Source organism: Scyliorhinus canicula, chromosome 2, assembly GCF_902713615.1.
Source record: "Scyliorhinus canicula chromosome 2, sScyCan1.1, whole genome shotgun sequence".
NCBI classification, from domain to species: domain Eukaryota; kingdom Metazoa; phylum Chordata; class Chondrichthyes; order Carcharhiniformes; family Scyliorhinidae; genus Scyliorhinus; species Scyliorhinus canicula.
The window spans coordinates 245,484,166-245,618,248 of record NC_052147.1 but is presented as its reverse complement, the minus strand read 5'-3'; the positions used below and the strand labels follow the sequence as shown (position 1 = coordinate 245,618,248).

At 49.0% G+C, this 134,083-nt stretch overlaps 1 protein-coding gene across 1 annotated transcript; it reads right to left on the bottom strand.

Moving 5' to 3' along the window:
* Positions 1-59,350: 59,350 nt before the first annotated feature.
* Positions 59,351-99,196, bottom strand: LOC119962448 (histamine N-methyltransferase-like). The gene is made up of 7 exons (XM_038790404.1): positions 99,052-99,196; positions 93,180-93,235; positions 82,604-82,711; positions 73,279-73,409; positions 63,254-63,347; positions 60,317-60,583; positions 59,351-59,646 (listed from the first exon to the last, which is right to left on the bottom strand). The coding sequence occupies exons 1-7, from the start codon at positions 99,186-99,188 to the stop codon at positions 59,528-59,530; spliced, it is 912 nt and encodes a 303-aa protein (XP_038646332.1). The 5' UTR covers positions 99,189-99,196; the 3' UTR covers positions 59,351-59,527.
* Positions 99,197-134,083: the final 34,887 nt, after the last annotated feature.

The following is a 134,083-nucleotide window of genomic DNA, read 5'->3' as shown; positions in this document are numbered from 1 at the left end:
GCTGTGAATAAAATGGTATTATTGGGTGTGAGAGGCAGGCATTTGAAGTGAATAGGGCCAATTTGGATGTTTTATATGGAATTAATATTTGGGTCAAAATTTGATTTGTGAGATAAAGAAGGCTTGCTGTGTTCAATTGTTAAATGTGAAAGGGAAATAAAAAGGGGTTTATAACGGGTAAAAGATCATAAATAAATAAGGTAATGGTATACAATATTATTTTACGCAAAAGTGATGGCAATAAGGAGATTATAAAAGATTATTATTTTCTGGGAAAGGTAAATTTCAGAAATAGGAAAATGTGAAAGAGAATAATATATTTAAAGACTGATTTTTAGATGTTTTTGGGTGACCATGTCAGAACTCATGGGGGATGCGGGATGTTCTGTGATGGGAGAGAGTTGTGAAATGAAACACAGTGAAGCAATTTTCAGACAAACCAGATAAATGACCTTTTTCTTCAGAAAGTAGGGTTTTGTTTTAATGTTTTTGGTATTTTCCGTAGCAGAGTAGCAGTGGAGAACCCCTGGGACATCTCTTCCCGACAGCAACAGTGGATGCCTTGTGGTGACATTATTAGATTTTTGTGAGAATGTTGCTTAAATGGATGTTAAATTATGAGTCCAACCAAGTAGAAATCCTTTTGAGGTATTTTCTGTAAAACTAACTTTAACTGTGTCAATGTAATCTTGTGTGGTTATGTTTTCATTATTATGTTAATAAATGTTTTAATTTAATATTTAAACAATTTCAAAGTAATTCATGAATTTTCGCAAATTTATGAGAGCAGTGAACCACACCATCGGGAACTACTTCAAAGTAATATTTGAATCTTTGGCACCTGACTTCAATACACATATCTTCTCAAAATAAAATACGAATAAAAAATAGTTGTGATAGTTTGTCAAGTTTCCCTTTGAGATTTTGTTTTCACAGAAATTACCACCTGGCAGACGATAACACTACTCCCATTTCATCAATTGCAGGGAAGGCCATCCATAATTACTTCTTTGTCTCGTTGTCCACCACATCACGGATCAAGGTTCCAATCATTGAGAAGATATGTGTATTGAAGTCAGGTGCCAAAGATTCAAATATTACTTTGAAATAGTTCCCGATGGTGTGGTTCACTGCTCTCACAAATTTGTGAAACTGGCTTCCTGACTGCTGAGCGAGAGAGCGGTGGTAGAAAATGGTATGGAGTGACTGTGGGCTGCTGGTCAAGACATCGCCCCTGGTGGCTGCAGTGGGGTGGCTGCCAGGGCCAGGGCAGGGGAGAAGGGGAGGGCGGGCCTAGCACCCGGGATGCCACCCCATGGGATGACCGGGGCAGTGAGCATGCACCGACTGCCATCTTGCCGACGACCCGACCGGCACCTGCTTCTACACAGTGGTACCTGCTGTATGGGTGTGTGCATCGCTGTATCCCCCCACAACAGCGTCCCCCATCCTCCTTGGCACCGACCACCCCGCCCAACTGTCAGCCACACAACTGGGGACCATCTAGGGCCACAGCCAAGGCGGCCCCCAGTGAGGGCAGTGCCAGCCAATACTGCCCATGGCAGCAGGGATGGGTGCCATGAGGGGGGGAGGTGACGGTGCTCAGGGTGGGGGGTGGTGAGGGGTGAGGACGAGGGGTGTGGGCATCCAAAATGGGCGCCCGCACAGATCGATGGGAAATTGGTCAACACAGAGACAGGCTGCAGCTTGCAAATATACAAGGGCTGCAGCCCGGACCTTGCAGAAACTGACACAGGGAAAAGGCCGTTGAAACGTGTTAAGACAAATGCGAAAGATGTCATTTGAAACATGAAGGTCTGATGATAAAACCCAAGGAACATGAGAAAAAGCAAAGTTACAGAAAAGATCCGATAAATGGGGCAGCAGGGTAGCATGGTGGTTAGCATAAATGCTTCACAGCTCCAGGGTCCCAGGTTCGATTCCCGACTGGGTCACTGTCTGTGTGGAGTCTGCACGTCCTCCCCCTGTGTGCGTGGGTTTCCTCCGGGTGCTCCGGTTTCCTCCCACAGTCCAAAGATGTGCGGGTTAGGTGGATTGGACATGCTAAATTGCCCGTAGTGTCCTAATAAAAGTAATGTTAGGGGGGGTTGTTGGGTTACGGGTATAGGGTGGATGCGTGGGTTTGAGTAGGGTGATCATGGCTCGGCACAACATTGAGGGCCGAAGGGCCTGTTCTGTGCTGTACTGTTCTATGTTCTATGTTCTAAATGTCAATGTAATGAAATGCATAATGAAAACCACAGAGCAAAGATGGTGTTAAAGGCTTTGATGACAGTGGCAGACATTGTCATAATATAGACCAGTATATCATGGTGTAGACACGTACTGATGGACATACACTGGGACCAATCAACATGCACAAACACCGCAGCCAATCACCAGTTAGAACATACACACTATAAAGGCAGAGGGCACCACGGTTCCCGCTCATTCCGGATGCTGCCTCTCAGTAGAACAAGAGCTCATCAAGTCTAGCACAGACTCACACCACTTGCTGAGAGATTCAACTGGTTCGGACAGGCTTAGGTCTCTAGTTAAACTAGCATTGTTTAAACCCACAGTTCTCGTATGTCGATTAGTTCATAGTTAGTTAATAAAATAGAGTTGAACCTTCATCAGTGTCGGTGGTAAATGTTAACCTCGCAAGTCTACATTATCCAACACTTCAGACGTCATGTCGGGGAGCCTCAGCGTAGACTTCAAAGGGCCCCTCCCCTCCACCGACCCTAACACGTACTTTCTCAATGTGGTCGACGAGCACTCGAGATTCCCCTTCGCCATCCCATGCCCTGTCATGATGTCTGCCACCGTCATCAAAGCCCTCAAAACCATTTTCGCTCTGTTCGGTTTCCTGGCCTCTGTCCACAGCGACCGGGGATCCTCATTTATGAGTGACGAGCTGCGGCAGTACCTGCTCAGCAAGGGCATCTCCTCGAGCAGGACGACCAGCTACAACCCCCGGGGAAACGGGCAGGTGGAGCAGGAGAATAGGACGGTCTGCAAGGCCGTCCAGCTGGCCATACGGTCCATAAATCTCCCGGCCTCCCATTGGGAGGAGGTCCTCTCCGACTCCCGCCACTCAATTTGGTCGCTCCTTTGCACTGCGACTAACGAAACTCCCCATGAACGCCTCTTTGCCTTCCCCAGGAAGTCCACCTCCGGGTTTTGCTCCCAACATGGCTGGCAGCTCCAGAACCCGTTCTCCTCTGCAATCACGTGCGGCTCCACAAAGAGGACCCTTTGGTTGAGAGGGTACAACTACTGCAAGCTAACCAGCAGTACACCTATGTAGCATACCCCGATGGCTGCCAAGACTCAGTCTCCCTCTGGGACCTGGCACAAGCTGGATCCCCACACAGCCCCACCTCTGCTCCGACGCTACCCTCCTTCGCCCCGGCGCACCCCACCACAGCCCCGCTCCAGGACGATCTGCCCTCCCCTTGGTCCCACCTGTGGATGAAGATGAGGTTGACATGCTCCCGGAGTCACCGACAACCGAACCGACGCCTGAATCAAAACCACAAATTCGTCGCTCGCAACGACTGATCAAGGCACCCGACGTCTAAATTTGTAACCTCTTACTTAAAATTTAAATAACCTGTATTTTTTAAATAACCTGTATGTAAATAGTTTCCACCACCCCGCTGAACTCTTTTTTAACAGGGGGTGAATGTGGTAGTCACCACTGTTGTATTGTGTATACTGAATACGAGGGTATTACGGTAAGGCTCCTGTACTACAGGTGCAGGGGTAGATCCCTGCCTGCTGGCTCTGCCCAGTAGGAGGCCTGCCTGTTGGCTCCGCCCAGTAGGTGGAGTATAAATGTGTGGGCTCTCTGAGCTACAGCCATTTCGGCAGCAGCTGCGGGAGGCTCCACATCTCTGCGTAATAAAGCCTCGGTTACTCTCTACTCCAGTCTCGTCGTAATTGATCGTTCATCAATAAGTAGATAAAATTCTCCTATGAAGATATGGGCCGGGATTCTCCCCTACCCGGCAGGGGCGGGAAGTCCCGGCGTAGCGGAGTGGCACCAACCACTCCTGGCGAAGGGCCTCCCCAAAGGTGCGGAATTCTCTGCACCTTTGGGGGCTAGGCCCGCGCCGGAATGGTTGGCGCCACGCCGACTGGTGCTAAGACCAGCACCAACGGCCTTTAATGCCCGCCGCCCGACGCCAGGGCTGGCTGAAAGGCCTTCGCCAATTCGCGCATGCGCCGGTGCGTCAGCGGCTGCTGACATCACCACCGGCGGATGCGCGGTAGTGGGGTTCTCTTCCGCCTCCACCATGGTGGAGGCCGTGGCGGCGGCGGAAAAAAGAGTGCCCCCACGGCACTTGCCAGCCCACTGATCGGTGGGCCCCGATCGTGGGCCAGGCCACCTTGGTGGCACCCCCCGGGGTCTGATCGCCCAGCATGGACTGTGCCGGGAGATAAGATGAAACATTAGTTTGACCTGAATAGCATCCACCTAAGTCTGCATAGGAGTCAGGGAGTGAGAATCCCTGTTCACCAAACTTAGAATGTCTTATTGACCCCAGGACCACGGGGGCCCGCTCGTGCCGCCAATCCTGCCGCCATCAGAGGTGGTTGAAACAACGTTGGCAGGATTGGCCTCTCAGTGGCGGGACTTCAGCCCATCGCGGGCCGGAGAATCGCCGCGGGGGGCACGCCGATCGGCGTGGGGGGCCCGCCGATCGGCTGGGCGTGATTCCCGCTCCCGCCAATTCCTGGGTGGCGGAGAATTCTGGCCACGGCGGGGGCAGGATTTACGCCAGCCCCGGGCGATTCTCCGACCCTGCGGGGGGTCGGAGAATTTCACCCATGGAATGTGCCGGGGGATAAGATGAAACATTAGTTTGACCCGAATAGCACCCACCTAAGTCTGCATTGGAGCCAGGGAGTGAGAATCCCTGTTCAGCATTTAGAATTTCTAATTGACCCTTTTTTGGTATAAGTGGAATTCTGAGAATAGTGGTGAGTTTTTTACTTCATGACGCCCAGCATGGGGGCTAGAAGTTTCTAGTTCAGTGAAGCGGGGGCGAGAATATTAGAAGTTTCTAGTTAAGTGAAGTGGAGGCTAGAATATTAGAAGTTTCTAACCGACATAGGGGCTAGAATTTTAGAAATTTCTTGTTCCCAACTAACGGTTAGAATATTAGAAATTTCTAACCGACTCAAAGGCTAGAATATTAGAAATTTGTAACCGACTCAAAGGCTAGAATATTACAAGTTTCTAGTCTGTGTGTGAGGCGAGCTTTACCTGCCGAGTTTAGTTCAGAAAGTCATGTGTGATTGACTTTTGGAAGGATATTTTGTGGATTGGGGGGAAATGAAATTCAGGTTGGGTGTGAAAATCAGTAGACTAGAAGATACTGACCCTGAGTAAAAGTTTGCAAGGCACCTTAGTGACAGCACTAAAAATCTTGCATCCATTACTGGTAAAAGGAGGCCAAAAAATAAATCATCCTTAGAGTCAGGCAGATTGTGAGGGAAGACTAGAGAAACAGGGATGCCTGGAAACCTTTAGAGACCAATAACCAATCGACTCTTAACTAAAACAGGAAGATAGTGCGGCAGTACCCTTGGAAGGGGCCCAGAAAGGGTACTTATCCTTAATTTCAGAGTGCACCTGAAAGGGACAACCAGGAACAAAACGTTAGAAATCCAAAAAATGGCAATTAGCGTAATCGTCTTGCCCTTGACTATGGCAGAGAGAAATGATAGAATGAGATGAGAGTGGAAAAGATTAATAGAGGCGAAAAACTCTTGGATAAGGGAAACTTATCAGAACGGAGGGGTTTCAATTTTTCTTAAAGTACCTAAAGCCCTGCAACAAAGATCAAATCAGGATCCTTAAAACACTATGTAAATTTGCAAATGAAAATCAAGCTATATCACTACCTGTGAGCGCAGATAAACAGAAACATGCAGCTGCTCGAGTTTGGATCAGCACAGGCCAGACGTTAGGTTGGGAGACTTAAGAATGGAGACCACTGTCCGCTATATTGAGTTTTCTTTGCAAATCCAAACTTCTATTGTTCAGTTTGTTGGGATGAATGAAAGTAGAGGGCAGCAGAGGGCAGCAGAGCAGAGCTTCTGATTGGCTGTCCCGGGGAGATTTGCATACGTGCAGTGCGGTCAGCGTAAGTTGAAGGTGCACCTGCATCAGTGACCCGAGGAGTTCGACGGAAGGTGAGCATCCAGCAGAGGGCAGCAGAGCAGAGCTTCTGATTGGCTGTCCCGGGGAGATTTGCATACGTGCAGTGCGGTCAGCGTAAGTTGAAGGTGGTTTGTGAAGGGGCTGTTCTCGAGTGACAGCTTTACCTGAAACACTACTTACGTAGTGTCTCCCACCCATCCTCCTCCTCTAACCAAAAAAAAAAGCTCTGTCCGTTGGATTGCTAACCTAACAAGTTTTTTATTTTTTTATTTTTCAGTAGTTGGGAAGTTAGTTCAGTGGGAATGGAGGCTAGGGCAGTTGAATGTTCCTCCTGCAGAATGTGGGAGGAAAGGGTCACCTCTCGTGTCCCTTCTGACTACATCTGCGGGAAGTGCACCCAACTCCAGCTCCTCGAGAGCCGCATTAGGGACCTGGAGCTGGAGCTGGATGAACTTCGGATCATTCGGGAGGCGGAGGAGGTTATTGAGAGGAGTTATAGGGAGGTAGTCACACCTCAGGTAAAAGAAGAAAGTAGATGGGTTACCGTCAGGGGAGGCAGAGGGAACCGGCAGGCAGTGCAGGGATCCCCTGTGGTCGTTCCCCTCTATAACAAGTATACCGTTTTGGATACTGTTGCGGGGGACGACTTACCAGGGGTAAGCAATAGGGCGCAGGTCTCTGGCACAGAGTCTGTCCCTGTTGCTCAGAAGGGAAGGGAGAAGAGGAACAGAGCACTTGTCATTGGGGACTCCATAGTTAGAGGAACAGACAGGAGGTTCTGTGGGAACGAAAGAGACTCACGGTTGGTGTGTTGCCTCCCAGGTGCCAGGGTTCGTGATGTCTCTGATCGTGTTTTTGGGATCCTTAAGGGGGAGGGGGAGCAGCCCCAAGTCGTGGTCCACATAGGTACCAACGACATAGGTAGGAAGAGAGATGGGGATTTGAGACAGAAATTCAGGGAGCTAGGGTGGAAGCTGAGAGCTAGAACAAACAGAGTTGTTATCTCTGGGTTGTTACCCGTGCCACGTGCTAGCGAAGTAAGAAATAAGGAGAGAGAGGAGTTGAACACGTGGCTACAGGGATGGTGCAGGAGGGAGGGTTTTGGTTTCCTGGATAATTGGGGCTCATTCTGGGGTAGGTGGGACCTCTACAAACAGGATGGTCTTCACCTGAACCAGAGGGGTACCAATATCCTGGGAGGGAGATTTGCTAGTGCTCTTCGGGGGGGTTTAAACTAATTCAGCAGGGGGATGGGAACCTAAATTGTAGACCGAGTGTACAGGATGTTGAGAGTAGTGAGGTCAGGGATAGGGTTAAAAGTTCGAAAGAGGGCACCGGCAAGCAGGACGCTGGTTTGAAGTGTGTCTACTTCAACGCCAGGAGCATCCGGAATAAGGTGGGTGAGCTTACAGCATGGGTTGGTACCTGGGATCTCGATGTTGTGGCGATTTCGGAGACATGGGTAGAGCAGGGACAGGAATGGTTGTTGCAGGTTCCAGGATTTAGATGTTTCTGTAAGAACAGAGAAGATGGTAAAAGAGGGGGGGGTGTGGCATTGTTAATCAAGGAAAGTATTACGGCGGTAGAAAGGACGCTTGAGGACTCGTCTACTGAGGCAGTATGGGCCGAGGTTAGGAACAGTAGAGGAGAGGTCACCCTGTTGGGAGTTGTCTATAGACCTCCGAATAGTCCCAGAGATGTAGAGGAAAGGATTGCAAAGATGATTCTTGACAGGAGCGAGAGTAACAGGGTAGTTGTTATGGGGGACTTTAACTTTCCAAATATTGACTGGAAATACTATAGTTCGAGTACTATAGATGGATCAGTTTTTGTGCAGTGTGTGCAGGAGGGTTTTCTGACACAGTATGTAGACAGGCCAACAAGGGGCGAGGCCACATTGGATTTGGTACTGGGTAATGAACCCGGCCAGGTGTTAGATTTAGATGTAGGTGAGCACTTTGGTGATAGTGATCACAACTCGGTTATGTTTACTTTAGCAATGGGCAGGGATAGGTATATACCGCAAGGCAAGAATTATAGCTGGGGGAAAGGCAATTATGATGCTATTCGGCAAGATTTAGGAGGTATAGGATGGGGAAGGAAACTGCAGGGGATGGGTACAATCGAAATGTGGAGCTTTTTCAAGGAACAGCTACTGCGTGTCCTTGATAAGTATGTACCTGTCAGGCAGGGAGGAAGTTGTCGAGCAAGGGAGCCGTGGTTTACTAAGGAAGTTGAAGCACTTGTCAAGAGGAAGAAGAAGGCTTATGTTAGGATGAGACATGAAGGCTCAGTTAGGGCACTTGAGAGTTACAAGTTAGCCAGGAAGGACCTAAAGGGAGAGTTAAGAAGAGCGAGGAGAGGACACGAAAAGTCGTTGGCGGATAGGATCAAGGAAAACCCTAAGGCTTTCTATAGGTATATCAGGAACAAAAGAATGACTCGAGTAAGATTAGGGCCAATCAAGGATAGTAGTGGAAAGTTGTGTGTGGAATCAGAGGAGATAGGGGAAGCATTAAATGGATATTTTTCGTCAGTGTTTACACTGGAGAAAGACAATGTTGTCGAGGAGAACACTCAGGTTCAGTCAACCAGGCTAGATGGAATTGAGGTTCAAAAGGAGGAGGTGTTAGCAATTTTAGAAAATGTCAAAATAGACAAGTCCCCTGGGCCAGATGGGATTTATCCTAGGATTCTCTGGGAAGCCAGGGAGGAGATTGCAGAGCCTTTGTCCTTGATCTTTATGTCGTCTTTGTCGACAGGAATAGTGCCGGAAGACTGGAGGATAGCAAATGTTGTCCCCTTGTTCAAGAAGGGGAATAGAGACAACCCTGGTAATTATAGACCTGTGAGCCTTACTTCGGTTGTGGGTAAAATGTTGGAAAAGGTTATAAGAGATAGGGTTTATAATCATCTTGAAAAGAACAAGTTGATTAGCGATACTCAACACGGTTTTGTGAAGGGTAGGTCATGTCTCACAAACCTTATTGAGTTTTTTGAGAAGGTGACCAAACAGGTGGATCAGGGTAAAGCTGTTGATGTGGTGTATATGGATTTCAGTAAGGCGTTTGATAAGGTTCCCCACGGTAGGCTATTGCAGAAAATAAGGAAGTATGGAATTGAAGGTGATTTAGCGGTTTGGATCAGTAATTGGCTAGCTGAAAGAAGACAGAGGGTGGTGGTTGATGGCAAATGTTCATCCTGGAGTTCAGTTACTAGTGGTGTACCGCAAGGATCTGTTTTGGGGCCACTGCTGTTTGTAATTTTTATAAATGACCTGGAAGAGGGTGTAGAAGGATGGGTTAGTAAATTTGCAGATGACACGAAGGTCGGTGGAGTTGTGGATAGTGCTGAAGGATGTTATAGGATACAGAGGGACATAGATAAGCTGCAGAGCTGGGCTGAGAGGTGGCAGATGGAGTTTAATGCGGAAAAGTGTGAGGTGGTTCACTTTGGAAGGAGTAACAGGAATGCAGAGTACTGGGCTAATGGCAAGATTCTTGGTAGTGTAGATGAACAGAGAGATCTCGGCATCCAGGTACATAAATCCCTGAAAGTTGCCACCCAGGTTAATAGGGCTGTTAAGAAGGCATATGGTGTGCTAGCCTTTATAAGCAGGGGGATTGAGTTTCGGAACCACAAGGTCATGCTGCAGCTGTACATAACTCTGGTGCGGCCACACCTGGAGTACTGCGTGCAGTTCTGGTCACCACATTATAGGAAGGATGTGGAAGCTTTGGAAAGGGTTCAGAGGAGATTTACTAGGATGTTGCCTGGTATGGAGGGAAGGTCTTACGAGGAAAGGCTCAGGGAATTGAGGTTGTTTTCGTTAGAGAGGAGAAGGCTGAGAGGTGACTTAATAGAGACATATAAGATAGTCAGAGGGTTAGATAGGGTGGACAGTGAGAGTCTATTTCCTCGGATGGTGATGACCAACACGATGTTGCGCCACCTGTGAAACCAATCTAAAGCCCATCTACACTATTCCATTATCATCCATATGTTTATCCAATGACCATTTAAATGCCCTTAATGTTGGCGTGTCCACTACTGTTGCAGGCAGTGCATTCCACACCCTTACTACCCTCTGAGTAAAGAACCTACCTCTGACATCTGTCCTGTATCTATCTCCCCTCAATTTAAAGCTATGTCCCGTCGTGCTAGCCATCACCATCCGAGGAAAAAGGGCTCTCACTGTCTACCCTATCTAATCCTCTGATTATCTTGTATGCATCTATTAAGTCACCTCTTAACCTTCTTCTCTCTAACAAAAACAGCCTCCAGTCTCTCAGCCTTTCCTCATAAGATTTTCCCTCCATACCAGGCAACATCCTGGTAAATCTCCTCTGCACCCTTTCCAATGTTTCCACATCCTTCCTATAATGTGCCGACCAGAACTGTACGCAATACTCCAAATGCGGCCGCACCAGAGTTTTGTATAGTTGCAACATAACCTCATGGCTCCGAAACTCAATCCTTCTACCAATAAATGCTAACACACCGTACGCCTTCTTAACAACCCTATCAACCTGGGTAGCAACTTTCAGGGATCTATGTACATGGACACCGAGATCTCTCTGCTCATCCACACTACCAAGAATCTTCCCATTAGCCCAGTACTCTGCATTCCTGTTACTCCTTCCAAAATGAATCACCTCACACTTTTCTGCATTAAACTCCATTTGCCACCTCTCAGCCCAGCTCTGCAACTTATCTATGTCCCTCTGTAACCTGCAACATCCTTCCACACTGTCCACAACTCCACCGACTTCAGTGTCATCCGTAAATTTATTCACCCATCCTTCTCCACCCTCCTCCAGGTCATTTATAAAAATGACAAACAGCAGTGGCCCCAAAACAGATCCTTGCGGTACACCACTAGTAACTGAACTCCAGGCTGAAGATTTCCCATCAACCACCACCCTCTGTCTTCTATCAGCTAGCCAATTTCTGATCCAAACCGCTAAATTACCCTCAATCCCATGCCTCCATATTTTCTGCAATAGTCTACCGTGGGGAACCTTATCATACGCGTTACTGAAATTCATATACACAACATCAACTGCTTTGCCCTCATCCACCTGTTTGGTCACCTTCTCAAAGAACTCAATAAGGTTTGTGAGGCATGACATACCCTTCACAAAACCATGTTGACTATCCTGAATCAAATTATTCCTTTCTGGATGATTATAAGTCCTATCTCTTATCTTTCCCAAGACTTTGCCCATGACAGAAGTAAGGCTCACTGGTCTATAGTTACCGGGGTTGTCTCCACTTCCCTTCTTGAACAAGGGGACAACATTTGCTATCCTCCAGTCTTCTCCCATTATTCCTGGAGACAATGACGACATAAAGATCAAAGCCAAAGGCTCTGCAATCTCCTCCCTAGCTTCTCAGAGAATCCTATGATAAATCCCATCCAGCACAGGGGGCTTATTTATTTTCACACTTTCCAGAATTGCTAACAATTCCTCCTTATGGACCTCAATCCCGTCTAGTCTAGTAGCCTGTATCTCAGTATTCTATATGACAACATTGTCTTTTTCCTGTGTGAATACTGACGAAAAATATTCATTTAGCGCCTCTCCTATCTCCTTGAAGTTCATGCAAAACTTCGCACGACTGTCCTTGACTGGCTCTACTCTTACCCTAGTCATTCTTTTATTCCTGACATACCTATAGAAAGCTTTAGGATTTTCCTTTATCCTACCTGCCAAACACTTCTCATGTCCCCTCCAGGCTCTTCTTAGCTCTCTTTTCGGGTCCTTCCTGGCTAACTTGGAACTGTCAAGCACCCTAACTGAACCTTCACGTCTCATCTTTACATAAGCCTCCTTCTTCCTCTTGACAAGTGATTCAACTACTTGAGTAAACCATGGTTCGACCACTTCCTCCCTGCCTGACAGGTACACACTTATCAAGAACACGCAATAGCTGTTCCTTGAACAAGCTCCACATTTCAATTGTGCCCATCCCCTGCAATTTCTTCCCCTTCCTATGCATCCTAAGTCTTGCCTAATCGCATCATAATTGCCTTTCCCCCAGCTATAACTCTTGCCCTGCGGTATATACCTAACCTTTTCCATCGCTAAAGTAAACGGAACCAAATTGTGGTCACTATCACCAAAGTGCTCACCTACCTCCAAATGTAACACCTGGCCTGTTTCATTACATAGAACATAGAACAGTACAGCACAGAACAGGCCCTTCGGCCCTCGATGTTGTGCCGAGCAATGATCACCCTACTTAAACCCAAGTAACCCGTATACCAGAACCCAACAATCCCCCCCATTAACCTTACACTACGGGCAATTTAGCATGGCCAATCCACCTAACCCGCACATCTTTGGACTGTGAGAGGAAACCGGAGCACCCGGAGAAAACCCACGCACACACGGGGAGGACGTGCAGACTCCACACAGACAGTGACCCAGCCGGGAATCGAACCTGGGACCCTGGAGCTGTGAAGCATTGATGATAACCACCATGCTACCGTGAGGCCCATTACCAGTACCCAGTACCAAATCCAATGTGGCCTCACCTCTTGTTGGCCTATCTACATACTGTGTCAGGAACCCTCTACACATTGGACAAAAACTGACCCATCTAAAGTACTCGAACTATAGTGTTTCCAGTCAATATTTGGAAAGATAAAGTCCCCCATAACAACTACCCTATCCAGAATCATCTTTGCAATCCTTTCCTCTACATCTCTGGAACTTTTCGGAGGCCTATAGGAAACTCCCAACAGGGTGACCTCTCCTTTCCTGTTTCTAACCTCAGCCCATACTACCTCAGTAGACAAGTCCTCATCAAATGTCCTTTCTGCCACCATAATACTATCCTTGACTAACAATGCCTCCGCTCCCCCTCTTTTACCACCTTCCCTGAGCTTAATGAAATATCTAAACCCCGGAACCTGCAACAACCATTCCTGTCCCTGTTCTAGCCATTTCTCCGAAGTGGCCACGACATCGAAGTCCCAGGTACCAACCCATGCTGCAAATTCACCCACCTTATTCCGGATGTTCCTGGCGTTGAAGTAGACATACCTCAAACCACCTTCCTGCCTGCCGGTGCACTCCTACAACCTTGAAAACTTACTCCATGACCTCACTACTCTCAACCTCCTGTACACTGGAGCTACAATTCAGGTTCCCATCCGCCTGCTGAATTAGTTTAAACCCTCACGAAGAGCATTAGCAAATATAACCCCCAGGATATTGGCACTCCTCTGGTTCAGGTGTAGACCATCCTGTTTGTAGAGGTCCCACCTACCCCAGAATGAGCCCCAATTATCCAGGAATCTGAAACCCTCACTCCTGCACCATCCCTGTAGCCATGTGTTCAACTGCTCTCTCTCCCTGTTCCTCGCCTCGCTAGCACGTGGCACGAGTAACAACCCAGAGATGATAACTCTGTTTGTTCTAGCTCTAAGATTTCCACCCGAGCTCCCTGAATTCCTGCCTTACATCCCCATCCCTTTTCCGACCTATGTCGTTGGTGCCTATGTGCACCATGACTTGGTACTCCTCCCCCTCCCCGTTATGGATCCTGAAAACAGGATCCGAGACATCAGTATCCAAAACGGTATACTTGTTACTAAGAGAACGACCAGAGGGGATCCCTGTACTGACTGCTTCCTCCCAACCCCTCTCATTGTCACCCACCTATCTTCATTCTTCGGAGTAACTACATCCCTGAAGCTTCTATCTATGCCCCCCCCGAATGATTCTAAGTTCATCCAGATCCAGCCCCAGTTCCCTAACGCGGTTTTTGAGGAGCTGGAGATGGATGCACTTCCCACAGGTGAAATCAGCAGGGACACTGACAGTGTCCCTCACATCAAACATTCTGCAAGAGGAACATTGCACTGCCTTCCCTGCCATCCACTCTAGATAACTTGTGGATAAAACAAGAAAAAGAAAGAAAGGAAGAGCTTACCTGATATTCACTCAACCCCTTAGGTTAGAGGAGGTGGAAGGGTGTGGGACACTACAAGTGTAGTGTCTCGGGTTTAGGAACCACCCAACCTATCTACAGGTACTACAAACCTTCCTAGAACTACCAACGGCCGACTTCAAAAAAAGTAAGTTAAAAACAAAAATTCAGTTTACCTTCAGCACTCCTTACCAAAAAATTGCTCCACTCTCTGCCTGCTCAGCTGGAAGAATGAGGTCTGAACTTCAGAGGTGAGTCCCTTTTAAAGAAAACTACACACCTCCCTATAACTCCCCACGGCCAACTTCCAGTTTCCTGCTTGTGGTGAATGTATTTCACCTAATGCATGAGCTGTCTGTACTGTTTGTATAATGATGTGACCCATGACCTGGAAGTGATGATACGGGAAACTTCGAGGTACTGTACTGGAACCCCGGTGGGCTCCGCCTCTGGCTCTGCCCTCACCGAGGCCATATATAGTCCGGCCACCTGTGGGTGGTACCCCTTTGTACGGCCAGCTCTGGCAGGCGAGTTCATGGATATTAAAGCCTAATGTTCACTTGTTCTCACGGTCTCACAGTGAATTGACGGTGTAACAATTTAATATCTATCGACAGCGTCGTGGAAGCCACTTGAAAGCCAGATAAGCTCGAACTCGATACGTGCGCGTCGGAAGCCAAGGAGATCGTTGAACATTGGCTTTGCAGCTTCGAGGGCTACCACGACTCCTTCACAAAGCCTCCCACTGAAACCCTCAAGCTGTGACTCTTTCACTCTCGTGTGAGCCATCAAATCTCCGTGATGATCGAGAAGCGGCCACGTACGATGCGGCAGTCGCAACCCTCAAGGCGCATTTCGTGAAGCCAGCAAACAAGGTGTACGCCCGACAGGTCGTCACGACTCGCCATCAACATGCTGGGGAATCGCTAGATTAGTACCTGTAAAAACTGACCCTACTCGCGAGGAACTGCAGCTAACGGGATGTGGCCGCGGAGGAACACATGAACCTACAGATCCGGGACACCTACGTGGCTGGGGTCTGATCGAACTACATCAGGCAGCGCCTGCTGGAAAACGGGACCACTGACATGCGGGACATGGTAAAGCTAGCCACCTCGTGAGAGGTGGCCTACCAGAACCTCAGTGCGTTCCCCGTGGACCCGGAAAACCCCTCATGGACGCCATCGTCACGACCCCTGTCGGACCTGACTACGTTGCTAGCCTGTGCCGCCAGTCCAGTGTGGCTGCCAGCACGGCTGCCAGTCCAGCCCGGGGAACTGCAGTGCTACTTCTGTGGTCAGGGTCAACACCCCCGGCAGTGGTGCCCAGCCCGCACAGCAATGTGTATAGACTGTGGGAAAAAGGGACACTTCGCCGGAGACTGTCTGGGCCGACCTAAAGCCCAGAAATCAAACACTCACCAGGCCCAACCCGTGGACTCACAGGCCCACAAATCCCGCAACGTGGCTGCGTGCCTGCCTGGAACGCCCCCTTCACACGCGTCATCAGCCTCATGCAACTCGTGGGGGTCGCCATCTTGCCTGCCGGCTCCAACACCGACCGACACGTGTGACCTATGGGGGCGGCCACCTTGATCACCATCTTCGATTCGGCCCGACACGTGTGACTCATTGGGGCTGCCATTTTGTGACTCCGACACCACTGACCATGCTGGCTACCCGCAGCTGAGCGCAGTCACCTTCGACCGGTCGCAGCCGAAGCACTTGAAAAACTCAATGATGGTCGTCTGGGTCAACGCGCACGAGACCCCTGCCTTTCCGACTCCGGGAGCACGGATAGCTTTGTTCACCCTGACACGGTAAGGCGCTACTCCCTTCCCATTTACCCCACATCCCAAACCATCTTCCTTGCCTCCGGATCCCATTCGGTTCAGATCCGGGGGTACTGTATCACTAACCTTGCGATGCAGGGTGCCGTGTATGCCTGTTTTAAGTTGTACGTCCTCCTTCACCTCTGCGCCCCCCCTACCTCTTGTATTAGACTTCCAATGCAGTCGCCGAAGCCTGACCCGACAATTTGGCGGACCCTTACCCCTCCCTCACGGTCTGCAGCCTTGCAACCCTCAAGGTCTCCCCACCTTTGCTCTTTGCGTACCTCACTCCCGACTGTAAGTTCATTGCCACCAGGAGCAGATGGTACAGTTCCCAAGATATGGCTTTTATCAAGTGGGAGGTCCAGCGACTATTGAGTGAAGGGATCATCGAGGCCAGCAACAGCCCCTCAAGAGCGCAAGTGGTGGTTGTCCGGACCGGGGAAAAGAACCGGATGGTTGTAGATTACAGCCAGACTATTAACCGGTTCACGCAACTGGATGCGTACCCTTCCCTCGCATAGCGCAGATGGTCAACCAGATCGCACAGTACTGTACATTGTGTTCTCAACGGTCAATCTTAAGTCGGCCTACCACCAGCTCCCAACCTGCCTGGAAGAGCGCCACTACACTGCTTTTGAAACAGCTGGCCGACTCTTCCACTTCCTCAGAGTGCCCTTTGGCATGACTAACAGGGTCTCGGTCTTTCAGAGAACGATGGACCGAATGGTGGACCAGTATGGTTTGCGGGCTACATACCTGTACTTGGGCAATGTCACCATCTGCGGCCATGATCAGCAGGACCATGACGCCTCCAGGCCGCCCAATCCCTCACCCTCACGTACAAAAAAGAGAAGTGTGTTTTCTGAACTACACGACTGGCCATCCTCGGTTACGTTATGGAGAACGAAGTCCTAGGGCCCTACCCCGACTGTCTGCGCCCCTCATGGAACTCCCCTCCTCCCCACAGCCTCAAGGCCCTCAAACAATGCCTGGGGCTGTTCTCCTACTACGCCCAGTGACAAAGCCCGCCCACTTATTCAAACCACAACGTTTCCCCTGACGGCTGAGACCCGCTCGGCCTTCAGCCGCATCAAGGCCGACATCACCAAGGCTGCTATGCACGCGGTGGACGAGTCCATCCCCTTTCAGGTAGAGAGCGATGCGTCAGACGTCGCACTGGCCGCCACATTCAACCAGGCAGGCAGGCCAGTAGCATTCTTCTCTTGAACCCTCCACGCTTCCGAGATCCGACACTCCTCGGTCGAAAAGGAAACACAAGCCGTAGTGGAAGCTGTGCGGCGCTGGAGGCACTACCTAGCCGGTAGGAGGTCACCCTCGCCACCGACCAGCGGTCGGTCGCCTTCGTGTTTGACAACGCACAATGGAGCAAAATAAAAAATGACAAAATCCTGTGGAGAACTCTCCACCTAGAACCTAAATTGTAGTCCCAGTGAACAGGATGTTGAGAGTAGTGAGGTCAAGGATAGGGTTAAAAGTTCGAAAGAGGGCACCGGCAAGCAAGACGCTGGTTTGAAGTGTGTCTAATTCAACGCCAGGAGCATCCGGAATAAGATGGGTGAGCTTGCAGCATGGGTTGGTACCTGGGATCTCGATGTTGTGGCGATTTCGGAGACATGGGTAGAGCAGGGACTGGAATGGTTGTTGCAGGTTCCAGGATTTAGATGTTTCTGTCAGAACAGAGAAGATGGTAAAAGAGGGGGTGGGTGTGGCATTGTTAATCAAGGAAAGTATTACGGCGGTAGAAAGAACGTTTGAGGACTCGTCTACTGAGTTAGTATGGGCCGAGGTTAGGAACAGGAGAGGAGAGGTCACCCTGTTGGCAGTTGTCTATAGACCTCCGAAAAGATCCAGAGATGTAGAGGAAAGGATTGCAAAGATGATTCTCGACAGGAGCAAGAGTAACAGGGTAGTCGTTGTGGAGGACTTTAACTTTCCAAATATTGACTGGAAATACTATAGTTCGAGTACTATAGATGGGTCAGTTTTTGTGCAGTGTGTGCAGGAGGGTTTTCTGACACAGCATGTAGACAGGCCAACAAGGGGCGAGGCCACATTGGATTTGGTACTGGGTAATGAACCCGGCCAGGTGTTAGATTTAGATGTAGGTGAGCACTTTGGTGATAGTGATCACAATTCGGTTATGTTTACTTTAGCAATGGGCAGGGATAGGTATATACCACAAGGCAAGAATTATAGCTGGGGGAAAGGCAATTATGATGCTATTCGGCAAGATTTAGGATGTATAGGATGGGGAAGGAAACTTCAGGGGATGGGTACAATTGGAATGTGGAGCTTTTTCAAGGAACAGCTACTGCGTGTCCTTTATAAGTATGTACCTGTCAGGCAGGGAGGAAGTTGTCGAGCAAGGGAACTGTGGTTTACTAAGGAAGTTGAAGCACTTGTCAAGAGGAAGAAGAAGGCTTATGTTAGGATGAGACATGAAGGCTCAGTTAGGGCACTTGAAAGTTACAAGTTAGCCAGGAAGGACCTAAAGGGAGAGTTAAGAAGAGCGAGGAGAGGACACGAAAAGTCGTTGGCGGATAGGATCAAGGAAAACCCTAAGGCTTTCTATAGGTATATCAGGAACAAAAGAATGACTAGAGTAAGATTAGGGCCAATCAAGGATAGTAGTGGAAAGTTGTGTGTGGAATTAGAGGAGATAGGGGAAGCGTTAAATGGATATTTTTTGTCAGTGTTTACACTGGAGAAAGACAATGTTGTCAAGGAGAACACTCAGGTTCAGTCGACCAGGCTAGATGGAATTGACGTTCACAAGGAGGAGGTGTTAGCAATTTTGGAAAGTGTAAAAATAGATAAGTCCAGATGGGATTTATCGTAGGATTCTCTGGGAAGCCAGGGAGGAGATTGCAGAGCCTTTGTCCTTGATCTTTATGTCGTCTTTGTCGACAGGAATAGTGCCGGAAGACTGGAGGATATCAAATGTTGTCCCCTTGTTCAAGAAGGGGAGTAGAGACAACCCTGGTAATTATAGACATGTGAACCTTGCTTCGGTTGTGGGTAAAATGTTGGAAAAGGTTAAAAGAGATAGGGTTTATAATCATCTTGAAAAGAACAAGTTGATTAGCGATAGTCAACACGGTTTTGTGAAGGGTAGGTCATGCCTCACAAATCTTATTGAGTTTTTTGAGAAGGTGACCAAACAGGTGGATGACGGTAAAGCGGTTGATGTGGTGTATATGGATTTCAGTAAGGCATTTGATAAGGTTCCCCACGGTAGGCTATTGCAGAAAATAAGGAAGTATGGGATTGAAGGTGATTTAGCGGTTTGGATCAGTAATTGGCTAGCTGAAAGAAGACAGAGGGTGGTGGTTGATGGGAAATGTTCATCCTGGAGTTCAGTTACTAGTGGTGTACCGCAAGGATCTGTTTTGGGGCCACTGCTGTTTGTCATTTTTATAAATGTCCTGGAAGAGGGTGTAGAAGGATGGGTTAGTAAATTTGCAGATGACACGAAGGTCGGTGGAGTTGTGGATAGTGCTGAAGGATGTTATAGAGTACAGGGGGACATAGATAAGCTGCAGAGCTGGGCTGAGAGGTGGCAGATGGAGTTTAATGCGGAAAAGTGTGAGGTGGTTCACTTTGGAAGGAGTAACAGGAATGCAGAGTACTGGGCTAATGGCAAGATTCTTGGTAGTGTAGATGAACAGAGCGATCTCGGCATCCAGGTACATAAATCCCTGAAAGTTGCCACCCAGGTTAATAGGGCTGTTAAGAAGGCATATGGTGTGCTAGCCTTTATCAGTAGGGCGATTGAGTTTCGGAGCCACAAGGTCATGCTGCAGCTGTACATAACTCTGGTGTGGCCGCACCTGGAGTACTGCGTGCAGTTCTGGTCACCACATTATAGGAAGGATGTGGAAGCTTTGGAAAGGGTTCAGAGGAGATTTACTAGGATGTGGCCTGGTATGGAGGGAAGGTCTTACGAGGAAAGGCTCAGGGACTTGAGGTTGTCTTCATTAGAGAGGAGAAGGCTGAGAGGTGACTTAATAGAGACATATAAGATAGTCAGAGGATTAGATAAGGTGGACAGTGAGACCCTCTTTCCTCGTATTGTGATGACCAATATGAGGGGACATAGCTTTAAATTGAGGGGTGGTAGATATAGGACAGATGTCAGAGGCAGTTTCTTACTCAGAGAGTAGTAGGGGTGTGGAACGCCCTGCCTGCAACAGTAGTAGACTCGCCAACTTTAAGGGCATTTAAGTGGTCACTGGATAGACATATGGATGAAAATGGAATAGTGTAGGTCAGATAGGCTTCAGATGGTTTCACAGGTCGGCGCAACATCGAGGGCCGAAGGGCCCGTACTGCGCTGTAATGTTCTATGTTCTATGTTCTAACTATGATATCAAGTATCGACCTGGGAAGCTCAATGAGCCCCCAGATGCCCTGTCCCACGGCACATGCGCCAGCGCACAAGATGACCGACTTCGGGCTATCCACAATGACCTCTGTCACCCGGGGGCCACCCAGCTTACCCACTTTACTAAGGCCGGCAATCTGTCCTTCTCCACTGAGGATGTCAAGGCCATGACCAGGAACTGCCAGGTCTGTGTGGTGTGCAAACCACACTTCTACCCGCCAGACAAGGCCCACCTGGTGAAGGCCTCCCGGCCCTTTGAGCGCCTCAGCATTGGCTTCAAAGGGCCCCTCCCCTCCACCAATCGTAATATATACTTTCTAACCGTCGTTGATGAGTACTTCCACTTCCCCTTCGCAGTCCCCTGCCCCGACATGACCTCGGCCACTGTGATAAAGGGACTGCACAGCATCTTCACACTGTTCAGTTTCCCTGCTTACGTCCACAGTGACCGGGGTACATTGTTCATGAGCGATGAGCTGTGTCATTACCTGCTCAGCAAGGGCATCGCCTCGAGCAGGACTACGAGCTATAACCCACAGGGAAATGGGCAGGTGGAGAGTGAGAATGTGACGGTATAGAAGGCCGTCCTTCTGGCCCTCCGGTCTAGAAGTCTCCCGAACCCCTGCTGGCATGAGGTCCACGCCGATGCCCTCCACGCTATTAGATCACTCCTCTGCACAGCCACGAATGAGACCCCTCATGACCGTTTGTTTCTCTTCCCTAGGAAGACCATCTCCAGGGTCTCGCTTCCATCTTGGCTGACAACTCCGGGACCTGTCCTTCTCCGGAGGCATATGAGGAGCCTTAAGACTGACCCCCCTGGTTGAGAGGGTCCAGCTGCTGCATGCCAACCCCCAGTACGCCTACATCGCGCACCAGGACGAACAGCATGATACGGTCTCCCTATGAGATCTGGCGCCAGCTGGTTCCCCTGCCAACCCGCCCCCCTCCCCGCTGCCTACAGCCACCCCCTGCAGTCCTTATGCCCCCCTGGGACTCCTGTCTTGGCCCACGCTGGCACTGCCTCCACCCGCCACCCCTTGCCTACCCACACCCCCCAACCATCTCCGACATGCCGGACTGAGGTTCAAGCTCCAGAAACGACGCCCCAGAGTCACCATTGGCAATGACCATGCCCGCCGCATCGCCAGAGCTGAGAGACTGAATCTTTAATGACCCCACGTCACCCCCGCTGGACCTGATTTTTTTAACAGGGTGTGAATGTGGTGAATGTATTTCAGCTAATGAATGAGCTGTCTGCACTGTTTGTATAATGAAGTTACCCATGACCTGGAAGTGATGTTACGGGTTACTTCCAGGTACTGTACTGGAACCCTGGTGGGCTCGGCCTCTGACTCCGCCCTCACCGGGGCCATATATAGTCCGGCCACCTGTGGGTGGCACTCATTAGGACAGCCGACTCTCGCAGGCGGGTTCATGGATATTAAAGCCTAATGTTTACTCGTTCTCACGGTCTCACAGTGAATTTACGGTATAACATTGCTGCTCTGAAAAAAAAAGAACTCGGAAAATAGTAAGTGATATGCCATCAATAAACACGCGATGAGTTATGAACGTAACTGAGGCTTTAATACACTAAACAGCAAGCCTCCTGCCTCTCGTCCCGAACTGGGTCGGAGGTGGAGACTTGCCACCTTTATACATGAGCCCGAGGGGAGGAGCCACAGGCAGAGCCAGCTGGGAGAAGCGCAGACATGTACAACACAACACAATGCAATGCAACACCGTAGTTTACCACATTCACACCCTGTTTTTAAAAAAAGAATCCGGCGGGGGTGAAGTGGTCTTAAAGGTCAAGTCTGTCGGGGGCCTTGACCTTCCACCATGATCGCCTCAGTCCCGGCTGTGGTGTGGGCACCGGTGTCAAGACCTGCGCGTCCGGGAGCATGTTGTCTTCTTCTTCACCCAGTTGTTGAGTCGATGAAGGGGGGGGGGGCGGTAGAAAGGCGGAGGTGGTGGTGATTGTCGCCAGTGGTCCTGCGGATGCTAGTTCGTGAGGTTGGTGAGCAGGGATGGGGGGAGACGGTGCAGGATTCGGGGTGGTGGTGATGGACACTGGGGAAGCTGCAGGTGCCAAATCCCGAAAGGAGACTGTGTCCTGTCGCCAGTCCTGATGTGCCACATAGGCATATTATGTGTTTGCATGGAGGAGCAGGACCTTCTCGACGAGGGAGTCAGATTTATGGCTACACGCATGCTTCCGAGGGGGACGTGCCCTGGCACTGCCAGCCAGGACGGGAGCGAGACCCCAGAGGTGGACTTCCTGGGGAAGGCAAACATACGTTTGTGAGGAGTCTCGTTGGTGGCAGTGCACAGGAGTGACGGAGGGAGTGGAACGCATCAGCGAGGACCTCCTGCCAGCGGGAAACTGGGAGACTTCTAGACCGTAGGGCCAGGAGGACGGCCTTCTTTCCGTCGCATTCTCCCTCTTCATCTGTCCATTGCCCCGGGGTTGTAGCTGGTCATCCTGCTCGAGGCGATGCCCTTGCTGAGCAGGAATTGACGGAACTTGTCGTTCATGAAGGAGGAACCCCGATCGTTATGGATGTAGGTGGGGAACCCAAACAAGGTGAAAAGACTGTGCAAGGCCTTGATGACAGTGGCAGAGGTCATGTCAGGGTACGGGATGGTGAAGGGGAATCTTGAGTACTCATCAACAATGTTGAGGAAGTACACGTTACGGTCAGTGGTGGAGAGGGGCCCTTTGAAGTCAATGCTGAGGCGCTCAAAGGCGCGGGAGGCCTTTAGCAGGTGTGCTCAAGATATCGTAGTTGTAGGTGGAGAGCTCGATCCTCCACCTCAGAATCTTGTTATTCTTGATCTTGCCCCGCTGTGTGTTATTGAACATGAAGGCAACCGACCGTTGGTCAGTGAGGAGAGTGAATCGCCTGCCAGCTAGGTAATGCCTCCAATGTCGCACAACTTCTACGATGGCTTTGGCTTCCTTTTTGACGGAGGAGTGTTGAATTTCGGAGGCAGGAAGGTAGGGGCCTGCCTGGTTGAGGATAGCAGCCAGAGCAAAGTCTGACGCATTGTTCTCCACCAGGAATGGGATGGACTCGTCCACAGCGTGCATCGCAGCTTTGGCAATATCTGCCTTGATGCGATTGAAGGTCAGTCGTCAGGGGATAAATGGTGGATTTGGTAAGTGGACGGGCCTTGTCCACATCATTGGGGACCCACTGGGCATGTGAAGAACCCCAGGCATCTCTTCAGGACCTTGGGGCAGTGGGAGAGGGGGAGTTCCAGGAGGGGTTGAATGCGGTCGGGGTCGGGCCCTAGGACTCCGTGTTCCACAACGTAGCCAAGGATGGCTAGGCGGGTTGTGCGGAAAACGCATTTTTAAAAATTATAGAACAAAGAAAATGACAGCACAGGAACAGGCCCTTCGGCCCTCCCAGCCTGCACCGATCCAGATCCTTTACCTAAACCTGTCTCCTATTTTCCAAGGTCTACTTCCCTCTGTTCCCGCCCGTTCATATACCTGTCTAGATGCCTCTTAAATGATGCTATCGTGCCCGCCTCTACCACCTCCGCTGGTAAAGCGTTCCAGGCACCCAGTGCTGTTGAAGGAGGCTTGGCGGGTGTCTGCAGTCCATCTTGTATATGGTACACAATACTACCACTGTGCATCAGATCTGCAGTGGGTGTATGTTGAAAGTGGTTGATGGGACCAAATAACTGGGTTGCTTTGTCCTTCTGGGTGTTGAACTTCATGAATACTGTTGGAGCCATGCTCATCCAAACATTTTGTGAGTATTTCATCACACTCCTGACTTGCACCTTGTCGATCATGGACAGAGTTTGTCGAGGTGAGTAACTTTTTGCAGAATTCCCAACATCTGAAGTGCTTTGGTAGCCACATTATTTATGCATCCTAGGCAGGATTCTCTGCTTTGAGATTCCAGAAGCCCGAATCTTGATCAGGCGGAGAATCATGCAAAATTGAAAAATTGATGCTTGCACCTAACGCTGTCAGGTCTAAGCAAAACCGTTATTTGCATGGATTTAAATATCATTGGCAGGTTGAACACAGTATGCTCCACCCTTCTGCTACGCTCCTTCTCTCCTTTGTGGAAGGCACGCAGCCTTGAATTGGTGAGAGTTTTTACAAGAGAGGCCTGCACCATCCTTCTGGTAATATGGCAACCAGAACTGCACGCAGTATTCCAAAATGTGGCCGAACTAAAGTCCTATACAACTGTAACATGACCTGCCAACTCTTGTACTCAATACCCCGTCCGATGAAGGCAAGCATGCTGTTTGCCTTCTTGACCACTCTATCAACCTGCGTTGCCACCTTCAGGGTACAATGGACCTGAACTCCCAGATCTCTCTGCACATAAATTTTCCCCAGGACTCTTCCATTGACCATATAGTCTGCTCTTGAATTTGATCTTCCAAAATGCATCACCTCGCATTTGCCTGGATTGAACTCCATCTGCCATTTCTCTGCCCAACTCTCCAATCTATCTATATGTTGTTGTATTCTCTGACAGGCCTCCTCGTTATCTGCAACTCCACCAATCTCAGTATCATCTGCAAACTTGCTAATCAGACCACCTATACCTTCTTCCAGGTCATTTATGTAGATCACAAACAGCAGTGGTCCGAGCATGGATCCCTGTGGAACACCACTAGTCACCCTTCTCCATTTTGAGACACTCCCTTCCACCACTGCTCTCTGTCTCCTGTTGCCCAGCCAGTTCTTTATCCATCTAGCTAGTAAACTCTGAACCCCATACGACTTCACTTTTTCCATCAACCTGCCATGGGAAACCTTATCAAACGCCTTACTAAAGTCCATGTATATGACATCTACAGCCCTTCCCTCATCAATTAACTTTGTTACTTCCTCAAAGAATTCTATTAGGTTTGTAAGACATGACCTTCCCTGCACAAAACCATGCTGCCTATCACTGATAAGTCTATTTTCTTCCAGATGTGAATAGATCCTATCCCTCAGTATCTTCTCCAACAGTTTGCCTACCACTGACGTCAAGCTCACAGGTCTATAATTCCCTGGATTATCCCTGCTAGCCTTCTTAAACAAAGGGACAACATTAGCAATTCTCCAGTCCTCCGGGACCTCACCTGTGCTCAAGGATGCTGCAAATATGTCTGTTAAGGCCCCAGCTATTTCAACCCTCGCTTCCCTCAGTAACCTGGGATAGATCCCATCCAGTCCTGGGGACTTGTCCACCTTAATGTCTTTTAGGATACCCAAAACCTCCCCCTTCCGTATAGGTGAGGTTCAGGAGTTTAGCGGTGTGTAGGAAGTGCCGGAGGTTCTTGTCATAGTCCTGCTGGTCACGGCCACAGTGAGTGACGTTATCTGAGTACGGGAACATGGCCCGCAGCCTGTACTGGTCAACCATTCGGTCCATTTCTCTTTGGAATACCGAGACCCCATTGGTGACGCTGAAGGGGACCCTGAGGAAGTGGTAGAGGCGGCCGTCTGCTTCGGAGGCAGTGTATTAGCAGTCCTCCAGGCGAATGGGGAGCTGGTGGTACGTGGTTTTCAAGTCAACTGTGGAGAAGACTCGATACTGCGCAATCTAATTGACCATGTCACATATGCGAGGGAGGGAGTACGCATCGAGCTGCATGTTCCGGTTGATGGTCTGACTGTAATCAATAACCATCCGGTGCTTCTCCCCAGTCTTGACGACCACTACCTGGGCTGTCCAGCAGCTGTTACTAGCCTCAATGATCCCCTCTCACAGGAGTCGCTGGACCTCCGACCTGATAAAGGCCCTGTCCCGGGCACTGTAGTGTCTGCTCCTGGTACCGACGGCTTACAATCCGGGGTGAGGTTAGTGAAGAGCGAGAGTGGGGCGGCCTTATGGGTCGCAAGGCTACAGACGGTGAGGGGGGACAGGGGTCCACCGAGCTTTAAGGTAAGGCTTTGGAGGTGGCACTGGAAGTCAAGCCCCAGTAATAGGGCAGCGCACAGATGGGGAAGGATGTAGAGTTTGAAGTTAGCGTACTCTATGCCTTGTACCGTAAGGGTCGCGACACAGTACCCCCGGATTTCTACTGCATGGGATCCTGTATTTTCAGCTCAGGAGTCGCCAGGTGCCGTATATAGACACCTCACAAGTATCTCAAGGTCAGGTTCAAAGTAATAAAACTATACACCGATTTATTAGTAAGTTCCAACGATCAATATTTATTATACAAATATAATAAATACGCATACACACGCTAAAGACTAATACCTATTTCTACTATTAAACGACTAAATACTTATCTAAGTAGGAACCAGCAAGGTCAGGGGACAAGGCCTTTGTTCCTTTCTGGGCTGCATCTTCTGTTCGTTACTAGTCGAATACTGTATAAGTAATGCCGGGTTCACGTAGCGAGCGTCGTTTTGGGACTTACTGAACGATGGCTGGTGCTCAACGGCTGGTGATGGAAGACAGGATCAACGGCTGGAGTCGGAGTCAGGATACAACAGCAGATCTGGGTCGAAGTCAAAACAGCAGTCCAAGCCGGAGCACAAAAACAGACAGAACCATGTGCGGGGGTCTATCTTTATAGGGCCCCCAATGTCCGTGCCTTTTCGGGGCGGGCCTTTACCTCCATGTATCGATTGGATCATTTCCCAATCGATGTCTTACAAATCCCCCAATCTGAGGGTCTCTTCTCGATGGGTGGGGCGGTCTCTAGGGTCTTTTGTGATGGATACTTCTGGTGCCGTTTCGTCTGGGCGTCCACTTAAAGTATCCATTCAAAACCAAATGTTGCTATTGTGTGTGCCCAGATCTGGATTGCCTCATTACTGTGCAAAGCGTTTTGCTATTTACACCTTTGGTTGAGATCTTCCACCTGGCCATAAACTAGTTTTGCTACGTGCAGAATGATAATTAGCTTTTGCAGACTGCTTGTCCTGGCTAAACTGTTTTCTCCATTTTGTTAGCCCAGTGTCCATCTTAGGTGGCTACACTGTGCTCCCAGACTCGAAAAGATAGGCCGTCTCGTGCCCGTTGATCCGGACGTTCATTATAGACTTCGCGAGGTGGTGCGGCCGGGACTGGTTGAGTGTGATGGAGGCGAGCTTTGGAAGGTGATTCGTAGGCCGGTCGGAGGTAGCGGCGGCCAGCGTATGGTCGGTTGAGCCGGGCTGCCGGGAGGCTGTGGAGTGGTCACAAGATGGCGGCCCTCATGACTCGCGTGTGGTGGGAGCAAAAAACTTCCGGACAAACAGCGAGTATAGAAGGAATTACTGTTATGAGAGGCGAGAAACTAAAAGTAAATAAATTAGGAATATTTTATAGTGAAGGATGGAACGTGGGCATGGATAAGGTTAAGGAGATAGAAAAAGGGATGATGAGAAAAATAATGGAATTATGGCATGGTAGACAACAGAAAGATGTTACAAAGGGATGGAAGGTTTTGGCCACCCACTCAGAAGATCCTGAAGGAGAATGGATATTAGGTCCGTGTAAAGAAAAATGTGTCACTAGTAGTCTCTCAGAAAGAGCAACGACTTGCGATGCTTCTGAAAGAAGATACAACTGTATTGAGCAGTTACATGGAGGAAGAATGGAAAGGTATCTAGTGAGATAAAGAGTAGCAGGAGGGGCAGTACGGTAGCATTGTGGATAGCATAATTGCTTCACAGGTTCAATTCCGGCTTGGGTCACTCTCTGTGCGGAGTCTGCACATCCTCCCCGTGTGTGCGTGGGTTTCCTCCGGGTGTTCCGGTTTCCTCCCACAGTCCAAAGATGTGCATGTTAGGTGGATTGGCCTTGATAAATTGCCCTTAGTGTCTAAAATTGCCCTGAGTGTTGGGTGGGGTTACTGGGTTATGGGGATAGGGTGGAGGTGTTGACCTTGGATAAGGTGGTCTTTCCAAGAGCTGGTGCGGGCCGAGTGGCCTCCTTCTGCACTGTAAATTCTATGATAATCTATGATTTTGTCAACTTGAGGCCTATGAAGGAAGTATAGACAAAGCCTATACATTTATTGGATTTACTGATGGAGAACTGATTAAAATATTAGAAAAACCAACAACATGGACATCTGCATATTAGCAAAGTGGTTTGGTGACTTCTTTATCAAAACTTAATTAAAAATAGCAACACCATTAAGAGGGAGACTATCAAGAGGGAGATACCACTGGAACAGAGAAATTAAAATTGCATAAAGGGCAGTGGACACAGGACATAGGGCTGTTGTTACAATCCCTTGTGTAAAAACCAAAAAAGGATGTAAATTTGTCGGAAAATTCAGTAAATCGAGGGAACCTAAGAAGGAGATTGAATTTGAATGATGTACATGGGGAAATATGATGAGGATGAAAGACAGTAGTTAGGCAAAACCAGTATGTTTAAAAAGGGAACACCCTGAAACTGAACCAAATCTGATGAAATAATTAACAACCAGATATGGGTCGAGCAAAAAGGAAGATGGGATAGCCACTTGGTATTTGGATAGAGCCATAGGGTCAGGGATAGTGTGTCAGGTTGACGACAACTAAATGTTAATGGAACGATGGAAAGATTTCAAGGAAGAAAAATGGTGTGAGGGAGGTACTTGGAATAGGACAAGCCCAAATAAAACAATTAACAATTGTGTGTCAGGAATAGAACATCTCCCATACTATCCCAGCTGGAGTAATTTGGGAAACAATTTGGTAGATACAGGTTTAAAAATTAAGGAAATAGTTAAAACAGCAATTAAAATTATAGCAAGTCCATTTAAATGGTTTTGGACTATGTAAACCTGGATTCTAAACAATTGGTACTTGTTTGTATCAATTACAGGAGGAGTAATTGTGGAAATTGGGAATTTTTCAATTATGTCAAAACTTATGTTGCAAATGTTGCAAAAAAAGTCGCTTGGCAGAAAGAAATAAAAATGATAAAACTGGCTACATAGCTAAGAATTAAATGACAAAGCCTGAAGGAAAACTTTATGGGTTAGAGATAAACCGAAATGTCAAATGATCACCGAGCACTGAGACATCCAGTCACACATCACTGACTGTATGTGTGTCCTTGACATCAGCGGATGGATAATCTGCAGTCTCCACGGGACAGATGCTATGCAGTAGATTTATTAAGGGTCTGAGCGGATAGCGCTGACTGATGAGGAACCCACACATGCTTGGTGAAAACAGCTTAAAAAAAGATAAATATAATAAATGAATAATTTAGCAATAGTAGCTCAGTGCACAGTGGGAACTTTGTATCAAAACTTTCTTTTTATAACCAACTTTTTATATAATACCCAATGCAGCTAACAATATTGCTGTTAAGGAAGAAATGCCATGTATGTTATTGAAGACAAGTTATGTAGTAGACAGGGAGAAAGGTGGAAAGTATCATTATGTTTATTGCTTACTAACGAGAGGGAGCTACAGTAGTTTGGCTTGGGGAGGTGTCTTATTGATTAGGAAGAAATGCTGGGCCCATATAGATTATTTGGGCAAGGGGGGAGGTTTAATTTAAACTCAATCAAAATGTATGACAAATGAGAATGTAGAAAGGTTGGGATCTGAATAGAATTGAATGATGTTAGACTATAAGTCATGATAAAGACAGCATGCGGTCTGTGAATAAAAGTTGCTAAGTTTCTTGACAATTGCAGCAAAACAAAATTCGACAGGGTGGAATAAGGCTCCAGGCAAGTGGCAAGCATAATATGGACCAGCCAGAGAATTTCAGTATGAATGTTGATGAGGGTGCGTGCGACGGTCCAAAAATTGATTGGCAAAGTGGTAAGGATATTTCTAAACTCTGTAAATGTTTTAATAAAGGGGAGTAAACTATGGATTAATGAAAGTATAATTTTGATAGTTAGTTTAGTGTGTGTGTTAATAATTTACCTGGTCGCAACGTCACGAATAACAATCAGGTTGTTAACACGCCATGGGTATTTTGCATATTTTGTAAACATGTGCAAATTTTTGTAAAGCGCATGAGTAGAGCCACAAAGGGGTGTGTCACTGTCATATTATTTTTGACTGTTGTTAAAATTGTGATGATTGCTAAGAATGTTTAAAGATAAAACACACAAGCTACTCGTGCAATTAAGAAATGAACAATATGTTAAGATGAGACTTATTTTTTGTTGGCTTTGTATTTGAAAACAGGGGGAGCTCGAGATATGTCTGGAAAAGGACATGGTGATAGTTCTAAGTAACAAGAGAGGACTTGATTGGGTTGTACCTCGTAATAATGAATGTATTAAATGTACCTACATATGTAATAGAGGCGGTATTGTAACCACTCTAGGCTTGTTATTTGACAAATGTTTTCATGGCAAATATACACTTCATATTATACGGGAATTGTTAACAGAAGAAAGGTGTCTGAAGAAAACATGAAAAAAGTTATCATCTCATGTAGACTGAAGGGTGTCAGACGTACATGGTTCAGAATAATGTTCAAAGTCAATGAGAGAAAGTTAGGGCCAGAAGCAGGATCGATAGAACCTTTTAAAGTAATAAGGCAAGGGAAGTAGTGGGTGGTACATGATATAGTGATTCACGATGCTAATGAAAAATGGAAAGCAATTTGGATGGAGAAAAATTGGGACACTAGACTGCCAGTGATAGACAAAAGACTGGTTTCTGATGGACTGAGTGGCATGATGTTTCTAAGGGACATGAGGAAGCGTCTATAGTGCTGCCACCACAAGGAGGTAAAATGCTTCAGAGGTGGTAGAACACACGGATATAGCTATTGTGTTATCTTTCTGGACAACTACCACAATGGTTCACGATGATTGAATTAAGGATAAAATGTCTGTCAACACTGGTACGAGCAATGGATTAATTTGCATAATTTTTAAACAGGACATAAAAATATGGACAATACAGATCTGCGATATAAGAGTAAGAAATGATTAGGGGGGACGAGAATTAAAGAGGATTAAGGTTATGTTTTAAATGCCAAGAGAAGGTGTTAAGAAAAATGCGAAAGATGTCCCGTTTCTGACGATGAAGGGGACCCAGAGGAAGTGGAAGAGGTGGCCGTCTGCCTCAAAGGCCATGTAGTGGCGGTCCTCCAGGCAATTGGGAGCTGGTGGTACGCAGACTTCATATCCACCGTGGAGAACACCCAGTAGTGTGCAATCTGGTTAACCATGTCTGCGATCCGGGGAAGGGGGTATGCATCAAGGTACGTGTATCAGTTTATGGTTTCTCTGTCATCTACAACCATCCAGTTCTTTTCCCTGGTCCTGACGACCATCACCTGAGCTCTCCAGGGGCTATTGCTGGCCACAATGATCCCCTCCCGCAGGAGTCACTGGATCTCGGACCTGATAAAAGTCCTATCCTAGATGCTGTACCGCCTGCTTCTAGTGGCGACTGACTTACAGTCGGCGGTGAGATTTGTGAAGAGCGGGGGAGGGTCGACTTTTAGTGTTGCGAGGCTACACACAGTGAGTGGGGGTAGGGGCCCGCCGAATTTCAGAGCTAGGCTCCTGAGGTTACACTGGAAGTCCAGACCCAACAGGAGAGGGGCGCAGAGGTCGGGGGGTACATATAACTTAAAATTGGCGTACTCGCCGCCCTGTATTGCTAGGGTTGCGGAAGTGCACCCCCGGACATGCACCGAATGCGACCCAGAAGTGAGGGAGATGGTTTGATGTGCCGGGAAGATTGGGAGCGTGTAGCGTCTTCCCATGTTTGGATGAATGAAGATCTCCGTACTCTCGGAATCGAACAGGCAAGGTGTTTCATGTCTATTTACCCGGATGGTCATCATGGAGCTCCGGAGGTGTTTGGGTTGTGACTGGTCAAAGGTGACCACGCTGAGTTGCGGGTAGCCGACGTGATCGAAGGTGCTGGGGTGGTCCCAAGATGGCTGCCCCCGTCGGACGCACGTGTCTGGCATGAGGAAGATGGAGTCCAAGATGGCGGCCCCCATGAATCGCACATGGTGGGCCGTGTGGGCGCGGATAGCCAAGATGACGGCCCCAGTGAGTTGCACACGTGTGCGGGCTTAAAGATGGCTGCCCCGATGGACAACACGAGGCTGATGATGCATCCGGGGGGGGGGGGCAGAGCCGGCAGGCTAGCTGCTACACTGCTGGATCTGCGGGACTGTGAGCCTGAGGGTCGGGCCTGCAATTTTGAAGGCTTGGACCTGGCCAGGCAAATTTTAGCGAAATGTCATTTTTTCCGCAGTTGCTGCAGTTTGTGTTCCAGGCCGGGCAGCGCTGCCTTGGGTGCTGGTGCTGGCCGCTGAAGTAGCTGTGTTCGGTGGGCAGCCATGCGGCACAGGCCTGGGGTACTCTTTGGTCAAGGGTCCATGAGGGCATTGCATGATCAGACGGGAACGCGTTGAGGCTTTGAAATGCTACTTCTAGGGAGGAGGCTAGCTTTACCATCTCTTCCAGATCGAGGGCACCCTTCTCGAGAAGGCGCTGTCTAACGTAGTTGGACCTGACTCCAGCTACGTAGGCGTCCCCGATGACGAGGTCCATATGTTGAGTGGTCGTTACGGCCTGGTAGTTGCAATTTCGCGCAAGGACTTTGAGGTCGCGTAGGTACTCCTCCAGTGATTCCCCGGTGCGTTGGCGGCGAGTAGTGTGGAAATGCCATGTGTGCACCTCTTTCACTGGCCTTACAAAGAGGCATTTCAGTATCTTGAGGGCGTCTGCATAAATGGAGGCTTCCTCGAGTTGTGCAGAGATTCGATGGCTCACCCGGGCGTGGAGGAGACTCAGCTTCTGATCGTCCTGGACGGAAGACGAGGAGGAGGCGGTGAGGCCTCGAAACATCGCAGCCAGTGCAAAAAAATCCCTTTGGCCTCCGCGGCTTGTGGGTCAAGTTCCAGTCGGTCAGGTGTGAGGGCTGATTCCATTGTGGCGTTGTCGTCGATTAAATTGATGCGACCATCAATTCACGCGAAACAGAATGTAGATGCAAACTGTGGCTTTAATCGACTAGAACAGAGCCTGCCTGTGACTGATTTGCTAGAGAGAGCCGCCTACAGGGCTGCTGCTCTTTATACCTCCCCTCAAGGGGCGGAGCCCACAAGGGCACCAATATAAAACTAATTTAGTGGAATTTTTTGAGGACATTACCAGTGCAGTAGATAACGGGGAGCCAATGGATGTGGTATATCTGGATTTCCAGAAAGCCTTTGACAAGGTGCCACACAAAAGGTTGCTGCATAAGATAAAGATGCATGGCATTAAGGGTAAAGTAGTAGCATGGATAGAGGATTGGTTAATTAATAGAAAGCAAAGAGTGGGGATTAATGGGTGTTTCTCTGGTTGGCAATCAGTAGCTAGTGGTGTCCCTCAGGGATCCATGTTGGGCCCACAATTGTTCACAATTTACATAGATGATTTGGAGTTGGGGACCAAGGGCAATGTTTCCAAGTTTGCAGATGACACTAAGATGAGTGGTAAAGCGAAAAGCGCAGAGGATACTGGAAGTCTGCAGAGGGATTTGAATAGGTTAAGTGAATGGACTAGGGTCTGGCACATGGAATACAATGTTGACAAATGTGAGGTTAGCCATTTTGGTAGGAATAACACCAAACGGGATTATTATTTAAACGATAAACTATTAAAGCATGCCGCTGTGCCGAGAGACCTGGGTGTGCTAGCGCATGAGTCACAGAAAGTTGGTTTACAGGTGCAACAGGTGATTAAGAAGGCAAATGGAATTTTGTCTTTCATTGCTAGAGGGACGGAGTTTAAGACTAGGGAGGTTATGTTGCAATTATATAAGGTGTCAGTGAGGCCACACCTGGAGTATTGTGTTCAGTTTTGGTCTCCTTACTTGAGAAAGGACATACTGGCACTGGAGGGTGTGCAGAGGAGATTCGCTAGGTTAATCCCAGAGTTAAAGGGGTTGGATTATGAAGAGAGGTTGAGTAGACTGGGACTGTACTCGTTGGAATTTAGAAGGATGAGGGGGATCTTATAGAAACATTAAAGTTCGCAGTCATCACCGTTCTTCCCCCCTCGGTAACGTTAAAGCAGACGCCCTAGCGAAGGCAGGTTTCAGGCATGGTTATTTTTGGAACCCCCCCCCCCCCCCCCCCCCCCCCCCCCCCCGGAAGCACCCCAGTACACACAGTTCAGGTCTCACAGACCAACATACAGGATTTAGCGAAGGCCCAAAAAGATGAGGAACTCAGGGAAGTTTTAAAGGGAACCTTCCCAGCCCCTTATGAAAAGTTTAAGAATTCTATAACCACACACGACAGTGTGATCTTGAAAGATGGCATCTGTGTAGTTCCTAGGCAGGACAGGAACCAGATCATTTGTCAGTTCCATGACAATCATGGACACCAGGGAATTGAACCCACTTTAGCCCACCTCAGACCGCTCTGTTGGTGGCCAAATTTAAATGCCGACGTGACACACTATATAGAGAATTGCTTGATCTGTGCCCAGAACAATCTGGACAGATATGCAAATAAGGCTCAACTTAGTCATACCCGCCCCGTCAATGGCCCCTGGATGAATCTCCAGATAGATTATGGTGCAGCAAATTAACAGCACCTGGGATGCAGTTCTCCCATTTGCGTTAATGTTTTTACCGAACACGGTATCCACATCCACAGGATTCACCCCCTACACTTTCATGAATGGATGCCCCATGAAAGGGACAGAGTATTTATTAGGATTGGATTTGGCCAGCCCCGCAGTGACAGCCCTCACACATGAAAACGCTGTACAGCAGCTAATAGAGAACGTTAAGGCAGCCCAACCCGCAGCAGCTGTGAGACTGGGAACACGGAAGGAACAGAGCAAACTGTTTTGTTTCGACAAAACAGTAAATGCCACTGAGTTTGTAGTAGGGCAGCAAGTGATGCTTTCCCTATACAACCCAAGTTCATTCCTTTCCCCAAAATTGTCAGGACCGTACTCCATTTCGGACAAAGTCAGCCCCTCGGTATACAAGATCACATATCCCAATGGAAAGTCTGCGTGGTTTCACACAAACCAGCTCAAGGCTTATGGCTCGCAGAATAACCACACACACCACATCCTGCTTGCAGCAGCTGACGAGCACACCCTGCCCACAGATGACGCATTTCTACCCTCCCCCAGCCAGTCCAGCCCATTCTCAGACACAACTTCAACTCCACCCCCAGACACACGACTCCGCCTCGGCCCGCCCCCAACCAGCAGCGACAGCGACGGTGATAGCGCAGCACTGACGACAGCCACAACACACCATGTTATGACTATCCCCCTGTACCACGCCCCACTCCCAGCGATTCCGAGCATGATTCTAGTGACCCCTTTGAGATCAGATACATAAAAGCCCCTGACCCAGACCCACGGCCCGACGATTACGGATCAAACCCCAGTAGCTCCAACCTCGACACACGATTCTGGCACCGAGACAATTTGTTCAGGATCATCCGGAACAATGAGATGGACCCCAATTCACACCATGCAGCTTTGGCAAAGTTACTCCAATCGAGAGTATGGCAGCCGGGAGAAGATGATGACATAGAGTCTGACTCCCACCAAACGTATTCCTTTACAACTCTGTTCGCTACTGAGAAATGAGGTGTCCAGATGAAGGTAAAAAGGAACCGATAGAAAGATACGGTGTCCTTTCTGATGGAACCTGCACCATGGTCGTTGCATGTTTGTTTGTTTGTGTTATTGTTAAATGTTGATTGTTTCGAATTTGCACGTTTTCACGGCCCCACGCCACCACTCCTTTAACGCCCCTGGCAGTTGAAAATGAAATGAACTGAAAATCGCTTATTGTCACGAGTAGGCTTCAATGAAGTTACTGTAAAAAGCCCCTAGTTGCCACATTCCGGCGCCTGTCCGGGGAGGCTGGTACGAGAATCGAACCATGCTGCTGGCCTGCCTAGTCTGCTTTAAAAACCAGCGATTTAGCCGAGTGAGCTAAACCAGCCCCTCATTAATGGAACAGGTTTGACCACGGACAACCGACTAATTTGTCCGCAGAAACCTCTAAGTACTTGACAGTTTTCCCAGACACCGGTTCGTAATTGCTCTTCTGATTCGAGAAGAAGAGGCATTACTGCAACCTCCCATTATGACCACATTCGTACCCGTTCTTGCCGGTTACTCAGGCAGTGGAGAAACGGTACTAATCCACGCTCTGCCTGAGGACCCCCCCCCCCCCGCCCTCCCCCCCCCCCGCCCCCACCCCCCTCTGGTCAGCTTCGCTCTGGTAGAGCACATACAGCACTGATCATCATCCTACCCAGGGCTTCCAACCATTTCTTACCCATACGCACCTCATTTTGGTTCCTTTGGTTCTAAAATTGTTTGTTTGTTTCACGGCGACCCTTCGGTTGCTTCCCATATGCTATTTACATCCTCAAACATTGTGATGGTAAATCGCACAGGCTGCGAGACGACTCGCACTGTATCAGTATTTTTCTAGGATGTCTGATCCAGCGTTTTTTTTTAAATGAGGGTGTCACAGATGGTGACCAATTATAAAGGGTAATTGGCAATAAAGGACAGACAGATCTTAAACAATATAATAACAGATATTATGCTTGTGCTCACAGGATTCCAAAACCCCAAGAAGAGAGGAAGAGAAGAAAGAAGAGAAGAAAGATGAAGACGACCTCCATCTTTTTCACATGGATCTTAGCGGGATCCCTTCAGTTGCGCGCAGATGCTAACCCCATTACCCCTACCCCACAGGCCGTCAATAATTCCCTCCCCTGCAGTACACAGAGCCCAGCAACAGTTAACAGTACCACGACCTGGTGTGATAAGTTTATCACTTGGTATTCACTTTCATATGTTGTAGAAGCACTCTTAGCACAGGCGATACTTTGCAATGTCGTGCAGACAATTAGGATGAGAAAATGGCGAAGGAGAGCCTACCGCTCTCGCACCCCTGTATACAGATTTAGATCCCTTATTTCCGGATTTCACCAGACCCCCGAACCCATTGACATGAATTAAACCGCAGCAATTCCCTTTTGTGTGTGTTTTTGTTTCAATAAAGAAGTGTAATCTCTGTGCTTGACTGCCAAGCCAGAGAAATTTGTGTGCTGCTATTTTGTACAGTTTAAGATGTTAGAATATTTTTTAATTGTTTAGGTTCGGATAGTTTGAGAATAGTTAGAGGTTCCAGTTTTGTTATTTTGTAATGCATGCCTAAATGCCATTGCGCCCCGTAGAGTTTTTTTTTGATGATGTATGTATGTATAATGACTTTAGGTAAAATTTGTATTGCATAGTATAGGTCAGTGTAGAGCCTAGACATGGGTGCCCCGCTTGGTCAGAGAATGAAGACAATGGGGTAATGTGATCCTTCACGCTTCGCATTGAGGATCACAAGGAGGGAGTGTAGCCACCTGGTTTGACCTGAATAGCACCCACATAAATCTGCATAGGAGTCAGGGAGTGAGAATCCCTGTTCACCATTTCGAATATCTTGACTCTTTTTTGGTATAGGGTAAATTCTAAGGATAGTGGTGAGTTTTTTCCTTCAAAGGCCATCCTGGGACAATGGGCCCCAAGTAGAAAGTAACAATATGTGGCAGACTTGGTGGCGTTAATTTCCTTATTTGGGAAGGCCATCATGCCTCGGACACTAAAGGCCATGGGACAACTGGGAACCGCCCCTCAATCGAAGTGTCCACCACCAATTGGTTGAGATCGATCAGGGTAATTGAGGCCTGATTGGTCTATTGGACATCCACATGGCACCTCCCAAAAGCATGCGGGAAACCTGCAAGGAATAAAAGGTGCTGCGCAGCCCAACACCCGCTTACTCGACCACTGACGCAACAATGGTGATACTTGCACCAGACAAGGAGGGGACCATCCACGCCATCCACAGAGGGACCAGAGCCGAGGACACCGACAACCAGCGCCAGACATCCAACACTGCCAGACAATGGATTACAGATGAGGCCAGATCTACTCTGCACATGCCAGTCTGGATGTTACGTTGGTCTTTCGTGTGTGTTAGTTTAGAGTCCAAGCTGTACGTGTGTGTAATTGACTAATATTAACTCTGTGTGTGTATTGAACTAGTATTATTACATGCAGCTTGTGTGGTCAATTGTCCGTCGCATACGGGTTGGAGACATACTGTGGTTCAGAAGGTACAACAAATCTGGTGAAACCTGGTACTATTCGGCTGGGAGTTACAATTGTTGCCCCGAAAGATCCCTCAGGACAATTTTGCAGATTCCACCTGAGCCTGGTTTAAATAGGCAACTGACCCACGTAATGACCAGTATCCCAAGTTCATCGAAGGGAATATAAAGGTCCCTATTCTTGAGGATTGTTCGCAGATCAAACATAAACCACAGGTGTGAACTCTGTATTGGACAAATCACTGAATTTCGGAAGTGTGTACTCACTGCATCCGTATCTAACAAGAGAGGATAGAGTCAACCCAGCAGATTTGTACGCAGCTTCTGAGGGATGAGGACAGGAACATAGCCACAAGCCATACCCACTGTCCAATCGATCCTCTACCCCTTGTTCCCTAACGTCAATATATCAGCTCGGACAACAGGTAGGCATGGAAGACAGGAGCAGAGAGGTGTCCCATATAGGAGAAGGTAGTACGAGGAAATACGTTGGCACATGTGGTCAGACTTTATCAGTCCCCGGGGCGGTAGGGCACACTTGGTGGGAGGACGTGAGTGAAGCACACAGGAATCATCTGACAAACAATACGTAGCCATGACCGCAACTACGGCATCATTGAGGTGAAGAGCCATCCCCGCACCCGCCACCTGGCAACTGCGAGGCCGATGCCCTAGCCAGGGCCTGTGCCAATCACGGACATTTCTGGCAGCCACCCGGAGGTGAGCCGATGAATGCAATTGACGTCTCCCAGACGTACGTTGCCGACCTAGCTCAGTCCCAACGCACGGATGATTCCCTCAGGCAGATCCTGAACGGCGATTCCCAGTACCCAATGAAACATGTGAGGACGGGCTGACCATATAGGATGGATTTGTTTAAAGAACGGGAAGGATGCGGTCCCTACCCAGGACTGAAGCCAACTCGTATACCAATCCCATGATGGACACGGACACCAGGGCTGGAGATCACTACGGACCACTGTTATGTTGGTGCCCAGAACTAAAGGAGGATGTCTCTCACTACATTGAGGACTGCCACATTTGCACCCAGAATATTCCCGACAGTTATGCCAGGAAGGGACATACAGGACACACCCGTCCTGTGAAGTATTGCTGGAAGAATCCTATGTGGAGTACATTGGCCCATTCCCACCAAGCAGGAATAGATTTAAAGATGTACTGGTTATCAGTGTCACCTTCACGAAGTACCTCTTCTCTGTGCGTTGTTTCACCCTCATCTCCCCATCTCTTCCTCCCCTCCCTGCAAGCTATTTGCAATTCGAACAGTCCCTCACCTCTCAATGATCAGACTCTGAGAGCCCCTTCATCATTAGCACTCACGCTGAGCCGTCTTTCTCCTGTTATAGTACGTGATTTTAATACATGGTTACTCTTTTGCTTATTTCCAGAATGGTCCGATGGTTGTAGTTCATTAAACTATCAGTCTTCAAATTCAACAAATAACATGTAATGAATAACGAATATAAATATTAATGAGTTTGTTCACTCTTCTACAACTATAGCTCATGGATAAAGTAAATCAGAAAAAGTATAAATAATGTTTAATGACTTGCGCCAACAAAGCTATATCTCTCTAAAACTCTGCTATCTAGTCACTCCTGGTACGAAGAGGCGGGAAGATCCTCTGACTTAGTTTATATACATAGATCTGGTGCTGCCATCTAGTGGTTGTCTCGCCATATGATACTGCTGTTAACCCTTCACATACCAGCTGATATATAGATCATCCACACCCGCCCCACGAATAACAGACCACCAACCCATACTACAGTGTGTGCCTGCCACACAACTCCACGATCGACCCCCAATACTCACAGCAATTGTTATATTCACTCCCTAAACATCTGCTCCCCCCCCCTCCCCACCGATCAGTCTCCTACCTTCACCTTCGCTGTGCGTGGGGATCACCCCACCTTCTACAGAATAGGTGTAGTCCCTCACCAACCACACACTCTCGTCCTGTCATCTGTCCTTGGACACCCAAAATATCACCAACCCATTCCTGACGGTTCTAACCCATTGGTCTGTTCACACGGAGGAAGTAGCCGCGTCCTCGGAATACACACTCAACTTGTTCTTCAACACAGTCGGGTAGTGGAGAGTGGGCATTTCCCCCGCCCTACCTGCGAACCCCACACATTCTTCGCCCGCCACGGCCCTTACACACCTCTCTCACCACTAACCTCTCCTCCCTCCGAACCCACTATCTGGAATGGCTACTTACACTATCAAACACTCGGGCCTGTTTCAGAGCAAAACCGTTGCCCAACCCCCCACCATTTGGTTGTGGGATGAAAAATGAATTCAGTGACGCAGGTCACACATTCTTCTGCAGAGGTACGTTTGGACCCAACCCACATGCTATTTACGCTTGCGACCCAATGGTGATTGTTGCTATGAGGGAATCAGGCTTTCCCTTTCCCTCTCAGGACAGACCTCTGTGTTCCTTGGCCAAAATTGTATACAGCTGGCCGCACTGGAGTTTGGCTGATTAAGTCAGACCTCAACCAGTATACGGTTGTGTTAAGAAGGGGGTGATCAAACACAGGACTCGACCACCCCAAACCTCAGCCGAGAGGAGGCTGTGCTTGGTTCAGACATGTTAAGATGAAATGTGGAATGGGCGGGGGGGGGTCACGGATGGTGACAGTATGCCAGAATGAATGCAGACATTAGGTGTGCGATAATAACACAAACTATGCTTGGTCCCTCCAGGACGCCCGGAGACAGCAGGCCCAGGATGTCACCCGAGATGCAGAGCGCAGGCCAGAACTTGATGGGATGATTCCTGGGATCAGGGCTCTGTCTGATCTTGGCGTCGGGCAGCATGGTAGCACAAGTGGATAGCACTTTTGTTTCACAGCGGCAGGGTCCCAGGTTCGATTCCCCACTGGGTCACTGTCTGTGCGGAGTCTGCACGTTCTCCCGTGTCTGCGTGGGTTTGTGGGTTTTCTCCGGGTGCCCCGGTTTCCTCCCAATGTTCAAAGACGTCCAGGTTAGGTGGATTAGCCATGATAAATTGCCCTTAGTGTCCAAAAAGGTTTGGAAGAGTTATTGGGTTTCGAGGATAGGGTGGAAGTGAGGGCTTAAGTGGGTTGGTGCAGACTCGATGGGCCGAATTGCCTCCTTCTGCACTGTATGTTCTATGTTGACACCCCATTGTTCGACTCCGCCCACACATGGCGGTCATGATGATCCTGTTTACCTTGATCTACTTCATCATCCTCACAGTCCAATTCAGTAGGTGGACAGCAGAGATCACGGATCGGCAGGACATGGGACCCATGTTTACTCACGGGACCCTTTAATCCAGCCAGACCAACGATTCCCAGGGACTGATACTTGTTTTGCACTGAGTGTCCATAGTGTCCTGTATATGACCTGTATAGAACTTTAAGGCCAGCCTGTTTATACTGATTTGCACTACCGTCTGTATGTTCTGCAGTTTGTACCGGACAGTATTCCTTCACTTCTGTGTAAGGTTTTCGGTGTCCCACCTCTGCATTAAACTGCTAATTGTATCTTACAGTACGTACACTCCATTTCTCTGCCCGTTTTAGGTCCGTTATGGAATGCCTGTTTATATTTGTCTTTGTTATTTGTATTCTGTATTCGGGAGCTGAGTGTGGTGATTGTAGATCTGAGTAGATGCAATACAACTGAGCAAGCACTAGAGGGAGCACGGGAGAGCAATATATATACAGGGACAGGAAGTGACAACACACTTCACGGAAGGCAGAACTGGGAGAGGACACAGACACACAGGCAGGCAGGCAGCATTTGAGGTAGCCGTAAGTTAAGCTCTGAAGACAGAACGAATTCACAATAAAGCATCTTCTCCAACTTTGAGACTACGAGCTTTATTAAGACACGAGGAACAACACATGGTACCAAGAGTGGCTTCAGATGCTTACTACAGGACAACTCTGCTGCAGATGCAGAAAGAACAAAATGGCATGGGAATCTCCTACTGGACATTGGACTGGGGAAGACATCGCTTATTCAAGGATGTGGCTTGGAACCCCACCTCAGCTGGACACGACCGGCAATGTAAGAAATGTCTGGAAAATGTTTAAACAAATGTTCGATTTATATATCATAGCTAATGATGTAGCAGCAGCCTCAGTCGAAATTGAAATAGCAATGCTCATTGCAGGACATGAAGCTAGGAAAGTATATAATGGATTTAAATACTCAGAAGATGAAGACAGAACAGCTTTCAAACAATACTAAACAAATTTGAAGAGTACTGTATGGAATTTGAACAGCACGGTATGCTCAGAGACAAAACTGCACAGAGACTGAGTGATGCAAAACTCAAACAATCACTAAAAGAACAAGAAATCACGAGTGAAAAGTACAGATCAAAAAGAAGAAATACCTTGAATTTTTCACAAAGCCAAAACGCTGAGGTCCAGCTCAGATCGAAAGGAAAAGGTAACTTACAACTTTCAGAAAGAAAAAACGCTGAAATCCATGGTAAAATGGCGTCGGAGCACATTTTACAGTCTTGGGGAGACAAAGAACTACAATCTGCATCTGCGCATGCGTAGGGAACAGAAGCCGCGCAGGCGCAATTACAATAACCCATTTATCATTCTGCGCATGAGCTAGCCGTGCATGCGCAGTTAAAAAAAGTTCTTGTTGCTGATCGTTATGCGTATGTGCAAGCTGCGCATGCGCAGTCTCAAACCGTTTTGGTCGTGGATCGTTATGCGCATGCGAAAGACGCGCATGCGCAGTGGACACAAACCTGCACAGTAAAGGAAGGCCGATTTGAGCATGCGCAATTAATTCCTATGCATGACGTCACGAGCGTCATGACGTCTGAGCATCCGGACCACGCCTACTTAAAAGGGAAATGCCCGATAATTGAAAACAAGATACTTAAGGCGGTAAAACCAAACTTTCTTGCCTCAGAAGACAAAATAACGCCTGAACTTAAACCAGCAGTTGAAAACAACTCACATAACACCCTAGAAAAAGCTGTCTGCAGCACCCAAAGTGAAGAGAACAAAAAGAAATCCGAAACAAAAAAAGATGATTTGTTTTTCGAAGAATACTACTCAGACATGGCTGAGTTATTCGGATATGCTGATCACAGCATCAGCGACACGGTCGCTAAGTTCAACACGAATCTCCTCGTGGTAGATGAATCCAACACCATGGTGGCATGGCAGATCGTCAACACATTGGATGACGGCAATACCCAAGACGAAGACGACGCCACACAGAGAGCACAGAAAGACTCCACAGAGAGAGCGATGACAGGCTCCACAGTGAGAGTGATGAAAGACTCCAAAAGGGAAGCAAGCAAACACTCCCTGGTGAACACCATGCATGAACAAGACCATGAAGGTCAACCCGCCGTATCTGAGCAACCGTAAGCAGACTATAAAAGTCTACCAAGCTCACATAATCAAAAAGAAGACAATGTACATCTACCCACTGCATGCGAAAACAGTGACAAGGTGACCACACTCGGTACAGGATCACAGTGAGACTGATAGTTCTCAGCTTGTCTGTACAGAAGCACAGAGTCGGGCCACCCAAGAGTCCAGAGAGACCATGCCAATAGAAACCATGCAGATTTTGACTCCGGAAGAGGAGCGCCAAGAGTCCAGAGAGACCGCGTCAAATGAAATTGTGAAGAATTTGACTCCAGAAGAGGAGCACCAAGAAAGCAAAGACGAGGAATCAAATCCACCACAAATGACTGATGTCACCAACATCAATGCAACATCAGATCAGTCTCACCATTCTCGAGACGAAACGTTCAATGCAACAGATTCCACAAAGGACACTCGCACCAATAACTGACAATGACTCAAATTATCCACACGGGACACTCATTGAGCACAGCAAGAACAAAAGTAACATGAAGCGCGACAAGAACAACAAAAATCGCATGAAGCACTGCAGAAACAAGAACAACAACAGCACCAACAAAAACTACAAGCACAACGACAAAAACTACAAGAAGAACAACAAAATCAACAAGAAGAATAACAAAGATAGCGACAACAACAAAGACAGAAACGACAAAAACAGCAACAAGAACGGCAACGAAAACAACAAAGACAGGAACGACAGAAACAACAGCAATGAAACAACGACTTGTACAAAATGGTACAATTCTGCACATGAAGGACAATGCCACAGCACACTGCAAAACAATGACAAGACTACAAACATGCCATGGGATGACAATGAATCGCACAAACTCACATCTGCTCCAGAACAAGCAAGCACACCAGCTTTCAAGGCAGATGACATACTAAATCGACACCACAAGCACAGAAAAAAGTCCATGTCAGTCAACATCAGTGGTTCGACCACGCAAACACCATGGGATGACGTATTGGTTACTTAAAATAACAAGAACACCGACAGAATTCACAACAGAGTTGCAATATCAATATCACAACGTCAATAACAACAAAAGAAAAAACTCAATGAGCAAATTCATCATGTTTGGACTCATAAATGTTTTTATTAAGATTGGACTCATAAATATAAATTGGCTTTGTAAAATATACAATAACACCACACTTGTATAGATGCACATGTCATAAGTAACTGTTTTGTACAATTTTCTTTAACGATGTACAGAAAATTATGTAAAGAAAAAAGGGGGGAATGTGGTAATTGTAGATCTGAGTAGATGCAATACAACTGAGCAAGCACTAGAGGGAGCACGGGAGAGCTATATATACACAGGGACAGGAAGTGATGACACACTTCACAGAAGGCAGAACTGGGAGCAGGACACAGACATACAGGCAGGCAGGCAGCATTTGAGGTAGCCATTAGTTAAGCTCTGAAGACAGAACAAATTCACAATAAAGAATCTTCTCCAACTTTGAGACTACGAGCTTTATTAAGACACGAGGAACAACACACTGAGCATGTCGAGTTAAGATCTTACCTGATGGGCAAGTGCCAGGGGATGCAAGGCATGTATTGCTCCGAGTGTGTGATTCACCACGCTTCGCCTTAAGGATCAGCAGGGGGATCTGTGGACTTCTGAAATGGCCGCCCGCAAAGACATTGGGTATCACAGGGAAACGAATGGACTTCAGCTTGCAAATGTTCAAAGGCTGCAGGCCTCGGGACATGGCGGTTGAACGCAGGAGGGTCCATTCGTACCTTTGAGTCTGCTCTGCCATTTGTTCTCTCGACCACCGACGGCAACAGTGGTGATACCGTCACCAGCCAAGGAGAGGGACATCTGCACAATCCACAGAGGGACCAGAGCCGGGGACACAGGCGACCAGCGACAGACCTCCAGGACTGCCAGACGACAGATTCCAGATGAGGCCACATGTGCTATGTACTTTCCAGTTTACTGGATGTGAAGTTAGGGTTGTTCCTGTGTGTTAGTTTAGAGTGCAACTTGTATGTGTATGCGTGTAATAAGCTATGACCATATTAAGCAACTTGTGGTAATTTGTCCACTGTATACGGGTTATAGTCACACACTGTGGTTTAGGAGGGACAGCAGGGGTCGGGGGGATATGGGTTGCGGGGGATTGCGGTGGGGGGGGATAGGGTGTGGGGTGTGGGGGGGAACACATGTGTCATGGAGATCTGCAACTAAGCAGGGGGTTGCACTTGCTTGCCTGCCGCCGACCTCCACCTCGCTTTCCTCTGGGCCGCCAACCAAGTCCAGTGCCCTCTGCTGGGGCTTGGTGAGGGGCGGTGGTCCCCCACCGGTCATCTCTCGCTCCCAGCGAGACTTCTCCTGGGGGGTTGGGGTAGGGTTACGGGTGTGTGGACGGGCGGGGTTAGTCCCAGGGGCACGTAGCAGCCGAATCACACTGGCTGCCCTGACGAGGTCATGCAGTCTCTCCCAGCACTGCTGGACAGTCCAGACAATGTTGCCCACGGCGTTGACCGCCTCTGCCACCTGCGTACAGGTACGACGAATGATGACACCTGGTGGCCTTCCTCTCGGGCCGGGGTACAGGGTCATCTGCCTCACCCCCATGGAGTCCAGAAGGGTCTACAGCTCAGCGTCCCTGAACAGGCGCTGCTCTCCTTGCAACCATCTTGACTGGAATGGTATGTGTGGGGGAGGAAGGATCGCGAAGTGCGGCTGCGGCGTACGAGCCTCATGTGCAGCAATCACTGACCCGCCTAATCCGCCACCGGTTTGCTTGGAACCAGTTGCGTTTCACGTGGCGGCGGTGCGAGCCCATTTGGATTGCTGAATCGGTACACCTGTTGCGCCGTTTTTCCTCACGTGAAACACCACAGTTCCTATGCCGGCATCGGCACTTAGTCTCAAAATTGGAGAATCCAGCCCAGGGTGTCAGGCCCGCTAATGATATGCTTAATGTACTTTTACCCCGCACGGCGGGCGGAGCATTTACGCTATTTTTCGGGTGTCGGAGCATCTCAATTTGGTGTCAAACCGGCGCCTCCTGTGACGGGCGTCGGAGGCTATTCTCCGTCCAATCCGTCTCCTCAGGAATCCTGTTGTTCAACAAAAGGAATGTTTTGATTCACCCTGAGCATTTATCTGTGTTAAAACAGGTTTGGAACTTGACCTTGACTTGGATTCTGAAACTTTGAAACATTCCAGTCGGATCTGCAGCCATAAGATATTAACTCCCTCCTGTATGCTCTGCTCAATTCTATGCCTTGGCCATAACCTCCTGTAACCTCAACTCATTGTTGTCTTTCATTGCCCCACTTAATCTTTCCCTCCATCTAAACTCCCCAAACTATATTCATGTTCACCCCTTGAACTTGAATCTCATATTGCCTTGCTGCTGTGAATAAAACAGTATTATTGGGTGTGAAAGGCAGGTATTTGAAGTGAATAGGGCCAATTTGGATGTATAATATGGAATTAATATTTGGGTCAAAATTTGACTTGTGAGGTAAAGAAGGCTTGCTGTGTTCAGTTGTTAAATGTGAAAGGGAAATAAAAAAAGTGGTTTATAACGGGGAAAAGATCATTAATAAATAAGGTAATATTATCAATTATTATTTTACGCAAAAGTGATGGCCATAAGGAGAATATAAAAGATTTTTATTTTCTAGGAAAAGTAAATTTCAGAAATAGGACAATGTGAAAGAGAATAATATATTTAAAGACTGATTGGTAGATGTTTTTGGCTGACCATGTCAGAACTCATGGGGGGTGCGGGGTGTTCTGTGATGGGAGAGAGTTGTGAAATGAAACACAGTGAAGCAATTTTCAGACAGCCCAGATAAATGTCCTGTTTTTTCAGGAAGTAGGGTTTGGTTTGAATGTTTTTGGTATTTTCTGTCGCAGAGTAGCAGTGGAGAAGCCCTGGGACATCTCTTCCCGCCAGCAACAGTGGATGCCTTGTGGTGATATTATTAGATTTTTGTGAGAATGTCGCTTGAATGGATGTTAAATTATGAGTCAAACCAAGTAGAAATCTTTTTGAGGTATTTTCTGTAAGACTAACTTTAACTGTGTCAATGTAATCTTGTGTGGTTATGTTTTCATTTATTTTGTTAATAAATGTTTTCATGTAATATTTAAAAAATTTCAAAGTAATAGAACATAGAACATAGAACATAACAGCACAGAACAGGCCCTTCGGCCCTCGATGTTGTGCCGAGCAATGATCACCCTACTCAAACCCACGTATCCACCCTATACCCGTAACCCAACAACCCCCCCATAACCTTACTTTCTAGGACACTACAGGCAATTTAGCATGGCCAATCCACCTAACCCGCACATCTTTGGACTGTGGGAGGAAACCGGAGCACCCGGAGGAAACCCACGCACACACGGGGAGGACGTGCAGACTCCACACAGACAGTGACCCAGCCGGGAATCGAACCTGGGACCCTGGAGCTGTGAAGCATTTATGCTAACCACCATGCTACCGTGCTGCCCCATAGTTGAACCTTTGGCTCTTGACTTCAATACACAGATCTTCTTAAAAAAAATGGTTGTGATAGCTTGCCAAGTTTCCCTTTGAGATTCAGTTTGCACAGAAATTACCACTTGGTGGACGATACCACTACTCTCATTTCACCAATGCAGGGAAAGCTATGCATGATTACTTCTTTCTCCTTTGTCTCATTGTCCACCACATCACGGATCAAGGTTCCAAATCATTCCAAATCTGTCTTCTTCTGTATCGACACCTGGAAATAAAGGGCTGGATTCTCCGTTTGCTGATGCCAAAATCGGGAAACATGATTGGGTGGAGAATAGCTTCCGATGCAGAAGTCATGGAAGGCGCCAGTTTGACGCCAAATCGAGATGCTCCGGCACCCTGAAAATGGCGTAAATGCAGCGCACGCTGCACAGGCTGAAAGCACAGTCGACATATCATTAGCGGGCCTGACATCTGATGCTGCTGAGCCTCCACGATTCACTGCCTCTGATGAGCCGAGTTCCCAACAGTGCAATTCATTTGTGCACTCACAAATTGTGAACCTGGCGTCCTGACTGCTGAGTGAGTGAGCGGCGGTAGCGGCGGGGGGAGGGGAGGGCGAGCCAAACAGCCAGCTTGCCACCCTACAGGTCTGGGCAGTGCACAGTGGGAAATTGGTCAACACAGAGACAGGCTGCAGCTGGCAAATATACAAGGGCTGCAGCACGGACCTTGCAGAAACTGACACAGGGAAAAGGCCGTTGAAAGGTGTTAAGAAAAATGCGAAAGATGTCATTTGAAAAATGAAGATCTGATGATAAAACCCAAGGAACATGAGAAAAAGCAAAGTAATGTAATGAAATGCTACAAAATGATACAGCAGAAGGCCCTCAAAGGGTTAACTGCAGGCAAAAGTTATTTGGAATGCAGACAGCCATTATCACACAGGCCTTGAGATAACAAAGCAGCTCATGCTGTAACCTGGGGCGAAATTCACCGAAGACTTACGTGACGCCCATTACCGGCGGGCAAAAGCGGCGCTGGTGACTCCGGCGTCGGGGCCTGCTTATAGGCCCTAAATCTCCCGTCCCGAAAGGGCCAGCAGCGGAGTGACGCTGTACGCGTCAGTTTCAGCCGCTGCTGAAGTGGCGTGTTGGAGGGGGGAAGGGAAGGGGGGGGGAGCGGCGCTGGGGGGGTAGCAGCACTGGAGGGGGCGTAGCTGCGCTGGAGGGGGGGGTAGCAGCGCTGGAGGGGGGATAGCGGCGTTGGAGGGGAAGGGGGGAAGGGGGGGTAGCGGCGTTGGAGGGGGGGAAGGGGGGGTAGCAGTTTTGGAGGGGGGAAGGGGGGTAGCGGCATTGGAGGGGGGAAGGGGGGTAGGGGTAGGGGTGGGGGGTAGGGGTAGGGGTGGGGGTAGCGACGTTGGAGGGGGGTAGTGGTGGGGGAGGGGGGGAGGGGTGGGGGGGAGGGGGTGGGGGGTTAGGGGTGGGGGGGTGGGGGGGTAGGGGTGGGGGTGGGGGATAGGGGTAGGGGTAGAGGTAGGGGGGTAGGGGTAGGGGGTTGGGGTAGGGGGCAGCGGCGTGCAGAGGGGGGGGCGACGGTGCGTTGGCCCCGGGCATCCATTGGATGGGGGCATCAGCAGATCTTCCTCAAGGCTCCCCTTCCTCCCAGCTGCCTTGTCTTTGTTTGAGAGAGAGAGAGAGAGAGAGGGAGCTTGTGGGGACAGACAGAGAGAGAGAGACAGAGAGAGGGAGTCCCGTCCGTCCTCTGGCTGAGAGCAGGGCTTTGGTGAGTATATTGCAATCTGCCTAAACCCAGGAATATTGCCTGGTTAGAATGCAGAGGGAAATGCTGGGATCCCGGGGTGGGAGATGTGTCTGGATTTGTCTATTTCAGCTTCAGCCTCTGCGATTTCAGGTCAGTTTCACAACATCAGGAAAAACGCGCTGAGAGAGAGGGAAAAACTTTTGGCAAAGTTTCTGGGTTCTGCCTTTATAATTCGCAGCGCAGGAATTATCAAGGCACCTTTTCTAATCCTGCGGAGAAACAACCTTTTGAAGAGTCTGAGGAAATAAGCAGGAATTTGGATTAATTCTGCCTCCCCACCCCCTGGGCCTCTTTCTCCTCCCTCCCCCTTTCTCCTCCCTCCCCCTTTCTCCTCCCTCCCCCTTTCTCCTCCCTCCCTCTTTCTCCTCCCTCCCCCTTTCTCCTCCCTCCCCCTTTCTCCTCCCTCCCTCTTTAATCATTTTCCCATTACGGGGACCAGACAATATGCATACTGATCACGTTGTATTGTTCTGAAAGTTTCAGTGACGTCAATATCGGCTTGTGACTCTGAAGAACTTTAAATATATATGCATGTAATTCTGAGGACAGGCAAAGCTGGCTTTTGCAAGCTACAGGATAGCAGCAGAACTTGCCTCTCCTGTCTGCACACAGCTATTCCGAAATAAACAACGTTTTACCAACACCATGCAGTCAAGAACAGACTTTGAGGTTTTCCTTCCCTCCAACAATGAGAGATATTATGAATCTTGTGAAAAAGATAAAGAAAGCATTCGTAAGGTCTAAAAGGCTTTGGACAGATGTAACCCTTGAAGAATATAAATAAAGTAGGAAGAAACTTAAGGTATGAGTTGGGAAGGCTAAAAGGTGTCATGAAATGTTGTTGGCAAACAGGATTAGGAAATTCCTTCAGCGTTTTATACATATGTAAAGGGCAGCCAGAGAAAGGGTTGGTCCATTCAAGGATATTGGAGGGAATCTATGTATGGAACCAGAGAAAATGGGTGAGATACTAAATTAATACTTTGCCCCAGTATTTACCAAAAAGAAGGACTTGGTGGATGAAGAGTAGAGGGTAGACTGTGTGGATATTCTGAGTCCTGTTGATATTAATAAAGAAGAGATGTTGGGCATCTTAAAAAGCATTAAAGTAGATAAGTCCCCAGGGCCTGTTGGGATCTATCCCAGAATACTGTGGGAGGCAAGGGAGGAAATTGCTGGGGCCTTGACAGTAATCTTTCTATCCTTATTGGCTACAGGTGAAGTTCCAAAGGACTGGAGAGTAGCCAATGTTGTTCCATTGTTTAAGAAGGCCAGCAGGGATAATCCAGTAAATCCAGAAGCCAGTAAGCCTTATGTCAGTGGTAGGGAAACTTTGAAACATATTCGTAGAGACAGGATTTACTCACATTTGGAAACAAATGGACTCATTAGTTATGGGCAGCATGGTTTTGTGAAGAGGAGGTAGTGCCTCACTAATGTGATCGAGTATTTTGAGGAAATGACAAAGATGAAGGGAGGGATTCTCCGACCCCGCCGAGTCGGAGAATCCCCGGAGGGGCAGCATGAATCCCGCCCCGCCGCTCCGGCGCCAGCTGCTGTATTCTACAGCGCCAGTTTGCGGACAGGGGCGGGATTTACACCGTGCTAGTCGGGGGCCGTTGGCAGCGCCCCCCCCCCCCCCCCCGGGCAAGTCTCAAGCCCCGATGGGCCGCGCGGTCGTCGTTTCCTGGCCAGTTCCGCCAGCGTGTAATGGACATGGTCTATCACGGCCGGATCTAGCTTGTCGGCTAGCAGGGTCCTCAGGGGGGCGTAAGTGGATCTGGCTTCTGGGGGCCCCCACGGTGGCCTGGCCCATGATCGGGGCCTACCGATCTGCGGGTGGACCTGTGCCGTGGGGGAACTCTTTCCCAACTTGTGCTGGCCCTTCGGCGCCGGTTGGTACACCACCAACCCCTCCGTCGCCAGCCTAGCCCCCGAACGTGCGGAGGATTCCGCAACTTCCGGGCGGCCCAACGCTGGAGTGGTTCGCGCCGCTCTTGATGTCGGCGTCAAGCCATCTGGCCAGTTGTGGGAGAATCCCGCCTGATAGATGAGGGAAAGGTAGTAGATGTTGTATACATTGACTTTAGTAAAGTCTTTGACAAGGTTCCTGCTGGTAGACTGGCACAGAAGGAGAAGCCACATGGGATTAGAGGAGAGCTGGCAAGTTGGATACAGAACTGGCTTGGGCACAGAAAACAGAGGCTACTTTTCTGAATGGAACGCTGACTACTGGCATTCCACAGGGTCAGTTCTGAGGCCTTTGTTGTTTGTAGTGCATATAAATGATTTGGAAGAAAATGTAGTTGGTCTGATTAGTAAGTTTGTGGACGACACAACAATTGGTGGAGATAATAATAACCTTTTATTGTCACAAGTATGAAGTTACTGTGAAAAGCCCCTAGTCGCCACATTACGGTGCCTGTTCGGGTGCTGCTGGCCTTGTTCTGCATTACAAACCAGCTATATAGCCCACTGAGCTAAACCAGCCCTCAAGATGCTAAGGGATGAACCAGATGCGGATAGTGAAGAGGATTGTCAGAGGATGCAGCAGGGTATAAACTGGTTGGAGTCTTGGGCGGGGAAATGGCAGATGGAATTTAATCTGGACAAGTATGAGGTAAAGCACTTTGGAAGGTCCAGTAAATGTAGGAATTACACAATAGATGGTAGAACTCTTGCGAGTACTGACAGGCAGAGAGATTTGGGCGTACATGTCCACCAATCATTGAAAGTGGCAACTGATGTGGATAAGGTGGTGAAGAAGGCATGCTGGCCTTCATCGGTCGGGGCATTGAATATAAAATTTGGCAAGTCTTGTTACAGCTGTACAGGACCTTAGTTAGGCCTCATTTGGAATATTGCGTACAGTTCTGGTCATCACACTACCAGAATGATTAGGATGCTTTGGAGAGGGTACAGAAGCGGTTTACTAGGATATTGCCTGGTATGGAGAGCATTAACTATGAGGAGAGGTTAGATAAACCCAGTCTGTTCGCACTGGAATGATAGAGGTTGAGAGGTGACCTGATAGAGGTCCACAAGATTAAGAGTGGCATGGACAGAGTGGATAGTCAAATGCTCTTTCCTCGGGTAGGAGAGTCAAGTACTAGGGCATCATGGCGGCACAGTGGTTAGCACTGCTGCCTACAGCGCTGAGGATCCGGGTTCAAATCTTGACCCTGGGTCACTGTCCGTGTGGAGTTTGCACAATGTCCCCGTGTCTGCGTGGGTTTCATCCCCACAACCCAAAGATGTGCAGGTTAGATGAATGGGCCATGCTAAATTGCCCCTTAAATGGGGAAAAAATAATTGGATACTTTAGAACAGACATGCGAGGCAAGTTTTCTATGCAGAGGGTGGTAAAAATATGGAACATACTCCCTGGGAGGTAGTAGGAGCAGGTACGATAATGGCATTTAAGGGACATAGAGACAAATACATGAATAGCGTGGAAATGGAAAGATACGGACTTAGTAAGTGCATACGGTTTTAGTTTAGGCAGGTACCATGGTCAGCACAGGCTTGGAGGGCCAAAGTGCCTGTGCCTGCCCTGTATTGTTCTTTGTTCTATTGTTCTTTGTATCCTGGCGATGGTGGTGAATCCTGCAGCACTGGCAACGTGGTCCAGCTCAAAGGTGATATAGTCTGATGCCTGAAGATACAGTGTGTCTGTCACCTTCCGGATGCCCCTGTGGGAGGATGACTGTGATATGCCACACAGGTTCCTGCTCGACCCCTGGAATGCCTCGGTGGCTGCAGTAACCTTCACAGTCACCAGGAGTGGGTGTTCTCCTCTTCTACAGGCCGCCATATCCAAGAGGAGATAACACAGGTGCTGCAATGTCTCTTTGCTAAGACTCAGTTTTTTGAGACACATGGTGTCCATCAGCTCATTGAACATCCAACATCATACAACTTGGGCCATCGCTGGCCTCTCCTTCTGGGTCCCTTCTCAGCCTGATGGGTGGCTGGGTCTTCAGGGTGTGCGTCGGCCCCCTGCACATGTGATGCAGTGATGAAACTAGAGGCTGCTGATGATTAAAGGGAATGAAATTGAATTTCAGGATAAAGGTTGCTGCATGGCTCTATCCTGCTCTATCCTGGAAGTGTTTGGGATGGCAGATAGGCTGCAGCTGTGGTTGCCCCTGTTATGTATCTATACAATATTCAAAGATGGCATGAAGGCCTCACAGATGCAAAGCAAAGCCACTAATTTCCCCTGCCCAAGGGCAACCATCCTACTGGTACACTTCAACGCTTCGAACAAGCCCAACCCCCACCCCCCACCATCCCTCCCCCAAACCCCCTCATTCCCGAACATGGGGGCAGTAGCTCTGGTGCCCTTCAGCTGCATGCCAGGAACTGGAAATTGCTACTCGCTTCCTCACTTCCCCATAATACTCATTGCAGCAGGTCCTCTCACATGATTTCCTGCTGTGGAGTCGGATAATTCACAGGAGGCCGCTGCATTCAAATTCAATCTCGATAATGAGATTGAAATGAATGCAAATGAGGGTTTATGATATTCTCGCCATTTTTGGGCATAGAACATAGAACAGTACAGCACAGAACAGGCCCTTCAGCCCTCGATGTTGTGCCGAGCAATGATCACCCTACTCAAACCCACGTATCCACCCTATACCCGTAACCCAACAACCCCCCCCTTAACCTTACTTTTTAGGACACTATGGGCAATTTATAGATCAGTACAGCACAGAACAGGCCCTTCGGCCCTCGATGTTGTGCCGAGCAATGATCACTCTACTCAAACCCACGTATCCACCCTATACCCGTAACCCAACAACCCCCCCTTAACCTTACTTTTTAGAACACTACGGGCAATTTAGCCTGGCCAATCCACCTAACCCGCACATCTTTGGACTGTAGGAGGAAACCGGAGCACCCGGAGGAAACCCACGCACACACGGGGAGGACGTGCAGACTCCGCACAGACAGTGACCCAGCCGGGAATCGAACCTGGGACCCTGGAGCTGTGAAGCATTTATGCTAACCACCATGCTACCGTGCTGCCGGGCATGATCCGGAACTCGCCATCGTGAATGGGTTGTGTGATTCACGAACTGGTTCCCACCTGGCGTAAATGTTGATTTTACCCTCTGCCGTTATTCACCTGATTCGCGCCAGGTGCAACACTTTGGTGTCCTTTGTCGGCCAAACTACTTTACAAAGTCAATGGGCTGGATTCTCTGATTCTGGTGCTATGTCCCCATGCCGGTGTGGGAACGGTGGCATTTTATGCCAGAAGTAATGGCGTAAAACAGCCACTGTGTCCCGGTTTTGCTGGGGGCTAGCATGGCCGTGCCGTGCTAAACGTTGCAGGCCACATGTGGACCTAGCCTGCAAAATAGTGCCCCCCTTTGGCTGGCTCGTGCGCCCCTGGTCACCCCATATCGCGATCGGCCCACCCCCCGACTGTGACAACGGCAAAACAGGCCATGGCAGAGAATACACATCAATTATGGTGTTCCGTCGGAGAGTTACATGTGACTGTGGACACGCACTCCAAATGGCTAGAAGTCGCGATATTGAAGCAATAGACAACCAAGCAGACCATTGAGAAACTACACAAAATATTCACAAGGTTTGGAACAGTGGAACAGATTTTTAATGATAATGCTACTCAGTTTATTTTGAAGGAGGTTGAGGACTACTTGAAGGGGAACAGTATACACCATATCAAGTCAGCTCCAAATCAACCTGCAAAAAGGGATTGGCCGAATGCTTTATGCAATCATCAAAACATTCTATCAAAGTGCGAAGGACCAGGAGACATTGGCAAGAAGAGTAAACAAATTCTTACTATCTTACTGCACATGCTACCATGCAATGTTTCATTGTTAACACTGTTGTGCAAGAAGAAACTACGCACACAGTTTGATTTGCTACCTCCACCTGGTACTTCAGAGCTTGTCAAATAATAAGTGAAGTACGCGATGAGGGAACAAAACTCTAGATGGCGGGTATTGAGCCAAGGAGAGGGAGTTTTATCCAGCAGCTACACCACCATTGAAAAATGGCTACCAGCAATGACAGGTCCCGTCATACACTGTATGAACAGATGATGAAAGAGTTTAGTAACATCATGCTGATCAGTTATTTACTGCACAAAATGAGTCTGCAGAAAGTTCTCAAGGGGTTCTACCCCTGGAAAATCTGGAGAGCATATGGTGTCCATGGAAATTTGGCAAATTGGATCCAAAATTGGCTTTGTGGCTGGAGACAGAAGGTGATGGTCAAAAGATGTTTTTGTGACCAGAAGCCTATGTCCAGTAGTGTTCCACAGGGAATGGGGCTGGGTCCCTTGCTGTTTGTGGTGTACATTAATGACCTAGATGTGAATGTAGGAGACATGATCAGTAAGCTTGCAGATGACACAAAAATTGGTGGTGTGGTAAATAGTGAGGAGGAAAGCCTTAGATTTCAGAATGATATAGATAGGCCAGTTAGATGGGCAGGACAGTAGGAAAGGGAATTTAACCATGAAAAGTGTGAGGTAATGCATATTGGGAGGACCATAAAGGCAAGGAAATATACAATAAATGGTAGGACCCCAGGAAGTAGAGAGGGTAACAGGGACTTTAGTGTACATGTCCATAGATCCCTAAAGACAGCAGGACAGGGAGATAAGGTGGCTGAGAAGGCTTTGGGGATACTTGCCTTTAATAACCGAGGCACAGAAATTAGGAGCAGGGAGATTATGATATAGCTGGAGAAAAGAAAGTACAGCACAGGAACAGGTCCTTCAGCCCTCCAAGCCTGCGCCGACCATGATGCCTGTCAAACCTAAAACCTTCTGCACTTCCGGAGTCCATATCCCTCTATTCCCATCCTATTTATGTATTTTCAATGGCACCCCTTCAACATTGCTATTGTACCTGCTTCCACCAGCTCCTCCGGCAGCATGTTCCAGGCATCTACTACCCTCTGTGTACAAAACTTCTCTCGCACATCTCCTCTAAACTTTGCCCTCGCACCTTTAACCTATGTCCCCTCGTAATTGACACTTTGTATTGGGAAAAGGCTTCTGATTATCCACTTTGTCCATGCACCTCATAATTTTGGAGACTTCTGAACCTCCGCTGTTCCAGTGAGAGTAAATCAAGTTTATCCAATGCTCTTCATAGCTAATGCCCTCCATACCAGGCAAAATTGGTAAACTTCTTCTGTATCCTTTTCAAAGCCTCCATATCCTTCTGGTAGTGTGGTGACCGGAATTGAATACTATACTCCAAGTGTGGCCTAACTAAGGTTCTATACAGCTGCAACATGACTTGTCAATTTTTATAATCAATTCTCCGGCCGTGAGGGCAAGCATATCGTATGCCTTCTTAGCTACCTTCTCCACTTGTGTTGCCATTTTCAGTGACCTGTGGATTGTACATCCAGATCCCTCTGCCTGTCAATACACTCAAGGGTTCTGCCGTTTACTGTATATTTCTTGCCTGTATTAGACCTTCCAAAATGCATTACTTCACATTTGTTCAGATTAAACTCCATCTTCCATCTCTCCGCACAAGTCTCAAACCGATTTATATCCTATGGAACCTCCGACAGTCCTCATCATTATTTCTCCAAATAATTTATATATACTACAAATTGCAAAGGTCCCAGCACTGATTCCTGTGGAACACCATTAGTCACAGCCCGCCATTCAAAAAATCATCCTTCCACTGCTACCCTTTACTTTCTATGACAGAGGCAGGTCGATATCCATCTTGCCAGCTCACCTCTGATCCTGTGTGACTTCACCATTTGTACCTGTCTGCCATGAGGGACCTTGTCAAAAGCCTTACTGAAGTCCATGTAGACAACATCCACTGCCCTACCTTCGTTAATCATCTTCGTTACTCTCTTGAAAAACTCTATCAAGTTAGTGAGACACAACCTCCCCTTCATAAAACCGTGCTGCCTCTCACTGATACATCCATTTGCTTCCAAATGAGAGTAAATCCTACCTCGAAGAATCATCTCCAATAATTTCCCTGCCACTGACATAAGTCTCACCTGCCTGTAATTTCCTAGATTATTCTTGCTACTCTTCTTGAACAAAGGAACAACATTAGTATTCTCTAGTCTTCTGCGACCTCACCTGTAGTCAGTGAGAATACAAAGATTTCTGTCAAGGTCTCAGCAATTTCCTCCCTCGCCTCCTCAGTATTCTGGGGGAGATCCCATCAGGCTTGTGGACCTATCTACTTCAACATTTTTCAAGATGCCCAACACCTCCTCCTTTTTGATTTCAATGTGACCCAGACTACCTGCACGCCCTTCCCCAGACGCATCATCCACCAAGTCCTTCTCTTTAGTGAATACTGATGAAAAGTACTCATTCAGTACCTCACCCATTTCCTCTGGTTTCACGCATAGATGGTGTTGAATGCTGAGCTGTAGTCGATAAGTAGGAGTCTGACATAGGTGTCTTTGTTATCTAGATCAATATAGTTCCAGTCAATATCGGGGAAGTTGAAATCACTCACCAATGTCTGCCTACATATCTGCTCCTCTATTTCCACTGGCTGTTGGGAGGCTATAGTAATCCCCAACTTTGTGACTGCGCCCTTCCGATTCCTGAGCTCTACCCATATTGTCTCGCTGCATGCGCCCTCTGAGGTGTCCTCCTGCAGTATAGCTGTGATATTCTCCCTAACCAGTAGTCCAACTCCCCCACCCCTTTTATATCCCCCTCTATCGCACCTGAAACATCTAAATCCTGGAATATTTTAGCAGCCAATCCTGTCCCTCCGTCAACCAAGTGCCTGTCATGGCAACAACATCATAGTTCCAAGTACTAATCCAAGCTCTTAAGTGTGCAGTTTGGGTTGTCACACCATGGGAAGGAAGTGATTGTACTAGAAGATGTTGCTGGGCTGGAGTGTTTCAGCTACAAAGAGAGTCTGGATAAGATGGGGTTGTTTTCCTTTGAACAGAGAAGGCTGAGGGTGGACCTGATTGAGGTATATAAAATTGTGAGAGGCATAGATAAGATTGATAGGAAGGAACTTTTCCCCTTAGTGGGGAGGCCACTAACCAGGGGGAATAGATTTAGGAGATGGACAGGAGATGTGAAGAAAAACCTTTTCACGCAGAGGGTGGTGAGAATCTGGAACTCACTGCCTGAAAGGGTGCTCGAGGCATGAACCCTCACAACATTTAAGAAGTATTTGGAAGAGCATTTGAAATGCCACAGCATACAAATGTATGGGCCAAGTGCTGGAAAATGGGACGAGAGTTAATAGGTGCTTGATGGCTGGTGTGGATGTGATGGACCAAAGGGCTTGTTTCTGTGCTGTGACTCTGTGGCTCTACGGCAGCTTCAGTCTCTCCCAATAATTCTGTAACTAGGGTTACATGGTTGACTTAAGTCCTTCAGTTGCTTTTTAAACCAACCAACAACCAAGCAACATGCGCCAGAACATTAGAAATTGGTCGATGACTTTCCAATTCTTTCAACCCCTCTACAATATCTCTTGCTTCACACAGAATACCTACTCAGGAGAACAGAAAGATGCTTTAAAACTCAGTGTATGTTGATCACACAAATAATAGAGTACATGGACAATGGGAACACAAATCCTGTCACATTTCTCTTTCTCCATAGAGAGTATGTTCATTCTAAGCTTTGATACAACTTGATTTTGATTGCCGGCAAATTATTCACGACCGACTTAAAAAACCTGCACAAAGTGCACCATGCCTGTTTCAATTATTGATACTTGCATCAGAAGTATTACTGAGTAATTTATCCTCTATCTTTAAATCAAACTGGTAACAAAGTATAAATTCCAGAAGTAAAATGAGAGCAAACAAATGTCAAATTGTCCATTCCGCTCGCAACAATTCCCATGGAGAGCGGGACCAGAGGATTTATGCCAATGTGAAATTTTTAAAAAAGCTCCAGAACTCCCTATATGAATTTTAATTTTTAACCTTATGAAGGATTATTTACTAAATTTGTGTGTAATTTAATGGAGTAATTCAAAGAAAAATTGTTTGATCTTAAGACCAATAAATCTGGAGCAAGGTTCATTAAGAAAACTTTCAGTGAAGTTACTTGGTTAACGATTGACTGAATGAAATCAGGTCAACATTCAACTATTACTGCATGCAAATTATTGTTGAAAATAATTTTCCCATTTTCCTCTCTTGAACACTGACATTGGCGGAGGTGATGAAGAACTTCATCCTTCAGATCTGCTGGGGCAGTTTCACTGAAATGCACTATTTGTGTGAGGAAATCCAACAAACGCTCCCCATTTTCATTCCTTTCAATGAAACACTCTGTGATATCCATGTCAGAGGAAAGTTTATAGATCCGATACTTCACTCTCATTTCCTCAAGCGTCTTGTAGATTTCAGAAAAAAGATGATTGTTTGGAAGCTGAGGTATAACTTTCTCCCAAAGTGAATGAAATCCACTGTCATCTGTTAATAAAATTTGAACACTTTGTCAAAAATACTTACTTCATGAAAATATGACTTTCTTCTCTAAATTATTTCTTCATGTCTTGTTAATATTTCACAAACTATAAATGGCTTTTGGAAAAGACCCCCTGGTGTAGACAATGTATCGCATGTTACCTGAAGAGCTTAAGTGCATAATGGTTATCACACATTAGGAAAGTTTTAGCCATGTGGTGTTTGTTTGAATATCATTGATTTTGATTTTGAGTTAAATTTCTACTCAGGTGTTTTGTTTTTCCAATCTCAAATATTGCAGACTCATAGAAAGTTGTAGCAGAGAAAATAAGCTATTCAATCCATCACCTTTTTCTCCCCATGCTCAACTTTATCCTGTTCATTCCTGCACACGGGTGGGGAAGTCTGAGCCATACCTTCTTGGCATTATGTCTGATTTCACAAGAAGATTGCAAGGTCATGGGAACGCAAAGTCATTGGAAGTATGTAGTAGAAGCTCCAGCAACTGAACTCTCTACCTGGTTGATTAGAGATCAGGGCTTGGATTCTCTGTTTTGGAGCCTAAATGCTCCCGCCAGTGGAGAACCACTACTGATCTTATGTTCTTATGTTCTTATGATCACTGCTGATGCCAGGAGCAGGACACGGTACACAAGTCTCTCCCCTTGACCATGCTAATTTACGCATGGGGGAGAGCTTGCCAATCCCATTGTAATGGCAGCCCAATACCAATGACTGACGGCGGCCCTCCAACCCCCCTGAACTGACAAACAGCGATAGTCTCCACCCGCCACCACCCATTATAGAAATAACAAGTCAGCACCACTCCCCCCGCCTGCCCCCACAGCAGGCACTCTGCTGAGTAAAAGAGGAAATTAAAGCATTTAAAATAATAAAAATAAAATAATCTTTATTATTGTCACAATTAGGCTTACATTAACACGGCAATGAAGGTACTGTTAAAAGTCCCTAGTCACCACATTCCGGCGCCTGTTCGAGTACACAGAGGGAGAACTCAGAATGTCCAATTAACCTAACAGCACATCTTTCGGGACTTGTGGGAGGAAACCGGAGCACCCAGAGGAAACCCACGCAGACACAGGGTGAACATGGAGAAATTGCCCTTAGTGTTGGGTGGGGTTACTGGGTTATGGGGATAGGGTGGAGGTGTTGACCTTGGGTAGGGTGCTCTTTGCAAGAGCTGGTGCAGACTCGATGGCCGAATGGCCTCCTTCTGCACTGTAAATTCTATGATAATCTATCCCTGTAACCCCAGCTAACCTTTTTGGACATGAAGGGCAATTTATCATGGCCAATCCACCTAACCTGCACATCTTTGGGCTGTGGGAGGAAACCAGAGCACCTGGAGGAAATCCATGCAGACACGGGGAGAACGTGCAGACTCCACACAGACAGTGGCCCAAGTCAGGAATCGAACCTGGGACCCAGGAGCTGTGAAGCAACTGTGCTAACCACTGTGCTACCGTGCTGCCCTAAATGCTTCTAAGTGATTCCAGAAGGCCACTGTGGGGACTGACTCTTTTTCCACAAATTCTAGGTGTTATTCACTTGAGACTGCAAAAGTCTGAAGTCAAATATGAGCTGAAAGCAAGGTTTGATGTTGAATAAAGTGCCTGCACAGAAAGATATAAGCCTGAATGTGAACCTTAAGCTGAAGGCCCAGTTTGATCAGAAATAAATCTTTCTCTCGAAAATCTTCTGTCTGTAAGTGTCATGTATTCTAACCTGTGGGGACCTGAATGAATGACTCTGTAAGGAAGGCCACTACCAGCTGTAAACCAGAGATGCTGATCAACCAGAGTGCTGAGGAAAGCCTGCTGAAGGACCACCATTTGAAGCAAAGGCTAAGCTTTTGACCTTCACCCTTATTATTTTTTGCCCCTTTCCACCCCGGGTGTTTTGTCTGTCTTGTGTGTGGATGTATGTAAACATAGAACATACAGTGCAGAAGGAGACCATTTGGCCCATCGAGTCTGCACCAACTTAAGGCCTCACTTCCACCCTATCCCCGCAACCTAATAAACCCTCCTCACCCCCTTCTGGACACTAAGGGCAATTTAGCATGGCCAATCCACCTAACCTGCACGTCTTTGGACTGTGGGAGGAAACCGGAGCACCCGGAGGAAACCCACACAGACAAGGGGAGAACGTGCAGACTCCGCACAGACAGTGACCCAGCGGGGAATTGAGCCTGGGACCCTGGCGCTGCGAAGCCACAGTGCTAGCCACCTGTGCTACCGTGCTGTGGGTAGAGAGCAAGACAGTTAAAGGGGGAGTTAGGTATTAGCTGGTTGTTATCTCGTTACATTTATTGCATATTTCATGACAGTCCTTGGCACAAATACGCAGGAATTGTGTTTCAACTTACCAACTGGTGACTATAATTATTGGGCAGTCAAGGGCCAAAGACTTCGGGAATTTTGATAAGAATTATTTGTTAATTTTCACAGTAGCTTCATTGCAGTATTAATGTAAGCCTACTTGTGACATTAATAAAGATTATCATTATTATTAATTCACTTACGTTGTGATTCCTGGGCATGTCGGGCAGGAATTAACCGCGCATTAACCCAGGGTGGCGTAACAACTACAGACTTTCAGTTTGCACAGATACCATGAGTGCTAGAATTTCAGAAACACTGGAGAATTACATACCTGCAGTGTAGATTATTAACAGCTTCCCATTAGTTTCCAGAAGACTGTGAAAGTACTTGATGGTATCATGAATACTTTCCACAAAATACAACACCTAGACCAAAAAATATATAAATACATTTTCATATCATCTGCATCCATAATCTCAAAATGAATTGTGATTCCGCCCTCAGTGTCGAGAGACAATGGCCTTTAAATTCTGTTTGGGACCAAGGGGAAACCCTCGCAGACTTCTGATTGGAGTGTGGTAAGATGTGGCAGAAGCACTTCCACCAGGACTGCACTGTGCTTACCGTGTTTTGACACTGTCCTATTGTTGAAAATGTGGAAAAAATTGCTCTTCTCCCAAACATCTACATCTGGGTGAATTTTTCATGCCATGAGAATTACACTGAAAATACCCTGATGAGGCCTCAGCAGAGAGTACGCTGTGTTCTATTGTGACATTTGGATCCAGATCTAACCTCTAAGGCAACAAATCCCATGTGGAATTACTTACCCAGTCCCAAATCTCCTGAAAAGGCTGAAGATTTGTAGCTTTCTTCTCCAGAGTTTCCTTTCAGGCCTGTTCCCTTTCATTGGAACAAGGTGACACAGTACTCTGATAGTCCAACCTTCTGTCCAGGTGGGAATTTCTGGGACAATACGGTAAGGGTCCTTCCGGTGAGTGTGTGGGTAGAGGGTGGGACAGCTAAAGTGGGTAGTTGGTATTTGCTTGTTATCCAGTTGTATTTACTGCCCTCATGACAGTCCTTGTTATAAAGAAACAGTAATCGTGTTTACATTTACACACCTGGAGCAGGATTCTCCGATCCAGCAGCTACGTGTTGATGCTACCGTAAAACCCGGAAAGTTTTACGACTGCATGAACAAGCCGCTGTCAGTAGCGATTCTGGCCAGCAAAAAGAGGCCAGCATAGGCACAGCGAGAAGCAGGGTGGGAGTGGCCCCAGACCAGCACCGGACAGGCGTGACAGTCAATGGCGCTGGCCACGTCGCTAAAGGTGCGCGAGGGACGCAGAGTCCCGAGACCCGCAAGACGGCCACTGCCCGCTGTGCCGCCCCGAGATTCAGGGACCATGACCTCGAAACACTGCTGGACGCGGTCGAGGAGAGGAGGGCGGTCCTGTGCCCCAGATGTGGACAGCACCACCCGTGCAGCACCGTCCGGCGTTTGTGGAGGGAGGTGGCCAATGCCGTCAGCGCCGTGGGGCACACCCCCATGTACCGGCGAACAGTGCCGGAAGAAGATGCACGACCTCATGAGAGTAGGCAGAGTGAGTACACAGTGACGTGCCCCTGGCACCACCCCCGCATACCACCCACACATGTGAAAGGCACCTCTCCATCCCCCCCCCCCCAGGGGGATGGCGCAACCCCCTACCTGATGCACATATGCTGCACCCACCCATGCCAGGCGCTTTGGCTGGGTGCCCCGTGCTGCCATGCCACCATTTACCCAACATCTGCGCTGCCTGCGTCGGACTGCCTAACACTGATGTTCGTTTCCCCTGCCCTCCAGGATAAGACTGCCCACAACAACAGGGAGTGGGAGAGAACCGGGCGGGTCCACCTGTACTGCACCCGCTCACCGTCCATGAGGAGAGGGCATTGGACCTCGTAGGCGGAGCGGAGGACTGGGATGTTGTCGGCTGTCAGGTCAGCGGCGAACCAGCAACTGAGACTGACTCCCCCCCCCCACTCCCCATGCCCACTGCACCCCCGTCACCCCATGCCCACTTCACAACCCTCCCCGCTGGCTGCCTTCCTCATGATACTTGCTGTCTTACATCTTACAGGACCAGCCGCTGGTTGTCCCAGCCCGTCTGGCGTTCCACACCCACAGCCAGTGCCAGGCCCAGTGCCCCCAGGGATGCAGGCCACGGCGGGCAGGCCAGATGCCATGGAAGCCCATCCACTGACACGGAGACCCAGGAGACAGAGTCACAGAGGACGGACACCCAGGACACCGAAAGCCAGGACACGGATGATGTGCCATCAATTGCACGAGAGACGAGTTGCTTTACAAAGGTTAGGCTTTAATAAACTAGTACTTAGCCCTGCAGTTGTCTACAATAAAATGGACGACCGCTGGGCGTTTGACTATTTATACCTCGGCAAGGAGGCGTGGTTAACTCAGCCTCTCGACCATTCGGTCGAGGCACATGACCGACCAGGGCCAATGGTAAGCCGGTGTTCTGCCCCAATGGCAGACAGGTATGCAAATCATATCACCACAACGGACATCCAGGACATCGAGGATACTGACACACAGAGACTGACGCCCAGGACACTGACACACAGAGGACAGACTCACAGAGGACCGAATTACAGAGGACGGCAACCCAGAGGACTGACAGACCGGACAGTGACACGCAGACGGGGGGACTCAGGGCCCATCGGGCCAGGGGTCGACGCAGGAGACCCTGGACTTTGGCTCTGACGTCGACCTTGACTTCTCAGCACTGCAATCTCCTGCAACCTCCACCATCGCAGAGACTGTCACCTCGGTTGGGCACTTTAGTGATGAGGCTTCTGGGACACTGACTGGTGCACACCACACAGCCGAACCGGTACAGAAGGTGGAAGAAGGAGCAGACAAGGGACCGGACAGTCGGAGAGCAGCCCGCCCCAGCAAACAGCTGCCGCCCAGACGGTACCCAGGTTCCTGGACGTACCAGGCCCAACCATACACCCGGTGCAGTTAGACACCCAGGGACTAGACAACAGGATGACGGCTGGCTTCCAAAAGCTGAAGATGCAGGTGGAGGAGTCCATCCGTGTCAAGGAGCAGGGAGTGGGCCCGGTCATGCCTGTCACCAAGGCTGGCACCGCATGGGTGGCGTCCGCGGTGGAGGCAATGGAAGCAATGGTGTCGGCCATGGGTCAAGTTATGCAAGGCATGGGGCTTCATGTGCATGCGCCATCTGTGGCCCAGGACAGGGCTGCCCTCTCACAGGCAGCCATGTGCCAGAGCCAGCTGGACATTGCAGCTGCGCTCCACAGTCTGGCTGAGTCTCAGCAGGCCATCGCCCAATCTCAGCAGGCCATGGCCCAGTCTCAGCAGGCCATCGCTGGGCACATCGGCGGCCTTGCCCAGATGCTGGATAGCGTCACACAAGCCCAGGGGAAGGTGGCGCAGCCCCAGATAGGGTTGGCCCACTCCCTGAGCTCCATCGCTGCTGACGTAAGGGCCCTGGTCGATACCACAGCGGGCCTCCAGGACTGGCAGCGCCAGGTGTTGGTGGTGCCTCGGGGCTTGTCTCCACTCGCATAACCGTCCCATAGTGAGGCCCGGGGGCCACCGCACACACCGAGGGAGGAGGAGGGTCTGTGACCTGTGCCAGTGACCCCTGCAGGGGAGGTCCCGGAATACTGCAGCACCTTGGACTCCCCCCGTTCCATCCCTGGTGCATTTGGTGGGCAGCGGCCAGAACAGGGTGGCACCACGCCATCCAGGACACCCGAGGAGCAGCCTGGCCCATCCAGGCCGGGCTGCCCCAGGAAACGAGCGGCAACGGGGAGCCAAGTCGCAGGGCAGGAGGCCCAGCAGTCCGCCTCTACTCCTGCTGGACCGTCTGGGGAAGCACTGTAGTGAGACGTAGTGGTCGGGCCCGTAAGGCCAGGAGGTTAGACATCTAGTAAGTTGGCACGGGTGCAGGGCACAATTTAGTTATAGGGGCTAGGGAACTTGTATGTAACCTTTCTAATTAAACCTACTGTTACACCAATGTAGGAATAGTAAGGTGAAAAAGTCACTGATAGGAGTTGTCTATCGGCCACCAAATAGTAACGTTATGGTGGGGCAGGCAATAAACAAAGAAATAACTGATGCATGTAGAAATGGTACAGCAGTTATCATGGGGGATTTTAATCTACATGTCGATTGGTTTAACCAGATCGGTCCGCGATAGTTTCCTAGAACAGTATGTACTGGAACATACGAGGGAACAAGCAATCCTAGATCTTGTCCTGTGTAATGAGACAGGATTGATTCATGATCTCATAGTTAGGGATCCTCTCGGAAGGAGAGATCACAATATGGTGGAATTTAAAATACATATGGAGGGTGAGAAAGTGAAATCAAACACTAGTGTTTTGTGTTTAAACAAAGGAGATTACAATGGGATGAGAGAAGAACTAGCTAAGGTAGCTAAGGTAGACTGGGAGCAAAGACTTTATGGTGGAACAGTTGAGGAACAGTGGAGAACCTTCCAAGCGATTTTTCACAGTGCTCAGCAAAGGTTTATACCAACAAAAAGGAAGGACGGTAGAAAGAGGGAAAATCGACCGTGGCTATCTAAGGAAATAAGGGAGAGCATCACATTGAAGGAAAAAGCATATAAAGTGGCAAAGATTGGTGGGAGACTAGAGGACTGGGAAATCTTTAGGGGGCAACAGAAAGCTACTAAAAAAGCTATAAAGAAGAGTAAGATAGAGTATGAGAGTAAACTTGCTCAGAATATAAAAACAGACAGTAAAAGTTTTTACAAATATATAAAACAAAAAAGAGTGGCTAAGGTAAATATTGGACCTTCAGAGGATGAGAAGGGAGATTTAATAATGGGAGATGAGGAAATGGCTGAGGAACTGAACAGGTTTTTTGGGTCGGTCTTCACAGTGGAAGACACAAATAACATGCCAGTGACTGATAGAAATGAGGCTATGACAGGTGAGGACCTTGAGAGGATTGTTATCACTAAGGAAGTAGTGATGGGCAAGCTAATGGGGCTAAAGGTAGACAAGTCACCTGGCCCTGATGGAATGCACCCCAGAGTGCTAAAAGAGATGGCTAGGGAAATTGCAGATGCACTAATGATGATTTACCAAAATTCCCTAGACTCTGGGGTGGTCCTGGTGGATTGGAAATTGGCAAACGTGACACCACTGTTTAAAAAAGGAGGTAGGCAGAGAACGGGAAATTATAGGCCAGTGAGCTGAACTTCGGTAGTAGGGAAGATGCTGGAATCTATCATCAAGGAAGAAATAGCGAGGCATCTGGATAGAAATTGTCCGATTGGGTGGACGCAGCATGGGTTCATAAAGGGCAGGTCATGCCTAACTAATTTAGTGGAATTTTCTGAGGACATTACCAGTGTAGTAGATAACGGGGAGCCAATGGATGTGCTATATCTGGATTTCCAGAAAGCCTTTGACAAGGTGCCACACAAAAGGTTGCTGCATAAGATAAAGATGCATGGCATTAAGGGTAAAATAGTAGCATGTATAGAGGATTGGTTAATTAATAGAAAGCAAAGAGTGGAGATTAATGGGTGTTTCTCTGGTTGGCAATCAGTAGCTAGTGGTGTCCCTCAGGGATTCGTGTTGGGCCCACAATTGTTCACAATTTACATAGATGATTTGGAGTTGGGGACCAAGGGCAATGTGTCCAAGTTTGCAGATGACACTAAGGTGAGTGGCAAAGCGAAAAGTGCAGAGGATATTGGAAGTCTGCAGAGGGATTTGGATAGGTTAAGTGAATGGGCTAGGGTCTGGCAGATGGAATACAATGTTGACAAATGTGAGGTTATCCAATTTGGTAGGAATAACAGCAAACGGGATTATTATTTAAACGATAAAATATTAAAGCATGCAGCTGTGCCGAGAGACCTGGGTGTGCTAGTGCATGAGTCACAGAAAGTTGGTTTACAGGTGCAACAGGTGATTAAGAAGGCAAATGGAATTTTGTCCTTCATTACTAGAGGGATGGAGTTTAAGACTAGGGAGGTTATGCTCCAATTGTATAAGGTGTTAGTGAGGCCACACCTGGTGTATTGTGTTCAGTTTTGGTCTCCTTACTTGAGAAAGGACGTACTGGCACTGGAGGGTGTGCAGAGGAGATTCACTAGGTTAATCCCAGAGTTGAAGGGGTTGGATTATGAGGAGAGGTTGAGTAGACTGGGACTGTACTCGTTGGAATTTAGAAGGATGAGGGGGGATCTTATAGAAACATTAAAAATTATGAAGGGAATAGATAGGATAGATGCTGGCAGGTTATTTCCACTGGCGGGTGAAAGCAGAACTAGGGGACATAGCCTCAAAATAAGGGGAAGTAGATTTAGGACTGAGTTTAGGAGGAACTTCTTCACCCAAAGGGTTGTGAATCTATGGAATTCCTTGCCCAGTGAAGCAGTTAGGCTCCTTCATTAAATGTTTTTCAGGTAAAGATAGATCGTTTTTTGAAGAATAAAGGGATTAAGGGTTATGGTGTTCGGGCCGGAAAGTGGAGCTGAGTCCACAAAAGATCAGTCATGATCTCATTGAATGGCGGAGCAGGCTCGAGGGGCCAGATGGCCTACTCCTGCTCCTAGTCCTTATGTTCTTAATGCAAGCTGACTCTGTGATATGTCCGATGCCTGCGGGGTCGGGTAGGCAACTGAGTACCGCTGTGGTCGAGGTGTTCACAAACTTAAGCCCTGGTGGGTGCAGTGTGCCCCCCTCCTAACATCCACGTCACCCCGCCCCCAGCGATTTGACAGGGCATGCGTTGGAGTGTCCAGCACGCAAACGGAGATCACCCAGGTGGAGGGTGTAAATGTGGCCATGAGTCAGACATTGTCGATGTAGCCATGAGTTAGACATCAGATTTCGATCTCACAGCTCATTGCAGAGCAGGTTGTCACTATCCTCCATGGCATCGAGCAGACCCGATTCCACAAGCAACCGTGTGAGCCCAGCCTATTGTGCCACAGGTGGATGTGTACTGGAGGGGTGTGGTGCATGAGGTGTGGGAGGTAAGGGTGGTGGGTGGTTTGGTTGGTGGGCCTCATGGGTGTTGTGGGAGGTGGGGGTGCGGGGTACTGAGGTGCCGTACAGTGGTGTCAGTGCCCGTGCTCAGCGAGCCCTGCCACCTAGTTGGTGAAACGTGCAGCGATCAATGCCTCCCGTGCTCGCTGGCCAAGCCGGTGGCGTCAAGCAGCGTCCCTTCCATATCCAGGCCCCATATTCCGGCGATTCCCCCCCCATCCTCCTTATCTGGAGTGCCGTGCCCTTCCCCGGGCTCCCCCTCTACACCCTCCACCTCCTCCTCCTCCAGCACATCACCCCTCTGCTGGGCTATATTGTGGAGGACGCAGCAGACCACAACGATGCGGCCAATCCACTCCGACGGGTACTGGAGGACCCCTCCAGAGCGGTCCATGCACTTGAAGCACATCTTCAGCAGCCCAAAGCACCTCTTGATCGCAGTTGTTGCATAGGTCTCATTGTAGCGGGTCTCCGTTTCGGTCTGTGGCCTCCATATAGGTGTCATCATCCATGACCACAACGGGTAACCCCTGTCTCCCAGCAACCAGGCCCGCAGCCGGGGGGGTACACTGCCCGGGTACCAGGCACAGATGTGCAGGATCTTCATCTGGTGGTCGCAGACCACATGAATGGTCATGTAGTAGGTCCCTTTCCTGTTCATGAACACGTCCCTGTTCTCCGCTGGTGGCCGCATGGCGATGTGCACCCCATCGATCGCCCCCTGAACCATGGGTATCCTGGCCACGGCTGCAAATCTTGCTGCCCGGGCATTCTGATGGGCCCGGTCCATGTGGAACTGGATGTCGTGGTCCGCGATGGCATACAGGGCATCAGTCACGGCACAGATGCACCGGAGGACCGATGCCTGGGAGATGCCAGACAGGTCCCCTCTCGGCGACTGGAACGACCCCATCGCGTAGATGTTCAGGGCCACCATAACCCTGACGGCCACCGGGATAGCATGTCCTTCCCCGTTCCACGCGGTGCCAGGTGTGCCATCAGGTGGCAGATACGGGCGACGGTCTCCCGGCTCATCTGGATTCTCCTCCTGCATGCTCTGTCTGGCAGACCCTCGAAGGACATGCGGCGCCTGTAGACCCGAGGCCTCATCGGGCGCCTCCGGCACCGTGGCACCTCCTCCTCCACCTTCTCCTCCTCCACCTCCTCCTCCTCCTCCCCCCAATCCACATCGGTATCCTCATCCTGTGCCTCACCCCCGTCGTTGTCCTCCTCCTCCTGCGCCTGTTGGGCGGGCGGACCTACAGCCTGAGCGGGTGCCACCTGGCCCTCTGCAGCCTGTCCCTCTGCTGCAACCACCGCTGCCTCTCTGAGCCACCTGAGCCGATGTTGCCACAGGGCAGCATTGATGGCTGTGGTTCCTGCCATGCATCGTTGGCTAGCATTGCTGGCTGGTGCCCAAACATTATGATCTGCAGGAGGTGGGTAGAGAACAGGTCTAACCATGGCGCACTCCATAACCATATGCTATGGGCTGCATGGCTGCCCTGGTTGGCTGGTTGCACCACGTTTGCGCCACACACACGCATGCATACGCACCCCTGGCTGTACCCTCTGTGCCCCGACTCCTGTTGCATGTCCCTCATGATGGCACCACTGATGGATGGCAGTGCCCTCACTGGGGGATGCCATGAGTGCGGCCCTCCACCTACCCGTCAGTGGGTGCTGACGGCTGGGTGGGACCCCCGACGGGGGCCGGCATCCGTATGCATAGCCGGGGGCTCGCACTCAGCCTGTGCCCAGGGTCGATGTCCATCAGCCTGGCTGCTGTAATGGCGACCGTGGCTTCGGCACCGCCCTGCCATGGCGGCTCGTTCACAGCTGGCGGGGCTGTCCTCCCCACGCCCCCTCCCCCAAACCTGAAGGCCCTCCCCCATTACCCACCTTGCCCCCCAGCCATGCCCGTGCCCGTCCCGCCACACGGAGACGTGCCAAGTGCTCATCCAGGTACTTTAGAAAGAATGTGAGGCAACCCGCCTCTACCACACTCCCAAGCAGTGCATTCCAGATCATCACCACCCTCCCATCCTCACCTTGAACTTCTGTCCCCTCATAACCAGCGAAGGGGAACTGCTATTCCCTATCTATCCTGTCCACGTCCCTCATCATCATGTACACCTCGATATCAGGTCGCCCCTCAGACAATGTTTTGGATTCAACTGCTGCTGGGGGGGGGGAATGAATTGTACAGGCTCACTATTCTCTAGGTGAATAAATTTCTCCTCATCTCTGTCCTAAATGGTCCACCCGGTATCGCCAGACTGTGACTTCTGGTTCTGGACACTCCCACCATCAGGAACATCCTTCCTGCATCTACCCTGTCCAGTCCTGTTAGAATTTCATAGGTTTCTCTCAGATCTTCTGAACACCAGTGAATACAATCCTAACCGATTCAATCTCTCCTCCTACATCAATCCTGCTGAGGTCCCACTTAGTGGGTTTTATCTGCTGCTGAGCAAAGGCGCCTTGCAAATCGAGGCACCATTTTAGAAAGCTGCCCCAATCTCTGACTCCTCCCCATTCAGGTCCCCCCCCCCCCCCCCCCACCCCCCGCCCCCACCACCACCACCATTTTTGTGACCCTGTTCAACTATGTGGGGGAGGCCCAGGGTACCCCCAATCACCCTCCTCTACTTTGCAAGGCACCCCCAGGCCCAAACCCTGGCAGTGCTAATCTGACACATGGGCAGTTGGGCAGTGCCACCTGGAAGCTTGGCAGTGCCAAGATGGCAAGATCATGGCCCGTATTCAGGAGCACTTAGTTCCAAAAATGCCAAAGTGCCTGGGCACCAGGGTGCCATCCTGCCTTGTCCCCGACCATCCGGGGATCTCCAAGGCCTGCGAGACTCCCTTAAGTGCTGTTATGCCCGGTCCACGTTTGTGTGGACCTGTACCAAACAGCTCCCTGGCAAGACCTCACAGACACGGGCAGTGAGTCCCGGGCGTCGGGGTGAGCAATATTGAATGAATGAGCAATAACGCTCATTTAAATATTCAGGTCTGGATCTCGACCAGAGAGAGCGCGATCCAGATCGTGATATCTCGTGAGATGCTGTTCAATCCCGCAACACGTTTCGAGCGTCGTGAATCATGCAAAATTCAGCGGCCTTGTCCCGACACTAAGTCGGGCGTGACGAGGCAGCTGAATTGTTCCCGTGGTCAAATTGACATTTGGCTAGAATTGGGTTCACATTCAGCCCTCACTGACAGCAAATGTCTGCTCCATCTACGGGTTGTAAAGTTCACCATAACTGCAGTTACCTCAATCATGTGAATGAAATCAAACTTTTTGCTTTCCTTTCTCTCCTTGTTTTGCTTTTCATATTCTTCCAAGCTCATCTGGTTCCAAGTGAAGGAAATGTTGAGACCCTGACCCTTTTCTTTCACAAGCTCTGGAACACAGGGAGATTTGGCAAAAATTTATATTGTCAGTTAACTGATAAATTTTTGTTTGTTATTTTATTGTGTCTGGTTTCCTGGATCTCAGATATAGACACGCATTTCATTTCCTTCTGGTTTTAATTGAGAACATTGATATGTTAGAGCTAGGCCAGGAGAATTGAGATCAAGGGTGCGATTTACTGGAAAAATGTCAAAGTCCGGTTTTGGGAGCGATTTGCGAGTGATTTGCGACGGCCAAATTGGCAATATTGAAGCCCATATTCAACGGCACTTAGTGCCAAAAATGAGCCTTCACATGAATCACGACACACCTGGATCCCTTGCCGTCTGATTCACCCAACCCATTACTCAGCTGCCCAGCACTAACAAGGGGGAGCTGCTTTTAAACGCTTCCTCATCACTCACTTCCAGTCAATATGCAAGCACGGCAGCACATAGCTTTGCTTCTCGCTTTGGGGATGCGGACTTCACAAGACGTCTCAATTCTGTGGTGGAGTTTGGGCAGCACGGTGGCACAGAGGTTAGCACTGCTGCCTCATGGCGCCGAGGTCCGAGGTTCGATCCCGGCTCTGGGCCACTGTCCGTGTGGAGTTTGCACATTCTTCCTGTGTTGGGGAGTATTTCTCCCCCCACAACCCAAAGATGTGCAGGCTAGGTGGATTGGCCACGCTAAATTGCCCTTAATTGGAAAAATTTAATTGGGTACTTTCAAGCGGGTGGCACCAATCCACGGGCACGTGCAATCTTGGGGTTGATGTGTTATCTGTGCTGGTCTAACATCGACTGCATCTGGATGCAGTAAAACAAGAAACAGGCTTCCGACACAGAGATGGTCCAACACTGTTTTATTGAACCTGTTGATTGATGTACATAATCTGCTGTGGGTTGACACTCTATTAACCTAACTGATAACCTCCTACTGGCTTGACCAGACTAGCTCTCTACCACATGGTGATGATGTTCATTGGCCTGTGCACTGTGACTATCTCCCTAGCCATGTCTGTGAGAGAGGGAGAGCCTTAATGCCCTGTGGGCTTTATAGTGGTGGTGTCCTGTCTGGTGATTGGTTGTTCTGTGTCTTGTGTGTTCATTGGTTATCCTGTGTGTCAATCACTGCCTGTCTGCATCTCATGATATGCATGAGTGGATATTATCACATCTCCCACTTTTAAAATAAATTTTGGAATGTGGCTGTATATGCATGCAGAACTATGTACAAGTGCGGAATGAATGAACATATGTACATGGGAAGATATCTATCGTGCAGATACAGGGCAAACTGAATAAAATTTACAAGATTTAAGTGTATAGATTCATGTTGCATTACATTCATCCTCCACCATCTGGCCTGGGCATGTGAAATCCTACCAACTGTCCTGGCTTGAGACAATTCACACCTCTTTAACCTGGGGTTACCCCTATCTCTGGATCTGTAAAGATTCAATTACCTGCAAATGCTCGCTTTCTAAGCATTGTCTGGCATCTTTGAATTTGTCAATATATGTGTTTCTGGAACAAACCGCTTCATTCACCTGAAGAAGGAGCAGTGCTCCGAAAGCTAGTGTTTGAAGCAAACATGTTGCACTTTAACCTGGTGTTGTAAGACTTCTTACTGTGCAGTTCACAATGTCCTCTCCTTGTCCCTGCAGGAGAAGATAGCCCATAATAAACAGGAAAGGGCCTGTTCTTGAAAATACAGAAAAATGTGTCATTTGAAACATGGAAGTCTGGCAATATCTGGTTTGAGAGGGTACAGGGAAAGATCCCACAAAAGGTTAATAGCAGCTGCAAAGAGCAGGGTTATAAAATGCAGATTCTTGCTCACAAGCAGGTTTCGCAGACACACAGGTTTCATGTGGTAAGCTAAAACAATGGCTCACACCTTCATGGAATGTAACTATCTCAGGAAGCATCTGAAAAATCATGGATGAGAGTTTCAATTGCATTAAGTGACGAATGTTTAAAACAGGCAAGTCTTTCAAGTCATAACCAAGTTAAATTTTAGCATACAGCTAAAAGCAAAGTTTCACACCTTAATTGAAATAAACTCTCTTAGTAAACAGCTGGAAAGGATGGAAGATGCCCAGTCGAATTTGGTGTCAATTTTAAAGTGTAAAATTCTACGAACATCAAGTCAATTAAAAGAAAATTGGAGACGACCTGTCTACGAGAAACATGAAATGAATGAAAATGGCTTATTGTCACGAGTAGGCTTCAAATGAAGTTACTGTGAAAAGCCCCTAGTCGCCACATTCCGACGCCTGTTCGGGGAGGCTGGTACGGGAATCGAACCGTGCTGCTGGCCTGCTTGGTCTGCTTTAAAAGCCAGCGATTTAGCCGAGTGAGCTAAACCAGCCCCCTAAAACATCATTTAAGTCAGAATCAAAGGCAAAGTTATGAACTGGGGACAATTGGAAAATTAAACGATTCGAAATCACAGAAATAAAAGTTAACTATTGAAACCAAAGCATTTTTTAATCAGATCTGAGAGGAGACGATATGCCCAAAATGAATAATTAGTTGTAGTAAGATGTTTACATCAAAGATACTTTTAAACTATCAAAGTGAAACAAGCCCATTTACAATAAAGTCGTTAAAACTTAATAACTCTTCGAAAGAGAATATAAACCACCGGAAGAAAGGGTAGAGCCAGAGCCAGCTCTCACAGCTCGGTGCATGGGAAAGACAGGACACAGCAACCGAGTTCACCAGCGAATACAACTCAAGAAGACCAGATTTTAAGAAGATCGATTGTCAAGGTGGGCCTGAAGGTTTCTACAACCAACCAGCAGCATCCAGAAGCAAGATCTTTTTACCTTTCTGTAAAGAAAGTGTTTGCAGCTTTTAAAAGAAAAAATATAATAATAAAAATAACTTAACCTGAAAAAGTGGTTATTAGCTTACTTCACTTCCTTAATAACGCAGGACCCAGGACATCAATGCTATTAAGGGGTAAGTAGGCAAAATTCTTCGGTGAAGGTATGGGTTATACCGGGGGATAACTTGAAAAGATAGTTTGACCTGAATAGCACCCACAGAAGCCTGCATTGGAGTCAGGGAGTGAGAATCCCTGTTCATCATTTAGGATATCGACCTTTTTTTTGGTATAGGGGGAATTCTAAGAATAGTGGTGAGTTTTAACTTCAGGCCAGTACTGGAAGGCAGAATTCAGAGATTTGAGTCCTCACCCCCTACAAGGATCGGGTTCTGGAATTCGCAGGGTTGGCCAAGGAGGGAGCAGTCACTGGCAGCGAAGTTGACCTGCGCCAGAGAGGTGAAGAGCCACTGCCTCTTCACCCAAATGACCTGTCTCAAGTGAGTTGTTCATGTCAGACAAAATGATCCTTCCCTCTCACTGACGATATGTCCATTGTCTTGCAGGATCTCCATCTGATGAGGTCGGGCCATCCGGATTCGTACCCCGCCACCTGCCAGCCAAGAGAGCACCTAAGAGGAGAGCTCCCAGGAGCCCACCAGTGAGGTGTTACACTTCTCACCCACACCTTCCACCAGCACAGAAGCATACACCTCGGCGGGCAACATCAGTACAATCTGGGGAGCACCACCCAGTTGCTGATGCACATCAGGAGTAGGCAGGAACATCCAGGGGAGACAGCAAAGAGGTCGGCTGCATCCCAGGACACAGCTGGGTCCCAGTCAGAGTCGAGCCTGTGGAAAAAGTTATCCCATAACTTATACAGATACTAAGATAGAGGGTTGGAGACAGAGAAGGGATAAGCAGTAGTGAAAAGGGTTACCTTTTATTTGAAGAATTGTTTAACTGTTAATTGAAAAGCTATTTTCTGTGATGTTCATGTGTTTAATACTGTGTTGAAAATAAACTTTATTTTGTTGGACAAGATACCTATTGGTCAGTGGAATCACTCCAGGAGTGAAGTATCCTTTCCTCACAGTTCCAAAAAAATGTTTAAAGTGTTTGGGGTTCTTGTCCAATATCCCAACAAATGTTGGGGTCCAGTTTCGGATCTTAACGATACCAATATTTAACAAAACGTTCTTTCTAACGGAGATTTCTTTCTTTTACATCTTCAGCGTTGGCAGCATGGTAGCCTAGTGGTTAGCACTTTGGCTTCACAGTGCCAGGGTCCCAGGTTCAATTCCGGGTTTGGGTCACTGTCTGTGCGGAGTCTGCAAGTTCTCCCCGTGTCTGCGTGGGTTTCCTCCGGGTGCTCCGGTTTCCTCCCACAAGTCCTGAAAGACATGGGGCGCGATTCTCCGCAAATGCGGAGAGTCGTAAAGGCTGCCGTGAAACTGGCCGTGTTTCACGGCAGCCTCCGCGCCCCCTCCCGGGACCGGATTCTCCCCCCCGGTTGGGGCTAGCAGCGCGGCCCCGTGAACCACGGCATCGCAGGCTTAGCGACCGTCGCTAAGCCCGCGCGCCAAGGGTCACGGCGGCTGACGCGCACGATGATGTCAGCCGCGCATACGCGGATTGGACAGCTCCAACCCGCGCACGCGCAGATGACGTCACCACGCATATGCGTCAAACCCGTGCATGTGCGGGCTGTCATGCCCTTCAGCCACCCCGTGGACTGATCCTGTGGGGCGGCGGAGGAATAAAGAGTGCGCGGGTTTCGGATCCGCTGCCCACCGATCGCAGGCCCATGCCACCCTTGGCACGGCCGTGGTGCGGCCGTGCCAATCGGTGCCATGGTTGTCGGGAACGGCACTTTGCGGTCGTTTTCACGAACAGTGAGAGCAGGTGTGTTTGCGTTCGTGAAAACGGCCGTAAAGGCCTGGGAACTCGGCCCATCGGCCTGGGGAGAATCGCTGATCGCCGTAAAAAACGGCGAGCAGCGATTCGTGTCGTGGGGCGGCCGTGGGGGGGGTGGGGGGGGGGAGAATAGCGGGAGGTCAGGAAAAATGTCGGGAAGGCCCTCCCACTATTCTCCGACCCGTCGTGGGCAGCGGAGAATCGCGCCCATGCCGTTAGGTAATTTGGACATTCTAAATTCTCCCTCCATTTATCCAAACAGGTGCCGGAATGTGGCGACTAGGGGATTTTCATAATAACTTCATTGCAGTGTTAATGTAAGCCTGCATGTGACAATAATAAAGATGATTATTATTATCTTCAGATCGGGAAGCCAGCCCTGCGCCTGTTGAGAAGGGAAAAACAGGAACATAGAACGTAGAACATTACAGCGCAGTACAGGCCCTTCGGCCCTCAATGTTGCGCCGTCCTGTGAAACCCCTCTAAAGTCCCTCTACACTATTCCCTTATCGTCCATATGCCTATGCAATGACCATTTGAATGCGTTTATTGTTGGCGAGTCCACTACTGTTGCAGGCAGGGCATTCCACGCCCTTAGTACTCTCTGAGTAAAGAACCTACCTCTGACATCTGTCCTATATTTATCTCCCCTCAATTTAAAGCTATGTCCCCTCATGCTGGACATCACCATCTGAGGAAAAAGGCTCTCAATGTCCACCCTATCTAATCCTCTGATCATCTTGAATGCCTCAATTAAGTCACCTCTTAACCTTCTTCTCCTCAACGAAAACAGCCTCAAGTCCCTCAGCCTTTCCTCATAAGATCTTCCCTCCATACCAGGCAACATCCTTGTAAATCTCCTCTGTAGCCTTTCCAATACTTCCTTTCCAACTGCAACATGACCTCATGGCTCCGAAACTCAATTCCTCTACCAATAAAAGCTAACACACTGTATGCCTTCTTAACAACCCTCTCAACCTGGGTGGCAACTTTCAGGGATCTATGGACATGAACACCGAGATCTCTCTGCTCGTCCACACTACCAAGAATCTTCCCATTAGCCCTGTTGTTCCTGTTCCTGTTCCTGTCTTCCTGTTATTCCTTCCAAAATGAATCACCTCACCCTTTTCTGCATTAAACTCCATTTGCCACCTGTCAGCCCAGCTCTGCAGCTTATCTATGTCCCTCTGTAACTTGTAACATCCTTCTGCACTGTCCACAACTCCGCCGACTTTAGTGTCATCTGCAAATTTACTCACCCATCCTTCTACGCCCTCCTCCAGGTCATTTATAAAAATGACAAACAGCAGCGGCCCCAAAACAGATCCTTGTGGTACACTACTGGTAACTGAACTCCAGTCTGAACATTACCCATCAACCACCACCCTTTGTCTTCTATCAGCTAGCCAATTTCTGATCCAAACTGCTAAATCACCCTGAATCCCATTCCTCTGTATTTTCTGCAATAGCCTACCGTGGGGAACCTTATCAAATGCTTTACTGAAATCCATATACACCACATCAACTGCTTTACCCTCATCCACCTGTTTGGTCACCTTCTCGAAGAACTCAATGAGGTTTGTGAGGCACGACCTACCCTTCACAAAACCATGTTGAATATCTCTAATCAAATTATTCCTTTCCAGATGATTATACATCCTATCTTTTATAAACCTTTCCAAGACTTTTCCCACAACAGAAGTAAGGCTCACTGGTCTATAGATACCGGGGTTATCTCTACTCCCCTTCTTGAACAAGGGGACAACATTTGCTATCCTCCAGTCTTCTGGCACTATTCCTGTAGACAAAGATGACTTAAAGATCAAAGCCAAAGGCTCAGCAATCTCCTCCCTCGCTTCCCAGATAATCCTAGGATAAATCCCATCCAGCCCAGGGGACTTATCTATTTTCACTCTTTCCAGAATCGCTAACACCTCCTCCTTATGAACCTCAAGCCCTTCTAGTCTAGTAGCCTGTATCTCAGTATTCTCCTCGACAACTTTGTCTTTTTCCTGTGTGAATACAGACGAAAAATACTCATTTAGCACCTCTCTATCTCCTCGGACTCCACGCACAACTTCCCACTACTGTCCTTGACTGGCCCTACTGTTACCCGAGTCATTCTTTTATTCCTGACATATCTATAGAAAGCTTTCAAGAAAAGTGAAATTGTGTAAAAAGTAGGTCAGGTGACCATGAAGAGGAACATCATACCAAAGGAGATATCTCAAGGAGCAGGACACAGGAAGGGGACGGGGAGAAAGTTCCAAACCAAGAAGAAGGTCCCAAACTAGGGTGTGCGACCGCAACAGGCCCCAGAAGGCAGCCTCAGTAAGGGACAAGGGAAGCAATCTGAAACAGGTATGGTTGAGTAAATGTGAAGGAACAGAGCAGAGAAATAAGCTCCTAATTAAAGAGGCAGCTGCGGGGACACGATTTGGAACAAAGTGGGGTTGAGAGAAGCCTGAAGATCGAGGGAAGACTGCTGGAGGGGGGTGACCTGGTGCTGTAGTTCGTAAGGGCAGCGGAGCTTTGATTAGCATGGACGAATTGCTGAGAGTGTGGGCACAAGATGCAGGGAGGCGAGGCATAGTGGCATTGTCACTGGACCAGTAATCCAGAGATGTGGGGTAATGCACTAGGGACCCGGGTTAGAACACCGCCATGTCAAATTGTGGTATTTGAATTCAACAAAAAATCCAAAATTAAAAGTTTAATGATGACAATGAGATAATTGTTGATTGTCAGAAAATCCCATCTGATTCACTCATGTTATTTCGGAAAGGAAATCTGCCATCCCTCGGGGAACAATTCCAGTCGGGGCCATTTAGAACAAAGAACAAAGACTCCAGGCAGAAACTGGCAAGAAAAGGTCAGGCGATCTTTGGGGATCATTTTTGAAGACCTTTTTGAAACCCATTTTACACCAACCCGGGGTCACGGCTCCCACTTCGAAAAACACTGTGTTAAAGGTAGCTGGATTGGTGGTAAATTTGGCTAACTGTGAATTTGTGAAAGATCAAGTCACATTCTTAGGCCATACATCAATTAGTGTTGATGACAGCTAATTATGCCAAGCTATTTAATGTGGCAATTGATGTGAGTGATGTGGCTGTACTGCTGCAGGAAGGCGACAAATTTCAATTGGGTATTTTTCTACGAAGTGCAATATTCACCAAAGGAAATATTTGGCGATAAAGAAGGAGACATTGGGTGGGATTCTCCCTCCCGGGATGCTTGGAATGTATTCCCTGTGGGATGGATAATCGGGTGTCAGGGGAAAATTGGAAATGGCACCAGGCACCAACCCACATGCAATGCTCTGACCCCCACTGGCGGCGTGAATTAGGTCCTCAAGGCGCAATGGTGGGGAAGTAAGTGAAAGTGGGTCACAATTACTCATTTGCATCTATTACGCGAGCCCGGCACCCTATGCTCCGGCCTCCCATCTTTCTCCGGTCCCCGTGGCCAGGAATCACGTGAGTGTGTATCACTTGTGGTTTTTACCAGCATGGCCCTGACATGATGGACCTCGTGGTGGGCTGTTCACAAGCCCAGGGCCATGCTGGTGGAGACCATCCGAGGGCTACTCCCCTCCAACAATGCACTGCCGGTCCTCGCCTTCTTATCAGACCCTCTCACACCCCGCCCCAACAAAGACCCCTGAAATAGGGATAACCCCCTGGTCCTTTGAAGGGGGACTCCCACAAGGGCACCTGTAAAAAGGGGAATGCCCTCATGAACCCCCGTAATAGGGAGTTCCCTCAGGGACCTATGTTACAGGGGAATCCCCCATTGTAACCTTTGGAAAAGGGAGTCCCCAACAGGGATCGCCTGCCTAAAGGAACCCTCTTCACAGGCCCCCCACACTCAAACCGCTGCCCACACAGTCCCCCCCTCCCCAAGAAAAGGGACACCTGTCTGGAAGCTAGAGAGCAGTCCAGACAGAGGCAGTTGGAAGATTATAGCTGTAATAATTACCTTGCAGGTCCACATGTCCTTTACTCAAAGACGAGCAAATATGCCTGCCTCTTGTTCCCACCGATCCATTAGCTGCAAGCCATTCATAGCTTTCTAGTGTTTGCCCATGTTTAACAGCTTGTACAAACCATTTGCAGTTTTGATCCACCCATATCCCTTCATGCTACAGTGGCTAAGTGGTGAAACTGTAATGTTTGTAAACATTGACCACATTAAAGAGAGGTAAGTGCAGTGAAATCACACTCTTGAGTTATTGGAATGGATTTAGAGCTTGGAATGCACTTACATCTCTTTGATGTGAAGTCTTTTGCTGAAAATGGGTACCAGCCATCTTTACATGGGTTTGTGATCAGTCAATAGAATAATTAAGCCATACCCACACATGATCCATGACCGGAAACAGATCAAAGATGCCACTTTCACCTGAAAAGAAGTAGCGTACATGAATCCTTAAATTCAAAACAATACCTTTGTATTTGGAGATTTGCTGTGGATTCAGCTCCACCACTTCATTATGAATATAACGGCCTGGATGTTGGGATTGAATTTTGCCAAGTATTTCTAAGTCAATTTGACCTGAATGGGAACACAGAACATTTCTCAATTCTTCTGTCCATTAATTAATTACAGAAAATCTACACATGAAGTAATTTAACTTCATTAAAACTATTGGGATTTCATGACTTCCTTTAACTTGTTTACTTATCATTTCAATTTTCCTTTACCTTTCAAATCAATATCTACTGAACTGCAAACAATTTTATTTTTCCAACGGCATTACTAACTAATTTTATTTTCCGTCAATTATGTGATTAGAAATCAAGTCTACTATTTGGTAAGGAAATAAGATGAATACATTGAAATAAGATCACACGACCAAGATAGAATAATAGGTGGTTTAAAACTACTCCTATATTAATTGGTCGATAATAATAGCAAAAATGATAAGCGAATGGCATTCCTGCAATGTGATCAGGTTTCCTTTCTAACCCAAAATGTAAACAGCCCAACAAGGAAAGGTTGTGAAGAAGAGGCTTATTCCACTCGAAATGTTATTCCGAAGGGAAGATTCACTGTTGGACTCAGAAATGGGAATTGAACCAAAGCAGATAAGAGAAATAAATGTAGATTGTCTGGACCACTAAGCCTAAATAAAGACAGAAGGGTTAAGAAAGAGGCACATATGTATGTAGACAGTAGCGGAGAGCACATCAAAAGACAGGCAAAGAGATTATTCATTCAAAGATGTCTTTTTACCCAAGGCGTGGTGTGAAACTTGCTACCACAGGAAGTGATTAATATCAAAAACATGGTTACATAAATGTAAGGCTAGACATGGACATGAGGGAGAAAGGAATAGAGTGGCATCATAGTGGATTTAGATTAAGAGAGATTGCAGGATAATCGAGTGGGACGTAAACCCCAGTATGGACTAGTTGGTCCATTTCTGTGACTTATATCATGTGTGTTCCTATGTGATTTGACATCTGAACAAAATCCTTTAGCTTTTTTGACCAGGTCAATCTTTCTCAAATTTAGAGTGAAGTTCTTGAACATGGGAACTGATGGACAAATCTGCAACATTTCTTTGTTGCAGTCAAACATAATTCCGTCTGTATTTCTTGAATTTGACGTTGATGATTTACAGTCTGCACTTTTCCAGAAAAACAACAGCTTCTAAAACCTTGTCCAAATGTAATTTGTCCTCTGGAATCATTCTACATGGAACTGGAGTGAAATAACAAGCCGATGCTGTTGAGATACAGTTCATCTGCTGTTTACATTGGGAAGCATTCAGCAGTAAGTTTAATCATTTATATCCAACATTTAATTATCCACTCTTAATTAGTGAGCTAATTAATTGATTTCTGCAATGCTGTGCAATCTCTATATCTTGCCTTTTACACTCAGTCTCAAGTAAGATTTAATTAATTTTAAACATCCAAGAGAGAACAGATTGATACGTTATCACACAAGCTTCTATACAAAACATTAAAATTAGTCATTTTATTTTGAAATATCAAGTGGAACACATTTAAAAATAATGATGTTAAATAAGAATTTGAAGAAAGTATGATTTATTTTTGTTTCATTTCAAGTTGTATTAGCAAATTCATAAAACAACACAGCGCATCAGTTTTATTTTAGAATAAAATATATTCAACGTTAATAAACGATAGACTTGAGATGGCAAAATTGTGATGATGATCCAATTCCATCAACGGTCCCTGGAACATGGCAATATTAAATCTACAGATGGTTGACTCAATTCCAGTCTTTTCTTGACAAACAAGTTGGTTACTATACAACTCAATGGGCCTATGTCCCACACGCAGGACTGCCATTGGTCACACATGCTTTTTGAGAACTAGGCAAGTGTAAGATTCAAAACTTCACGAGTTGCAGGGCAGGTAGCAGGAAATCTCCAACAACATCATGGTACATAAAGAAGCTCACCTTACAATGTGAGTACGTTTCCAACATCTTTGTTGCTAACAAAAGACTCAAACCAAAGTCCAGTGAACAGTGATTCCACCAGTTGGAGCTACAGGGGTTTATGTAACAACAATATGAAGCTGCAATCAGATGTAACAGTATTACAATTAAATAAGGGTAACTACAAAGACATGAGGGAGGAGCTGGCCAGAGTTGATTGGAAAAGGAGCCTAGCAGGGAAGACAGTGGAACAGCAATGGCAGGGGTTTTTGGGGGTTATTAGGGAGGCACACCAGAAATTCATCCCAAGGAGGAAGAAACATGCAGAGGGGAGGACAAGGCATCCATGGCTGACGAGGGAAGTCAAGGATAGCATAAAAGCTAAAGAAAAAGCTTACAAAGTGGAGAGGATTAGTGGGAAAGTAGAGGATTGGGAAGCCTTTAAAAGCGAGCAGAGGACAACTATAAAAGCAATAAGGGTGGAGAAGATGAAGTATGAGTGCAAGCTAGCTAGTAATACAAAGGAAGATAGGATGGTTTTTTTCAATATATAAAAGGTAAGAGAGAGGCAAAAATAGACAATGGACTACTGGAAAATGCGGCTGCAGAAATAATAATAGGAAACAAAGAAAAGGTAGACAAACTGAATAGTTACTTTGCATCAGTCTTCACGGTGGAAGACACCAGTGGGATGCCAGAGCTCCAGGAGAACTAGGGGGCAGAGGCGAGTGAAGTGACTATTACTAAGGAAAAGGTTCTGGGGAAACTGAAAGGTCTGAAGGTGAATAAGTCACCTGGACTGGATAGACTACACCCCAGGGTCCTGAAAGAGATAGCTGAGGAAACTGTGGAGGCATTGGCATTGGTGATGATCTTTCAGGAATCAATCGAGGCAGGAAGGGTCCCAGAAGACTGGAAAGTGGCTAATGTAACATCCCTGTTTAAGAGAATGTGCAGACTCCACACAGACAGCGACTCAAGCCGGGAATCAAACCTGGGACCCTGCTGCTGTGGAGCAACAGTGCTAACCACTGTGCTACCGATGAGATGAAATGAAAATAAAAATTGCTTATTGTCATGAGTAGGCTTCAATGAAGTTACTGTGAAAAGCCCCTAGTCGCCACATTCCGGCGCCTGCAATGAGACATTGCAATTTACATAGGCCACGAGACAAAGCAAGTGTTAACAGCAGTGTGAAGAGCTTTAGAAGGTGCTGATTGTGGTATATAGGGAAAATAGCAGAATGTGTTAATGCAAGAACAAAGGTCAGTCTCCAGTCAAGGCAAAATAATGAACAAGTGACAGATGGCACAATCAGGGAGGGGGGTGTTGCATTGGGACAAAAAGAATTTTGGATATAAAAAGGGGTCAAGATGGAAGACATCACAACCTAAAGTTGTTGAACTAAATGTGAGTCCCGGGTATTGTAATGTGTCTAATTGAAAGATAAGGTGCTGCTCTTCCCAGTTTGCGATGGGTTTCACAGGAACATTGCAGCAGGCCAAGGATGGATGTGTGGGCATGAGAGCAGGATGCTGAGTTGAAATGACAATTGACAGGAATGTTGCAGTCATTGCAGACTGAGCGAAGGTGTTCCACAAAGCAAGTGAAATGTTGCTTCACCTGAAAGAAACATCTGGAGCCTTGAACGGTGAGGAGTGAAGAGGTAAAGGGGCAAGTGTTGCAATTTCTGCAATTGTATGTGAAGGTGCTGTGGGAAAGGGTGAGGTGTTATTGTGTATAGAGGAGTAGACCAAGAGGAACTAATCCCTGCAGGATGCTGACAGTGGGGGTGAAGGGAAGATGCATTTGGGAGTTGAATCATGCTGGTAGAAATGGCAGAGGATGATTCCTTGAATGTGGAGGCTGGTGGTCCCAGTGAGGGAAAGGAAGATCCTGTCATGGTTCTGGGAGGGAGGGGAAGGGGTAAGAGCAGTGTGCGCATGTTGGGTTAGACCCGTTTGAGTGTCCTGTCAACCTCACGGTTGTCAGGGGAACCTCAGTTAATGATAAAGGCAGACAGACTAGAAGCACCATTTTCGAAGGTTACATCATCAGAACAATTTGGCCGAGAAACTGGGAGGATGGGATGGAGTCCTTACAGAAAGCAGAATGTGAGGATCTGTAATTGAAATAGCTTTGGGAGTCACTTGGCTTGTAATGAATATTGGTGGTCAACCTATTGCTGGAAGCAGTACTGGATTAGCACAGGGCTAAATCGCTGGTTTTGAAAGCAGACCCAGGCAGGCCAGCAGACCAAGGTTCAATTCCCGTACCAGCCTCCCTGAACAGGTGCCGGAATGTGGTGACTAGGGGTTTTTCACAAGTAACTTCATTTGAAGCCTACTTGTGACAATAAGCGATTTTCACTTCAGTTCAAATAGAGTCAGAGACGACAAGAAAAGGAAGGGAAGTGTTGGAGATGGAGAATATGAGGGTGAGAGGGGTAGAAATTAGAAGCAAAATCAATAAACAATTTCCAAGTCTTGACAAGAGCACCAGCACTGATACAATCATCAATCTAACAAAAAAAGAGTTGCGGGAGGTGCCTGAGTCGGATTGGAACAAGGAATGTTCCATAAACGTCACAAAAACAGTGATAACTCGGTACCCATAGCCACACCTTTCATTTGGAGTAAGTGAGACAAGTTAAAGGAGAAATTGTTTAGCGACAGAATTATTTCAGCCAGGAAGGGAGAGTCATGGTGGATGGGGATTGTTCAGTTCTTTGTTTAAGGAAGACCTGGAAAGCCCTCAGACTCTCTTGGTGGTGGACTGCGATGTAGAGGGCAATAGATATCCATAGTGAAGAGGCGGTTCAGGCCAAGAAACTGGAAATTGGGAAAAGGATGTAGGTGATCAGAGGAACCTACAAATGTCGGTGGGAAGAGACTGGACAAGGACAGAAAGGATGGAGTCAAGAGGAAGAAAAAAATTCAGTGGGGCAGGAACAGTCTAATATGCTGGATCTACCAAGGCAGCCCAGTTTGTGGATTTTGGGAAAGTGGTAGAAGCGGGCAACTCGTCACTTGTTCTTTAGTTTTACTTTCACTGATCACTGACCTTTGTTCTTCCATTAACGTTCTAGGTGTCATAGTTTCAGGATAAGGGCCAAATCTTTTAGGATTGAAATGAGGAGAAATTTCTTAACCCAGGGAGAGGTGAATCTGTTGAATTCACTACTGCAGAAAGTAGTTGAGGCCAAAATGTTGCGTAATTTCAAGAAGGAATTAGATATAGCTCTTGGGGTTAAAGGGATTGAGAGATATGGGGGGAAGACTGGATCAGGGTATTGAATTTGCTGCACATCCATGATCATCATGAATTGTGGAGAAGGTTCGAAGGGCCAAATGGCCAGGATTCTCCGAGCCTCCGCGTCGCAATTGCGCTCGGTGCCGGGGCGGATAATGGGGCATCAGACCAGCGATCGGGTCCGCACCTTCCCGCGATTCTCTGGGGACGGGAGAATCAGCACCAATCGCACCGATATTAGTCGGGGACCATTGAAAGGAGCCCCTGAGGCAATTCTCTGCCGACAACTGGCCAGGTTCCCGTCGGCGTGGTCCACTCATGGTTCCACCCAGTGGGAGCTCGAAGTGCCGGCTGTGGACTCAATCTGTGGCCGCCCTGGTGGGAGGGGCGGGGGGATCCATCACGGGGGGGTGGCCTCCAGAACAGCCAGGCTCATGATTGGGGGCCACCAATGTCGGTAGTGTCTCCTACAAGGCTCCACCATCTGTGGTGCTGCTCCCGGATCAGCTACAGGCCAACCTCCTCCTCTTCTGTAGGGCATTGGACCTGACCATGCGCAGTGGCACATCAAAGTCTCTGCAGCTGCTCGATCATTATGAGTAAATTAGACAACTCAACTGGCTCCACGATTCTTCAGAACCATGCACTGAAAAGAAGAGAACGCCAAAGTGAGCGATGTGGGTTCCTGGCAGAGCCCTGACACTCAGCTCTCCACACCTCTGGTGCTTGCACCCTTAGTGCCCTTGGCATGTCTCAAATGCAGGACCCACTGAGGTATGTGTGTATCTGCACTGGTGGAGGGTGTTCACATGACAGTGAAAATCAGAAGCCCAGTTCGTTCTGAAATAAAAAACACAATTTATTGCTGACATGGAAAGGGTCCAAATGCTCCTTGGTCAATATCGTGACATTTCCGTTGATGATCCGCTCAGCCATTATGGGTGTATGGGTACCGAGTGACAGTGTGATATCTAATTCTCGAACCAGTTCAATGAGTCATGAACATCTCGTCGTTGCTTATGCCACGGACAATGCCACCCTGATGACCAGAGTCTGGTCCTCCTCAGCAGTCATTGCTGCAACAGCCTCAGTACGAACCTGGGTTCTCTGTCTCTCAATGGAGATGTGAACTCTCTTATCCTGCAAGGAGGGAAGCCAGAGAGATATGAATGTGAGAAGTGAGATGTGTGGAGAGGGTGGAATGAAAACATGTGTGGAGGATGACCATGAAGGATGAATTTGAGGATATGAGGAGGTGTCTTGCGAAAATGAAGCCTCAAGGTTTGTTGTCCTGAGGAGTGCTGAGGAGGAGAACTCGAGGGAAGTCAGTTAACGATGATAGAAATCTAAAAGTGTTATCACCTTTGGTTCTTTTAGTGGATCATTAAACCACTTACAGAACGGCATCCAGATGTGTGGGCCCACACATCTGGTGCTGCACAAACTCTCACACTTCCTCAGATCCACTGGAAACCTCAATTCGGTCCTTCAACACCTCTAGCATGAGCTCCGAGAAGAGTCCGGGAAACATGGGGTTTGGGGTCTGGTGGGGGAGAGTGGGGACAAGGGGAGCGGGTCCATGTCTTCTCATACTTTCCTGCCATCCTTTGTCTTCCTTGTGATTTCTGTGGTGGAGAAACCCACAGGTTCAACACACTTCTGAGCGAAGACATTTCTCCTCATCACAGTCCTAAATAGCCTACTCCGTATCCTGAGACTGTGAGCCCTTCTTCCAAACCCCCCCCCCCCCCCCCCCCCCCCCCCCCACCCACCCACAACCAGAGGAAACAACATCCCTGCATCCAGTCTGTCCAGCCCTGTCAGGATTTTATACTTGTCAGTTAGATCTTCTCACATTATTCTAAATCCCAGTGAATACAGACCTAGTGATCCAAATCTCTCCTTATACAACAATCCTGTCATCACAAGAATCAGTGTGGTGAAGATGTAGGTCGGGATTCTCCGAGCCCCCGGGGGTCGGAGAATCGCCCGGGGCCGGCGTCAATCCCGCCCCTGCCGTGTCCCGAATTCTCCGCCCCCCGAGATTCGGCGCGAGCAGGAATCGCGCCGCGCTGGTCGGTGGGCCCCACGCGGCGATTCTCCGGCCCGTGATGGGCCGAAGTCCCGCCACTGACAGGCCTCTCCCACCCCCACCAATCGGCGGGGGGGCCTGTGCCGTGGGGGCACTCTTTTTCTTCTGCCTCCGCCATTACCTTCACCATGGCGGAGGCGGAAGAGACCCCCTCCCCTGCGCATGAGCCGGTATGATGTCAGCAGCCGCTGACGCTCCAGCGCATGTGCGAACTTACGCCGGCTGGCGAAGTCCTTTCGGCCCCAGCTGGCGTGGAGCCAAAGGCCGTTCACACCAGCCAGCAGAGTGGAGACCACTCTGGCGTGGGCCTAGCCCCTCGATGTGAGAATTACGCACCTTTGGGGCGGCCGGACGCCGGAGTGGTTCACGCCGCTCCACACGCCTGGACCCCCCACCCCACCGGATAGGGGAGAATCCCGGCTGTAATGTCTCCACGGAAAGTATGCTTTTTTGGATAAGGGGCTGGATTCTCAGCGTCGAGGTGGAGAATCTGTGTTGGCGCAAGAAGTCGGGACCAATGCCGGTTTCACAATTCTCCCCCCTCCTGCCCCGAAATCGGCATACCCGTGGAGTACGCCGCGCCGAGTATCCACCACCTCAGGCCATTGCCTGAGGCCTGCCCCACGATGCTCCATCCGGGACCGGCCGAATTCCCGACGGCGTGGTTCTCACATAGTCCTTCGTCCGTTACGGACTCAGTCCGGTGCCGCCACAGTTGGGGGAGGGCCGATCGGCGGGCAGGGGGTTCTTCATTTGGGGCTGGGGCCAATGTGTGTGGGCGGTCGGGGTGCACGAGCGGCCGATGCGGGTCACTATTTCGCCGGTCCAGGTGCGCGAGCTGAGTCCACCATAGAGCACAGCGCTGCCGCTGAAGGCCGTCACCGTGCGCATGCGCGGCCCCTGACCCGGAAGTGCAGGGGGCCGTATCGGCAGCTAGAGCTGCGAACTGTACGCCGGTTCTTTGCTAGCCCCCAGCAAAACAGGGAATCTGTGGCCTTTTGACGCCAGTTTTCCTGGCGTAAAAGACCACAGTTGACCCGATGGCGTGGGGTCATAGTCCCAAAAATTGAGAATCCAGCCCAAGGAGACCAAATCTGCACCCAATACTCCAGGAGTGGTCTCACCAAGGCCCTGTACAGCTGCAATAAGACATCCTTGCTCCTGTACTCAAATCCTCTTGCACTGAAGGCCAACATACCATTCACTTTCCTAACTGCATGCTATTTTCAGTGACTGGTGTACTAGGACAGCTGGGTCCCTTTGTATGTGAACATTTCCAATCTATCTTCAGACAGCACGGTAGCACAAGTGGATAGCACTGTGGCTTCACAGCACCAGGGTCCCAGGTTTGATTCCCCGTTGGGTCACTGTCTGTGTGGAGTCTGCACGTTCTCCCCGTGTCTGCGTGGGTTTCCTCCGGGTGCTCCAGTTTCCTCCCACAGTCCAAAGACGTGCAGGTTAGGTGGATTGGGTTGACCAAAAAGGTTAGGAGGGGTTATTGGGTTACAGGGATAGGGTGGAAGTGAGGGCTTAAGTGGATCGTTGCAGACTCAATGGGCCGAATAGCCTCCTTCTGAAATGAAAAAATGAATGAAAATCACATATTGTCACGAGTAGGCTTCAATGAAGTTACTGTGAAAAGCCCCTAGTCGCCACATTCCGGCGCCTGTTCGGGAAGGCTGGTACGGGAATCGAACCGTGCTGCTGGCCTGCTTGGTCTGCTTTCAAAGCCAACGATTTAGCCCTGTGCCAAACAGTCCTGTAACTGTACTGTATGTAAGAGGCACTGCACTGTATGTTCTATATTCGTTTAAATTATACTCTGCCATTCTGCTTCTCCACCCAACGTGGATAATTTAACATTTCTCCACATTTAATTGCATCTGTCACTTAGTTAGCCACTCACTCAACTTGTCCACAGCACTTTAGCGCCTCTCAACATCCTCCTCACCAGTCATATTCCACCAAGTTTTGTGTCATCAATAAACTTAAATAATCACCCTGCCATTGACAGTGCGCTGGCCATAATAATATGTTAGCCTTGAGTCTGAAATGAAAGGTTTTGCAATGCTAGTTCTTCCGGTACAATCTTTATCCTATGCTCCATTTGTACGTTTCTGCTTATTCCCTTGTAACAACACGACACAATGGACTACTAGTGTTGACAAAGAGTCATCTGGACTGGAAACATTGGCCGTGATTCTCCGAGCCTCCATGCCGAAATCGCGCTCCGGGCAGGGGCGGAGAATGGGGCGTCAGACCTGTGATTGGGTCTGATGCCGGGACGCGAACCTCCGGCAACCGGAGAATCGGCGCCAGTCACGTATGTGCAGTTAACACGGCGCCGGTCAGGGGTCATTAAAAGAGGCCTCGATGGAGATTCTCCGCAGTCGACAGGCTGAGTTCCCGCCGGCGTGGTCCACATATGGTTCCACCTGGCGGGAGCTCGCCGTTGTGGCTGCGGTAGCCGTCCTGGTGGGGGTAAGGGGGTTAGTCTCCACGCTGGCCAGGCCTGCGATCAGGGGTCACCGATCGGCGGGCGTGCGTGATCTGGGGAGGGCCTACATTATTCCGCACCGGCTCGCTGTGTGGATCTGCCATGTCGCGCAGGGCCGGCATAGAAGCGGCCGCCGCGCGTGTGGACCCGCGACCAGCAGTGCAGGGCCGCGTATCGACAGCTGGAGCAGCACGAAGCACTCCGGCGCCATGCTGGCCCCCGTAGGCCATGGAGTCACTGGACCAAGAGACCCCTTGACGCTGGCATGAAACACTCTGGTGTTTATGCCGGCGTCAACACTTGGCCGCGGTTTCGGAGAATCCCGGCCATTAGCTCTGTTCTCTCTCTACAGATGCTGTCAGATCTGGTGAGAGTGTCGAGTCTGTTTTTCTACACAATGGGAATGCAGGGCAGAATTGCATGGTCAGAGAGCCTCCCCCTCCCACCAGCCAGATGTGGAGGGTGGGCAACATCACCACGACCATCACGACTATTTCTGGGAGCCACAATGCAATTGCATGTCCATTAGGAAATCAACTGTCTGGTCTTGGGGTTTCTGTCCCTTCAAGCAACCCTGTGTGCATTATCCTTGTGGTTGCTGCTGAATGAACGATAGGGGATCTATTGACATTCATTACTTGAACTTTTCATTTGTCAGAGACAATTGATACCTGATTGATACCCTGTATAAGGGGTGATAAATACATGCCTTATGAATACAACAGATACACCATTAGATACAGAACAATGGACACTGCAGGACCTACCAGAACCACTTCCTACCCCCAGGACATTTAGATAGGGAGCTCCCTTTTTCCCGATGCTGCAAAGAAAGCAAAGTTTTATTTTGAATGGACATGAATCTGAAATGGCTTCATTGAACAATGGCTGTGTAGATCTTAATTTTAATGTGCAAAATGATAGCAGTTAATTTGTAAATCTGCAAAGCAAACGTTAACCCATTATTTGAAGTATTTCAACTGGCCACGAAGAAGCAAATGACCTGCAATTTACAGTTGCAATGATGGTGAAATTGTCAGCATTCCCTATCATTACTCCTCTGAAACTGGCAGCAATTTCTGGAGTCCACATACACGGGGCTGGATTCTCCGCAGCCCTGTGCCAAAATCGGGCGGGTGCGGGGGCGAAGAGTCCACTTTCACGCCGTAATCGGGCCTGACGCCGATTCGGCAATTTTCCGGGACCCGAAAACTGGCGGGACCACGGAGTACGCCGCACGGCTGGGGCTCATTGCCATAGACCCACCCAGCAATCCTCCGCTCCTGACCAGCCGATTTCCCGACAGCGTGGAATTAACCACCTATTGCCGGTCAGGATGCTGGCATGGCGGCTGCGGACTCAGTCCGCGGTTGCCCTGATCGGGGGCGAGGGAATCTGAGACCGGGGAGGAGGGGGGGGGGAGGAGGAAGGGGGGGGGGGGGGGCTCATAGGCGGGCAGGGCTCAGTTCTGCACGGTTAGATGCTCGGGTGCGCGGCCAATCGGTGGGGGGGGGGGGTGTGTGTCTCACTTTTCCTTCTGACTCCGCGGTCTGAGTCCACCATGGAGCTCGGCACGGCTGTTGGTGGCCGCCGCTGGTGGCCGCTGCCATGTGCATGCGCGGACTCCAAACCGGAAGTGCTGGGGCCCATATCCACAGCTCACGCTGCGAGATTTACTTTTTAATGGTGTAACTTGTTTATAATTAACTGGCACAAAAATCTCACTGATCCTGAAAGTTTAATTTTATATGTTTTAAAAAAAATTTTGATTTGTTTATTATAAAACCAGTCTTAACACTGGGAACGCAAATGTTGTTAACATATGACAGGACATATACACAAATTATTCCATTGTGGTGTGTGCACACGCATAGGCACTCCCTGCTTCCCCGCCTCCAACAGTCCAGGTTATATAGCTGTTTTCTCAGGGTGGATCTCTGAAACATTCAATGTATTTTGCATTGCTTTTCAGGCGGCATCAACAAACACTTGCCACTACTCTATTCCAGTATGTCGAGTAACTTAGAAGCAGTTTATATCCATTTCCAGCTGCGCGCAGCTTCTGGAAGGCAAAAAAAGTTGCTGCCTTCTTTTCACAAGCAGTAGGTCCTCCTTCTTATCAAAACAAAACAAAATGCAAATTTTCAAGCACAATTTTCCTGGTATGTTTTTCCGAGTAAGCTAGCGATTCAAAACAAACCTGTTGGACTTTAACCTGGTGTTGTAAGACATCTTACTGTGCTCACCCCAGTCGGCATCTCCACATCTTGGAACAGCAATTGGAGTCTGGCATTAACCCTTAAAGGGACAGTGGGCAGGATTCTCTGTCAGCCGACGCCGGAATGGGGTAAGAGAATTGGTCGTGATGCCAAATTCGAGCAGCCATGCCAACCTAACTAGTGAATAACTGGTGGACTGTAGATATATCTAGTTCATCTAGTTCTTGACTAGTTAAAATAATTTATTCCAAACAAAGGCATGGTAAAGATGACGGTAATAAATATATAACAGGCTTCAACACTAACTAAAGATTCTAGAGCTACTGCAAAATACATCTATCCACAACCCAACTTCCTCACAACACTCCAAGGTACAGAGTCACATGGTAGGTGTCATGGTTGGAGTCACATTGCCACCTAATGGTCGTAGGTCATGCATATTATTATTTTCAAGATTGCTTATGCATATCATCACAGTGTCTACATTTCTGGTGTCATGGTCCCAACACTACGTCCAAGTGGACTCCCAGGCGGTACATTAGGAGGCGACCTGCTGCCTGTGACCTGGGTCCCTTTTGGTAACCGTCTTCTGGGTGTCCTAGGTGGCATGTTGCTGCCCTGTTGTGCCCGTTGTCCATCAGATAAGCCAGGGCCAGGGGAGAGAGAGATGGAGGTTGGGGGGGGGGGGTCACTGTGATGTTCTGGCACCACCACTGCAGGAGTCGCCAGTACGGGCCCCATCACCTCCTCCTCCCTCGAGATGGCCCCCACACTACTTGGGATGGGTGCATGAATGGAGCTCACCCCTGTGGCTCCCTTGCCCCCTGGCACTTCCTGTCCTGGAGGCCTGCTCCCATCGTGACCAGGGTCTCTGTCCAATGCTGATATCAGCCTCGGCTACTGCCCTCTCTCCATGCCCACCAACCAGGCCCGGTGCCCACTGTTCCGTTGTGCTGAATGGCCACAGGTCTTTTCCCTCTCCTGGTGGTTGTGGGCCGCCTTCTCCTGGGGGAGGGGGAGACAGAAAGTGCACAGTATTAGGCTGTTGGACGCATGCAGCACAAGGGTGATTTGCTGGCGGCTTGGCCTTGGCACGTTGTGCAGAGTGTGGTGCATTCACATTGCTGGTAGGTGAGGTCTGGTCCCTCTCTGAGTGGAGGGTCAGGATTGAAGGTGTGTGGGGTGGGGTTTAGTACCAGGGGCACAGTGCTGCCTACTCACCCTGGTTGCCCTGAGGAGGTTGTGCAGCTTTTTGCGGCACTGCTGTCCAGTCCTGGTGGTGGGGCTCACAGTGCCCACGGCGTCTGCCTCCAGCTCCCAGACTTGTTGTAAGGTGGTGGGTGGCAACTTCCTTCCAACCCTGGGGTACAGAGTAGCCCACCCCTTCTCCATGACATTTAGCAGGGTCTCCAACTCTGGTTCCGTAAATCGAAGTGCCGCTCTCCACGCTGCCATCTTGTTGGCTGGGTGTGTGTGTGGGGGGGGGGGGGGGGGGGGGGGGGGGGGGGGTGGAGTGCTCATATGCGGCTGCAGCTTGTCAGCCTCTTGAGTGTCAATTCTAACCCCGGTGAATCCAACACTGCTTATCATTGGAATCAATCGTGTCCCACGTGGGAGACTGATAATGAAGGTAAGAACCCATGGGATTCAAGGAAATTTGGCAAATTGGGCCAAAAATCTCTAGGTGGCAGAAAGAGCAGAGGGTGATGGATGAGGGGTATTTTTCTGACTGGAAGCCTGTGTTCAGTGGGGTCCCACAGGGATTAATGTTCAGGTCCTTGCTGTTTGTGGTTTATATAAGTGATTTACACATGAATGTCGGATGGTTGATCAGTAAGTTAGCGGCTGATACGAATATTGGTGAGATAGTAAATAGTGAGGAGGATAGCTATTGATTATAGGAGGATATACACGGGCTGGTCAAATGGGCTAATCAGTGGCAAATGGAATTCCATCAGGATAAGCGTGAGGTGATGCACTTGGGAAGAACAAACAAGGTAAGGGAATATATGATAAATGGCAGGACCCTGGGGAGCTCCAAGGATCGGAGGGATCTTGGTGTGCATGTACACCAGTCACTTTAGATAGCAGAGCAGGTGGATACAGTGGTTAAGAAGGCATATTGTATACTTGCCTTTATTAGTCGAGGCATAGGGTTTAAGAGTACGGAGGTAATATTAATTAAGCCGCAGCTAGAGTATTGTGTGAAAGTTCTGGAACCCACATTACAGGAGCGATGTCATAGCACTGGAATGGATGCAGAAGAGATTTATTCAAATCTATGGAATTCCCTGCCCAGTGAAGCAGTTGAGGCTCGTTCATTAAATGTTTTCAAGGTGAAGATAGATAGTTTTTTGAAGAATAAAGGGTTATGGTGTTCGGGTGGGAAAGTGGAGCTGCGTCCACAAAAGATCAGCCATGATCTCATTGAATGATGGAGCAGTCTCGACGGGCCAGATGGCCTACTCCTGCTCCTAGTTCGTATGTTCTTATGTTCTTATGTTGCCTGGGCTGTTAGTTATGAAGAGAGTTTGGATAGACTTGGATTGTTTTCCTTGAAGCAGAGGAGACTGAGGGGGAGGGGGGGAGACATGATTGAGATGTATAAAATTGGCCAATTAGAATATGACTCCCCTGATTAGTGGCCCAATCAGGGAACCCCTTTCTGTGTATGTAACAGGGAGTGTCAGATACTCTGCACCCCTGGTGTGGACAGCAGACTGAATGGGTCATGGTTGTTCAGCTGTTGGGTTTGTAAATAAAAGGAATTCTGTTGACGGGACTTCTGCCTCCATTGACTTATTACACTGTTCTTTACCACCTCAAAGAATTCTAATAAATTTGTCAGGCATGATTTCCCCTTCATGAAGTCATGCTGACTTTGCTTGATTATATTATGTTTTCTAAACCCTCTGCTATTACATTCTTTATAATGGACTGGAACATTTATCCATTGATAGATGTCAAGCTAACTGGGCTATAGTTACCTGTTCTTGTCTTCCGCCCTTTTGAATAATGGAGGAAGACAATGACAGTGGAGACAATAGAAACATTGGCAGTTTTCAAATCCTCGGGAACTTTTCAGAATTTAAAAATTAAACACTGAGTCGCCCCCCCCCCCCCCCCCCCCCCCCCCCCCCCCACCCATCCCCCATCCCCTGGGGCACTCCCGGAATTTTTCACATTATAATTGAGGGTTCTTTTTTTTCTGCCTCCATAGATTGTTCAGGCAGTGCCCTATTTGGCCCCATCCACCAAAACCCCTCCTTCCACCTCACCACCCTCCTTTTCCCTCTCTCCCCACCACCCCCCTTCCCTCCTCTCCTTTCTCCCCCTTATGTTGGTACAGACGTGAGGGTATCCTACCGCCAGCGCAAAGTTTAGTGATTGTACCGTTTGTTTTTGTACCACTGTGTTGTTTACCGTTTTAATAATCAGAATATCATCATTACCCACACCCCCCCGCCCCCCGTACGTTGGTACAGAGGTGACGGTACCCGTTTCTCCAATGCAAAATTTAGTGTTTGTACCGTTTGGCCTTGAACAACTGTAATGTTTACTGTTTAAATAAACAAAATATTTCATGGGATAACTAATAGTCCCAGCCAATAGGATGCAGGCAGGTTATAACAAGTCCCGAACCAGATTCTCCCACAATTGGAAACAGCCTTTCCATGCCAACCCGCTCAAGACCCGTCAGGATCTTCTGTTTGAATCAAGTCACCTCTTACTCTTCTGAACGCCAGCAGGTACAAGCCTAGCCTGTCACACCTTTCCTCATAATTCAACCCACCTAATCCGGCTACTAGTCCAGTAAAACTTCTTTGAACAGCTTCCGATGTGTTTACATCCTTCCTTAATTAAGGAGACGAAGACTGCAACACAATACTCGTGACATGGTCTTATTAGTGGCCTGTGCAGCTGAAACATTACCTCCCTTTCAATTTCCCTTGCAGTAGACAATAACATTCTATTAGTTTTCCTAATTACTTTCTGTACTTACACAAATACATTTTATAATTGATGCACAGGGACACCCAGGTCCCTCTGCTGTGCAATGTCTCACCATTTAGATAATATGCTTCTTTCTTATTCTTCCTGCCAAAAAAGACAATTTCACGTTTTCCCACATTATACTCCATTTTCCAAATTGTTGCTCACTCATGTAACCTATCAATACCCCTTTGTAGCCCCTTCACAATTTGTTTTCTTACCCATCTTTGCGTCACCAGCAAATTTTGAATTTTAAGCTATCATGTTCTAATTTAAAAAAAATCAACAACAGCATGCTCATGTGAAAATGAAGGAAAACCATTTATAAGCTACTAAACAAAACTTTCTATTGAATAACTAAGAAACCGTGTAGCTTAGAGTCTTTTTAGATTCCTCAGATTTGAGCTTGAATCAAAATATGCCTTACCTGGCTACTACACGTGGCAGATTCTCGTCAATCAACCATTTTATGCACTGATGTTCAGTGGAACGTTCTAAAAATAGTTGAAATGACTTTAAATACAGTCCATTATCTGAGAAAAGGGGTTTCATAGAAATCTCCATCTCAGGAATCCTACTGTTCAGAGGAACTGAAGATTCAGTTCACCCTGCATTTTTATCTATGAAAACAAGTTGTGAACTTTGCCGCAGGACATATTGAAACATTATCAATTGCTGGAAAACATTAATTCCTTTCTGCAAGGTGTGCCCCACTATCTTCCTTAACCATAGCCTCCTGTATTTGTCTCCAGCTCAATGCTCGCTCATTTCAATTTAACCCACACTTATCACTTCCTCTATGTAAACTTCCCAACCACTATTCAAGGCCACACATGTGGCCCTGATCACTTCCTTGTATCACTGTTCCACATCTCAACACTAAGGGCGCGATTCTCCGCAAATGCGGAGAGTCGTAAAGGCTGCCGTGAAACCAGCCGTGTTTCACGGCAGCCTCCGCGCTCCCTCCCGGGACCCGATTCACCCCCCCGGTCGGGGCTAGCATCACGGCCCCGTGAAGAACACATCGCGGGCTTAGCGAACGTTCGCTAAGCCCGGCCACCAAGACTCATGGCGGCTGGCGCGCACGGTGACGTCAGCCGCGCATGCGCGAATTGGACGGCTCCAACCCGCGCATGCGTGGATGACGTCATCACGCATATGCGTCAAACCCGCGCATGCGCGGGCCGTTATGCCCCTCAGCCGCCCCGCGGACTGATCCAGCGGGGCGGCGGAGGAACAAAGAGTGCGCGGGGTTCGGACCCGCTGCCCGCGATCGGTGCCCACTGATCACGGGCCCATGCCACCATTGGCACGGCCATAGTGCGGCCGTGCCAATCGGTGCCATGGTTCTCGAGAACGGCACTTTGCGGCCGTTTTCACGAATTGTGATAGCAGGTGTGTTGGAGTTCGTGAAAACGGCCATAAAGGCCTGGGAAATCGGCCCATCGGATAGGGGAGAATCGCTGCTCGCCGTAAAAAAACGGCGAGCAGCGATTCGTGTCGTGGGGCGGCCGTGGGGGGGGGAGAATAGCGGGTGGTCGGGAAAAATGTCGGGAGGCCCTCCCGCTATTCTCCAACCCGTCGTGGGGGGCGGAGAATCGCGCCCTAAATAATTTCTTATCCATCACAATTGACATATTGGTCAGGATTCTCTGAGCCCGCGCCCGCTCAGAGAATCAGCGTTCACGCCGAGACGGCCTGCGATGTGGGTCCGACCAGGACGCGATACTCCCAACTGGCCAAAACCGCGCGAACGCTACTGATGGCGATTCTCCAGGCTGCGCGGTGCCCCGACGTACGATTCTCCAGGACCCCAGCGATACTGCGTCTGGCTCAGGTCAGGCCAGCATCATTCTAACATAGTTTTAAAAATCGTCAACCAGTCATGATGGCTGACGCTGGGACCGGAGGAGGTAGGGGTCGGCGTGGGGGGAACCTAGGATGGCGAGACGGCATGGCTGTGGCCACCCCCAGGGTCGGGGGGTGTGCAGAGAGGGTGGGGAAGACAGCGCTGCTGCCGGGCACGGCTCACCATGACAGGGCGGAGCCAATGCCACGGACGCCATGATGGCGGGCACGCAGATGGGCACCCCGGTCACAGGCTCAGATCAGGGGCGGCATTCTCCCCTACCCAGCGTGACGGAGGGTGCCGGAGTAGGGGAGTGGCGCCAACCACTCAGGGGTCGCGCATCCCCACCTTTGGGGGCCAGCCCTGCGCCGGAGCGGTTTGCACCAGAAGGCTGGCGCAAACACCCGGCACCCCCGGCAGCAGGGCTGGCCGAAAGGCTTTTGCCGGTCGGCGCATGCGCGATGTGGTGTTCCTTTCCGCCTCCGCCATGGTGGAGGCCGTGGCGGTCGCGGAGGAACATAGTGCACCCAGGGAACTGGCCCGGCCCCTGATCGGGGGGCCCCGATCGCGGGCTAGGCCACCGTGGGGGCACCCCCCGGGGTCCGATCACCCCCCGCCCCCCCCAGGACCCCGGGGGCCTGCTCGCGCCGCTGTGCCCGCCATTCCAGAGGTGGTTTAAACCTCGGCGGCGGGAGAGGCCTCCCAGCGGCGGGACCTCGGCCCATCCGGGCCAGAGAATCGCCGCAGGGACCTCTCCGATCGGCAGCCCTTAAAAAATTAAGGGCTGAATTCTCCGCGAAATCGCTGCTGGAGCCGGGGCGGAGAACCAGTTTTACGCCGGAATCGGGCCCGGTGCCGATTCGGCAATTCTCCGGGCACCAGAAAGTGGCGTCACTGGGTAGTATGCTGCGCCGCCGGGGGCTATTGCCAGAAGCCCGCTCCGACATTCTCCGCCCCCAACCAGCTGAGCTCCCAACGGTGTGGAACTAACCTGGTATTGCCGGTCGGGATACTCGCGGACTCAGTCCGCAGCCACCCGGGGGGGGGGGGGGGGGGGGGGGGGGGGGGGTCAGCAGGCTGATTGAAGGCCAGGGGAATATAGGCTGCTAGGGAATGATTGTGCGGAGTTTGAGAGTCGGGAGCGCGGCCGATTTGGGTTTCTCTTTCTTGGTCTAGCTCCGCGGTTCGAATCTGCCATGGAGCACGGGGCGGCCGCTTGGCCTCTGACCTGGAAGTGTAAAAACTGCGAGTATCCCTGCTAGCCCCCTGAAGGTCTATGATTCTGTGCCTCCTTTTTCCAGGATTTTCAGGAGTACACCTGCAGCATAACCTCCCTAGTCTTAAACTACATCCCTCTAGCAATGAAGGATAAAATTCCATTTGCCTTCTTAATCACCTGTTGCACCTGTAAACCAACTTTTTGCAACTCATGCATAGGACACCCAGCAGCATGTTTTAATATTTTATCATTTAAATAATAATTCCTTTTACTGTTATTCCTACCAAGATAGATAACCTCACAATTGCCAACATTGTATTCCATCTGTCAGACCCTAGCCCATTCACTTAAACTATCCAGCAATCTTCCAAAAGCTTACCTGCGCTGGCTGAATAATCAGTTAATAAACTCTGCAGGCATCAAGTGTTACAGTGGAGGCACTGGTGTAGTGGAATTGTTACTGGGCTAGTAGATTTGAAACAAACCTGCTGGACTTTAACCTGGTGTTGTAAGTCTTCTTCCTGTAATTGATGTTAGATAACTCAGCATAGACCAAGGATTGAAACTGAGATCTTTCTAGTCTTTATTGCTCAGGATCACACAGAAATCTTCTGAAAGCTTCCCTGCGCTGGCTGAGGGATGAGTTAATAAACCTCTGCAGGCATCAAGTGTTACAGTGGAGGCACTGGTATAGTGGTATTGTTACTGGGCTAGAAGACTCATAGAATCATAGAATCTCTGGCACAGAGACAGTCCCTTCGGCCCAAACTGGTCTATGCCAACCAAAAATTCCATCTAAGCTAACCCCATTTATCTGCATTTGGCCCATATCCCTCAAAACATTTCCTATCCATAGAATCATACAATTTACAGTGCAGAAGGAGGCCATTCGGCCCATCGAGTCTGCACCGGCCCTTGGAAAGAGCACCCTACCCAAGCCCACACCTCCACCCTATCCCAGTAACCCAGTAATCCCATCCAACCTTTTTGGACACTAAGGGCAATTTAGCACGGCCAATCCACCTAACCTGCACATCTTTGGACTGTGGGAGGAAACCGGAGCACCCGGATGAAACCGACACACACACGGGGAGAACGTGCAGACTCCGCACAGACAGTGACCCAAGCCAGGACTCGAACCTGGGACCCTGGTGCTGGGAAGCAACTGTGATGACCACTGTGCTATTGTGCTGCCCATGTATCTGTCCAAATGCCTTTTAAATGTAGTCAATGTCCCTGCCTCAATCGCTTCTTCTAGCAGCTCATTCCACATATGTAAAACACTCTGTGTAAAAAATTATTGCTCCTCGGGTTCCCATTAATTCTTTGGCCTCTTAACATAAACCTATGCCCTCTAGTTCTCGATTCCCCAACCCCGGGAAACAAACTGAGTATAATTACCCTATCTATCCATGCTTCTTCTATAAGATCACCCCTCAGTCTCCGAAGCTCCAAAGAAAATATTCCTAGCCTGTCCAATCTCTTCCTATAACTCAGTCCCTTGTGACCTGGCAACATCCTTGTGAATCTCTTCTGCACTCTCTCCAGTTTAATAACATCTTTCCTATATGATGTGACCATCAATTCACTCGAGACATGATAGGAAGTGCACTGTGGCTTTAATAGACTTACAACTGAGCCTGCCTGTGACCAGAAGAACTGAGGGCAGACTCCAAGGCTGCAGCACTTTATACTTCCGGTGGTGGGAGGGGGCATGGGCAGAGCCATGCGCAGACCAAGGGTGGAGCCCTGTACAAGCTCCTCATCTTCCCCTGTGTGCAGAGCCGTGCAACGGCTCACAGACAGAGCCCACAAGGACACAATACTATACAGTGTGATTTACGCAATGTATATTCACCACATTCACTCTCTGTAAAAAAATCAAATACGGCGGAGGTGACGGGTCTACAGGTTGAGCCGGTCTAGTGGCCGAGTCGTCCGTTGGGATCAGCGGAGTACTGGAGTTGCAGCCTCTTCGGATGGCTGAGTGGTGACGGGCGGTGTGGATCTGAGGGTGGATTCCGGGGGTGGTTCGTACAGAGCTTCATTCCTGACCGGTGCGACGGGTGAAGGAGGGCGCAGAAAACCTGTAGGCATGGGGGCGCACGGCGTGGGGGGTCGGGTGGGGTGTAGTGTGAGGGATACCTCGCCAGGGTGGTGGTGGTGGTGGATCCTGCTGGTGCCAGGTCCCGGAGGGAAACGGTGTCCTGATGGCCGTTGGGGTGTTCTATAAAGGCGTAGTGAGGGTTTGAGTGTAGCAGTAGTACCCTTTCTACTAGTGGGTCCGTTTTATGTGTCCGGATGTGCTTTCGGAGGAGAACCGGGCCCGGTGTCCTCAGCCAAGATGGGAGCGAAGCCCACGTGGTAGTGCCCCGAGGAAAAACAAATAATCGCTTGTGAGGTGTCTGGTTAGTGGCAGTGCACAGGAGGGACCTAATTGCATGGAGCGCGTCGGGGAGGACCTCCTGCCAGTGGGAGGTCGGGAGATTCCTGGACCGTAGGGTCATAGCTGGTAGTCCTGCTCGAGGCGATGCCCTTGTCGAGCAGGTACTGACGCAGCTCATCGCTCATGAAGGACGAACCCCCGTCGCTGGGGAAGCCGAACAGGGTGAAGACACTGTGCAGGGCTCTGATGACTGTATGGGAAGTCATATCGGGCCATGGAATAGCAAACGGAATACGGCAGAATTCGTCTATGACGTTGAGAAGTACACATTTCGATTGGTCGAGGGGAGTGGCCCTTTGAAATCGATGCTCAGGCATTCAAAGGACCGTGAAGCCTTTACCAAGTGGGCCTTGTCTGGTCTATAGAAGTGCGGTTTGCACTCCGCGCAGATCGGGCAATCCCTGGTGATGGCTTTTACCTCCTCGGTGGAGAAAGGCAGATTGCGGTCCTTGATGTAGTGGGTGAGCTGGGTGACCCCCGGATGGCAGAGGTCGTTAGGATAGCCTGTAATCGGTCGTCTTGCGCGCTGGCGCATGTGCCACAGGATAGGACAACTGTGGGCTCATTGAGCTTCCCCGGCTGATATATGATGTCATAATTATAGGTGGAGAGTTCAATCCTCCACCTCAAGATTTTATCGTTTTTTATTTTGCCCCTTTACGAGTTGTCGAAAATGAAGGCAACCGATCTCTGGTCGGTGATGAGGGGAAACCTCCTACCTGCGAGGTAGTGCCTCCAGTGCCATACGGCTTCCACAATGGCTTGAGATTCTTTTCGACTGAGGAGTGTTGAAGTTCTGAAGCTGAGAGGGTTCGGGAGAAGAAAACTACTGGTCTCCCTGCCTGGTTCAGAGTGGCTGCGAGAGCGACCTCTGAGGCATTGCTCTCCACCTGGAAGGGGACGGATTCATCCACCGCCCGCATGGCGGCTTTGGCGATGTCCTCCTTGATGCAGTTGAAGGCCTGGCGGGATCTGCTGACAGTGGGAAGAGTGTGGTCTTAAATAGTGGGCGGCCTTTGTCCGCATACTGGGGGACCCACTGGGCGTAATAGGAGAAGAACCCCAGGCACCTCTTGAGGGCCCTGGGACAATGAGGGAGAGGGAGCATACGGTCCGGGTCAGGGCCCAGGATTCCGTTTTCCACAACATAGCCGAGGATGGCTAGTCTGGTCGTGCGGAAAACGCATTTCTCCTTGTTGTAGGTGAGATTGAGTTTCTGGGCGGTTTGGAGAAATCGGTGGAGGTTGGCATTGTGGTCCTGCTGGTCATGGCCGCAAATGGTGACATTATCCAGGTACGGAAACGTGGCCCGCAGCCCATACTGGTCCACCATTCGGTCCATCGCTCGTTGGAACACCAAAACCCCATTCGTGACGCCAGAGGGAAACCGGAGGAAATGGAAGAGATGGCAATCTGCCTCGAACGCCGTGTAGTGGCGGTCCTCCAGACGGATTGGGAGCTGGTGGTATGCAGACTTCAGATGGAAGTGGAGAATATGCGGTACTGGCCGATCTGGTTGACCATGTCTGCAATTCTGGGGAGGTGCGTGAACCGGTTAATGGTTTGGCTGTAATCAACCACCATCCGGAGCTTTTCCCCGGTCTTGATGACCACCAGCTGAGCTCTCCAGGGGCTATTACTGGCCTCTATGACTCCCTCACTTAGGAGCCACTGGACTTCGGCTCTAATGAATACCCTGTCCTGCAGGCTATACCGCCTGCTGCGAGTGGCTACGGGTTTGCAGTTAGCCGTGAGATTAGCGAAGAGTGGAGGAGGGTCGATTTTTAGAGTTGCTAAGCTGCATATCGTGAGAGGTGGTAGGGGTCCGCCGAAGCTGAGTGTGAGGCTTCTAAGATTGCACTGAAAATTGAACCCGAATGGGCCTCACGGTAGCATGGTGGTTAGCATCAATGCTTCACAGCTCCAGGGTCCCAGGTTCGATTCCCGGCTGGGTCACTGTCTGTGTGGAGTCTGCACGTCCTCCCCGTGTGCGCGTGGGTTTCCTCCGGGTGCTCCGGTTTCCTCCCACAGTCCAAAGATGTGCGGGTTAGGTGGATTGGCCATGCTAAATTGCCCATAGTGTAAGGTTAATGGGGGGATTGTTGGGTTACGGGTATACGGGTTACGTGGGTTTAAGTGGGGTGATCATTGTTCGGCACAACATCGAGGGCCGAAGGGCTTGTTCTGTGCTGTACTGTTCTATGTTCTATGTTCTAAGAGTGGGGCCCAGAGGTCTGGGAGTACATACAGCTGGAAATTAGAGTAGCTGGCGCCCTGTATTGTTAGGGTCGCAATGGTGCGCCCTTGTATTTGGACCGAGGGCGAACCCGAGGCGAGGGAGATAGTTTGCCGTGCAGGAAAGATAGGGAGCGAACAGCGTCTTACCAGGTCTGGATGAACGAAGCTCTCGGTGCTCCCGGAGTCGAAGAGGCACGGTGTCTTGTATCCGTTGACCTGAACGGACATCATCGAGCTCCTGAGGTGCTTTGGACGCGACTGGTCCAAAGTGACTGCGTTGGGTTGCGGGTAGTTGGTGGCTCGAATAGCAGTGCTGGAGTAGCCCCCTGTTGACTGTCCGCGGAGGTCGTAGTCGTCGGGTGATGGCCAAGATGGCGGCCCCCGCTGATCCCACGTGGCGGGCGATGAAGGTGGTGTCCAAGATGGCCGCCCCCATGGATCGCACGTGGCGGGCGGTGAGGAAGATGGCGCCCAAGATGGCGGCCCCCATGACTCGCACATGGCCGGCCGCATGGGATGGATTGCCAAGATGGCGGCCCCCCTGAGTCGCACATGTCGGACGGAGGAGGAGTCGGCAGACACACTGCAACATTACGGGGTCTGCAGACACTCTACAACATCACGGGGTCTGCGGGCCTGCGAGTTGGGGGAGCGATTGCTCCGGACCGCGGGGGAGTTAGAGGGTTTCGATTTCAACAGGTATACTTTAGCATAATGTCCTTTTCGACCGCAGCTGCTGCAGGTCACGTTGCGGGCCGGGCAGTGCTGCCATGGGTGTTGGGGCCGACTGCAAAAATGGCACACTTGCGCTCCATAGTGGGTTGGTGGTCGCACGGCGCAGGCCTGAGGCAGTCACTGGTCGGGGGTTCACAATGGGGTCGCGTGGTCTGCGGGGAATGCGTTCAAACTTTGAAACGTGACTTCCATTGAGGTTGCTAGCGCTACCGTGTCCTCCAAGTTCTGGGCCCCTTTTTCAAGGAGTCGCTGGCGCACATAATTAGACCGGACCCCTGCAACGTACACATCACGGACAGCGAGTTCCATATGCTGGGAGGCAGTTACAGCCTGAAAGTTACATTCCCGTGCAAGGGCTTTTAGATTGTCCTCTAGCGACTCTGCCGGGCGCTGGCGGCGGGTCACGAAAATATGCCGTACGTAGACCTCGTTTACAGGCCGCACGTATAGTCGGTCGAGCATAGCGAGGTCCTTGGAGTATGAGTCAGTACTGTTGAGTTGTGTAGAGATGCGATGGCTCACCCGTGCGTGCAGTAGGCTGTGGTAGTCGACGCAGCCAGGTAGGCCTTGAAGCACCAAAGCCAGTGTAGAAAGATTTCCTTCGCTTCTGCAGCCTGCGGGTTGAGTTCTAGTCGATCAGGTTTGAGGGCTGATTCCATAGTGGTTTTCTATATTAAATTGATGTGACCATCAATTCACTCGAGACACGATAGGAAGTAAACTGTGGTTTTAATAGTCTTACAACTGAGCCTGCCTGCAACCAGAAGAACTGAGGGCAGACTCACAAGGCTGCAGCACATTATACTTCCGGTAGTGGGAGCGGCCATGGGCAGTGCCATGGGCGGAGCCATGGGTGGAGCCCTGTACAAGCTCCTCATCTCCCCCTGTGGGCAGAGCCGCACAACGGCTCACAGACAGAGCCCACAAGGACACAAAACTTGTGATTTACGCAATGTACATTCACCACACTATAGCAAGGCGACCAAAACTGGAAACAATACTCCACGTGCGGCCGCACCAACATCCTGTAGAATTGCAAGATAACTTCCCAGCTTCTAGATTCAATGCCCTGACTGATGAAGGCCACTATGCCAAAAGCCTTCTTCACTGCCCTATCTCCATGTGACTCCACCTTTAGAGAACCATGCATCTGAACTCCAAAGTCCCTCTGTTCCACGATACTCCCTAAGGTCCTTCCATTCACCGTGAAAGTCCTACCTTGATTTGGCTTACCAAAGTGCAACACCTCACATTTATCTGTATTGAACTCCATTTGCCATTTCTTGACCCACTTCCCAGCTGATTAAGATCCTGCTCCAATTTTTGATAACCTTCCTCACTGTCTAAATACCACCTATTTTAGGGCCATCTGCAAACTTACTGATCCTGCCGTGTACATTTTCATCCAAATCATTGCTGTAGATAACAAAAGCAAAGGCCCAGCATTGACGCCTGAGGCACATCACTCGTCACAGGCCTCCAGTCTGACAAGCATCCTTCCAACATTACCCTCTGCTTCCAACCATCAAGCCAATTGTATATCCAATTTGCCAGCTCTCCCTGGATTCCATGGGATCTAACCTTCCAGAGCAGCCTATCATGTGGAACTAGTCTGGCCTCTATGTGACTCCAGACGCAAAGTAAAGTGATTGTTAAATGTTCTCTGAAGTGTCCTAGCAAATCTTAAAGCTCATGGGGCAATTAGGGATGGGCAATAAACTCTGGCCCAGCCAGCAATACCCAAATCTCACGAAAGAATTAAAAAAATGCACAATTGAATGACAGTAAATACACCACTTGACATCAATTTACATTTTTTTACCTGACACAGAACACAACAATTACACTTGACTTGAGCTGCATGGCTGGTAAAAGGCAAGATTCTGATAAATTATCGCTTAGTGTATCACCACTACAGTAAAATGATACAGCTGAAAAGTGAAAATGACCATATCCTTTTCATACCACATGGAACAATCCTGCAATGTTACAATCATTATCATTTCTGATGTTTGGTCAAACATCAGTGAGATGAAATGTTCGAAATGATTACAGAATGTTGATTTTCATAGAATTTACAGTGCGGAAGGAGGCCATTCGGGCCATCGAGTCTGCACCGGCTCATGGGAAGCGCACCTTACCCAAGCCCATGCCTCCACCCTATCCCCATAACCCAGTAACCCCACCTAACACTAAGGGCAATTTGGACCCTAAGGGCAATTTAGCATGGCCAATCTACCTAACTTGCACATTCCTGGACCGCGGGAGGAAACCGGAGCACCCGGAGGAAACCCACGCACACACGGGGAGAACGTGCAGACCCCGCACAGACAGTGACCCAAGCTGGGATTTGAACCTGGGACGCTGGAGCTGTGAAGCATTTGTGCGAACCACTATGCTACCGTGCTGCACTAAGCTTAGCTGAGCAATTGTTCAACTTGTCTGAAGGGCTGAGTAAAGCTGGGTGTGGATGACTGAATATTATGTCAGTATGAAGCTGTGCTAAAATCCAGAATTGGTCACTATTTAAAAAGTTGCTTTATGCTGATACTGAGAACACCTTTAGCGGCGAGCGGAAGGACTCGCTCAAGCATGTAAGAGTTTTGTTTGGCCATCAGCATCAGGAGGACGGATGACATGTGCAGGATTTTGTCAGACTGACGATTATCAGCACAGACTATGTGAAAGTGGAGATTGTTGATAACTTGGCAATCACCGGTAATCTGTCACTTGATGTTGAAGTGAGTGGTTGAAGCTCATGATGTTTAATCCCCTTTTCTTCCCATGTACTGAATGGTCTGTTGAGCTGCTTGCAGAAAAATACTTTTCACTGTACCTCGGTACACATGACAATAAACAAATCCAATCCAATCCAATGTGTTGAAATCCAAACCCACTTCGCAATAGCTGTAGCATTATATCAAAGTTGAGTAAGAGAGTGTGGAAAAACAGCAACCTGATGGATGATGGTTGTGGACCCAAGTAGCGTTCAGTGAACTGACCCCCTGCTACAAGGACAGAGCAATGAAGATGGTAGATGTTGACAATGCTGGCTGGGTTAGTCACTGATGGCTGACTGTTTCAAAGGGGGATATTGGAAGAGGTGGGCAGAAATAAAAACATGTGATACAACATCTGTTTGAATTCAAAGTCACAATAACTCTTTGTGAAACTCACAATATCGAGATTTTCGGGATTTCTCCTGTCCTGATGTGAGTTTGAATCTGGTGCCAAAAAATGTGATTTCCAGGTATCCAGGAGCAATGGGCAGGATAAACAGCCTGCAACTTCCGCAGATTGGTAATTGGTTGCGAATTGTCACTCCATACCGATTTACCTTCGCCTGAAACTCAAAGCCCCTGTCTCACCCAACCTTCCTGACTTAGGCTGGGTGAGACTTAAACAGTGAAGCAATTCAGTGGGGGGTCCAGCAGCGAGGTGTGAAAGGAGCATAGCGAAGGAGAACACGCCATTTCTTTGTGGTACTAGGCACAGGTCAGGTTGGGTGGCATGTCGGGTGTGGACAAGGGGGCTGGGGGGTCATTCAGGTAGGGGGCAGGGTCACGTCCGGTTGGGTCGGGAGGTTGGTCAGGTTGGGTTCGGGTGTGTGCTTGCTTGGGGGGGTTGGTAGGGGAATTGGGGATGTGGTGAGTGTCCTGTGCAAGGCTCAGTCTGGGCCCCTAGTTATTCTGAAGTTAGAAGTGTTTTTTCCTTCTAACTTTTTCAGAGCAACTATGAGAGTAAAACTGGCAGAAGCATCCGAGGTTAGTGAATAAATAATTCTGCCGGGCGGTTCACAGTCCAGTGCAATTGTCCAGGGAATGTTAGCACTTCTGAGCAATTGACAGGTAAACCCTTAGGTGGGAACTTCCAAGAGGGATTCTTTAGCGCATCGTTGGGTTACTCCCCACATTGGACGTTTGGGAGCCCGGCAGTAATGACCCATTGCCTTATTCTGGCAGAGTGGAAACAAGGAAGAAAGAGCCACTGAATCCCGTAACTTCTAAATTTTATAGATAAGAAAATAAATTGGGCGGCACAATGGCACAGTGGTTAGCACTGCTGCCTCACAGCTCCAAGTTCAATTCCAGCCTCAGGTGGATGGAGTTTGAACTTTCTCCCCATGTCTACATGGGTTTCCTCTGGGTGCACCGGTTTCCTCCCACTGTCCAAAAAAAATGTAGGTTAGGTGGATTGGCCACACTAAATTGCCCTTACTGTCCAAAAGGTTAGGTGGGGTTACGGAGATAGGGTGGAGGTTAGGTTTAAGTGGGGTGCTCTTTCCAAGGGCCGACTCGATAGGCTGAATGGCGTTCTTCTGCACTCTAAATTCTATGATTCTATGAAATGTTGGGTTAGATATAGACATAGTCAAAGTCATAGAATTTACAGTGCAGAAGGAGGCCATTCAGCTCATCGAGTCTGCACCGGCTCTTGGAAAGAACACCCTACCCAAGCCCACACCTCCATCCTATCCCCATAACCCAGTAACCCCACCCAACACTAAGAGCAATTTTGGACACTAAGGGCAATTTAGCATGGCCAATCCACCTAACGTGCACATCTTTGGACTGTGGGAGGAAACCGGAGCACCCGAAAGAAACCCAGGCAGGCAGGGGGAGAACATGCAGACTCCGCACAGACAGTGACCCAAGGAATTGGACCTGGGACCCTGGAGCTGTGAAGCAATTGTGCTTACCACTATGCTACCGTGCTGCCAGATGGAATTAAGGTGGAAGCTAAACCATCATAACCTTTAACAAAAAAAAATGTGGAATTTCTTATCATAATGGAGAAATTTTATATTCAAAGTGTATAAAATTGAACTTTCTGAGCCCTTAAATGAGGGATATCTTTTCCAAATATTAGTTTGCAAAATTAAGAGCACAAGGTTATGTGCTTTCTTCAGTTCACTAATTTCCAATTAATTGCGTTCCGCATGGACCTCACAATGTTGCCACAGTGGATGCATAGAATCACTATAACAAGCCTTACAATACCAGGTTAAAGCCCAACAGGTTTGTTTTCAATCACTAGCTTTTGGAGCACAGCTTCTTCCTCAGGTGAATTATTCCTCTTCTGATACTGACAGCAACCTTTGGATTTTTGAGTTTAGCTGTCCGTGTCGACTCCATAAGTTGCTCTCAGTTTCAGAAGAGGAATGATTGGGATTGCGAACAGTTTCACCATCATTGCTACTTTAAATTTCAAGTCACTGGGCAAAATTCTCCATGTGGGAGAGTATGTTCTTCTGCTGAAGCTGAATTGCATTTGACTTGCGCTCCCAGCCACTCTGCATGCAAATTTATGCATGGTCAGGAATACGGGGGAATTCTCTAGGGAATTCCTGCTAGCGGGCAGCTATTCTGAGTGGACGGCCTGAGATGAAATTCATGCAGTCTTCCACCCCCCACACCGCAAATCAATCCCCCCCCCCCCCCCCCCCCCGCCCCCGTACTGCAAAGCAGCCCCCAACCCCAGACTTTCTGGCTGCCCCCCTTACCCCAAGTATGGGGACCCCCAAAATCGGGAGACATCCCCGGGGGTCTCCTCACTAAAGGAACCCCCAACAAGGACCCCCTAAATAGAGGGAGTCCTGCGTAGAATCCCCCAGAAAATGGATGCCTGTCTGGAAGCTGAAGAACACTCCAGGCAGGGGCAGTGAAAAAAGATTATGGGTGAAATTCTCCGACCCCCAGCAGGGTCGGAGAATCGCCTGGGGGCGCCTAAAATCCTGCCCCCGCCGTGGCAGAGATTCTCCGCCACCCGGGAAGTGGCAGCGGCGGAATCTCGCCACTCCGATCGGTGATTCTCCGGCCCGGATGGGCCCAAGTCCCGCCGCTGGGAGGCCTCTCCCGCCGCCGAGGTTTAAATCACCTCTGGAACGGCGGGCTCAGCGGCGCGAGCAGGCCCCCGGGGTCCTGGGGGGGGCGGGGGGCGATCAAACCCCGGGGGGTGCCCCCACGGTGGCCTGGCCCGCGATTGGGGCCCCGGCTCAGACTCCGGGCCAGTGCTCTGGCTGCACTAGTTTCTTCCGCGGCCGCCACGGCCTCCGCCATGGCGGAAACGGAAGAGAACCCCACATCGCGCATGCGCCGGCAGTGACGTCAGCGGCCAGCTGCCGATGACGTCACTGCCGGCGCATGCGCGGACCGGCGAAAGCCTTTCGGCCAGCGCCGCTGCCGGGGGCGCCGGTTTTTTGCGCCGGTCTTCTGGTGGTAACCGCTCGGCGCGGGGCTGGCCCCCAAAGGTGGGGAGAATTCCCCACCTTTGGGGAGGCGCGACCCCTGAGTGGTTGGCACCACTCCCCTACTCCGGGACTCTCTGTCACGCCGGGTAGGGGAGAATGCCGCCCAGAGTCAGAATCATATAGTGCAGAAAAGACCCTTCGGCCCATTGAGCCTGCACTGACAATAGCTACCTTTAATCACGTGCTAATCCAATCACCAGCCATGGTGATGTTGCCCACTATCTCTGATCTGGCCGATTGTGAAGGGGCAGTTCTGTGGCCATGAAATTCTGCCATGGATTCCCATTATGTTGTATCATTACAAGGGAATATGCAGAAATTTTACAAATGGACAGGATAATGATTGTACTAGAAAAGCTAGCATTGCCTAACCATTCATTTCAGACAAAAATCAAATGTGTGATGATGACTGGCACTCTGTCAAGGGTGTCTATTTAATAGAAAAATCAGCAAGGGTCAGAGAAATAGTAAGTTATTTGCACCTGTGATTTGGAGTAACCCTTGATGCACTCTTCGGCAGTACATGCAAGATCCAAAACACTCACTGTGTGAAAATGGATTTCCTCAGTGTGTCATTGCTTCTTTTGCCAATTACCTAATATTTGAGCTCTTTTGTTGGTTCTTGATCCTTCCAGGAACACCAGGAAGGGTTCCTCTCTTGCCCTGTCCTGACCTTTCATGATGGCTAATATTCCTATGAAATCGCCTGTGAGCAGTATGTCTCCAAGGAGAACAGTCACAGCAGTTCCAATCTATATACATAACTCCCCCTGGAACCCATTTCTCATGAACATTTTTTGCACCATTTCTACTGCCTTCACATCCTTCAGAAATGCAGTGATAAGAATGGGATGCAATACTCCATCTGAGACTGAACAAGTGCTTTGTAGTCTTATCATAAATTCTTTGTTTTTCTGCACTGTGCCATGTGAGAGTACCTTTAAAAAATGGGTGTTTATTAAATGATGTCAGAGTGTGGGTGGGTCTGAGCTCTCTGTCTGTTTTTACTTTCGTTTTTGAGCTGGCAGCTACAGTGTGTGTATAGATTCATTTTCAGAGTTGGAGCTGCATCCAGGCAAGCAAGGTGCAATTTTGATCTCTCTTTGTCTGAAAAGTATGTCTTCAGATCACTTGCTAATTTAAAAGTGATAACAGCTCTCAACAGAGAATTTAAATCTGCTGTCTTTGTTAAAAAGGGTATTTGTCTTATGAATGTTGCTAGGAAAGATTAAGGGTTACTTATTAGAGCATTTGCAGGTAATCTCAGGTTAAAAATTGTCTCAAGCCAGGACAGTTGGTAGGATTTCACAAGCCCAGGCCAGGTGGTGGGGGATGAATGTAATGTGACATGAATCCAAGGTCCCGATTGAGGCTGGACTCATGTGTGCGGAACTTGGCTATAAGTTTCTGCTCGGCAATTCTGCGTTGTCGTGCATCCTGAAGGCCGCCTTGGAAAACACTTATCCGGAGATCAGAGGCTGAACGCCCTTGACTGCTGAAGTATTCCCCAACTGTTACACTCCTCCTCGTCTGAGCAGATCCTGTGTGTATGGAGGGCTTGTCCATCGGGGATGGATTCTTTAATGTGTTTAGGGTGGAAGCTGGAGAAGTGAAGCACCCTGAGGTTATCCGTGGGCTTGTGGTAAAGCGAAGTGCTGAGGTGACCGTCCTTGATAGAGATGAGTATGTCCAAGAATGCAACCAATTTTGGAGAGTAGTCCATGATGACTCAGCACTTAGCCGCAGGAATGGAGAATCCCGCCCAATATTGCCACATTCCAGGGACCGTTGATGGAATGTAATCACCATCACAATTTTGTCATCTCAATTCTGAATGTTTGGACTCTGAATGTGTTTTATTCCAAATAACTGACATACTGTGTTGTGTGATGAATTTGTTAATTCAAATATTTTTTAAAAATCTTCAAAATCATTATTTAGCATTATTTAGCAAACAGACACAGCTCTATGTTTTATATTGAAGCTTATGTGATCAAGTACCAATCTGTCTTCTCTTAAATGTTTGAAATGAATTAAAATATTACTTGAGACTGAGTGTAAAAGGCAAGACAGAGAGAATCCACAACATTGCAGCAATCAGTTAACTAGCTCACTAATTAAGAACACGGAAGTGGATAATTAAATGTTGGATATAAATAATCAAACCTACTGCTCAACAGCATCATCTTGTTAGAATTAGAACAGTACAGCACAGAACAGGCCCTTCGGCCCTCGATGTTGTGCGGAGCAATGATCACCCTACTCAAGCCCACGTATCCACCCTATACCAGTAACCCAACAACCCCCATTAACCTTATTTTTTAGGACACTAAGGGCAATTTAGCCTGGCCAATCCACCTAACCCACACATCTTTGGACTGTGGGAGGAAACTGGAGCACCTGGAAGAAACCCACGCACACACGGGGAGGACATGTAGACTCCGCACAGACAGTGACCCAGCCGGGAATCGAACCTGGGACCCTGGAGCTGTGAAGCATTGATGCTAACCACCATGCTACCATGCTGCCCCACTTAATTCACTTCAGTTCCACGTAGAATGATTCCAGAGGACAAATTATTTTTGGACAAGGTTTTAGAAATTGTTGTGCAATGTTTTTTTTGGAAAAGTCCATCAATGTCAAATAAAGACAAAATTATGTTTGACTGCAGCAAAGGAACATTTTCAGATTTGTCCATCAGTTCCCATGTTCAACAACCTCACTACAAATTTGAGAAAGATTGACCTGGTAAAACAAGCTAAAGGATTTGTTCTGATGTTAAATCACATAGGAACACACATGATATAAGTCACAGAAATGGACCAACTAGTCCATACTGGGGTTTATGTTCCACTCGAATATCCTGCAATCTCTCTTAATCTAAATCCAAAATGATGCCACTCTATTCCTTTCCCCCTCATGTCCATGTCTAGCCTTACATTTATGTAACCATGTTTTTCACATCAATCACTTGCTATGATAGCAAGTTCCACATTCTCTTTTTGTTTTATAAATTTAGAGTACCCAATTATTTTGTTTTCCAGTTAAAGGGCAATTTAGCGTGGCCAATCCACCTAACTTGCATATCTTTGGGTTGTGGGGGTGAAACCCATGCGGACACGGGGAGAACGTGCAAACTCCACACGAAGAGTGACCCAGGGCCGGGATTCGAACCAGGGTCCTCAGCGCTGTAGTCCCAGTGCTAACCACTGCGCCACCGTGCTGCCCCAAGTTCCACATTCTCACCACGCCTTAGGTAAAATGTCATCTTTTGAATTCCTAATCACCGTGTCTGCTCTTTTTGTTGCACTCTCCTCTGCTGTCAACATACTTAATGGATACCTCTTTCCTAACACTCAATTGTTCCCTTCTGTTTTTATTCAGCCACAGTATCTCACCATTGTTTAGTTTCTGTTTATTTTCAGTTGAATGTATATTTTTTCCTGTATTCTGTTCAATTATATTTTTAATATTGCTCATTTATCCCACATTGTTGTTTGGCAACAATGTTTTTTATTATAAGTTTAGATTACCCAATTATTTTTTCCAATTAAGGGGCAATTTAGTGTGGCCAATCCACCTACTCGCACATTTTTGGGTTGTGGGGGCGAAACCCACGCAGACGGGGAGAATGTGCAAACTCCACACGGACAGTGACCCAGGGCCGGGATCGAACCTGGGACCTCAGCGCCGTAAGGCAGCTGTGCTAACCACTAGGCCACCGTGCTGTCCTATTTGGCAACAATGTTGCCCATTTTATTTACCTAAATTCAATTCTAAGTCCCTCAAAATCAGTTCTTCAATCTGGGAGATTTTTTTTTTCTCTCACTTCGATGCTGCTCTGTTCTCTACTGAAAGTGTCTTATCCAAGAATTTGAATCAGAGAATTTACAGTGCAGACGAAGGCCATTTGGCCCACGAGCCTGCACCGGCCCTTGCAAAAAGGCACCCTAGTTAAGCCCATACCTCCTATCCCTATAATCCAGTAACCCCATCTAACCTTTTTTTGGACACTAATGGCAATTTAGCAAGGCTAATCCACCTAACCTGCACATCTTTGGACTGTGGGCGGAAACCGGAGCACCCGGAGGAAATCCACACAGACACGGGGAGGACGTGCAGACTCTGCATAGACAATGACCCAAGCCGGAATCGAACCTGGGACCCCGGAGCTGTGAGGCAACTGTGATGACCACTGTGTCACAATGCCACCCTTATGGTATAATCACTTTGGCCTAGACGTTCTCTAGAAGATCATAAACGGTAGGACCAGAAATAGGTCACTCCACCCACCGAGTCTGCTCCACGATGCAATTAGGTCATGGCTGATCTAATCTAATTCTCAATTCCACTTTCCCACCTTATCCCCATTACCCTTGTTTCCCTTACTGATTAAAAATCTGTCTTTCTCACTCTTGAACATATTTAACCAGCCAGCTTCTATAATTTCTTGTGGTAAAGAATTCGCAGATTCACTACCCTATGAGAGAAGAAATACTTTCTCATCTCTGTCTTAACTGGGTGACCCCTTACTTTGAGATTGTGCCCTCTGGTCCTGGACTCTCCCACAAGAAGAAACAACCTCTCAACACCTATCCCCTGAGAACAATAATAATAATCTTTATTAGTGGCACAAGTAGGCATTCATTAACACTGCAATGAATTCACTGTGAAAAGTCGCCACACTCGGGCGCCTGTTCGGGTACACTGAAAGAGAATTCAGAATGTCCAATTCACATAACAAGCACGTCTTTCAGGACTTATGGGAGAAAACCAGTGCACCAGGAGGAAACCCACGCAGGCAGAGGGAAAACATGCAGACCCGGCACTGACAGTGACCAACCTGGGAATTGAACCCGGGTCTCTGGAGCTGTGAAGTAACATTGCTAACCACTGTGTTACCGTGTCGCTCATCCTGAATGTCTCAATCTCTCATTCTTCTGAACCCCATTGTATAGAGGCCTAATCTACTCAACCTGTCCTCCTAAGAAAATCACTCCATACCTGGGATCAGTCCAGTGAACCTTTTCCGGACTGCTTCCAATGCCAGTATATCTTTCATGAGATAAAGGGACCAAAACTGTTCACAGTATTCCAGGTGTGGTCTAATTTGTGCCGGTATAGTTTTAGCAGGACTGCCCCATTTTTTAGTCCACTAGTTTTGAAATGAAGGCCATTGTTCTATTTGCCTTCCCAATTACCTGCTGAACTTGTGTGCAATGATTTGGGCACAAGGACACACACATCCCCCTGTGCTGCAGTTTTCTGCGGTCTTTCTCCGTTTAAATAATATTCAGCTCCTTTATTCTTCTGACCAAAGTGCATAACTTCACATTTTCCAACATTATATTGCATCTGTCAGGTTTGTTCCGATTCATCAAACCTGTTGACATCCTTCTGTCGGCTACAATTTCTTACGCTATCTGACAATTACTCCTCTCATCTGCTTTGGTTCATTACCTGTTATATTTCTGGGCAGCACGGTAGCACAGTGTTTAGCACAGTTGCTTCACAGCTCCAGGGTCCCAGGTTCGATTCCTGGCTTGGGTCACTGTTTGTGTGGAGTCTGTACTTTCTCCCTTTGTGTGCGTGGGTTTCCTCCGGATGCTCTGGTTTCCGGTTTCAAAAGATGTGCAGGTTAGGTGGATTGGCCATGCTAAATTTCCCTTAGTGTCCAAAAAAGGTTAGGAGGGGTTACAGGGATAGGATGGAAGTGTGGCTTGAGTAGGGTGCTCTTTCCAAGGGCTGGTGCAGACTCGATGGGCCGAATGGCGTCCTGCACTGTAGATTCTATGATTCTATGACCTATTCCTGAACCCAACAGTGAATCACCCCTCTGGATTCTCCATATCGGGATGCCCGGATCGGATTTCCCGAAATGACGGAAAATCGGGCTTTGGGGGAAAATCAGGATCGATGCATGGCTCCGACCCAATCTTGATTCTCCACACCCACGCTGGTGGCAGAAGCGAGGGTCACAGAATGCATCGGTGGGGGATGTAAGTACATCCAAAGAGGTCTTAATTAACCATTTGCAGTTATTTCGGGGGTCCGGCACCCTCTGCTCCAACCTCCTGTGATTCTCCAATCTCCAGGGCCGGGAATCACGTGGGCATGGATCTCTTGTGGTCTCTACCAGTGTGGTCCTGTCATGGTGGACCTCACGGTGGGCCAAGGGGGTAACTCCTTAGGGGAGTTGCCCCAAAGACGATCGATGCAACCCACCCCCCACAATGCACTGCCTGTTCACCCCTCCTGGCATAGACCCCGCCCCCCACCCCGGTAACCCCATAATAAGGAGAGCATCCAAGGGCCACCTGCAATAGGGAAGCCCCTGTCCCCAGGTTCTCCACCAGGGATCCCATAGTAGGGGACCCATCCCAGGGAAACCTGCAATAGGGAGACCCTCTGTGGAACCCCTGTAACACTAAGACCTCCCCTCAGGAACTCTGCAATAAAGAGAATCCCCCAGGAGCCCCTACGATAGGGAGACCCCACAAGAACCCCTACAATAGGAAGACACCCTCAGGACAACTGCAATAGGGAGACCCCACCCCCCAGAGACCCACAACTAAAGAACCCTTGACACAGACCCCATAAATAAAGGCAGCCCCCACAGAGACCCCAGGCTAAAGGGAATCCCCACAGAGACCCCCTGACTCAAGGGAACACCCTACAGAGACCTGTATAAGTGCCTGGAATGCACTCACCTCTCTTTGATGTGGTTAATGTTTCCCCTGCGAGTCCCTTGTATTCCATACCATATATAAATTTGTATGGTGAGGAATATGGAATAGTATCGCGATTTTCACTCCCAGGGGGATCGTAAAACAAGTGTAATTCTCCTCCGCTGGGAAAGATTGGGCAGAATACTCCGTCCAGTTAAGCTGGATTTTTAAATCGCGATCGGGCGAAGAATTGGGCGTCAGCAGATAATTGAGGTTGGCACCAGCGCCATGCTCCAGTGCCTCGATGGTGGCATGGACACATTCCGCACACAGCCCCCCCCCCCCCCCGCCCCGCCACCTCGGGCATGGGCATGAAAAATGTACAATAGCGTTCGTTGACATGTCGTTAACAGGTCCGACCCAGTAGTCTCTGGTCTCACACAATGCTCCACCTCAGCCAGGCGGAAGTGACGCCGGTGCAGTTCAATTGTGGTGTTTAATAGCGGGGACCGGGGGCCATGGCTGCTGAGGCAGAGAGCGGAGGGAGGTGGAAAGTGGGCTGACAGTTGTACTGCTGGCTGTGGGGTATCTGCCGAAGCCAGGGGGAGTAGCAGGGAATGACCAGGAGATGGGCCGGGAATCACGTGGGCATGGATCACCATTGTTACAGTCTGACCGCCGAGTGCCCACTGTGTCATATAAATGTGCAGAGCACCACCGGCCATATGGGTGCCCACCCCCCCCCCCCCCCCCCCCCCCCGACCCAGGCCACCCCCCCAAGAACCCTCAGACTTCAGCTGCCCAGCAATGAGATAGGTGTTGTCCAGCAGAGCCAATGGTCCACCAGGTGGTGGCACTCCTCAGCGCCCCATCCAAGATGCTGCCCCACTGCAAGGGAGGCAGAGAAAGAGCAGAATGCATCCCAAACAGTGAAGCAAGCAAGCACCATGGCCTTTGCCACCAACCCTGACACACTACACCTGTCAGGGCAGATGCCCCATGTAGCACTATCAGCTAACCCACCCTGCAGGACCATCCAACGTCACCTTTGCCTATTATGAGCCATGCCCCCGGACAGGTAGGCACAACCTGTGTGTCACACACTGGACCCATGGAACACTATAGCTATGGTTCCAAAGGTTTCCCACCCACCTCGCCCAGCCCCATCCGTCACCGGAAGTCCCCATCAAATTTGCAACTGCTTACTCCATGGCCGCCAACGAAAGTCCGATACCAAAAGCTTCTATAAGTATATAAAGAGGAAGAGAATAGCTAAAGTAAATGCTGACGATTTGAATTCCGATAATAAATGTTGCCCATTTGGAGGTCAAAATTGGTGGGGCAATAATGGGGAACACAGAGACGGCGGAGGCACTGAACAAATATTTTGCCTCTGTCTTCACAGTAGAGGATAATAAACATTTTCCAAAAACTGCAGTTAATGCAGAGGAACTTGGTGCAATAACCATCACTTGGGAGAAGTTATTGAATGAAATAATGGGATTAAAGGCAGATAAGACTCTGGGACCTGATGGCCTTCACCTTAAGGCATTAAAGGAGGTTGCAGAAGATATAGTGGATACAATAGTTATGATATTTCAAAATTCTCTGGATTCTGGAAAGGTCCCGGTGCATTGGAAACATGCTAATGTGATGCCCCTATTCACAAAGGAGAGAGGCAAAAGGTAGGAAACTGTAGAGCGGTTAGCTTGACCTCTGTGGTGGGTAGGTGCTGGAATCAATCATTAAGGACTGAACATTTAGAAAGACAAAGACAAAGCTGAAACCACTTTCACTTATGGTTTTATGAAGCGCTATTCATGCTTGACAAACTTGCTTGAGGTCTTTGCGGATGTAACCAGCAAGATAGATAATGGGGAACCTGTAGATGTGGTATATCTAGACTGCCCAAAGGTGTTTGACAAGTTGCTGCATAAAATACTGATCCAGAAGATGAGATTGCAGGAGATTCGGGGTAGAATACTATATTGAATTGATGATTGGCTGACTGACAGAACGCAGAGGGTCTGGATAAATGGGTCCTTCTCTGGCTGGTGCACTGTAAATAATGGGGTGGCACAGGGGCCACTCCTCAGATATCAACTGTTCACAATCTATATAAATGATCTGCAAGCAGGGACAGAGTGTGACGTAGCAAAATTTATGAATGATACTAAAATACGTGGGAAAGCAGGCAGTGAAGAGGAGATATAGAGTTTACAGATGGATATACACAGGTTAGGAGAATAGGCCATAATTTGGCAGGAGTTAATGTCGATAAGTGTGAGGTTATTCATTTTGGATAACAAAGTAGAAAAGCAAATTATTATTGAAATAGAATTCAAATTCAAAATGCATATGGGTAAAGGGATCTGGGTGCCTTTGTTCATGAATCGCAGAAAGCCAGTATGCTGATACAGCATGTAATAAAAAAGGCAAATGGAATTTTAGCATTTATTGCAAAAGGAGTGGAGTATAAAAGTAGAGAAATGTTGTTGCAATGTTCGTGAGATGCCATCTGTAGTATTGTGTCCAAGTTAGGTCTCCATATTTGAGGAAGGATGTGGTAACATTGGAGGCATTTTAGAGGAGGTTCACCGGTTGATTCCGAGGATGAAAGGGTTGACGTATGAGGAGAGATTGAACAGTTTGGGCCGATACTTGCTAGAGTTTAGAAAAAAGAGAGGGGATCTGATCGAGGTGCATAAAATACTAAGAGGGTTTGATAAACTAAACGTCGACGAAATGTTCCTCCTTGTTCGGCAATCTAGAATGAGAGGTGACAGATATAGATTGAGAGGCGGTATATTTAAAACTGAGATGAGGAGGAGCTACTTCTCGCAGAGGGTGGTGAATTTGTGAAGTTGTGGAACTCGCTGCCCCAAGGTGCAGTGGAGTCTTACTCAATCCATGATCTCAAGAAGGAGATAGATATATGGCTAATTTTTTAAAATGGGTGAAAGGGATATGGGGAACAAGCAGGGAGATGGATTTGAGACCAGGAAGACATTAGCCATGATCTGATTGAATGGCTGAGCAGGATCAAAGGTCTGAATTTCCTACTTCTAATACCTATGTACCTATGTACACATGCCCCCACTCCAAAAGTAGTTACTAATTCCTGGGGTTAATGTTAAGGGGCCATGAGAGGATGGCTTGACAAGGGCTTAATGTGAGGGGGCCATGTAGCTGGTGAATGTGTGACTGTTTGCCTCTTCTTAATATATGCATAGATATATCTAGAAAAGACCTGTTTATGTTTGATTTCTGTATTTACACATATTTCACTGCAGAACAGGGGCGTCGCCATTATGAGAATGCTTGGGTTTCCCTGAAGGACTTGGGAAGTCACTAGGGGTTCCATGGTTCGAAAAGTTTGGGAAACATGGCCAACACCATTCAAGATATTACAACCTAGAGCATATTTCCTTTGGCTATTCTTGCTTCCCAGATTTATCAACAAATATGAGGTAATACATTTTGGTAGGTCTAACAGAGAGCGGAAATATACCATAAATGACAAAACTCTTAGGAATAGAGAAAGCCAGAGAGATCTGGGCAATCAGGTCTGCAGAGCTTTGAAAGTGGCAACACAAGTTGAAAAGATAATCAAGAAAGCATACGGAATGCTTGCCTTCGTGTATAAAAACTGGCACGTCATGCTACAGTAGTATAGAACCTTGGTAAGACCGCACTTGGAATATTGCACACAATTCTGGTTGCCCCACTACCGTAAGGAGGCTTTGGAGAGGGTGCAGAGGAGGTTTACCAGGATGTTGCCTGGTCTGGAGTGTGTTAGCTATGCGGAGAGTCTGAATAGACTCAGACTGTTTTCATTAGAACGACGGAGGTTGAGGGGTGACCTGATAGAGGTCTACAAGGTTATGAGGGGCATGGATACAGTGGATGGGCAGGCACTCTTTCCCAGGGTGGAGGGGTCAGTCACCAGGGGACAAAGGTTTCAGGTCCGTGGGGCAAAGTTCAGAGATGTACAAGACTGTTTTTTTATGCAGAGGGTGGTGAGTGCCTGAAAAGCTTTGCCAGGGGAGGTTGTGGAAGCAGATAGGTTAATGGTATTCAAAAGGCATCTTGCCACATACATGGACAGGATGGGTTTAGGGGGGTGTGGCACAAGGAAGTGCTGAGGGTTTTGATCGCGGTTGGTATCATGACCGGTACAGGCTTGGAGGGCCGAAGGGCCTGTCCCTGTGCTGTATTGTTCTTTGTTCTTTGTTCTATGCCTGTAAATTCCAAGTCATTTTTCGCACAGGCCTCAATGCATTTTAAATGAAATTCTGGAGTGAACTGGGGCAGAACGTTCAATGTAGGAGAACGACTTATGAAGCAACATTTGAGAAATTGATGGTTTTATTTAAACAGTTGTGAATCCATTTGTCATTTTGCATTCCCTTTTCTTATAATCTTTAAATCAGTTAGTTGATAATTCAAAAGTGTAGAAAATGAACCAGAACGTATCAATGTAAACATTAAATCCCTAAGTATGCCTTCAGTTTTCTTTAGAAATGCACAATATTCTGCTTTCAACATTGGAATTTCAGACTGTTAATTGTTTTTCCCTTTCTAAACCATATCAATGGAATGTTATCTCCAACTTATGTTACAGATTTTGGGCAACTATTTATTTTACATGTCACTGACTTGTTATTAGAGTTACTGATAAGTTGTCAGTTTTTAGGGCAAAGTGCGGTTGTGAAATTGTTGGTCAGTGTTTATTAGTATTCCCTTGACCTTATTTAGAGGTAAGATCAACACTGGTGCACATTGGCTGCAGGCAGTCCTGTTGCTAAATTCATGCACTACAAAATGTCCTATAGCAGTAAAACAGGCAGCACAATGTATACTAATATTAATACTGCTGAAAAAAGAGATATTTTTGTCAAAACTTTTCATTTTGCATTCATCAGGACAACATGTAAGGATGCTAATGGCAGGGGAAACAACAACTTTATACTGTGTGAGAAGAGAATGCTGATTGGTTGGCTGGTGGATTCTGATTGATAGAGGTGTTGTCATGGAGAATATACCAGTTGATGATGACTGACAGTTAATTGTCAAACTTTTTTTTAAATTTAAATCAGGCAGCTTGACTCTAATTGGTCAAGGCATTGTCCTGAGGAATGAATCAGTGAATGGCTGTCAATTATTTTGTTTCGCTAAAACAGGTACAATGGGCAGGATTCTCCGTCACGCCACATCAGATTTCTGGTGCGATGTGCACCCGCGATTCTTAGATTGGATTTGTTTATTGTCACACCTTGCCAGCCAGCCAATGGGGTTTCCCATTGTGGGCAGCCCCACTCTGTCGAAAAATTCCCGAGCTGCCGGAACAACGGCAGCTAACACAGAAACAGCAAAACATAGAAAGATTGAGAGTTCCAAAGACAGTTAGTCAACCTATCATGACCATGCTAGCCAAAAAACAGCTATCCAGTCAAACTACACTTCGAGCTATGGCTATTAACCTTGTCGGCCACGGCAGCTTCAGAGTACATCCAATCACCTTTTCAATCTGTTGAGAGTTTCTGGCTCTACCACCTTTTCAGGCAGTGAGTTTCAGACTCACAGGACAAGGATTAAATATATTAATCTAGCAGAAAGACTGCCTGCGCCCAACGTGCACAAACATTAGGCAGGATTCTCCATTTGGGACAGTATGGATTCACCGTTTTGGAGGCTAAGTGCCGATGCCAGCATGGGGACTGAGGCATTTTACGACGGAAAAATTGGTGCCGGAAGCTCACTAATCCTGCGATATAAATGCCTGGAGAATGACCAGATCTGTGGCCGCGCATGCGCACGGCGACGAACTGCAGTAGTCCAGCCATAAAACATGGCGCCGGCTGGACCCGACCTGCCAAATACTGCACTCTGACCAACCCCACCAGTCCCCCAGCCCTCGCGGAAGCCACCCCGCTGCCAGCAGCACGGCTCCCGGTGGAGCTGTAAAGTCCGCAGCTGCCACGGCGGTTCCCAACCGCTGAGACCACAAGTGAACCGTGCCATCGAGAACCCGGCCCATCGGCGACGGTGAATTGTGGAGGCCCTGAAGGATAGAGGGTCAGGCCCGCTAGTGATATTCCAACAGTACTTAAACTCCATGCGACAAGTGATGCATTTACGCCATTTTCACTGTGCCGGAGGATCCTGATTTGATGTCAAATCGGCACCTACAGCGATTTTGGAGACTATTCACCACCCAATCACATTTTGGGATTTTGGAGTCAGTTGACGGTGAACCCCACCTTATGTTCTCCCGCTGGAACTGAAATGCACCTGTTTGCGGTCCCGTTGGGAGCACAAATGACGAAGAGTTCCCAGTCTTTAGCCATGCATATTTTGGCATGGTGAGGGTTATGAGGGATTCGCTAGGGAATCCCGCTATTGGGCCACCTGATTAAAATTCCCCTGCAATGCAATTCAGCCCGCACCTCCTTTTACCTTAGTTTCACAGCTGAATACTTCAAAGTCACTCAATTGTGAAGGGAGATGAATGGAAAGCACTTAATTCAGTTTGAAGTGGTCCAGGAGCTGTCAATCAAAGCTTGATGTTTATAAATATTATGGTTAGTTTCACAGCTGACCACTTCAAAGTTACTCAGCCATGAAGTGAGATTAAGGGAACAATGTCGACAGCTGGATGTGTGGAAACTCACTCTCCGCCTGGTAAAATCAATATCAAAGAGAAATGAATGAATGGCTTGCAGATCAAAGATCTGAGGAGGTTTAAACCCAGCTGACTGGTTCTATCTTCCCAATAAGTGACAGGTGCTGCTTCCTCTGCATGAGCCATCCGGTGTATTGCGCAGGTGAGTTTTAAAACAATTAATTTACCACTATCTAGACTGCTCTCGAGCTCCTGGTGAGTCTCTAGGCTCCCTTCAATTAGGGGGTCTCTGGTGTGGGTCTAATTAGGGGGTCTCTGGTGTGGGTCTCATAAATTAGGGAGTTTTTGTGGGGTGGTGTTGTGGGGTGGTGCAAAAAACTGGCGCCCCCGGCAGCGGGGCTGGCCGAAAGGCTTTCGCCGGTCGGCGCATGTGCCGGCAGTGACGTCAGCGGCAGCTGGCCGCTGACGTCACTGCCGGCGCATGCGCGATGTGGGGTTCTCTTCCGCTTCCGCCATGGCGAAGGCCGTGGCGGCCGTGGAAGAAAATAGTGCACCCAGGGCACTGGCCCGGAGTCTGAGCGGGGGGCCCCCGATCGCGGGCCAGGCCACCGTGGGATCGCCCCCCGCCCCCCCCAGGGCCCCGGGGCCCGCTCACGCCACTGATCCCGCCGTTCCAGAGGTGGTTCAAACCTCGGCAGCGGGAGAGGCCTCCCAGCGGCGGAACTTCGGCCCATCCGGGCCGGAGAATCGCCGCAGGGGCCTCTCTGATCGGAGTGGCGGGATTCCCGCCACCGCCACTTCCCGGGTGGCGGAGAATCTCTGCCACGGCGGGGGCGGGATTTTCGACGGCCCCAGGCGATTCTCCGACCCTGCTGGGGGTCGGAGAATTTTGCCCCTGCAGTCGATCTGATCTTTCCTCGTCGTGATAATTCTTTATTCTGGTAACTCCTCTGTACATTTCTGCAGAATCCTCTCTATTTGATCAAATCCTTCCATTGTGGTAACTTGAACCTTGGGCTGTACTCTAGCTCAAGACTAATGAGTGATTTGGCCTCCCCAATAAAGGAAAGTACTCCCATGTACCACATTCACCATATTACCTACCTGTCCTGTTTCCTACAGGAATCTGTAGACAGACACCACAGGTCGCTATGTTCCTCTGCATTTAGCGGAATCTAAACTTTCATTGTGTATCAGTTGGACTTGTTTTTTTCCCCCGAAGAGCCTGGATAGAGTGAAATAGAATATTCTATTTCCAGCAGGCGCAGCAGAAGAGGATTCTGGGGCTGGATTCTCCGTAGGCCTTCGTAACGCGGGTTGCCTGCGAAAAAAATCGGTGCGCATGACTCCGGCGTCCGGGCCTTCTTTTAAGCTGGCAATCTCCGGTCCTGGAGGGGCTAGCAGCTGACTGACGCGATACGCGTCAGTTTCACCAGCTGCGGAAGTGGTGAGACCCGGCGTTTTCTGGAGGAGGAGGAGGGGGTGTGTGAGACCCGGCATTTTGGGGGGGGGGGTGTGAGACCCGGCATTTTGGGGGGGGGGGGTGAGACCCGGCATTTTGGGGGGGGGGGGGGGTGAGACCCGGCATTTTGGGGGGGGGGGGGGTGTGAGACCCGGCATTTTGGGAGGGGGGGCGTGAGACCCGGCATTTTGGGGGGGGGGGTGTGAGACCCGGCATTTGGGTGGGGGGGGGTGTGTGAGACCCGGCATTTTGTGGGGGGGGGGGTTGTGAGACCCGGCATTTGGAGGGGGGGGGGTGTGAGACCCGGCATTTTGGGGGGGGGGGGGTGTGAGACCCGGCATTTTGGGGGGGGGGTGTTCCGGCATTTGGGGGGGGGGTGTTCCGGCATTTGGGGGGGGGGGTTTGGGGGCAGCGGCGGGCAGAGAGGGGGGGCGACGGATGCCCGGGGCCAACGCACCGTCGCCCCTCCCCCTCTGTACGCCGCTGCCCCCTACCCCAACCCCCCCCCCACCACCCCTACCTCAACCCCCCCCTCACCCCTACCTCAACCCCCCCCTCACCACCCCACCTCCCTACCCACCACCCCTACCTCCCTCCCCACCACCCCTACCTCCCTCCCCACCACACCTACCCCCCTCCCCACCACACTTACCCCCCTCCCCACCACACCTACCCCCCTCCAACGCCGGGTCTCTCCCCCACCCCCTCAACGCCGGGTCTCTCCCCCCCCCTCAACGCCGGATCTCTCCCCCCCCCTCAACGCCGGGTCCCCCCCCCCTCAACGCCGGGTCCCCCCCCCTCAACGCCGGGTCCCCCCCCTCAACGCCGGTACCCACACCCCGTCCCCCTCCCTCTGAAGGCCGGTACCCACACCCCCCCCTCTCTCCTCCCCCCCTCTCTCCTCCCCCCCTCCCTCTCTCCTCCCCCCCCTCTCTCCTCCCCCCCCTCTCTCCTCCCCCCCCCTCCCTCTCTCCTCCCCCCCTCCCTCTCTCCTCTCCTCCCCCCCTTCCTTCCTCCGTTAGTGGGGGGGGGTGCAGCGTTAGTGGGGGGTGGGGGTGGGGGTGTGGGGGTGCGGCGTTGGAGGGGAGTAGGGGTGGTGAAGGGGGTAGGGGTGGTGAGGGGAGGTGGTTGGGGTAGGGGCAGCTGCGTGCAGAGGGGGGGTGACGGTGCGTTGGCCCCCTCCTCTGCACGCCACTGCCCCTACCCCAACCCCCTCCCCTCACCACCCCTACCCCCTTCACCACTCCTACCCCCTTCACCACTCCTACCCCCCTCCAACGCCGCACCCCCCCCCCCACCCCCCACCCCCCACTAACGCCGCACCCCCCCCCCACTAATGGAGGAAGGAAGGGGGGAGGAAGGAAGGGGGGGGGACGGAGGGAGGAAGGAAGGGGGGAGGAAGGAAGGGGGTGGACGGAGGAAGGAAGGGGGGGAGGAGGAAGGAAGGGGGGGAGGAGGAAGATGGGGGGGAGGAAGGAGGGGGGAGGAGGAGGAGAGAGGGGGGGGAGGAGGAGAGAGGGGGGGGGTGTGGGTACCGGCCTTCAGAGGGAGGGGGACGGGGTGTGGGTACCGGCGTTGAGGGGGGGGACCCGGCGTTGAGGGGGGGGGGCCCGGCGTTGGGGGGGGGACCCGGCGTTGAGGGGGGGAGACCCGGCGTTGAGGGGGGGGACCCGGCGTTGGGGGGGGGGGACCCGGCGTTAAGGGGGGGGGAGACCCGGCGTTAAGGGGGGGGGGGTTGCGGCATTGCGAGAGATGGGGGGCGGCGTTGGAGGGGGGTAGGGGTGGTGGGGAGGGGGGAAGGGGCGTTGGAGGGAGGTAGGGGTGGTGAGGGGGGGGGATTGAGGTAGGGGTGGTGAGGGGGGGTGGTTGGGGTAGGGGGCAGCGGCGTACAGAGGGGGGGGGGCGACGGTGCGTTGGCCCCGGGCATCCGTCGCCCCCCCTCTCTGCCCGCCGCTGCCCCCAAACCCCCCCGATGCCGCAACCCACTCCCCCGATGCCCCCCCGATGGCCGCAACCCACCCCCCCGATGGCCGCAACCCACTCCCCCGATGCCGCAACCCACCCCCCCGATGGCCGCAACCCACTCCCCCGATGCCGCAACCCAGCCCCCCCGATGCCGCAACCCACCCCCCCCCGATGGCCGCAACCCACTCCCCCGATGGCCGCAACCCACTCCCCCGATGCCGCAACCCACCCCCCCCCGATGCCGCAACCCACCCCCCCCCCCATGCCGCAACCCACCCCCGACACTGAACGGCGTCAACCATCAATGGTTGACGCCGTTTTAAATCAACTGTGATTTTCGCCGACGTGACCCGTGGCCACGTCGGCGGGACTTCGGACCATCCGGGCCGGAGATTTAAGGTCAGTGCAAAAAAAATGAAATCCCGCCGGCGCCAGCTGTTTTCACAGGCTGCCGACGGGATTTGCACAACGCCGGTTTTTTACCGGCGGGAGAATTCGAAAACCTGCGGGAGCGGAAATAACGCCGCTTCCCGCCAATTCTCCGACCCTGCGTGGGGTCGGAGAATTTCGCCCCTGGGTGCAGTCAACTCAGCCACCTCGACTGTACTGTGGGTAGCCGAAGAACCCCTCCACTGACAAACAGAGGAAGATCATCCAGAAGAGGCGGCAGAATAGGACTCTGGGTTGGGAGACCACGGTGGCTCAGTGGTTAGCACTGCTGCCTCACGGCACCGAGGTCCCGGGTTCGATCCCGGCCCTGGGTCACTGTCCTTGTGGAGTTTGCTCTTTCAGAATGCAGGGCATTCTGAGGGGACAGGGGGTAAACATTCAGCTGTCGTGGTGCATGTAGGCACCAACAATACAGGTAAAAATGGGATGAGGTCCTACAAGCTGAATTTTAGGAATTAGGAGTTAAACTAAAAAGCTGAATCTCAAAGGTAGTAATCTCAGGGTTGCTATCAGTGCCATATGTTTGTTGGAGTAGGAATGGCAAGATAGTTAAGATGAATATGTGGCTCGAGGGCTGGTGCAAGAAGGGGGGATTTAAATTCCTTGGACATTGGAACCAGTTCGATGGGAGGTGGGACCTGTACAAACTGGACGGTCTGCAGCTGGGTAGGACCGGAATGAATGTCCTCGGGGGAGTATTTGCTAGTGCTTTTGGGGAGGGTTGAAACTAATATGGCAGTGGGGTGGGAATCGGTGCAGGAAGTTGGAGGGAAGTAAGCTGGGGACAGAAACAAAAGGAAGTAAAGGTGGAAAGGTGGAAGGCAGAGAAACTAAAGGCAAAAATCAAAAAGGGCCACATTACATCATAAAAGGGAAGGGCAACAAATCCCACCTCCCATCGAACTGGTTCCAATGTGTCCACATTTGCAGACGACACAAAGATGAGTAGTAAAGCAAAAGGTGCAGAGGATACCGGAAGTCTGCAAAGGGATTTGGATAGGTTAACATGCTGCTGTGCTAGTACATGAGTCGCAAAAGGTTGGTTTACAACCTGCAACAGGTGATTAAGAAGGTAAATGGAATTTTGTCCTTAATTGCTAGAGGGATGGAGTTTAAGACTAGGGAGGTTATGCTGCAATTGTATAAGGTGTTAGTGAGGCCATACCTGCAGTATTGTGTTCAGTTTTGGTCTCCTTACCTGAGAAAGGACGTACTGGCGCTGGAGGGTGTGCAGAGGAGATTCACTCGGTTAATCCCAGAGCTGAAGGGGTTCGATTATGAGGAGAGGTTGAGTAGACTGGGATTGTACTCATTGGAATTTAGAAGGTTGCGGGGGGGATCTTATAGTAACATACAAAATTATGAAGGGGATAGATAGGATAGATGCGGGTAGCTTGTTTTCACTGGCGGGTGAAAGCAGAACGAGGGCGCATAGCCTCAAAATAAGGGGAAGTAGATTTAGGACTGAGCTTTGGAGGAAAGGGTCGTGAATCTATGGAATTCCTTGCCCAGTGAAGAAGTTGAAGCTCCTGCATTAAATGTTTTTAAGATAAAGATAGATAGTTTTTTGAAGAATAAAGGGATTAAGGGTTATGGTGTTCGGGCCGGAAAGTGGAGCTGAGCCCACAAAAGATCAACCATGATCTCATTGAATGGCGGAGCAGGCTCGAGGGGTCAGATGGCCTACTCTTGCTCCTAGTTCTTAACAGGGGGCTGGTTTAGCACACTGGGCTAAATCACTGGCTTTTAAAGCAGACCAAGGCAGGCCAGCAGCATGGTTCAATTCCCGTACCAGCCTCCCCAAACAGGTGCCGGAACTTGGCGACTAGGGGCTTTTCACAGTAATTTCATTGAAGCCTACTCGTGACAAAAAGCAATTTTCATTTCATTTTCATTTTCATGTTCTTATGTAAATGTCAAAAATATAAGCCTGAAGGCTCTGTGTATCAATGCGAGGTGCATTTGTAATAAGGTTGTAATAAGGTTATTGAATTAACTGTGCTGAAAATCATTAACGGATATGATGTAATTGGGATCACAGAGACCTGGCTCCAGGGTGACCAAGGATGGGAACTCAACATCCAGGGGTATTCAATATTCAGAAAAGATCGAAGGAAAGGAAAGGGCAGTGGGGTAGCGTTGCTGGTTAAAGAGGAGATTAACACAATAGGGAAAACATTAGCCTGGACGATATCTGTCAGTCACCCGAGGCGTGTTTAATGGCACAAGGGTGTACATTGTATTGTTCTGTTTGCAGCTTAAGTAGATCATAGAATTTAGAGTGCAGAAGGAGGCCATTCGGCCCATCGAGTCTGCACCGGTTCTTGGAAAGAGCACCCTACCCAAGGTCAACACCTCCCCCTATCCCAATAACCCAGTAACCCCACCCAACACTAAGGACAATTTTGGACACTAAGGGCAATTTATCATGGCCAATCCACTTAACCTGCACATCTTTGGACTGTGGGAGGAAACCGGAGCACCCGGAGGAAACCCACGCACACACGGGGCGGATGTACAGACTCCGCACAGACAGTGACCCAAGCCGGAATCGAACCTGGGACCCTGCAGCTGTGAAGCCATTGTGCTATCCACAATGCTACCGTGCTGCCCTGGTAGGTTGAGTAACCCCTGTTAGCTGAGGTCTGTATAAAAGACAGACAGAAAGTGCACTTTGCGTAGGTGAAGGAGATAGATTCTGAGTGAGTTAGACACATTCAGAGTGGGAATAGGAACTTGGTAATTTGGTGCAGTGAGGTAATTCGGCGCAGCGTGCGAGAAGGTGCTTTTTCCCCACTGTTTTGTTCTCTTTGAAATGAAAAATGAAATGAAAATCGCTTATTGTCACGAGTAGGCTTCAATTAAGTTACTGTGAAAAGCCCCTAGTTGCCACATTCCAACGCCTGTCTGGGGAGGCTGGTACGGGAATCGAACACATGCTGCTGGCCTGCTTGGTCTGCTTTAAAAGCCAGCGATTTAGCCGAGTGAGCTAAACCAGCCCCTCTTTCTTCTGGCCTGTAACTGTTAATCTGCAGAGACAGAACCAGAGAGCATCCTGGGAAGGCAAGTGATGTTTATTACCTTTTCAAATTGTGTGGGGTGAAACTGAAGTGACTTCACAGTAAAGCTGTGACCTGATTGGCTGGTTGAGAATCTGCACTAAATTAAAAAATTTAATATTGTTAACACAATTAAACATAATTAATTATTTACTTAATTTTAATTTAGAAGGGTATCTAAGCCAGAGATCGGTGAGTACTGTTTTTAGCTTTCACATTACAGCAGATTTCTAGTGCTAGGAAACATATAGTTAACACTAACTTTTATTGAAAACATTTAAAATTTTATTTACTAATTAATTAATGCAATGTCAATTAGAGGGGTGCAGTGCTCCGACTGTGAGATGTGGAGGCTACCAGCATCCTGGATGGCTTCATCTGCTGAAAGTGCACTTCACAGACCGCATGGTTTGGTTGGAGCAGCAGTTGGATGCACTTATGAGCATGCAGGTGGCAGAAAGCATCATAGATAGCAGTTATATAAATGTGGTCA

What these genes read in the sequence shown, in the direction of transcription:
- LOC119962448 (XM_038790404.1), bottom strand. Translation starts at nt 99,188, where the DNA reads ATGGAGATTTCTATGAAACCCCTTTTCTCAGATAATGGACTGTATTTA. An exon ending in CTGCCACGTGTAGTAGCCAG is followed by an intron (nt 93,236 to 99,051) that starts GTAAGGCATATT and finishes CTTTCTTTGCAG; the next exon opens with CATCGGGAAAAAGGGAGCTC. An exon ending in ATTTCATTCACATGATTGAG is followed by an intron (nt 63,348 to 73,278) that starts GTAACTGCAGTT and finishes TTTTTGGTCTAG; the next exon opens with GTGTTGTATTTTGTGGAAAG.